Source organism: Cupressus sempervirens, chromosome 2 (genome assembly GCF_028749045.1).
Source record: "Cupressus sempervirens isolate cs-2001-9-10 chromosome 2, ASM2874904v1, whole genome shotgun sequence".
NCBI lineage: Eukaryota > Viridiplantae > Streptophyta > Pinopsida > Cupressales > Cupressaceae > Cupressus > Cupressus sempervirens.
Genome location: NC_143119.1, coordinates 728,884,153 through 729,028,331, shown reverse-complemented (window position 1 = coordinate 729,028,331; position 144,179 = coordinate 728,884,153). Strand labels below are relative to the sequence as shown.

The 144,179-nt window shown below is 35.1% G+C and overlaps 1 protein-coding gene, 1 long non-coding RNA gene, 1 other non-coding gene and 1 pseudogene across 3 annotated transcripts; 2 read left to right on the top strand and 2 right to left on the bottom strand.

Moving 5' to 3' along the window:
* Window positions 1-61,323: 61,323 nt before the first annotated feature.
* On the bottom strand, window positions 61,324-104,412 carry LOC149575450 (red chlorophyll catabolite reductase-like). The gene is made up of 2 exons (XM_089815201.1): window positions 104,025-104,412; window positions 61,324-62,320 (listed from the first exon to the last, which is right to left on the bottom strand). Exons 1-2 carry the CDS (start codon window positions 104,388-104,390, stop codon window positions 61,706-61,708), a joined length of 981 nt encoding a protein of 326 aa, XP_089671327.1. The 5' UTR covers window positions 104,391-104,412; the 3' UTR covers window positions 61,324-61,705.
* A 9,990-nt stretch (window positions 104,413-114,402) lies between these two features.
* LOC149575448 (uncharacterized) lies at window positions 114,403-121,326 on the top strand (annotated as a pseudogene).
* Window positions 117,192-117,265, bottom strand: TRNAR-UCG (transfer RNA arginine (anticodon UCG)). The gene has a single exon. It is a non-coding gene; the product is annotated as a tRNA-Arg (tRNA).
* Window positions 121,327-123,292: 1,966 nt separating the features above from the next.
* Window positions 123,293-124,348, top strand: LOC149575447 (uncharacterized). Its single transcript, XR_016359683.1, has 3 exons — window positions 123,293-123,410; window positions 124,066-124,150; window positions 124,252-124,348. It is a non-coding gene; the product is annotated as an uncharacterized LOC149575447 (long non-coding RNA).
* The last annotated feature ends 19,831 nt before the right edge of the window (window positions 124,349-144,179 follow it).

Genomic DNA, 144,179 nt, shown 5'->3' with positions numbered 1-144,179 from the left:
TAGATTCTGCAACTTCTTAAACAACTCAAGTTCATAATTAGTAGGAATGAACTTAGCTTTCAACTTAGTCACCATCAATTTTCATCTAGAGATTTTCATTTCACCTTCCTCTTCTTTTTCTCTTTGTAGTTCCTTCCACCAAAGAGAAACATGTCCCTTCAACTTAGTTTGTGCCAACCTCACTTTGACTAGATCCTCAATATCCTCAAGCTCAAAGTAGTCTTCTAACTCACCAATCCAATCAATTAGGTCTTCAGGATTCAAGGTACCGAAAAAATTAGAAACCTCCATCTTATGCTTTAGCTTAAACTGAGATCTAGGTTAAACAAAATAACTAGCCCTAATTCCAATAGGTCTCTCTACACAATTAGTTATTTCCTCGCCACTTGATCTAGCAACTTCCTCATAACTACCTTCAATACCCACATGCCCAGGTAGGCCACCTAAAGCACTCACGATTTGAGAAATCATGTCACCCTTCATTAATGCAATATCAGATTAAAAATTGGCTTTAACCTCCTCTACCTCAGATCTGAAGTTAGCTTTAACCTTTTCTAAGATCCATTCTTCCATAGCATCACTAAGATCATCAATTGCCCTAGGGTCCAACCTTCTTGGAGACATTTTCTAAGGTTTTCACAAACCCTAAGCAATAGATACACAAATCCAAAAGATCAATTAGCTCCATCAAATCAACCTTCTCTAACCCATGATCTTTGTGCAAACTACCTTGGCTTCGGTGATCTATCTAATTGCTTAGGAATAACCTTTGCTCTAATACCATCTGATGCAATGCAAGGCTAAGAGAATCCCCAAATGAGATGTCCTAGCCCCTAGAAAATAATCACATAGTAGAAACACAACAACAATGAGCAATAATGTAATATCTAATACCAAATCACAACTCTTTATTCATAGATATAACTGATTACATGCAATATGCCTAGTTGTAAGGCCTTTTGGGTTAGGGCCAAATACAAATAGCAATTACAAAACAACCAGTTCTACAAGATCCAACTCACAAACTCAATCCTAGCTAGTCTAGATACATAACTAGATAAGAACACCAAGAAGATTCCACACTTTTACCCTAAAGTCCACCAAAAGATCCTCTAGCTCCTAAGCCATAGCCCTAGCTCTTCAAAATTTGCATGTATCCTTCATTCCCAAAACTGAGTGACCAAAATAATCCACAAGATTCCTATTTTACTTGCCAAAATGGCTAACAAAATATTCTAGAACATTACAAAATAGGAAGGTCGACCCAACTATTGGTCTTAGAATGGTTTTGACATTTGAGTGTCAACACACTTAACCAATTTTTACATTGAAGTTGAGTACACTATGTAGGCTGAGCTACAGTATGTGTTGAGCATTATACAGGTGTCAAGTGATATATAGGTGCCAAGTCATAGTTCATGTCGTGTAAGTCTGAATGCTTCATATGTCAAGTGATCTAGAGTCATACATGTGCCGAGCAAGATAGAATGCAACAGGTGCTGAGCAAAGTAGGATAGTATATGTGCCAAGCACCAGTAGTCCAGTATGTGCCAAGTAACACAGAATCAACATATGAGTTTGTGCCCTCAAAAATGTAGATGTAAACCATTTTTGGAGCCAACATAGAATGATTTTGAAGGATAACAAGGATAAGAATGAATCTTTTACATTTCCTGTGCAATCAGTGTGCAACCAATCAATAAAATGGAGAAGACATGCAACCAATGAGAAAAAGAAAGGAATGAGAGGGAATTCAAGATTCAATAGGGATTGTAGATCCATACCTAACCCTAAGTCTATGAAGTCTTTATAAGAAGGCTAAGACCCTACGATTTTATGTTGCTAAAGAGAATTCAAGGAAGTTGGTAAGAAGATGAGCAAAATTGTAGAACAAGGCAAACAACAGAGGCATCGCAAACTTAGTGAATTGAGTAGCAATTACACATCTAGTTGAGTAGAACAAAGCAAGGGATACAAATAGATATTAGATCAAGAAAGGATCACATTGGAATGAGAAGATCAAGTGCCTAAAATCAGCAATTGAAGATTGTAATCAATCAGGTCAAAGGTTTCTAATACTCTCTAGCAATTGTATTAGATAGTGAAAACCCTATGTTGATAGGTTAGCTTAACAGCTACTTTGCAGATCCTTTGAAGAGGTGACTAAATCTTTTAACAGGGTGACACTTCATATAAAGTATTTGTAAATCCTTTAACAAGGTCACTGTTGACATAGTGTAGAGCCTTTAATAGGGCAGGCCTTTCATAGGGCAGACCATCAAAAGTGGTCAAACAATTATTGCTGCAGTGATTTTTGTGGGTATCATCCCCACCCCAGTTTTACCTTCTTATTCCTGGAGGGTTTTTGGGTTACCAAATCAGATGTTATGTGTGTTGATGCATGTGTTTACTTTATGTTTATTTAATATGTTTACATGCATGTAGTTTACTTTCAATTTTTTTTTTTAAGGATTTGAAAAGGTAAAGATTGTGGTACTTCTAATTCAAACCCCCCCACGCTCAAAAGTACTCTTCCTATTTGAATATTTCTTAGAGAAAAGGTGCTCACAAGGAGAAGCCTAACAGCTTAGAGAAAAGATCTGAAGATGGAAATCTTCAAACTTGGGAAGATCATAGACAATTAGGTGATTTATGTGCACCTTGCTCTACACAAATTGGAGGAAGCCAAAGAGGAATTGAGAAAGTCCTTAAAAAAAGGAAGGATATAGCCATAGCTAAAAATGGCATACACTACAAGGAGATTGATACCACACAAGTATTTTCCAATGGATATTCCAAAGAATTTGATGTAGCAATAGCTAAATTGATGGAGAAAAATAGAGCACAAGCTGAAGAAATCAGAATACTCGAGCTTGAACAAGAATCACAAGCCATAATGTTTTGTGAAGTGACTAAACAAAAGAAGAGAGTCATTGAAGACAAGGCCATGATAGAAGATGACAAGAGAAATCTTACCAATAGACTGGAGGAGAAGACAATTGAGTTTGAAAGAATCTCAAACATGCACTTGGACACCTTAAGCCAGATGATGAATTCTCATCATGAATTGAACATGAAGGACATTGAGATTTCCACCTTGAGAATGCAAAATGAGCAATTGTAGAATGAACTGAAAAGAGAGAAGGAGATAGTAGAAAGCTTCAAAAAACCCAATGAGGCTATCAAGTACTTTGAGCAACTACTAAAATCACCAAGGGCTAGTAATGATACTTCAAGACTTGGTTACACTAGTACTGAGCAAGGAGAATCATCCAAGACTGCAAAACAAAGGAGTACCAAAGGTAAGAACACTAAACCTACTTGTCATTTCTGTGGTAAAAATTGACATACCTCTAATGTATGCAAGAGCAAGAGTGATCATCAACATGATAAGCCTAAAAATGCAAGCTTTTGTCACAAGTGCAAAAAATAAGGACATCAAGCACATGAATGCAGAATCAGGACCATGAGGACACCAAGATTTGAGGTTCACTACTACAACTACAAAAAGTATGGACATAGAGCATTTGAATGCAGATCAAAACCTATATGGACACCTAATTAGCCTGCAAAGGGAAACAACCATGGTCATCACTACAACTGGGATTACAATACTAGGTATAGTTGTCATTATTGTCAGGAGTATGGACACATTCCTAAAAATTGCATAAGGACACATTTTAGAGGGAATTATAGCAGCCCAAGACAGAAGTCAACAAAGGAAAAGAGAAGGTTGATGTTAAAAAAATTAGAGGGCAAATGAAGAAGAGTTGGAAGAAGAAAGATGAGTGCAGCACATAAAATGGAGAGATCACTTCACCCAAGAGGTCAAGTGATCACATCTCATCCAACTAAGCAAGAATAGGTGTATGGGACTGGTATACAAAGTTATATCATACATCAATCCCAAGACAAAGAAGTACTACAAAGAAGAAATCAGTATGAGCAAAGATGCCAAGTAAAAATTTGAAGTTTTTGCAAATAGTGTTGAACTATCCTCAGATGCGAGTAAAGCTCCAATGGATGCCGAGTTGCTCATAGTGACCGAGTTGATAGATGATGCCAAGTAAAGTACAATGGGAGTTGAGTCATTTTGAAACCTACAAGTGTTGAGTTTACAGCTATATGCACTAAGCATTTTATGCTAGGTTTTGAAAGGTTTAAGGTCAAATTTTAATCATTTTTATGTCATTTGAACATAGAACAAAGATTAGAAAAGTGCAAGAGTGATCATATAGAAACCTGGAAGCCATCTCAATAGTGATTCAGCATATATTTCAACAATCTAAGGTATCTATCAAGTGCCGAGCTACGCAGTGTTAAAGTTTTTAATATAGTAAAACCCAGTTCAGTATAATGGCTTCTAGTTCAAGAAACCCCAAAGGAAAGGAAGGTCATGAGGTCCAACTAGTTAGTGATGAGGTACAACAACTTGAGTTTAGGCCAATCCTTGAAGTCGTCGATAGAAATGATCCTACTGGCACATTGTCCATTGTTCCACCAAAAATTGTCATGGTACAAGATGTGAGGAAGTGTTATAACTACAAGATAGGAGTAGTAGGTGATCTTGAGATATTCCAAGCCTATGATAAACTATATGAAAGAAAAATTCCGAAGGATGAATTCAAAGTAGTCAAGAAAAAGGGTTTGACCAATGCCCTAGTTTACCCTATAGGTTTTAAAATAGAATGTATAAGGATTGTTTTAAGCAAAATTCACAATGGATGTTTATGGCTGGAAACAAGACCAATTAAGATTACTAAAAGAATAGTACATAGGGTTACGAGTTTCCCAACCCTAGATCAGCCTAAAACCCTAAGAAGCGATTCAAAAGATATCAGTGAAAGGAATACATGAGCCAAATGGAATAAGAGGGGTATGACTATTGACACTGTAATTGATCCTCTTCTAGATTTTACAGTGAGAGTGATATCTCACAAATTCTACCAATCCAATAGATTGAATAGTGTGCCATGTATAGTTGTTGATGTAGCCTACAAACTTGTGAAGAAAGATCATACATATGATCTGGAAAAACTAATGTTGCAGCAAATAAATGAAAACCTAGGAGCAATAAGGAGATCAAAAGGTGCTCAATGCAAGTTTGGTTCAGTCCTTATGTGCATATTATTTTATGTTATGGAAGAGTTTCCTTCTATTAGAAAGGTGAATTGAAACCCAAGAAAAATTGCAATCATGCAAATCAATGAGTTCATTGATCACATGGGAGATAATTTTGAAGCCCAAATGACAAATTATTTTGAGGATTTTAAGAAATACATGAAGCAAAGGGTAAGAATACCAGTTTCCCTAGTGGAAAAACACATCAATGACATATGCTTTTTGGTTGACATTGACTATACCTATATCTAGGGAGCAATTCCAAGAGTAAGATGGATAAGGCCATTGAGATATGAACTCGATGTAGATGAAGCCTTAGCAGCAATCATAGCATTACTTGCAGAAGAAATAGATAAGGAGGCTCCTCATTTTGGCACATATGATGTTGTTAAATCCAAAGTTGAAACAAAATTGAAGACAGCCTCTGTTATTAAGAGGAAAGATAAATTAGTAAAGAAGATAAATAATAAATTTGGTGCAATAATTTAAAGGTGAAGCAAGTACAGAAGAAGAAGGAGGAGGAGGAGGAGAGAGTGAAGAAGAAGAAGAACAAGGGCAAGGCCCAATGGAGTTAATATAAGGCTTAGGAGAAGACAAGGAGGAAGGTGTTGAGGAAGAAGAAGCCAAGGAAGCACCTACACAAGCTGGGCAAAAGAAGAGAAAGGCTAAAACTCAGCCTCCATCTTAGCCTAAACCCAAGAAGGTAACTAAGCCTGCACAAGCCAAGCCAGCACCAGCAACAAGAGCTACCACAAGGACATCCACAAAAAAGGCCAAAGAGGCAACAAAAGAGAAGAAGAAGACTATTAAATAGCCTAATGAAGTGCCAAAGAAAAGGAGAAATTATGTGGCATAGCCAGATAGTGATGAGGAGGAGAGAATAGAATTAGAGGATATCAGCCAATTCAGAGTGGTAAGCCATCCTCCCAAATCTGCTATAAACAAACTTTGTGAAAATGTTACGAATGCAGATTTGAATGACTTAAAAAAAATTTATTTCAATAAGCTAAGTAGAGAAGAGAAAAATAAAATAGAGGAATCTATGTATGCCATGATGGCTAATTCAAAAACACACCTCTAGAACTAGACAATACCATGCCTAGAGAGCTATATGAGATCATTAAAAACAAATGGTATTATTGTCTGAAAATGGAAAAGGAGATCAGTGAATCTACTTTAGCACAAGTGATGCTTGACCTTACAAGAGGTCAAATAACAATGGCTAATAAGAAACATGGTGGAAAAATTGTACCTAAATATAGAGCCTTCAGCATCCTACAAAATAAGATTGAGAATGTAGTGAATAAATCCACAAAATTGTGGAAAACAATTTACAAGTTAACTGATGACAAGGATGAGGAAGAAAATAAGGCAGAGGCCAGTGCTAAGCAAAAGATAGAGGAAAAGAAAATAGAAGAGAAGAAAGGAGAGGAAGAGAAGCAAGAGGAAGAGAAGAAGGAGGAAGTAGCAGCAAAAGGAGATAAGGAAAAGAAGGAAGAAGAAGAAGATAAAGAAAAAGGTGAGGAGGAAGAAACACAAAAAGGAGAAGATATGGAAATAGTTGAGCAACAGCAGCAAGAGGAACAATGTGTGCAAGACACACAAATGCCACCTCCTAGCCCTCCTCATGTAACCATCACTCCTGCAAACACAATAACTATCAAGGATGTTCCTTACAATTTAGCTCAGAACATCAATCCCCTAACTATAGAGGATCTCTCCAAGATCCTTCACCAATCCACTCTACAAACATAGTTACACACAAATCCTATATTGGTGAGTGTAGATGAACTATAGAAGGAAGTAGCAAAACCACAAAGAGACAAGGTGAAACCAAAGGACCCACCTTTCACCTATACAACTACTAGTACTAAAGTTTTAATGCTTCCACCACCTATAGTAGTAGGTGACACCACACAGAAGCCAAGTGTAGAAGAAGGGAAGTCTGAAGAGAAGGAGGATACATCAAAGGAAAAGGAGTAGGTCGCTATTCAAACATTCATAGAACTACCAAAAATAGGCACTCCTACAGAAACCCTTTAGAAGCTAAGCATTGAAGCCACACCTTTGCAAATCTCCACACCAGGCTCAAGCTCAACCAAGATGGCTAGGGTACTTCACTATGGACACCCTGAGTTAGATGAAGACATTGTAATACCTGCTTATGACTCCAAGACTATCACAATGGAGCAAATCACTGAAATGCAAGATGCATTAAACTAGAGAAAAAGGCAGGAAATACTCAAAAAAGAGTATAAGCATAAGTAAGCACTACATGAGATTAAGGACATCTTTATGGATGCCTTCAGCCTACAATCACCAAATGAGTCAATATCCATAATAGAACAACTATCTAATATAGTTGACCAGGTGACTAGTGAAGACTAGGATACAAATGTTAAACTTATGGAATGGTTTGAGAGGAAATTTTAGGGGAAGGTGAATGAGAAAATATCAAGTGGTATAGCACTTGAACAAGTGGAATTGGCCAAGAAAATTGACAAGGTCAAAACTATACTTGAATACATTTTCTCATTGTACAAAAAGTTGTGTGATTTTTCCAACTTCACACAAGAAACAAGTCAAAGGATAATGAGCTTGGAAAGAAATCTAAAGATTTCTAGCATGCAATTGCCAAGGGATCCAACTCAAAGTGAGAAGCATTTTTCCTGATCACTTCACACTCAAAGAGAGTTAGCTACATTAACTAGTGAATAGGCCAATATAAAGGCCAAACTAATGTAGATTCAATCCTCCATAACCCCACATTTGGAGGTCCTCCACAAAGAAAAAGTCTATGCTAAAATTTTCTTAAAGAAAGATCCAAATCTTTCTACATTAGATGGACTTGTACATCTTGTAGCAAAGACTATCATCTAGCACAAGTCACTAGACATTACTTTGGAGAATTGGGATGCAGCTCTGAAAATGATAATGGAGGTAAACAACACATTTTTGGAAAACTATGGTATTACTCCTTAGAACCCTTTGACATAAGTGTTAAAAAGGGGGAGAAATAATAATAATAAGGAAGATATGACTAAGGGGGAGAATACTAAATTTTGATTGCATTCTTTCATTCATTCTTTTTTGGAATAAAAGAAAGAATTTTAGATAGCCAAAAAGAGGAGATAAGTCATAATGTGTAAATAGTATGGGAGAGAAATAATGTTTTGGGGGAGATATGAAGAAAAGATAGAAAAGACAGAAATTAGCACATAGGTACAGATTATAGAAATACGGAAAAGGCAAAGAGTGTCAAATACATCAGCAAGAGAATTTTGGTTGCAAGAATGTCAAGGCACAATCAGCTCAAGGGGAGTTATAAGATATTTTGAACAAATTTTGAAAGTTGTACATATGCAGAGTAGATTGGATAGGGTACTTATAAGGATAGATGAATAATGCTTAGTTAAGTGTTTTTGACACTCATGTCAAAAAAGGAGATTGTTGGTCTTAGAATGGTTTCGACATTTGAGTGTCAACACACTTAACCACTTTTTACATTGAAGCCGAGTACACTATGTATGTTGAGCTACAATATGTGCTAAGCATTATACAGGTGTCGAGTGATATATACGTGCCAAGTCACAGTTGATGTCAAGCAAATCAGAATGCTTCATATGTCAAGTGACCCAAAGTCATACATGTGTCAAGAAAGATAGATTGCATTAGGTGCCGATCAAAGTAGGATAGTATATGTGTCAAACACTAGTAGTCCAGTATGTGCCAAGTAACACAAAATCAGCATATGAGTTTGTGCCCTCATAAACGTAGATGTAAACCATTTTTGGAGCCAACATAGAAGGATTTTGAAGGATAACAAGGATAAGAACAAATCTTTTACATTTCCTATGCAATTAATGTGCAACCAATCAATAAAATGGAGAAGGCATGCAACCAATGAGAAAAATGCAAGGAATGAGTAGGAATTCAAGATTCAATATGGATCATAGATCCATACCTAACACTAAGTCTATGAAGTCTTTATAAGAAGGCTAAGAACCCATGATTTTATGTTGCTAAAGAGAAGTCAAGGAAGTTGCTAAGCAAATAAGCAAAATTGCAAAATAGGGCAAACAGCAAGGGCATCACAGACTTAGTGAATTGAATAGTAATTACACATCCAATTCATTAGAACAAAGAAAGGGATATGAAAAGATATCAGATCAAGCAAGGATCACATCTAAATGAGAAGATCAAGTGCCTAAAATCAACAATTGAAGATTGTAAGCAATCAGGTCAAAGGTTTCTAATACTCTCTAGCAATTGTATTAGATACTATGTTGATAGGTTAGCTTAACAGCTATTTTGTAGATCCTTTGAAGAGGTGACTAAATCCTTTAACAGGGTGACACTTCATGTAAAGTTTCTATAAATCCTTTAACCAGGTCATTATTGACATAGTGTAAAGCCTTTAACAAAGCAGGCCTTTAACAAGGTAGACCATCAAAAGTGGTCAAACAATTATTGCTACAATGATTTTTGTGGGTATCATCCCCACCTCAATTTTACCTTATTATTCATGGAGGGTTTATGGGTTACCAAATCTAGTGTTATGTGTGTTGATGCATGTGTTTACTTTATGTTTATTTAATATGTTTACATGCATGCAGTTTACTTTCAATTATTTATTTTAAAGGATTTGAAAAGGTTAAGAGTGGGGTACTTCTAATTCACCCCCTCCTCTTCGAAGTGCTCTTCCCATTTGAATATTCCAACACCAACAATAGTCAAGACAAATCCTAATGCAAGATATCATCATAAATGACATTATCAAAATAAATCCCACAAGTCAGCTTGCACCAAAAACATAGAAATCATGTCCAAAATGTTGACACTTAGCATAAACAGAAAAACTCGGCACATGAAGAACAACTCAACACACACTATGGAACTTGGCACACACTGCAGTCATGGATGGGATAACATGCGAACCCAAGTGTTAAAATAACGTGGGATAACCTAAACTTGGCTTAAATAGAAAAATTACTAGTGCTCGGCAATTACAACAACTTGGTAATGACTGAAACTCAGCACCGACTTCCAGAATGAACATAAGTGAGTAGGGCAACATGCCAAACTAGGATTTTTTGGATCAATTTACCTCTTCTATGGCTCTATTTTCTAGGTAGTACTTAGGCATAGGTCCTCCTAGCCTTAATCATGTTCATTATTGGGTTTTGTTCCTATTCTTGGCATTTAATCTTGTTCTGACATCATTTCTAGGTCTCTAGATATCCTCGAGATCTCATGTTTTCTATTTTGGCTAGATCGAGACCCATAGGTCAAGGTCAAGGTTGACCAAGTTGACCTTGACATAGGGTAGGGTTGATGTCATCCCTAACCTAGGTCAGGGTTGAGGTTGTCCTTGACCTTCTTCAAAATTTGATCCTCCTTTTTAAATTTTGGACCCGAAGGGCCCCAAAATCAATGTCAAGCTTTTGGATTTGAATGCGGAAGGGTTTTAATTTAAGATTCATTTATTTATTTTATCTTCTTAGTTGGTTATTGTGATTGGACCTTAATTCAAGGTAAAATTTGAATTATGGGTCCTCACCTTGAAGCCTCTATATAAAGACTCTCATTTTGCATTCATTTACAACAAGAGATTATGAGAAACATGCAAGCAATGGTGGAATGAAGATTCAAGATTGCAAGAGGATGATATAGAAGATCAAGTCATTATTGATATCAAGCATTTTTTTGAACACTCCATTATGAACATCTATTTGGAGCAAAAGAGATCATTTTTTCCTTGATCTACCATTATCAATATTCAAGCATTCAAACATACAATCATGGGCTAGCAATTATGAATTATGAGTTTGGTAGGAGTACTTTAGCCTTGGGGACTTGGTATGATTTCTTATCTTATTAAAATCTATGCATTGCTTTCTCATACATATTCATGTTAGGGTTTCAATATATTGGATTAGATCTTGGCATTATACATTCAATACACACACATATTCTATTATATTCAGCCATTCGTAGAGGTGGGAATCACCAAAACAGGGGTTTGACTAAGCCAAAACCCTATATAGCTACCCCAAAAACCTCATTTTTCATATATATATATATATAGGTGGTGTTTCAAGAATTGGAATTTGGATCTAGATACCTTTTGGGCGAACTTCTGAGATACGAGAATGGAATTTTCATTGGAGCAATACAGGTTAAGGTCAACTTTTTTGGGCACAATTGTGCCCCAAGGTAAGATTGTGACCTGTTATCTGGGTCAAGGTCGACCTACCCTCAGAAGGATAAAAAATTTCTAGGTTTTCTGCATCTCGACATTTCTAGTCCAAAATAGGTTGCAAAATTTCTAAAATCTATTCACATGCATCAGAAATAGGTATTTCTAGAATAGTTCCATCATGGGGTATGTATCTTATTTTCTCCAATTTCAAGCATTTATATCACTTATTCCATTTCAACTCTAAAATAATATATGAACAATGGTGAATGTATGAGGCATTGTTAAAGATCCATTTTTACCCTATTCATTTTGGTGAACTCATTTACGACAACTCTCTTTTTTGGTGTTAGATTTAAATCTTGCATTAGATTTCCTTTATTTATATGTTTCAAAAATACAAAAAAAAAATTGCAAAGTTGCAAATAAAAAATTTAAAATACAAAAAAAAATTACATTTTCATGCTTTTAGTATTTCAATATGTATGATTCTTGTTTGAAATACTTTGATGAGGCTTTTATTGTAAAAGAGGATAGATTCCCTAATGACATACATGGTAGTGAGTATGAAAATGGTCTGGATAAGATCTCCATTGATCCTATTCTTATTTCACTCTCCTCCACAACCTCTTCAATTAACTTTAACCATAGGGTGTGTGCATGGTTACCTTCATGTTCCACTATATGCAATATTGATAAACCTAAAATGATATATCCTACACCTTTAATGATGATAAAAGGATGTCCTAGACTAATAATTAAGGGTAAACCAAGAAATACTTTGGATTTCTTTGATAACATTGATTATGTTTCACATGCTTATCACACATGGAATAACCCTTAGTCTACTATTATGGTTTCTTTACGACCTTCTCAACCGATTTTTCCTCAAGCTCCTAAGTTTTCTTCTACTTTTAAGGAGTATAACTTAGTTGATCAATAATGTACTACTCTTGCTAAGATATCATTATGAGAGTTACTTCAAACTTCTCTGAGATATTATGAGGCATTGCAAAAATCTTTATGTACTCTTCTTGCTTCACCTCATAATCAAGACAACATTCATTCTATTTTAGATTGCATGCATGTTATGCCTTCTATACCTCCTATTGTGTTTCTGATAATGATTTACCTTCTCTTGAGGTGTAGAATCAATTTGATGCTCTTATGGTTGTTGTTTCTATTAATCAGAGTATCATTCAGAGAATGTTAATTGATAATGGATTTGGGCTTAATATTTGTAGCATGGAGATGCTTAAAGTGATTAAGGTTGATCTTACTACTATTCAACTTGATAATGTCCCTATGCATGGATTTGATAATATCGCAAAGAGAACATTGGGCATTATTACCTTACCTATTAAAGTTGGTCTAGTTATTTAAATATTCCTATTCATGTTATTCCTAGACTTCTCAATTATAACCTTCTTTTAGGAAGACCTTGGTTACATGCTATGCATGTGGTTCCTTCTATTGGAAATAGAAGAGGAGTAACTGAGAAGAGAGGGGTGAATCAGTTAGTACTAAAATAAATCCCAAATCTCTTAGATGTCAGTATAGAAATGCAAACTGAAGACTGGATACTACTGAAGCTCAGTAAACACAAAAAAATGTTGTAACTCGATAATAACTAAATTAGCTCGGTAAATGCTTAAGATATAAACTTTAGATGTTATCTACAATTACCATTACTTTAACTGAGTTGCAAACACATAAAAGAAAATAACATGAATACATTTGACATCAGGATTTAATGTGGAAACCCCAATTTGGAAAAAACCACCAATTGCAACTAGTTATTATTTTCATTCTTCTGAAGTGAGCCCTATTAGGAGCCAACCATGTTAAAGGTTACAAAACACACTGTTAGATGTGGCCTTGTTAGAGGATTTAATCACCCTATTAGGAGTGGCCTTTTTAGAGGTCTTTTGACAATTCAATGGAACTATCACCTTGTTAGAGGATTTGCAAATAGCTATTAAGCCAACTCTGTTAGGAGATTTAGATCATTGCTACAATGGTTAGAGAGTAACAATGAGATGACTTGATTTGAATGCAACTAATTTTCTAATTATAGATCTATAGTTTGGCTTGTACTTGACCCTTCCTGATCAAATATAGCTTTGCTACTCCACAAGGATATTCTACTTATCCTTCAAATTTGCTTCCTCTTCTCATCATTAAATCTTCAATAACATCTTCATACACAGTTTGAAATCATAACTTGACCTTATACTTATATCTTCCACTTTGTCAAGTTAGCTCAAATACAACTTACAATAATTAATATTCATCACCTTAGTCGGTAGGAATCAATAGATAAATAAATTAAGCTTATTATGCCAAAATAAGAAAATCCTTTGTTAGTCAACCCATCTCGGTAGAAACTAACTCAGAAATGATTTCCTTTGTTAACCAACAGAAGCTCAGTTAACATTGCAAACTTTTGAAAATCCTTTGGCAACCGAGTGAGCTTGGTTAGCATTGGTTCCATCCAAATTTCCTTGATTAACCGAGTAAGCTCGGTTAACACTCACTTTTTGCATCTTTTCCTTTGACACTTGAGTGAACTTAGTAGACACTTCTTTCTAAACTAGGCAAACACAGGAGCACTTGGTAGACATAGAAAATTTTTTTTGTTGCCTGAGTGACCTCGACATATACTGACAAATAATGATATGATATTTGTGTAACATCAAAGAAAATACACAATTAATCAATTGTATCCAACAATCTCCCTCTTTGGTATTGATGGAAACACAACATGTCATAGTACAATGAAATTTTGGATTTGTTCATTGAGAACTCCCTCTATTAGTATGAGCTCTTCCTTTCACTAAATTCTTTCTCTATGTACAACAACTGCTACCAAGTTCATTCAAAACTTTCTCCCTCTTACAAAAAACTTCTTCTTCTTTGAAATACTTCTCCCTCTTTAGTTCTTTACTTTATTCAAGTTCCAAAAATTTCTTAGAGATATGACAATAAACTTCTCCCTCTTTGACAACACATGCCAAAGACAATAATTATGTAATTACCAATGTACCTTAAGTGTTGATTCATTTGCAATATGCCTTTGCCAATTCTACACCAACTGATTGATTTTCAACTTAGCTCTTGTTGATACACCACTAAACTTTATTTAGTCAACTTTAGATAGGGGAATGACCCCTAGCTTACCTCTTAGATACAGAAATGGATTCTTAGGTAATAGTTTGGTGAATATGTCTGCAATCTATTCCTTTGTATTAACATATTCCAAACTGACTTCTTTCTCTTGTACCAATTCTCTTAAGAAGTGATATTTTATAGCAATATACTTTGTTTTAGTATGCATTACTAGATTCGTTGATATATTAATTGCACCAGTGTTATCATAGTATATGACTATTGGATCCTTTATATCTATCTTCATTCCTTCCAACAATTGTTTAAACCAAACAATGTTAGAGCAATTAATTGTTGTTCCTATATATTCAGCCTCTGTTGTGGATTGAGATGTACAGTTTTACTTCTTGCTTGTCCAAGATACTAGTCCTTTACCAAGAAAAAATGATCCATCACTAGTGTTTTTCCTGTCATCAATACTTCCTACCCTATCAACATCAGTAAATACTTTCAAGTCCAAATTGCCTCAAAGTTTATAGCATAAACCATTATCTTAAGTAACTTTCAAATATCTCATGATTCTCTTAATTGCCATCATGTGATTTTCCTTAGGATTTGCTGAGAATCTTGCCACTATTCCAACTACTAGAGTAATATCAAGCCTTGTATGTACTACATACTATAAATCTCCAATCACTGATCTATATGTGGTTTGATCTACTTCTTTTGAATCATCATTTTTGGAGAGCTTATGTCCATAGACATTGGTCTTGAATCTTCCATTCCAAATTTCTTCAATATCCCCTTGATATACTTAGATTGAGTGATGTAGATACTATTTTTGTTATGTTGTATCTGCAATCCAACAAAGAATTTTATCTCACTAAACATAGACATCTCAAATTCTTTACTCATTTCTTCTGAGAATGCTTTGCATTAGTCATCATTTCTTGTAAATAGAGTATCAACAACACAATCTTTTTTTCTGGTCCTTCTTTGATATATAGACTATTTTTATCATTTGTCCTTTGAAATCCAATATGTACCAAGTAATTATATAGTCTTTCATAGCAAGCTTTGTAGCTTACTTGAGACCATATAATGCTTTGTGTAACTTGAAAACCATATCCCTTTTGTTAGGATCTACAAAACCTTCTGGTTGTTCAACATAGACTTCCTCATCAAGAATTCCATTCAAGAATGCAGATTTAACATCTATTTGATATACTTTAAATCCTTTATGTGCTACATATGCTAATAAAGTTCTAACACCTTCTAGTCTTACTACTGAAGCAAAAGTCTCACCATAGTCAATACCTTCTTCGTGAGAATAGCCTTTGCACACCAATCTTGCTTTGTTTCTTGAAAACTTTTTCATCTTCATTCATTTTATTTCTAATTACCCACTTTGTACCAATTATATTTTTATCCTTGGGTATAGGAACAAGAGTCCAAGTTTTTTTCTTTTCTATATATTCTATCTCTTCGTTCATTTCTTCAATCTAACTTCATTTTCTAGAGCATCCTTAACATTTCTAGGTTCAAATTCAGTGAGTAAACATGTACCTTTTAATTTACCTCTTTTCGTTGTTCCATCTTATTTGTTTCCAATGATCTAATCAAGTGCATGATGCCTTCTGACATATCTTGCTAACTCGGGCTCTTTTTTCTTTGAATGAGTTCCACCATCTTTATCTTGAATTTTAGTTTCTAGCTCGTGTCCTTCTATCTATAACTTGGGTCCTTTAGGCTTAGTTTGAACTAGCTTGGCAGCCTCTGATTGTGACTTGGGTCCTCTAGGCTCAATTTGAACTAGCTTAGTAGCCTCTGATTGTGACTCAGGTCCTTCAGATTGTAACTCGAGTTGAACTATCTACAACTCAATAATTATTGGGGATTTTAGGGAATCAAGAGATGAAGCTTATTTTCTTTTAGATAGATTTGGCAGGGTATCGGGTTCATAGTAAAAAAATCTGTTGTAATCTTCTAGTTCTTTATTGCTTTCTTCTTCACTCTTTTATGCAAACTCGTCAATTTTAACATGTGCACTTTCTATAATTTTGTGGGTAGACAAATTCAAACATCTGTATGCTTTACTTCTGCTAGAGTATCCTAGAAATATGCCTTCATTTCCTTTACATAAAATTTGTCTTTTCTAGATTCTTTCAAGATATAGCATTTGCTGCCAAACACTTTCAAGTAACTTACATTAGGTTTGTAGCTATACCATAGCTGATAAGGAGTCTTTTTTGAGTCTTTCTTCAACTATATTATGTTCAAGGTATGAACTACGGTGTTGACAGCTTCCTTCTAGTATTTGAGAGCAACCTTCTTTTCAATCATTAGGGTTCTTGCGCAATCCATGATAGATATGTTTCTTCTTTCAGCTATACCATTCTATTGTGGTGTACCAGGGACTGATACTTGTCTTTTGATTCCTCTTTAAATGTAGAAATTATTGAATTCATACCTATGTCTAATCTTAAGCATTTCAACCTCTTTCCAGTTTCCTTTTCTACTCTTGCCAAATACCACTTGAATTTTTGAAAGGCTTCTAATTTTTCTTTTAGATAGATTATTGTCATCATTCTAGAATAGTCATCAACAAAAAGAATGAAAAAATTTTCTCCACTATAGCTTTCTATTCCAATAGGACCACATAAATCTGTATGAACAATTTCCAAGACTTCTTCTTACTGATAGTTTTTTCTTTTGAAGCTAGTCTTTCCCATCTTACCAATTTGGCAATTTTTGCATAGACCCATATCAGGCTTCTTCAAACTAGGAATACCTCTTACACTTCTATGTTTGCTTATCTTAACTAGATTATCAAAGTTTACATGACATATACTTTTTTGCCATAACCAAATTTCTTCTACTTAAGCAATAAAGCATGAACAATCAATAAGATCAACATAAAATAGATTACCTTTTGTTTTCTTGCCAGATCCAACTAGATTTTCTTTTCCATCCAATAGTTTGGCTTGTCCATTCATGAATTCTACCTTGAATCCAATGTTATTCAACTGTGCCACACTCAGTAGATTATGCTTTAGTCCTTCAACCCAATAAGCATTGTCACATACAAGTTCTTTAGTCAATGAAATACATCATTTTCCTTTTATGTTACAAGGTTCATTATTTCCAAATCTCACACTACCTCTATAATAATATTCTATGTGCTCAAATTTTGTTTTTTCTCTAGTCATATGATGTGAACAACCACTATCAATAATTCATATATCATTTTTTCTAACGTGAGAAATAAGTGCCATCTTATTTTCTTCATCATCAGATTCATCTTTCATAGCAATATACACCATTTCATCTTCACTGTTATCAGAATCTTTAGCTATAAAACAATATTTCTTACCTTTTTCCTTGTAGTTTTTGTAGTTCTTGGAGTCTATCTTGCCTTTATGCTTATTGCTTTTCTTTTCATCTTTGATTTCCTTATTTGGACACCTAGTAGCAATGTGACCAACTTCTTCACAAGAAAAGTAGATCAGAAGAACTTTACCTTTGTACTTTCCTCTACCTTTGGAATACTTCCTTGTAGGTAGGGCTTTGAAAACTTCAAGATCATTGTCTAAACTTTCTTCTGATGTTTCTTCTTCTCCACTTCCTAATTGACTGGATTTTAATTTCTTACCCTTTTCTTTGAGTGAGAGTTTACCTTTAAAAGCATATTCAATAGCCTATGAACTAGGAACATAGTTATCAAAGTTATCTAACTCAAAAGCTATCAATCTTCTAACTAGAGCATCCAAAGATATTTTATTATTTGGATCACATCTCATTTCTTGAATGGAAGATACTCTAATTGCATAAATAGGAAGAAGGGTTCTAAGTACCTTGCTTACAACTGTTTTATCTTCAATGTCTCCTCTAGATGCTTTGATTGCACTTACACTTGCTTTGATCCTTTCCACATATTTTCCAATGTTTTCATCTTCTCTCATTCTCATTTGGTCAAATTGTCCTCTAAGGATTTCTACTTTGGCTCTTCTTACATTGTCATCTCCTCCACAGATATCTTTTAGTTTGGTCCAAATTGCATGAGTAGTTTTGCAATCCTTTACCTCATAAAATTTAGCATAACTGATAGCAGATGTGATATCAATCATCATGATATTATGATTCTTCTTTTCAAAAATATCTTCAATTGATAAAGTGGGAGTTTTTATTTAGCATCAAGATATTTGCAACCTAAATCATTGATAGTAGCTAGATGTAACCTCATAAGTCCTTGCCATTCTACAAAATTGTCTCTATTCAGCTTGAGAATTTCTCTTTTGTAAGACATCCTGATCTTTAGCTTAGGTCCTTGAAACCTTCTCTGCAAGCACCCAAAGCTATAATACCATTTTTTGGAAATATAAGAGGAGTAACTAAGAGGGGGGGTGAATCAGTTACTACTAAAATAAATCTCAAATCTCTTATATGTTAGTATAGAAATGAAAACTGAAGACTGAATACTATTGAAGCTCGGTAAACAAAAATAAATGTTGTAACTTGGTAATAACTAAATTAGCTCAGTAAATGCTTAACATATAAAATTTAGATGTTATCTATGATTACCATTACTTTAACTAAGTTGAAAACACATAAAATAAAATAGCATGAACACATTTGACACCAAGATTTAATGTGGAAACCTAATTTGGGAAAAACCACCAATTAAAACTAGTTACTATTTTCACTCTTCTAAAATGAGCCCTGTTAGGAGCCAAGCCTATTAAAGGTTACAAAAAACACTATTGGGAGTGACCCTATTAGACGATTTAATCACCCTATTAGGGGTGGCCTTGTTAGAGGTTTTTTGACAATTCAATGGAACTGCCACCTTGTTAGAGGATTTTCAAATAGCTATTAAGCAAACTCTATTAGGAGATTTAGATCACTAATACAATGGTTAGAGAGTAACAATGAGATGACCTAATTTGAATCCAATTGATTTTTTCATTAGAGATCTCTATTCTAGCTTGTACTTGATCCTTCTTGATTGAATATAGCTTTGCTACTCCACAAGGGTATTCTTCTTATCCTTGAAATTTGCTTCCTCATTAAATCTTCAATAACATTTTCATACATAGTTTGAAATCATAACTGACCTTATACTTATATCTTTCACTTTGTCAAGTCAACTCAAATACAACTTAGAATAATTAATATTTATCACCTTAGTTAGCTGAAATCAATAGATAAATCAATTAAGCTTATTATGCCAAAATAAGAAAATCCTCCATTAGCCAACCTAGCTCAGTAGAAACTAACTCATAAATTATTTCCTTTGTTAACCAATAGAAGCTTGGTTAACACTGCAAACTCACAAAAATCCTTTGGAAATCTAGTGAGCTTAGTTAGCACCAGTTCCATCCAACTTTCCTTCATTAACCAAGTGAGCTTAGTTAATACTAACTTTTTGTATCTTTTCCTTTGACACTTGAGTGAACTGGGTAGGCACTATTTTTTGAACTAGGCAAACACAAGAGCGCTTGGTAGATATAGAAAATTGTCTTCACTGCACAAGTGAGCTTGACATTTACTAACTGATAATGATATGAAATTTGTGTAACATCAAAGACAATACACAATTAATCAATTATATCCAACACCTTCTACTCTTCATTGCAAGGTTAGGTTCATTTATAACAACCTAATGTATACATTACATGCAAATGATGTCTCAAATCCTTGCTTAAATGCAAAATATGTTAAGGTCTCTAAGCCTCTTCAACCAAGTAAAGAGATTGAAAAATAACCTAAGATACAACAACATGTGATTCATCAACCAAAAGTTTCATCTTCTTCCTCAACTAAGGATGATTGGGCGATGTTGGATTTTAATCCTACTTTCATTGGCTAATATATGGTTTCTAATTTGGAATTCATGAAGCAACAAAGTGAATTTGAAAAACAAGTTTTTATTCCTTCTCTAATTTCTGAGGAATTAAAAAGTAATTTTGTTGCTACTTTGATTAATGAAATGATTGAAACAATAAAACTTGATTGTTCTAACATTGTGACATATGTCGCTCCTTGGACTCCAACTAAAATGGCTGATTGGTACGGTTTGTATCATCATTTTCTTAAGAAATTGAGATTTAATGGGAAAGGAAGTGGTAAATATGAATATGGTATACAAGTACCTTTGGATAATGAAATTTATGATCATATGTATGGATTAGGATTTAATCTATATAAACAACTATTGGCTTTTCCCCTTAATGTTAATCATATATGTGGTGGAAAATTGAAATTGGTTAATCCACTTCTCATTGACATAAATCAAGCACCTACTTTGGATATTTTTCCTAAAGATGAAACATTAATGGAATTTTTAGGGGTTTATGAAGATTTACTTAAGTTCCATCACAAATGAAGGAAGCCTTATTATTTAAATACAATGCTTATTTTGGAGAACATGATAATTGGGATATTCTTCCTTTACCGATGGATCCTTTGAGATGAAGTGATTTGTTAATAACAGAGACTATTGATATTCAAATGGATGAGAATAATCCTGAAAAAGATAACAAAGATTGGGAAATATTTGAATTAGGATGAACGTGATCAATTGTGTTCCCTTATACTTGAATTCAAGGATATTTTTGGGGAATAGATTCTAAGATTGTTACTCATAATATTGTTTTAAAACCAAATATGAAACCTTTGAAGAAGAAAATTTGAAAGATGAACCCATGAATTGCTTTATTAGTCAAAAGTGAAATTCAAAAATTATTGGATTCTGGATTTATCCATTCTATTGATTACTGAGATTGGATTTCAAACATTGTGCCTATTTCAAAAGGAGAAAATAAGATAAGGACGTGTACTAATTTTAGAAATTTAAACCAGGCATCCTTAAAGGATTTTTTTTTTTTAACCTAATATTGATATGATTGTGGATTAAATAGTGAGTCATGCTTTGTTATCTTTTATGGATGGTTTTCTAGATATAACTACATCTTTATTCCTCCTAAAGATCAATTTAAAACTGCATTTATAACACCTTGGGGAACATTTTGTTATTTCATGATTCCTTTTGGATTAAATAATTGAGGAGCAACTTATCAACGAGCTATGACTTTGATTTTTCATGATTACATCCATAAGATCATGTTACTATCTTACGAAAAATATTTGAAAGGATTAGAAGTTACAACATGAGATTGAATCCTAAGAAATGTGTTTTTGGAGTAGACTTTGGTGAATTATTAGGATTCATAATCTCTAAGAGAGGCTTAGAAGTAGATACTGAAAAGATTGATGCTATTGTTAATATGCCTCCTCTTAAGAATATTTCTCAACTACGCAGTTTACAAGGAAAGATACAAGCTATTCATCACTTTGGTTCTCATTTAGCTTATCAAACTATTCCTTTTACATCCTTTCTTAGAAAGGATACCACTTTCTCTTGGAATGATGAATGTAAACAAACTTTTGAGAAATTTAAGGACTATCTTGGAAATCATCCTATCTTGTAGCCAACTAAATTTGATAAGCCATTTCATTTGTATACTTTAGTGACCTCGAAGGCCATGAGTACGTTGTTAGCTCAAAATGATGATAATGGTAAGGAAAGACCTGTGTATTACATTAGTCAAACTTTACTTGATTATGAAACAAGATACAGAAATTTGGAAAAAAAAAAGTCTAGTTGTAGTTTACGCATGTCATAAATTCAAGAATTATCTTATAAATGTTGAAGTCAATGTGATTGTCAACTTTGATCCTTTGAAACATTGTTTCTCACAAACTGATCTCTCTGGCCATTTGGCAAAGTGGGTGATCTTACTTACAGAATTTGATCTTAGTTTCATTTCTAAGAGGTCTACTATGGGACAAACTTTAACAGATTATTTACTTGAAGCTCCTTGTCCTCATTCGGATACATGTTCTACTTCAATAGAATTTCCTAATGATAATATTCTAGCTATTCAACAAGATGATATTTAGGAATTGTATTTTGATGGATCTAGATGTATGAAAGGTTCTGGCATTGGTATTATTTTAATTCCTCTTATGAAAAAGCCAATCCCTTTATCATACAAATTAATCTTTCTTAGTACTAATAACATTGTGGAGTATGAAGCTCTTATAGCTGGTTTATGAGAAACTTCATCCCTTAGCATCAAACACTTGCAAATATATGGAGATTCACAATTGATTGTTGAAAAAATTAAAGGAGGTTATCAAACCAAGAATGATAAAATGACATATTATCAGCATTTGGCTCTTGATGTGCTTTCACATTTCTCTTCTTGTACGATTCAAATATTACCTAGAAAAGATAATCAGCATGCAGACGCCATGGCAAGCACATTTTCTTTGATGTGTCTTGAAAATAATGCCGAAGACTTTCAATTTACTATAAAAACTTTTAAAAACCCTACAATTTCTAAAAAGATTAACTCTAATTGTTTCAATTTGCATTTGGATGAATGGTATTCTCACATATTTCATTTTTTGAAGGATGGTACTTTTCCTAAATTGGCAACAAGAAACATGTGTAATCATATTAGGAAGCTTGCAGCACATTACATTATTTTAGGAGATACGCTTTACAAATGCTCTTACGAAGGATTCTTATTAAGATGTCTCAATAAAATTGAAATTTTGGTAGCTTTGGTAGAAGCTCATTCTGGTTCTTGTGGAGGGCATTTTGGTGGAAAATCTTTGGTTAATAAATTATTTAGAATGGGATATTATTGGCAAATGATGGAGCAAGATTCTTTTATGTTTGTTAAGAAATGTCCTCAATGTCAGCAACATAGTAATTTGATTCATGTTCCTACTTGTGAGCTTCCTAATTAGGTTTCTCCATGGCCTTCTACTATTAGGGGTTTTGATCTTATTGGAAAAATACCACACGCTTCTTCTCAAGGGCATAATTACATTTTGACTTCTACAGATTACTTCAGGAAGTGGGTTGAATTTGTCCCTCTTCATTCAACAATTGTGGATGTTATTTTTGATTTCATCCTTAATAATATCATAACACAATTCGGTATACCTTTGGAAATAGTTTTGGATAATGGTACCTCTTTTAAAAATAGAGAAGTCATGAAATTCTTGGAGAAATATCGAATTCAACATAAATTTTCAACTCCTTGTTATCCTCAATCTAATGGTCAAGCTGAAGCATCAAATAAAATTATTGAGCATATTTTGAGAAAAATAGTTAACAAACATGCAAAAGATTGGCATACTCAATAGACATATTCTTTATGGGGTTATAGGACAAGTTGTCATATTGCCACAGGTACTTCTCCTTACAATCTCATTTATGATACTGATGCTACTATGCCTTTGGAATTAGAAATACTTTCTTTTCACATTTCATTTCACGGGATAATTGAAAAAGATATTTTCCTGGAACAATGCTTGCAAGAGCAAGAAATGTTGGATGAACAATGAATACATGCATTAGAACATATAAAAGCTTATCATAAATCTCTATAGAAGCAATATAATCATAAGGTAATTGAATGAACATTTTTGGATTGTGATTTAGTTCTATATGAGAATCAACGAAATGTGAATGCTTTACCTCGTGAAAAAGGAAAGTTTAGCCCTAATTGCTTTGGGCCTTTTGTTGTCATTGAAGACTTTGGTTCAGGCACTTATAAACTTGTTGATATGGATGGTGTTTCATTTAAGGAACCTATTAATATTATGCATCTTATAGGATATTATCCTTAACTTCATTCTTTAATTCTTTGTGCATTTATATATTCCTTATAGACTTTGTTTTATAAGTTATGTAGTTTTAGCAAAATTACATATTGCATATATTTATACACCTTTTTTCTTTCTATTAAGTTTTATATCAAACATAGAACTAATTAGTAAAGAAATTTCTTCATTCATCAAAGTGATTCAAGTTCTGATACGTATGCAGCCAATGACCCTATCTATCATTGTGCTCTAATGGTCGATGCCTTCTAGATTTCTTTGGCCTATAATAGGAAGATATGGATTTGTGTGTTCCTGTATGGCTCCTTGATATGCTCATACCATGTGAACACTCTCAAGCACTCTATAGCTCATTTATCAGTTTCTCCTCCCTTTCTTTGCACATCCTTAGCTCTCATTGGACAACTGCAAAGATATCAGCATGCCTATCAAGATCTCTATAGCCAAGAGAGGACTCTCACTCACTCACTGGTAGTAGGTAGGATGTGCATGTATCCTTTAAAATCTTAGATACAAAGCTCCTCCACTCTATTATGCTAGCTATAGAATAAAAATTACATTTACCAATTTCATACTTTTTCAAATCAAATTACATATTTAATCATATCTCATATTTCATACCTGGGTCTCCCTCCTAGACGTCATTAAAAGGTCTGGATGGTGGGGGCATGGATTGACTACTCTCTTCACACTCACTATGTCTAGGCCTTGCTGATGGTGTCTCTGTGTGGGTGTATGGAGGTTGTTGTGATCTCATTTGTGATATATGATAAATGTGTACATATGCACTAGTATCACTAGCTAGGGGCATCTCCTCTACTCTCTCTTCCTCCGTGGGATCTCCCTCAAAGATGTGCTCCTCCTAATCTCTAATATCCTTATCCTCCTCTATTGTATCATCATCCTGATGTGTCCTCTCTAAAAGACTTGGATCACCTATAGGATAATCCTTAAAGAAGATGGGGTGGATCCCCTATAGACTCTAGTACCTGATGTAATCTCATCTCATTCCTAAATAGGTCACATATAATGGTACCTCTATATCCTCTATCTCATTTGTATCACTATCCTCCATGTCTTCTATCGATGATCTACATATAGCGCTAGGTCTCTGATAATACCTTGTTGGATGTACATAGCGAGGTACTACTCTAGGGACTCCCCGTAATAGGTCAAACTTTCTCATCACCCAATCATAATAGTATGGCATCACTATATGATTCTGGACCCTTTAGTATCTTCCATCATTGTGAGTATCTCATCTGGAATCATATATTTGGCCACTTTTCCATCTAGCAGTAGGGTCTCTATATCACATCTACACTCAGAATGCAGTCTAGAGATACTCTCCAATAGAGAATATCTATGAATTACCAAGAATTCCTCAAAGGATAGGCAAAGAATCTTAGTGTACCCACATCTACCATCACTAGAATACCCTATGGATGTGTACATGTGAAATTCTCAAATAGCCATCTGTAAGAGTGTACATATTGAAAGACTTTCTCTCTCTGATATCTCACTAGCTGACATAGCTCGTGGTATAGTTGTGCTAACATGTTGTGACCCCATGAGAACATGGTCCTCTCACTCTCCATCCTCCATATAAGATGGTAAGAGGTTTAGAAAATATGGTACCTTTTGAGTTGGGTAAGACAACCAAGGATACTATACCAAGCATCACTCTACATACCAAAGGTGTAGGGCCTAATCGTATGGATGATAAAAGGACATGATCTAATCGAGTTCACATCTATGGAGCCTATCCCAAGCAATATCCTTATTTGCAAGGATCTCCTCCTAGACTCATTATGCTCTAGGTCTAATGATCTCACCTTGGACTCAAAGCTACAAGATCCTGTAGACATCCTCTAATGTCACTATAATATCTCCTAAGGGAAGATAGAAGAAGCGTATATCCTCATCCCACCTCTCTATCAGAACCAATAGCATGGCTCAGTGTAGCCTAATCTATGGTAGTGCTACTACCCAATATAGTCTTGTCTCTTAGTAGCTATACCTCCTCCTCATCGAGTTTAGATAGTCTCTCTCTGATGATCACAAGAAACTCTCCAAAGGGATGCTCTCAAATAGAGACCATGTCCTATCAGCACAAACAAACACCATACCAATGTTCTACATCATCAAATCTACAATTTCAACCTGACTAAGTCAAGATCAACCTTAGTTAGGTCAGGCTTGACCTTCTTGGGTCAAGGTTGACCTTTCTAGGTCAAGGTCAACCTTTTTGGGTCAAGAACGACCTCATCCTAGAATGGGTGGAAACCTTCCAATCTATGTTGACCTTCTTGGGTCAAGGTCGACATTGTTGAGTCAAGGTCAATCTTTAAGGGCTCAGGTCAACCTTGCCTACAAAAATCAAATATTTGGCAAGTACAGGAAAAATCAACAATAGACTCACCTCAGGAAGTGATTGTCTGGTAGCTAGACATTGTCTCAAAAGCTCCATGTGTTTCGGTTGAAGTTCTTCTCTCCTTGGCATCTTGCTTCCTCTTTTTGAATTTGTAAAAGGTAAGAATGAGTAAGTATGACTGCCTTTTCATTATCTATACATAAATTTAGAGTTTCTTTTAAGGTTTACTCATGGTAAACTTGGATTCCCCTTTTTATGCATTTAGATAGACATCCACTTAGTAACTTCATTTTCAGTGTTGTTAGTGGCATTGGAATCATGATTCAGATACCTAACTCCTTGAATCAATTTGTGAAGGGTAGGAATCCTTCTAATTGGTTTAAGAAAGAGTTTTTCAACAAACTGCATATCTAGTATACAGAGTTATCCTTATCACCCTATTTCACCCTTCAAAATAGAAAGTTGAAAAAGGGGGCATAAGGGGCTTTATGCACTTCTCAAATCTCATTTAGTAAGCTTTAGATGATTTATGGATTTTCATTAACCTTGTGTGTTGCAAGCTCAAACTATTTTTTGCAAGATCTCTACATCAAGGACTTGGCTATATACTTTTATTTACTATGATGTTTTCTCACTTTAGCTTAAATATTCATGTAGTGTCATATCTAAGATAAAGTGGGGGCTAAATGTATCGCCTTAAAATGGAAGAACTTTTATCTTGGTAGGTTTAACACCCTCTTTTAATATATTTATCATGATAGACTTGCATTTAGGAGACATTTAGGTGAAATTATGGTTAGGATCTCAAAGATTCTCTTTAATTTCCCTCTTCTATGACTCTATTTTCTAGGTAATACTTAGGAATAGGTCCTCCTAGCCTTAATCATGTTCAGTATAGTGTTTGTACCTATTTTTGGCATTTAATCCTATTTTGATATCATTTCTAGGTCTCTGGGCATCCTTGAGATCTCATGTTTTCTATTTTGGCTAGATCTGGACCCCTAGGTCAAGGTCAAGGTTGACAAAGTCAACTCTAACCTAGGGTAAGGTCAAGGTCATCCCTAACCTAGGTCAGGGTTGAGGTCATCCTTTAACTTCTTCGAGATTTGATCCCCCTTTTTAGATTATGGTCCTGGAGTGGCCTGAAATCAATGTCAGGCTTTCGGATCCAAATATGGAAGGGTTTTAATTTGAGATTCATTTATTTATTTTCCCTCCTTAGTTGGTTATTGTTATTGGACCTTAATTCAAGGTAAAATTTGAATTATGGGTCCTCACATTACTCTAGGAGCCTCACCTTGAAGCCTATATATAAAGACTCTCATTTTGCATTCATTTACAACAACAGATTATGAGAAGCACACAAGCGATGGTGAAATGAAGATGCAAGATTGCAAGAGGATGATATAGAAGATCAAGTCATTATTGATATCAAGCATTTTTGTGAACACTCCATTGTGAATATCTATTTGGATCAAAAGAGATCTTATTTTCCTAGATCTACCATTATCAATATTCAAGCATTCAAAGATACAATCATGGAGTAGCAATTATGGATTATGAGTTTGGTAGGAGTACTTTAGCCTTGGGCACTTGGTATGCTTTCTTATCTTATTCAAATCTATGCATTCCTTTCTCATACATATTCATGCTAGGGTTTCAATCTAGTGGATTAGATATTGGAATTATACATTCAATACACACACATGTTCTATTATATTCAGTTATTCATGGAGGTGGAAATCACCAAGATGAGGCTTTGACTAAGGAAAAACCCTATATAGCCACCCCAAAAACCCCATTTTCAAATATATGAAGGTGTTGTTTTGAGAATTGGAGTGCAAACTTGGATACCCTTTTCAGTGAACTCCTAAGATCCATGAACAAAATTTTCATCGAAGCAATATAGGTCAAGGTCATCTTTTTAGGGCACAATTGTGCCCCGCTATCTAGTTCAAGGTCAACCTAACCTTAGAAGGATAAAAAAATTCTGGGTTTTCTCTATCTCAACATTTCTAGTCCAAAATAGGTTGCAGAAATTCCAAAAATTGTTCAAAGCCATCAGAAAATAGGTATTTCCAGATTAGTTCCATCATGAGGTATGTATCTTATTTTGTCTAATTTCAAGCATTTATATCACTTATTCCATTTCAACTCTAAAATAATATATGAATAGTGGTGAATGTATGAGGCATTGTTAAAGACCCATTTTTACCCTATTCACTTTGGTCTGACAATGTGTTTACTAATAGTTACTTTTATGATTATAAGATTATTCCTAGTCATAGACTTGACTCTTTCATTGCTAAACTATTTCCAATTCCACAAGTCTTAGTTAATCAAGTACATGCTTTTAAATATGAATGTTATTTACATCATTATTTGAAGACATCCATTAAGAACAACATATCATCTTGAATTTCTTTAAGGTATTTTCCCATCCTAGACATTAAAAGGAAAAATCAATAGAGGAATATTTGGATTTGATTTACTAAAGTGTAAGTGTGTGTGTGTGTGTGTGTGTGTGTGTGTGTGTGTGTGTGTGTGTGTGTGTGTGTGTGTGTGTGTGTGTGTGTGTGTGTGTGTGTGTGTGTGTGTGTGTGTGTGTGTGTGTGTGTGTGTGTGTGTGTGTGTGTGTGTGTGTGTGTGTGCGCGCACGCGCGCACGTGTATGCACACACATGCATTCATGTGTTACTTTAGATTTTGAAGTTGTTACCTGTCCATTTCATGAAGGACTCATGGCTCCTTACTTTGATATACATAGTAGAAAAATACATTTTAATATGAAATTACACAAATTCATAACATTATGATTGTCCTTTTTTATGACGATGTGATAATGGTCTAATTTGTACCTTTGATCCATTAATAAATGTAGTATTCAATGGTTTAGTTATTACCCTCAAGTTTAAAAAGTTCAACCATTTATTTTGATGATGTTGCTACTGATCTTGTACAATAGTTTTATACAAACATGAAACTAAAATTATTATGGTTAATGAGCTTACTAGATGAACACAACTATAATATTCAATTTTAATATATTTTTGAAAAACTAAAACACCAATTTCTTGATGAACCATATATCATGCTTGTTAAGTGATTAATTCCAATGATCAATGGTATCATGCATTAAGTAATTTTTCATCTCTTCAATATTTGCAAACATTTAAAGGATCTTGAGGTTAATATTATAAATGTTGGTTTTGGCATGTTTGTCATTGATGTCAAAAGGTGTTGTCTCAAAGTGTTATTATTGTGGATGAAAAGGTATTCATGGAAATATGGTGATAAAATGTAAAGTTGTATTATTGAGGATTAAAAAAAATTCATAGCAACATGGTGATACAATGAAAAAGAAGATTTTTTTCTTGCAAATTTATGTTGGAGACAATAGGGTTAATGAAGCTTGCAACATTTTATATTGATAGATTTGTGATGAAAAGACAAAATCATTGGATGGTTTTCAATGGTGTTAAAAGAACGACACTTTTTCTACATTGACAACACATGAGTGCATCACTACAATATCTTCTTGAGTGTGTCTGACATGTGTTTGTTGAACTAAAAACATCATATGTTTTTTTAAATCAACAAGACATGAGTGCATCATTGAGATTTTTTCTTGAGTTTATCTGCTTATGCTTACTATTGAAAACAAAATACACTTTCCACCCGGTGCATTTTTCTTTAAAGTCCAGCTCTAACTACTTAATAGAAGATGCATGCATAGTTATTAATTATGTTCAAATCCCAACAACTAACTATACAAAAATTGAATGGATAGTTGATTATTTTTGAGTTTCAACAACTCTATTATTTGTTTTTTTATAGAAGTTAAAGGGATACATTTTCAATGATTAAAATTTTTGCGAGAAGTTAAAAAAAAGTTGTCAATTCTATTTTATGGATAGATGGGTCTGTGTAGTTGCTAGAACCGAACTGGAATAGGAATCTATAAATTTCCAAAATTTCAAATCCTCAATTTGGGTGTGCCAAGTTAGAATTGGGAATAGGAATTTGTATTCCCATTTTAGCCCCAAAATGATAATTTTATATTCCACCTAAATAGGTAGAGTTGGAATTAGCAATTCTCATTCAAATTTTACTTTTGTAGAATTGATATTCTTTCTGAGCTCGTGAAACGAATATTGATGCTTAACTTTGGATGTTCATTCTCATTTTTTGCATCAAACACATCCATTCATTTTTCTCAGGTACTTTCATGTCTTTATGTTTTACAATACTTTATAGAAAGGAAGTTTTCTCAAGACTTTAAGACCAGCTTTCACTTCCAAAGCTCAATTATGTTGTTATTGATGTCAAACCTTATTGGTAAGACAATGTTATCTGACTAGTGTGCCATATCAAGATGATTGATGAAGAGGATTTGAGAAGAAATACATAACAAAAGGACCTAGAGGAAAGGTTGAGTTATGAATAACCTCAATGGGCACTTGAATTAGTTAGACCTTGACAAGATAAAATGATTTTTTAATCATGCTACAAGTGAAGAAGATTATTGTACTAAAGTCTAGAAGAAGTGATCAAAGATTGACCAAATGCATAGGCTTGACCAAGAAAAAGAGAAAAATATTAAGGAACTTGAAGTTTAAGCAAAGTGATGCTAGAATTGACTGAAAATTAGTATAAGCCCAGAAAATATAGTTGATTGAATATCAGTATTGATCAAGCATCAATATATGTGTCGAACAAAAAAGTTAGTAGCGACCAAGTAATCCAGTGATGACCAACAGTCAGAACACAATGTTGGTTGAGGGACAACATTTGACAAATTATGAAGAAATTGTGATTTCCAACCAACACAATTGATTTCATGGAATATGTAAAGCATATTGAAGATAAGGATTGATGACCTAGAAATTTGATTCAAGTAAAACCATTTTTTAGCGTTTCTATGCAAGGATTCAAGAATTTTGGAGAAGTTTCTAGAAGCAAAAAGAGGAGACAAAATGATGGAAGAATTTGATGAATTTGACCAAACCCTAAAATCTATGGTGATGTTTAAGTGGAAAAACATCAAAATTACCTATTTAAGGAGGCATAAGGGATAAGTTTAAGAAAGGTTAGCAAAGTTGGTGAAGACCTAATAAGGTTGGAGAAGTTGTTGATGCTATTTAGTGACGAACTTGAACAAGAAGTTGAGAAGTGTTGTGAAGTTGTGAAGAGTGGTTGCTTGAAGGAGTGCCAAGCATATCAGAGACAAAGATGACAATGGAGGTCATTTACTAGATCAGCATGTGAACCAAATTGTGATCTTTATTTGCAAAGTTAGTTGTATTTGTCAGATCAAACCTTTTTTTAGTTTCTAACAATTGTATCAGTATTGAAATGCTTTAATCAATGTTGACCTAATAGTCATATGTAAATCCTTTAGTCAAGGTGACATTCTAATGGAATGTTCTTAAGCCCTCTAACGAGTCCATTCCTAATAGGGTGATTAAATGCTTTAACAAGGTCACATTTAATAGTAAATTTTGTAACCTTTAATAGGGTTATCTCCTAACAAAGCTCACTTCATAAGAGTGAAAAATTAGTGACATGTTACTAGTGGTTTTTCCCAAATTGGGTTTTCATGTTAAATCATAGTGTCATACTTGTGTGGAGGTCATTTGAGATGTTTTACTATTCATGTTTTACATTATGCAAGTTTGTTAGGACAGTGGACTGCAACCTTATGTTATTGATTTTTTTCTATAGAGACCGAGCTATTGAATGTTTAGACTTTAAGTATTTGAAGTAATTAAAAGTTTAGAGTGTGCATCTGGACCTTGGATAATTGCTTCACCCCCCCACACACACACCCTCCCCCAACCCCCCTCTCAGTTACTCTAAGTCATTCTAAAAATTAGTATCAAAGCTTTGGTTCTTGTAGAGAAAAGTTTGAAGGTACCTGGAGCTAAAGATCAAGATGTACAAAAAGGAGGTGCCAAGGTTGAACAAAGAGAAGTTCCCTAGATGGCAGAGTTTGATGAAGTTATAGCTAACAGGAATTGAAGATGGTGCAATACACTATATAGAGCATGAATATGTAGCAATACAAAGTCCTCTGATAGCTCAACAAATGAAAGAGAAGGAAGAGCACAATCAACCTATGTTGGAGATTGCATCAATCCTAAGCTATGTTGAGTTTGATGGCATAAAGGATTACACTACTACTAAGAAAATGTGAGATACACTGCAAACCATCTATGGAGGAGACACAAATGTTTTGAGAGAAAAATCAAAAACCTTGATAGGTAAATTTGATGAAATGAGAATGATGGAAGGTGAGAATATTGTTTAGTATTGTGAAAGAATCAAAGATGCATTAAATGCTATAAGAGGAGAAACTGCAAAGATTAATTATGAGACTATGATCAATAAGGTATTGAAACTCTACTTCTTATTCATGCTATTAGGGTTTTTGCAATACAAGAATTGAGATGTACCCCTGTTAATAACATAACTTTGGAAGGTGTAATTGGTAGGCTTACTACTTTTGAAATGTTAAATATTGATAATTCCACTCCTACTATTGTTGAATTTGCTTTCAAATCTCAATTGGTTCTTAGTAAGAAAGGAAAAGAAAAATGTGTGAATAGTGATTGTGATATTTTTGATGATGACATTGATGAGCTTGAATCCTTTATGGAAAGAAGACTTCCAAGAGGTAGAGGAAAATACAAAGGTAAATTTCCTATGATCTATTTTTCATGTAACAAAGTTTGTCATATTGCTGCAAGGTAAATAGGTAGAGAAGACAAGGATGAAAGAAGGGAAAGCAAGTACAAATGAAAAAGAGATGCCAACGACAACAGAAGAAACAAGGACTACAAAGACAACGCTAATAAATCTTGTTGCATTTCTTAAGAAGAAACTGATAATGAGTCTAATAGTAATGATGAAGAAGTTGTCTATGTTGTTATGAAAGAAGATTCTGATGAAGATGAGAAAATTGCATTAATTTCATATGTGAGTAAAGGTGATAGGTGGATAATTGATAGTGGTTGTTCATATCACATGATTGGTGATAAAAGTAAGTTTGAAACCATGGAACCATACAAAGGTAGTTGTGTTAAGTTTGGTAATGATGCACCATGTCTTGTGAAAGGTAAAGGATCAATACAATTGACTGACAAGATCAAATGTGACAATGTATGTTAGGTTGAAGGACTTAACAATAACATGTTGAGTGTTTCACAATTGAAGGCCGAGATATTTGATGCCACTGGTGAACTGATTGGAAGCAGTGATCAGACAAGAGGTAACTTGTTCTATCTAGATTTATCTAATGAGACATGTTTGTTTGCACAAAATGAAGATATATGGTTATGGCATAAGAGGTTATGTGTTGTGAATTTTGAAACTTTGGTAAGCATTAGTAAGATGAAAAGAGTAAGAGGTTTACCAAGATTGAACAAACCTAATAATGTTATGTGTAAACAGTGTCAATTGGAAAAAAGGACAAAGTCTAGTTTTAAGAGAAAGACATACTCATCTAATGATATTTTGGAATTGGTTCATACGAACCTTTGTGGACCTATTGGTGTAAAAAGCTACTTTGGTAACAAATATTTCATTCTATTTGTTGATGACAGTGATGTTTCTTAAAGAAAATTTTGATTATTTTTAGTTGTTTAAGTGGTATCTGGCTAGAGTTCAAAAGGAAACTAGTAAGAGTCTGAAGTGCTTGAGATATGATAGAGTATGAGAATTTATCTCTATTGAATTTAATAAATTCTACAATGATAGAGGAATCAAAAGGCAAATGTCAGCACCTAGGACCCCTCCACAAAATGGAATAGTTGAAAGGAGGAACAGATTAATCATGGACTATGCAAGAACATTGATGATGAAGAAGAACGTGTCATAGATATAATGGAGAGAAGTTGTAAGTGCATTAGTCTACACTTTGAACAGAGTGCAAGTCAAGAAGGGTATAAATGTTACACCCTTTGAGTTGTGGTATGGGTACGCATTTAATGTGAAGTATTTTAAAGTTTTTGAAAGAAAATACTATATACTGAAGGATAATAGAAATAGAAAACTTGATGCTAAAGGTGATGAAGGCATATTCTTAGGTTATTCCACTAGGAGTAAAGCTTATAGTTGTTCGAATTCTAACACTAACAAAGTTGTGGAAAGTACAAATGTGAAAGTTGACTACAAGATAGAACTTGAAGATTGCAACACATTCATATATGTGAATAAAGGTTTTCCCTGCACCTTACTTGAACTAGAGAAAAAAGATACCAAGCACTAGAAAAATGTACATGTTGAGTTGCAGCAGCATACTACCAAGCAAAAGACTGTAGATGTCGAGTGTTAGCAAAACAATGTCGAGATATATGAAGTAGATGTCGAACATCAAGAAGACAATGTTGAGCTAGCAGAACTTGAACTAGAACCTGAAGCAGAGATATAAAATGAACTTAAAATCAATTTTCAAGATGAGCCTGAAGAAGAAGAAAGAAGAGAACCTACACTAGAAAAATATTTGAGAAACTAATTGGTAACAAGGAATCTAGAGTTATAACAAGGAGAAGACTTAGAAGTGATACATGTTTACTTTTTGAGATTGAACCTAAAATAGTAAAAGATGGTTTGGAGAATGAAGATTGGATTCAAGCATTGAATGAAGAAATTGAACAAATAGAGAAAAACAAAACCTAGACACCGATAACTAGACCTAAGGACAAGAATGTTATTGAACAAAGTGGGTATTCAAGAACAAGTTGAATGAGAAAGGAGAATTCACAAGGAACAAGGCTAGATTGGTATGTAAAGGATATGCACAAGAAGGAATCGACTGTGGGGAAACATTTTCCCCAATTGCAAGATTGGAAGAGTTAGAACACTACTTGCATATTCTTCTTACAAAGGATTTAAAGTGTACCAAATGGATGTCAAATCTAGATTTCTGAATGGAATGCTTGAAGAATAGGTTTACATAGAACAACTAGAAGGATTTTTTGATCCCAGTAAGAAGAACATGGTATGTAAATTGCTCAAAGCTCTATATGGTTTGAAATAAGCCCCTAGAGAATGGTACAAAAGGTTACACAATTATTTGGTAAAGATTGGATTTGCAAGAACTATTGATAACAACAATTTGTACTTAAAGACTGGAGGTAATGATGAGATATTGTTATCTGAGATTTTTGTTGATGATATCATATTTGGAGGAAATGATGCATTATGTGAATCATTTGTAGATGAGATGTGGAAGGAATTTGAAAAGTCTATGTTTGGTCAGATCAAAATCTTTGTTAGTTTACAAGTATATCAAATGAAGCAAGGTATCTACATTACTCAATAAAAATACATCAAGGAGATATTGAAAACTTTTGGAATGGAAGACTCAAGACTAGTTAGCACATCTATGACTATAGGACATAAGCTATCTAAGAATGATGATTCTACTTATGTGAACCAAACATTGTATAGATCAATGATTGGAAAGTTACAATTGTATATGAGCAATGTTAGTATGCTAATAGAAACCAAATTTAAATAAAGCTTCTACAAACTAAACAAAATTCATAAACTTTAAGATAGACTAAGATGAACTCTCAATTGAGAATATGAGCCATTAATGGACTCTCTCAATGAGAAGCTCTCTTGTTGAGTGGCTTTGTCTAAATAGATAGGATGTATGCTCAAGCTTATGCTTCAAAAAGGGCTTCAAATGGAGTTGGAATTTGGGTGTGAGTATATGGTTTTGATGTAAAATGGCTTCTTAAAATGGCATTATGACTTTACTTCATGGATTGTGTTATTTTGCAAAGGGGAAAGATCCAATTTATAGGCAAGAGGCTTGAGGGATTGAGGGCTAAGACGCAAGGATGGGAAAAAGCTCATGGAGGGCTCAGATTGCATGAGAGGAGAGCACATGGATTGTACTTCTTTATAGCCAATCAAGGAGTGACACATGTCACAGGGTGAGAGGATGGAGGAAAGGGGAAGGATGAGTCAACAAAGGAGGCTCAAGGGATAAAATCTTCATAAAGACCCTCATAATTGCTTGTAAGAGCAATAAAAAGGCTTTGGACGAGTGATTTATGGCCTAGTGGGCTTCATAAAGTTTTATGGTTGGGATATTTTGAGGGAGATGAGAGGAATTTCGACTTGGGCTTGATTAGGAAGGTTTTAAGCTTGCTTAGGCTTGTGCAAATGATTAGAGGATGGATTAGGATGGTTTAGGATTAGCTTAGGGATAGGCAAGTGGATGGCATTTAATGAGGGTGGGTGAAGGAGGAGATATTTGTTAACTTTGGCTTGGGTTAGTAAGTCTTAACCCATGTTTAGAGAATGTGACAAGGTTAGGAGGGGATTAGGATTAGGTTTAAAGACATCTTCTAGAAGAGTCTAGACTTTGGATGAGGATAAAGTCTTTCTAGAATAGTCTAGAATTTCCTAGGATGAGGATGAAGACTTTCTAGAAGAGTCTAGAACTTCTTAGGATGAAGATAAATTAGATTTTTAGGAAATAAATAGAGTTTTATCTATTTCAAGGGTTTGGGTTGAGGAGATATTTATTAAAACTTTTTAAATAAACATGAGGATTAATATTTAATCTTAATTAAATATTTTGAGTTGGGATTAGGGGTAGGAAATGATGGGATTAGCCTTTAATCAAAATTAAAGAAGGATTAGAAGATTTTGGAAGAGGTTAGTGGTCTTAAGGAAATTGGCCAAGTTTTGGGCAAAAAATAAATTTTTTATTTATTTTGGGTTTTTTGGTCAATTTATTAATTAAATAATTAATAAATAAGGAAATAATGTTTAAATAAGATTTAAACATTTTTGGGAGGGATTCCTTAATTAAATATTTTTAATTAAGATAAAGGGATTTAATGGCATAAAAATAAATAAATTAATTAATTAATAAATAATAATGTCATCAGGAATTTTTCAAAAAATAAAAATACTTTATTTTCTAAAAGTTTTTAGGTGTCTACAACAATATGTTGTTCATAGTAGACCTAATATTGCATTGGTAGTTGGGATTGTTGCAAGATTTTTTAGAAGTCCTAAGGAGAATCATATGATGGCAATGAAAAGGATACTGAGATATCTAAAAGGAACAAAAGGCTATGGTCTATATTACTGATGCAAGAGCATCTTGGGCTTTCATGCAATCCTGCATGTTGAGGGAATTTGGCTTTGGAGTTGTGGACTCGATCACCAAAGAAGTGGTGCTCAGTCTCTATTGGATATAGTTTATGCCTAGGAGCTTGGCATACTCTATGAGATTGGCATACACTATGGAGCTCAGCATACACTATGTAGCTTAGAAATGCTTGGAAGCTCGGCATGGTCTTGGAGCTCGACATGGCCTATGGTGCTCAGTTTGCACTGCAGGCTCAGTGATGCTTGGGAATTTACTGATGCTTGGCTTAGTTTTGATGATGCTCGGTTTGGTCTCAGTTCTTGTGAGTGTCAAGTTGTCTGTGAGCCAAATTTTGGCATTTAATTTCTATATGGGTATTTAAATTAGTGTTGTATCTGACTTGTGGCTCGACCTATATTTAATGTAAGGGATTTATTTTAGTTTGTAATAAGTTAGACCAACTTTTCTCTTGGTTGGGTATAAGTAAGGGGTTTTGTGGAGTCTTTAGTTAGTAGTAGGAGAAGTAATGATCATCTGTCTTTGTGAAGAGGATGAAGTGTGGATGCGGATTTTGAAGAGCTAGGGCTACGGCTTGAGAACTAGAGGTTTGCTTGGTAGACTTGAGGGTACAAGTGTGGATTCTTCTTGATGTTCTTATCTAGTTGTGGATCTGGACTAGTTGAGATTGGGATTGGATTGTAAGTTGGATCTTGTTGATCTTGCAGAACTGATTTATAGTTGTTGTTTTTATTTGTCCCTAACCCTGAAGGCCTTATAGCCAAGCATATTGCATGTAATCAGTTATATCTATGAATAAAGAGTTGTTATTCGGTATCAGATCTTGCATAATTGTTGCATTTTTGTTGTGTTTTCATTGTGTGGTTGTTTGCTAAGGGTTTGGATATCTCCTTTGGGGATTTTATTGCCTTGTACTACATCAAATGGTATCAGAGCGAAGGTTTTCCTGAGTGTGTTGATAGATCGCCGACATTGAAGCAATTTACACCAAGATTTGCAGAGGAGATTGATTTGGTGGTTGATTAATCTACTAGATTGGTGGATCTATTGGTTAGGGTTTGCTAAAATTTTGGAAGATGCCTCTAAGAAGATTAGACCCTAGGGAAATTGATGATCTTAGTGATGTTGTGGAAGAAAGGATCTCAGAAAAGATTAGAGAATAGTTTAGATCTAAGATTGCATTGATGAAGAGTGACATGATTGTTGAAATTGTAAGTTTTTTAGGTGGCATGCCTAGGCATGTGGGTACTGAAGGTAGTTATGAGGAATTTGTTGAAGACTTTGAAGTTGTTGGATCTAGTGGTGAGGATAGAACTGATCATGTGGAGAGACCTATTGGAACTAGGGCTGGTCAATTTGCTAGACCTAGATCTCAGTTGAAGCTGAAGCATAAGATGGAGGATTCTAATTTCTCAGGTAGGTACTTTAACTCTTGAAGACCTGATTGATTGGATTGGTGAACTAGAAGACTACTTTGAGCTTGAGGATATTGAGGATCCACTCAGAGTGAGGTTGGCACAAACTAAGTTGAAAGGACATGTTTCTCTTTAGTGGAAAGAATTGCAAAGAGAGAGAGAAAAGGAAGGTGAAATGAAGATCTCTAGATGGAGATTGATGGTAACTAAGTTGAAGGCTAAGTTCATTCCTATTGATTATGAACTTGAGTTGTTTAAGAGGTTACAAAATTTGAAACAGAAAGAAATGTCTGTGAAATATTATACTGAGGAATTCTACAAGTTGACTATTTGGTCTAGTCATAGAAAATTGTCAAAGGAAAAGGTAGCTCGATACATTAATGGTTTGAGATTCAATATTCAAGATGAGGTTGGTATGATGAATATTTCTTTAGTTGAGGACACTTATCAATATGCCTTGAAGGTAGAGGATAAGTTGAAGAGGAAAGGTCAAGGTAATGCTAGAGGGAAGGAGAAGCGGGATAGCTTGACACAAGATAAACCAAGTGCAAAAGGTGAAGCAAAACCTATTGAGTAGAAAAGAAGAACAAGTGGAGGTGTGTTCAAAGGTAATTTTTTCAAATGTGGTAAAGAAGGGCATAGATCTTTTAAATGTTTGATTAGTAGGACAGCTGCTGTTGTGAATGAGGTGGTAGTCCAAGACAGTTAGCCTAAGCAAGGAGAAATTTTGTTGGCTCGATGACTACTGGTTCGTAAGAGGATATTGGATCCTTATTAGAGGACTAGTTTGTTCAAGACTTGTTGTAATTCTGGTGGTAAAATATGCAAGGTGATTGTGGATGGTGGTAGTATTGATAACCTTGTTGCTGAGGAGATGGTTTAGAAACTTGGTTTGAAGAGAGTGATACATCTTTATCCTTATAGGATTGGCTGGTTGTAATGTGAACATGCTTTGGAAGTGAGGGAGAAATGACTTGTTGATTTTCAAATCAGGCAGTATAAGGATCAAGTGGTGTGTGATATTGTGGACATGAAAAGTTGTCATGTGTTGCTTGGTAGACCTTGGCAATATGATTGTAGGGTTTTCCACAATTGTGTCAATAATGTGTTTATTGTTGAGAAAGGTGGTAGGAAGTTTTCCCTGATTCCTTTGCAGAATGAAGAGCTCAGTAGGAGGAGCCTAAGTATTGGCAGCTGAGTTGAGTTAGTAGATTCTCAGAATTCTGAGAAGGTTGGAGATTAGCATGAAAAGCAAACATGTAGCACACCAAGGGTGGTTGTGAAGAAGCAAAAGAAGAATGAGGGAAAGAGTGTACAAGTTGAAGATTTGGAGGATATGTATGTGAGGAACCAATTTGGGATTTATGTGTTGAATCCCAGAAGATGTTCTTCCAGCTACTAGAACATCTTTTCAAACCGAGGGTGTCTGATGCAGGAGCATTTTGGTCCTTCTTGCAATCCTACACGTTGAGAGAGTTTGTATTTGGAGTTGTGGACTCGATCAGCAAAGAACTGGTGCTCAGTCTCTATTGGGTATAGTTTATGCCTAAGATCTCGACATACTTTGTGAGCTCGGCATCCACTATGGAGCTCAACATGTTCTGGGAGCTCAGCATACACTATGTTGCTTGACAATGCTTGGGAGCTCGACATGGTCTATGGTGCTCAATTTGTACTACAAGCTCAGCAATGCTTGGGAATTTACTAGTGCTCGGCTTGGTTTTGATGATGCTCAATTTGGTCTTGGTTCTTGTGAGTGTCAAGTTGTCTATGAGCCGACTTTTGGCATTTGATTTTTGTATGGGTATTTAATTTAGTGTTGTAGCCAACTTCTGGTTCAACCTATATTTAATGTAAGGGGTTTAATTTAGTTTGTAATAAGTTGGGCCAACTTTTGTCTTGGTTGGGTATATGTAAGGGGTTTTGTGGAGTCTTTAGCCAGTACTAGGAGAAGTAGTGATCATCCAGCTTTGTGAAGAGGCTGAAGTGTGGATGCAAATTTTGAAGAGCTAGAGTTGCGGCTTGAGAACCAAAGAATTTCTTGGTAGACCTAAGGGTACAAGTGTAGATTCTTCTTGGTGTTCTTATCTAGTTGTGGATCTAGACTAGCTAAGATTGGGATTGGATTGTAAGTTGGATCTTGTTAAACTTGCAAACCTAATTTGTAGTTGTTGTTTGTATTTGGCCCTAACCTAGAAGGCCTTACAATTAGGCATATTGTATGTAATCAGTTATATCTATGAATAAAAAGTTGTGATTTGGTATCAGATCTTGCATTATTATTGCATTGTTGTTATGTTTTCGTTGTGTGGTTGTTTTTTGGGGGTTTGGACATCTCCTTTGGAGATTCTCCTACCTTGTACTGCATCAATTACAAGAAGAATGAAAAGTTTGAACTGAAAGTGTACACAGATGTTGATTTGGTAGGCAATGTTGATGATAGAAAGAGTACAAGTGGTGGAGCTTTCTTTCTAGGAAAGAGACTAGTCTTATGGACAAGCAAGAAGAAGAATTATATTTACAATCAACAGTTGAAGCTGAATATGTGGCAACAATAATAAATTGTTCAAATATTGTGTGGATCAAGAAATTGTTGAAAGGGATGAAGGAAGAGATCATTGATCTTGTTGCTATCTATTGTCACAACACAAGTGCTATAAATATATCAAAGAACCCTATGATGCACACAAAGACCAAGCATATTGCTATCAAGTATCATTACTTGAGAGATTTGGTTCAAGACAAAGAAGTGAGATTGGCGTATGTGAATACTAAGGAGACAATACCTGATATTTTCATTAAGGCTTTACCTAAGGATAGACATGAGTATCTAAGAGCTAAATTAGGGGTAATTCCCCTAGACAAGGCTACTTAAGCTAAGATGAAGCTCTACATCAAATGTGTTTATCAGAATATCTTACAAGTTGATGCAAAAAGTCATACTTTAGGAGTTGCCTAAAGTAGTGAAGGAAGGAGAGCAGAATGTTGTATTAGTCATAAGCCATAGATGATAGATGGTGAATTCAATATTGACATGAAGATATCTACATGGTGAAGATGTATGAGATAGATGAAGTGTCTTTGGCATTGTTGTTAAAGAGGGAGATTATGAAGAAATTACATGTGCAGTATATGAAGCAATTACCTATGTAGCAATGAGAAAGATGAAGAGAATGTAAGGGAGATAAAGAATTAAAAATATGTTGTAAGAAGAAAGAATTTATGCAAGGTGTTACCAATAATTCAGAGGAAGTTCATTGATTTCATGATCTAATATGATAGAGGGAGCTTATGTGTTGCATATCAGAGATGCATGGATGAGAATCAAAATGAAACTAAAAGACAGAGATTTTTGGACACAAAGATGAGAATCAAAATGAAACTAAGGATATTAATGAAGATCTGATACTAAATACAGAGGGAAATGTTCGAAGCGGTATAGGTTTTTGATTGCATGGTGACTAGAGGTGTTGCCATCAATGACAATGAGGGAGATTGTTGGAAACTATAATTGAGACAATTTTTATGTTGTCATCGATGTCATACCTTATTGGTAAGACAATACTATCTAATTAGAGTGCCATATCAAGATGATTGATGAAGAGGATTTGAGAAGGACCTAGAGGAAAGGTTGAGTTATGAGGAACTAGAATGGGTACTAGAATCAATTAGATTTTAACAAGATAAAGTGATTGTTTAATCATGCTACAAGTGAAGAAGAGAGTTGTGTTAAATCCTAGAAGAAGTGATCAAAGATTGACCAAATGCGTAGGCTTGATTGAGCAAAAGAGTAGAATATTAAGGAACTTGAAGTTTAAGATGACTAATGCTAGACTTGATTGAGCACCATTACAAGCCAAGAAAATATAGTGTCGATTGAGCATTGATATTGACTGAGCATCAAGATATGTGCCAAATAGAAAATTTAGTAACGATCAAGTAATCTGGTGATGATTGAGTATCAGAACACAGTTTTGGCTAAGGGACAACATTTGAAAAATTATGAGGAAATCATGATTTCCAACTGACACAGTTGATTTCTTGGAATATGTAAAGCGTGTTGAAGATAGGGATGGATGACCTAGAACATTTAATTCAAGGGAAACCATGTTTAATCATTTCTATGCAAGGATTCAAGGAGAAGTTTGGAGAAGTTTCTAGAAGAGAAAAGAGGAGATGAAATGATGGAAGGATTCGATGAATCTGACCAAATCCTAAGTTCTACTGTGATGTTTAAGCAGAAAAAGATCAGGATTAGCTATTTAAGGAGGTACAAGGGCTAAGGTTAAGAAAGGTTAGCATAGTTGGTGAAGACCTAATAAGGTTGGAGAAGTTTTTGATGCTATTGATTGGCGAATTTGAGTAAGAGGCTAAGAAGTGTTGTGAAGAGGTGAAGAGTGATTGCTTGAAGAAGTGTCGATCATATTAGAGATAGAGATGACAATGGAAGCTACTCAGTGGATTAGCATGTGAACCAAATTGTGATCTTTATTTGCAAAGTCAGTTGTATTTGTCAGATCAAACTTGTTGTTACTTTCTAACCATTGTATCAATATTGAGATCCTTTAATCAAGGTTGACTAATAGTCATATGTAAATCTTTTAATCAAGGTGACAGTCTAATGGAATGTTCTTAAGCTTTCTAACAAGGCCACTCCTAACAGGGTGATTAAATCATTTAACAAGGTCACATTTAACAATGTGTTTTGTAACCTTTAATAGGGTTGGCTCCTAAAAGAGCTCACTTCAAAAGAGTGAAAAATTGGTGACATGTTTCTGGTGGTTTTTTCCAAATTGGGTTTCCACGTTAAATCCTAGCATTATACTTGTGTGGATGTCATTCAGGATTTTTTATTTTTAATGTTTTACATTCTGCAAGTTTGTTAGGATAGTGGACTGCAAGTTTATGTTACTGATTGTTTGTTATAAAGACCAAGTTATTGAATGTTTAGTTATGAAGTATTTGAAGTGATTAAAAGTTCAATTGGTACATTTGGACCTTGGATAACTGATTCACCCCCCTCTTAGTTATTCTAAATCATTCTAACGTGTGTCTTCTCTATAGGAGGCATCTGAAGCTAACTTGGTTTGATTGGTCGAAGACACCAATCTCTGTGATATCCACACAAAGTGGGTTACTATTATGCCCAAAGATATCCAACTCACTCATTACATTAGAGGCAAGAGGGCTTAAGGTCATTTTCCCCCAACCTTTAAAACCCCTAGGGTGTGTTTTTACACCACCAATTTTCCTTAAAAATTTCTTTTAAACCCTTGGAGCTTGTCCAATGTGTGAAATTATGTGTATTTTCTATTAAAATCATCTATTGTGTGTTTAAGACAAAAATGTCTTACATAGTCATGGTAATTAGTTGTGGATTTTATTAATTTAGAGTTTGAAGGTTTTAGCATGCATTTATTTTAAATCAAAATTTCTAATCATATCTCATTTGTCTTTCTAAATATAGTAATATTCAAGCATTGTTAGACAATAAAATGGCACTAAGAAATATCAAGTATGATCTTATGGATTCGAAATGCTTGCTTACATTACTATTAATCAAATTTGATGATAAAGTATACAAATGTGTCCTTTGGCTAAATGAGCATAGTTCTAGTATTTGTAGGTATAAGGCCTCCTAGTTTCTTATTAGTTTAATAAAATTCTCAATTCCATGAATCATTTCAACTTAATTCCATAATTTACAAAATGAATTAGAAGAAGATGGCTATGGAGCTATATAAGTGAAAAATATTTCCTCTTTGTTGAAGTCGTTGTATGTCCCAATGGAAATACTGGTCATTCTTCTAAACAATTGGGGCAATGTTGTGAGATGAAGCTCTTGTTATTCTAAATAAATGATTTTATTATTCCAATTCAAATTTTTCACAACCAAACACATGATAAACATATTCCCTATCAAATTTTGGGGGAACCAAATGGATCAAGAATGACAAATCTAGAATAACAAATTCCTATTCCCACGGCCAAATAGGCCCTAACAGTTTGTTCCAACAGTCTTTAGGTGTATGGAAAAAGATGAAGGTTTGTGTGTAAAAAGGAAGAGGTGGTAAGGAAAATTGGTATAGGAATGCAATTGTAATATTGCAAAAAGTTTGTTTTCTAATTTTGAATATGAAGGGTTTTCTTGACTTGATCAATGTATGGAAATTTGAAATAAGGAATTTGTACAAATACATTGTTATGTATTGCAAATTTAACTATGATGGAGATGATAATACTATCATAACTAGTAGCTATAACTGGATGGATTCATATTGAGATACATGTGCATTCAATGAATAAATATTGTTGTCTTGAAGAAAATTGTAGCGGATGTTATATTCTAAGTTTTGAATGAAGTGTATGATTCAGGGCAGATTGAAGATCACTATGTGTCTAGAGATGGCTTCCTTAAACATTTCATGTCGATAGAAGGTTGTAAGTTTATAGTATAAGGTAAGTGTTATCAAATTCTTACTAAAAATTTATTTCAATTTTAGTGTGGTGAGTTTATGATTAATGATTTGTAGTGAAATAGATTAACCCTCTATATATGTTTTAGTTTGTATTTCTTTTATTAGAGTTTGTGCTCCCAAATTTGAAAAGCAGTTCATGCTCCTAGGGTTCGTGACCTAAATTCAGTCAATGAGACTTTTGTATTGTCAATGAAGCTTCGAGGTGGTGCTCTAAAATCGTACTGAGTAAGAGTTTGATCAATGAGATCTTGTAAATGTGGTTAGTAAGGATTTTTTCCTAGAGAAACACATTTATAACCAGTGGGGTTTGGTCTATGAGACCTAATAAAGACATTTTTAATAGTGGTTTTTCACTCAAATCCATGTGTTTTGTCTCATATGTGTATGGCTCCTATTTCTTATGCTTCTTGGTATTTCTATTCATCATTCCAATGATTTATGAAGATATAAATTGTTGGTAGGCATTGTTATTGCTTCAAGGCATATAATTTGAATTTTTCGTCAATTTTGAGAGTTGTTATTAAATACCACTAATTTCCCCCCATCACCATCACTCTTAGTGGTTTTGCATTCCAACAATATCTTCAAATACTTTAAAATATTGTCTAAATAATCTACCAAACCTTTGTACCCTTCTAATTTCAAAAGTCTAATAATTTCTAAATAGTAATGGGATGAAGAAAATGTTGGGCCCATTTGTCGTTGCACCAAAAACCATGACTGTTAGTGAACATGGAACACCACATAATTAACCACCTGTGGGCAGGGGAGCGCGTCGCATCACCCAACAATCTCCCCCTCGATGCACATACCAGGCACTTACGTGGGTCGGGAAGGCATTGGGGAGATTTGAACCCATGACCAGGCCAAAACCAGGCTCTGATACCAATTGTGGGCCCATTTGCCGTTGCACCAAAAGCCATGACTGTTAGTGAACATGGAACGCCACATAATTAACCACCTGTGGGCAGGGGAGCGCGTCGCATCACCCAACAGAAAATTGTGAGTTGAGTTGCTACTATATTCCTTTAATTAAACCAAATGCTTCTAGTAACTTTCATATTCTAGTAACCTACGAATGTGCTTCAAATCTTATTGAGTGTTAGTTCACTTACAATGTTTTCCCTCTGTACCATCTAGATCTTAACAAATTGTCTCTTAAAGAATAAATAATCAACCATTTAATAGCTATTCCAAGTTTAAGGTTGTTACACATAAACTGGAATAGTTTATTGAGTACAAGATACCGAACTCAATTGACAATAACATAACTAAATGTAAAGGAATACAATGAATAATACAACTATTACTCTTGTTTCATTCTTAATGTATTAAATATCACAGTCATATGTATGTATGTATATTCACATAGATAGATAGATAGATAGATTGTTTGAGCATATATCAAAAATAATGAGCACATTACTAATGAAGATTATTTCTTGTATTTATAAGTTTTTTTTTTTTTTTTTTTGCCTACCCAAACAACAATTACTATGCCCATAGTCAAATAAATTGAATAAGTATAAATATATTTATTTTTAGTTGGTCACTTGATTATGAGTGATTAAACTTGATAACATTATTAATTTGTTGATTGATGGTATATATCATTGACTATACATAAAACTATAAGTATTTGCATAATCTTTCATCCCTTTTTAATTAATATTTTAGTGTTGTGTGAGTTTTGTTTGGGTAGTAAGAACAATAGTGGTTGGGTGTTGATTGGGGAATTTGAGTCATTACTTGAGGTGGAGGGAAAAATTTATAATCTGTGTTGTAATATTTTCTATTAATTTAAAAACAAGTTTTGAAGGGACCCCAAAATCCTTTACAGCTTCCCAACAAGAAGGTATACAAGTAAACATTAACAATTAGACATGTTGCCAAGAGAAATGCAGCAAATTAAATCGGGGGCCAAAAGGGAGCCATACAAAACTGGACCAAAAGAGACAAGAAAATCAAAAAAATAAAGGAAAGAAGACCCAATCTACCCTAAGGGAAAGAAGCCCTCAGCCAAAAAAATTAAGGAAATTTCCTTTACCTCCCTTCTTTTGGGAGCGAAGCTTCATGTCAAAATGAGGAGAGGACTTCTTATGATATTTTCCAATAACCGAGATCCACCCCTTCTCAACTAATGCAACCACCTTATGTGAATCAAGAATAAGAAATTATGTCATGGGAGAACTAACCCAATCTAAACCAGTTGCAATAGTGTTGGCAAGTGAGGGAGTAGAAACGTTGAATCCTACACTGATAGAAACCTTGGTTACAACTATCGCCACCACAAGGGAATGGAAATTTAAAGAATTTTCGAAAGAAATAATACCAGTAGTGACAATAGGAAATGTTAGAAAGTTCAGGGTTGTCGTTGCACCACAATATCGACTTGTTAATGCCTGATACAACCAATAGTCTTACAGAATCACCAGAGGCAATTAGTCCATGCCACAAACCCTACGAGGAAGGTTGGCCCACTGTAAACAATCCCACTCTTAGCATCACTCATCGTGGCCTACAGAATTCGAACCTTTGACCAAGCTCTGATACCAATTGTTAGAATGATTTAGGATAATTGATTCACCACCCCTCCCCCCACCCACCCCCTCTTAGTTATTCTAAATCATTCTAACAGGAAACCAATAGAAATACCAATAGAACCTATTGTAACAAATCCAATGCTAGTAGCCATAGCAATATCCATACCATAAATACCAACAGAAACAGTTTCAAACCTAGCAATAACTAGTCCAGCCACATCAGAACCCATAGAAATTATAGGATCAACAATGGGAGAAATCAAAGCACACTTCTTAGCAACAACATAATGTTCAAAAGAAGCTCCCTTCCACCAAGAAGAAGTTGTATTCGTCTTTAGCCTCTAAAGAATGCATTGAGTTGTCAAATCCCTAGCATTGTGGCATTTTCTACATCTAAAGGGAAACCTTTCATAGTCTAAAGTTTGAATCCAGTTGCTCCCATTACTTTAAATTTCTTATGCAAACCTTCAGAAATATCCACCTCAACAAGGATTCTCGCATAAGTGGAATGCAAATTAATTGATGAGTCTTCATTAATCATCAAAAAAATCTCCAATAACATCTCACATAGCTTCCAACAAGGAATCAACCCAAAGATGAAGAGGAAGGTAAGGGAGCTAAACCCAAATTGAAAACTTAGTAAAAGATTTAGAAGCAATGGAAAATCAAGATGTCATAGTTTCACCACCAATGGGTAGTGCTAAGTCAACCAAGTGAAAGAAGGGCCACAAAGGATTCTCTTCGACCCTCAGTTTCCTTGAACTTAGCAATTAAAAAATCCTTGGCCATGGGGAAAATATGGACAATACCTAATACAATAGGTTCCCACTGTGTAGAAATCCATGAGAGCAATAATGTTGATGTTAAAGATAGAGTTTTTTTAAAGAGAAATTTTTTTTTAAGTTCAATTTGAAATTACTATGAAATTAACACTTAATTATCCTAGTATAAGAGAATGACACCAACTTATTAATATATTCGCCTAACTACAATAATGGAATTCATCATTTAGGAAAGCATTAATCCTAGGATAATGGGAAATAAAGAGACCTAATAAAATATTAATTCCTCAAATGAATCCAACATGGGCATCTAACCAATAGTCACTCAAATCTTTAGCTTTTTGGATGCTTCATAACTCCCTAATGACTCTACATATCACTCAAAAGACAACCTTTCATTTTCCTTGGGAGCCCAAAGCATGACTATAAGAATTTCCAAAAGAATATACAAATAGTAGGGAATATTAAGTCTATTCTTTATTATCCCCATCATCAAGACATGTTCACCTCTTGAAAATGCAATTACAATTTGATATATACAAAATAAATATTAATATTATTTCCTCTCATGTAGTAAGTCACACTTTCTAAGGAACATAGAGACACATGAATGACATAGGATTGTAAGGTTAATAATGTCACATTATCCCAATATTCTCCCACTTGACATTACACATTGCAATTATATCCAGAGATACAAATAAAAAAATTATGCATGATTATTAAGGAACGTGGCCTTCCTACACCAAGATAACTTTTCTATGGCTGCTAGCTAATCCAAGAACATCCAAGGTGTAAGAGCATTCTTGCAGTACCAAGAGCATTCTTGCAGTACCCAAAAAAAATTAATAGGGTTACTATTTTTAGTAAGTCAGAACATTTATGGATGTATAAACTTTAAGTATTACATAGCCTCAAGAATGTTGAAATGAGGCTAGTGGTGAAGAAGCACTTCAATGACATTTTCCAAAGTCAAATTTGAGACACAGGGAGGCTCTAGATGGGCTCCAAAATTGGTTGAAAATCAAAATGTGCCTATGATTGAAAATTCATTGATCTCAAGAAGTTATACTATTGAAATTTAAAAAAATTAAAATGTCTTCTTGAGTGGAAAAATGGATGGTTGGACATTTGGCACCTAAATGATAATTAAACACTTTCTAAAATATTCTATGGTAGTTATGTTTTCTAGAGAAAAAGGTGGATGAAGTACTAAGTAGTTCATATTTTAGCTCCAAATCATAGAGCTTTATAATATAAAAGTCCATGTAGTTGTAGTCTATATTTTACTGAATATTGTAGCTCCATTGCGTTAAGATAATAGAAAGAAAATATTTGTGTCTTTCATGTTTTCCTTATATCTCTAGTGTTGTCGTGTGTTTGAGTTTACAATAAGACTAATACCCTTCTTCACTAGATTCATAAGAGAATCTACAACATTATTTGAATGTATTAACGTTCGATTGAAAACCTTACCATTCTCAACTATTTCTTGGAAAATGTGATTCTATGTGTGAACATGCAAGCATGAGCATGATACATAGGATTCTTGACCAAACAAATAGCACTATAACTATCACATTGGATCCTCGCGATCATTTAGTCAAAAAAAAAAATGTCCATACTAGGTCTCTATAACTAAATATCCTCTTTAGATGCCTGTGTAGCAGTCATATACTCTTCTTCAATGGTAAGAAAAGAAAATGTGGATTTCCTTTTACTCATCCAACTCACTGCTCCTCCTAAAAAGTAATAGTGAATGTAGTAGACAATACTAAGGAAAAGGATAGCGAAAAGGAATCTAGGTAGTAAATGTTCAATCACACTCAATGAGGATGATACTTTTATTTAAATTTGTATTAATAAAGTTAGATTCAGATATGTTATTAATAATTATGCAACATAAGATTATAATAAAATTCTTATTGTAAGAGAGAAGATTTATTTTTAAATAATTGAAGGAAATGTATTAGATAATCTTCCAAGTAAGACATTGAAGAGTACTTTTAACCAATGCAAACGAATTCACTAAATAATTTTTTAAACAAGTCTTTCACTTGTGCCTTGAGATGGCTTACAGTAATGTTAAAACTTCCAAAATTGGCATAGACTAATAATATCTAGTTGTAGTTTGATCTATTAGCTTCATTCTAATTTATTTTCATAAACTTATTTTTCTCCTTACCTTTTTTGGCCAGAGCCAATAAGAGCTCAACTAAATAGTACTTTTCTATTTTAAAAAATATGTAATAAATAATAAACAATGTAATAGACTATAGAGGTGCAAAAAATAAAAAAAATCTTATTGGTTAGCCAAATAGCGTATTAGCATTTGAATGATTACATTACTATTCCTGCCAAAGGAGGAACTAATAAAAATTGTAGTATTTCAATGCCAACTTTTAATCTTATTAATTATAATATTGTTGCCTTCATTTGGACACCATCAAACTTAACTTTTTTGCATCAAAACAAACATTGACATGAATCAAACCCCTTTGTCAAGCTTATTTTAGTTTTAAAAATGGCAGTATCACTTATTTCTCATATAATTCATCATATACTTGATGATGCAGAGATGGGGCTCACCCTCAACATGTAGACATTTTATTGCCACCCAGGCAAATTTCACAACAATGGAAACTCTTCCCTAACCAAACAAGTAACCCTCTGAAACACTTATCCCTTGTGACTTTCTTCTTGACAACTCACTACTCTAGAATAAACAAGGAGTTTCATATGAATTATTTCAAAGATCCCTTATCATAATGTCACTCAATGACAACATGCTCTATAGAAAATAAGAGCTTTATTGTTCAAAAGACTCAGTCATCCTCAGAGGCATCCTAGAACAACCAAATACATCATTTGTATGGTGACACTTAAAATATTTTACTTTGTCACTTGTTATATGCTTCCCAAAATTAGGTCCATTGCCTACTAGCCCTTAATAATGGCAATACTAATCATGGCTTCCTATACTTGGACCAAATCCAAAAAACCAAATGATTTTTCAGATACCCTCTTAGGACTTTTGAAACATACTTCAAAATGGACATACATTACTTTGGACCATCTCTTCCAAATAGTGACTAATTTGCTAACTTACAAGGCTAGTCAGGCTACTTTGCAAAGGACCCACTAGAAAAACTTGACTCTCAATCCTAAAAATATTTGCATGCCTCTCATATAGGTTATAAATGACTAAAATCACCAAATTCCAAGTTGTGGAAGGCTTCTCAACTCAACAAATTAGTAAACCCACATTTTGATCACTTTGAAGGAGGGTTTGTAAAAGAACTATGTTAAGGGGTTTGTTGAGCCTTTTTCCTTTACTTCAGACACATCCAAAATCACTTACACATCCTTTCTAAACACTCATAAATAATCCTTTACAAGGCATTTATCCAATCAAACCCAAAAATAAGCCTGTATTGTTGTTTTTTCAACTTGAGACAACATTTATAGACCTAGAGCATCAAAATAATCCAGTCAAACCTTAGCATTAACATCTAATGCTTTGGGATATGAAAGAATAGCTCCCAAGGATTCATTCCACCAATTTTTAGCCTTTTTCATCATAGGAAATGGAAGATACACAAATGTCTTTGCTCCCTAGTTACCCTAACTAATCTTTGAACTTAGTTAACAAAGTGTGCTTTATCTTCCTTCTATATTAATGAAATGGCATCTAATCACTTCCATAAAATAGCAGACACGTAATGCCACTAATTTTATCATATTCAATCTATATTTGCAAGAAATGCATGACTAAAATAAGAAATATGTAGGAGGTTTCAGGATTTTTACTTGTTTTTCATTGCATTTCCCAACCTCAAAACTTTCTAAACTCCCACACTCTACTGAACATGGAATCATGCTTAATACATCATTATACACTTGGATGGTCGGTTATAACTAATCCAAGTTCTTCAAACTACCACTTGACAACTTTTTGTTTGCATTTTGCACTCAATAACTTTGAAACAACTAATGCAATTTTATGCAACTTTTTGCGTTTTTTACCCCTTTACATGGAAAATGGCCTTTCTGGGGCATTATTACACCAAAGTAACACCCAAAATTCCTTAAAAGTGATAATTAGGTAACTTTTACACAATATGACTATATGACCCTAATAGACTTCCCTTACATTATAGATGGTCAATCATGACCTCATTACAATGTCAAAATGTCTTACAATATCACATTTCATCAATTGACCATGTTTAATAATTAGGGCTATGTGCCCCTGCACCAATTGATCATCTTTGAAATATCATGTTTAACTTGCTTCATGTTAACTCCTTACGTTAAACTTAGTGCAAGTATATAATATTAAGAAAAAAGTTCATCATTAAAACTAAAACCATCAAAGTAGTGTGATGTAGTACTTTGTCAAAATTGGTGAAAATAATTAAATCTCAAACAATAATCCCAATGCATCATTTCCTATGATCTACGTAATCAATCATCATCATATCATCTCATATAGACAAGGAGATGATCATGCTAAATCATCTCTCAAAATGAATCCTCCAAAACCATTTACCCATACCTCAAGATCCATAGCTATGAAAGATAAGGTATATAAAATAATACATTCAAAACAAGAATGGGTAAAATTACCTTTCTAAAGGACAAATTGCCAAGTAGACCAAAATTGGGAAAGAGAATACCCCTCCAAGATAAGCAAGTCATAGTGACTCACACCAAGAAAAATCTCCTCTCAAGTCCATGCCAAGTGAGATTTCCTTGATCTTTCTATTCAAAAAACAAATTGTGTTAATGTCTATATACACCATAGAACATTGTCTTCACCTATGTACCAAAGTATCAATGAGCATTAAAAATCAATAAATCCAGAGTAAAATCAAAATGAAACATTGTGCTCTCATGACGTTGTGCTTCATGGTCAATGTAACCAATACAAAGAAAACTAACTAGACCATTATCAAAGATCTAACCATGGAATGAACAATTCAAACATATCATGATCTAATATTCTAATATATAATAAAGAATCCTTCACAGCACAACATCGAATCATCCTCTAAACTAAAAATATCCTTCCAAAACCAACAATGCAAAAAACTTTGATGCCTCAACAAAGACTCCATGAGCCCTTCATGGGTGACCAAGAATTCAACATCTCTGCATGAAGATAATTATCTACAACAATAAGATTTAAGAGCTCATCCAAACATCTACAGATAGTAAAGAAGATTGTCCATTACCAAGTGATTAATTCACACCCACTACCAAATTTTCCACTAAATTGTGATACCGATCTCTCTAAGCATCACAACAAAACCACCTCCTAGTATGAAGATCATCTAGGTCTACATGCATACAATTGAAATGTCAATAATACCAAAGTAAAACTAGTATCTCCAAGCCAAGAAAATAAATCATCATTTTCAAAAACTCTCACTAAAATAAGTAACCAATGAAATGTAACCAAGCTAAGATGGCATATAATGATAAAGATTTTGCATGTTGGAAACTACAATTGGAACAATTGTCATGTTGTCATTGATGTCAAACCATATTGGTGAGATAGTTTTCTATATGATCTAAGTGTTATATCTATTTGATTGATGAAAAGGATTTGAGAAGTTTGTCATAACAAAAGTATTTAGAGGAAAGGTTGAGTTATGAGGAGGAAACTACAAATGGACACTTGATTAGTTAGGCTTTAACAAGATAAAGTGATTTTTTAAATCATGTTACAAGTGGAGAAGACAGTTGTACTAAAGCCTAAAGTAGAGAGCAAAGATAGACCAAATGCATAGGCTTGACCAAGAAACAAAGCAGAAGATTAAGGAAGTTGAAGTACATGTCGAGTGATACTAGTGTCAACCAAGCCATAATAAGTGTTGAGTAGAAATAGTGTTGACCAAGCATCAGAATTGACCGAGTGACAATATATGTGTCAAGCAAGAAATCTAGTAGTGACCGAGTAACCTAGTGATGACCAAGTGTCAAAACATAGTGTTGGTCGAGGGACAACATTTTGACAGTATATGAGAAATTGTAATTCCCAGTCGATAGAGTTTATTTCTTGGAATATGGAAAGCATGTTGAAGATAAGAATGGATGACCTCGAACATGTAAATCAAGGGAAATTGTGTTTGTGTGTTTCTATGGGAGGATTTGTGAAGAAGTTTCTAGAAAAGAAAAGGATGAACAAGAAGGTGGACAAATTCATTGAATGTGTTGAATATGATCATAACCCTAAGATCTATGGCTGATGGGGACACGACCCAAGCACAAAATGGACACAACAAGAAAGGGAAAAATTTTATTAATTGTAAAAATATGCTAGTACACTTAGGCAGAGAAACAGACTCCAAAACAGGCCCTATGGGTTTACAATAGCATAAAACTGGAGATAATTTCTTCTCCCAGTACCTTCTCTCAAACTCCACTCCGAACTGCCTTTTACAATGCCAGAAATGTTCTTAAATAGACCCCAGAGGGTTAAGGATTAGGAATACATTCTAAAAAGTGCTAGTAGGCATCCACCGACCAAATAGAAGGCTCTAGAAGTCGCATTAGAAGTCGGCACAAAATTAGAAGAATCTAGAAACAGTAACCGAACTTCTAGGAGGCATAACTTTTGAACCGTAGCTCCGATTGACGAACCATTTACATTTTTGAAAAGTTCTCGAAGCGCTCTATAGCCCTATGGACAACTTCACTCGTCCCCCATTTTTCAGCCCTGTTCAAGGTCATTTAATGCCCCTAACTTGACTTTGAAACATTTTTAGGTCTCCAAAAATCGAAAAACTGCGATAACTTTCAAACCGTGGGGCCTTTGACCTAATTTTTTTCTGGAATGCTCTAAATTACAATTACAATCATCCGACCAATTTACACCTTCTAGTTCACAAAAATGATGGCTCAATTACATACTCCTATTTTTTTAGCATGTACACGTATCCCAAGGTGATTAAAAACTCTAACCCTAAACACTAATAGTGGAACTGTGAGAGTTGGAACCTTCATTTGACCCATATGGGTATCTAGAAATGAAAACACATGAAACAAAAACTAAGTCTAAGTACATTTTTTTGGGTGACACATGATTGCCCTTATACCTCTGGATGCTCCTGCATCAATGGCAGTGTTTAAGTGGCAAAAGATCATAATTACCTATTTAAGGAGGTATGAGGGCTAACTTTAAGAGTGTGTTGAAGGTTGGAGCAATAGGTGATGCTATTGACTGGCAAACTTAAGCAAAAGGTTGAGAAGAGTTGAGAAGAGAAGTGTTACTTCTTGAACAATTGCCAAGCAAATCAGAGATAGAGATGACAATGAAGGCCTATCAGTGGACTAGCATATGAGCCGAACTAAGATCTATATTTGCAAAGTGAATTGTACTTGACAGATCAAAACCTGTTGTTACTTTCTAACCATTGTATCAGTATTTGAAATCTTTTAATCAAGGTTGACCTAATAGTCATAGGTAAATCCTTTAATCAAGATGGCATTCTAATGGAATGTTCTAAAGTCCTCTAACAAGGCCACTCCTAACAGGGTGATTAAATCCTTTGGCAAGGTCACACTTAACTATGTGCTTTGTAACCTTTAGCATGGTTGGCTCCTAACAAAGCTCACTTCAAAAGAGAGAAAAGTTTCACAAATTGGGTTTCCACGTTAAATCAGTGTCAAACTTATGTGGATGTTATATGTGATGATTTACTATTAATATTTGCATTCTACAAGTCTGTTATATTTAGGACAATGGACTGCTAGTAGATGTTGTTGAAATCATACTATAGAGATCAAGCGAATGAATGATAAGATTTGAAGTTGTTTAAGTGTTTGTTTGTTCAATTGGTACATTTGGACCTTGGATAATTGATGCACCCCCATCTCACTTATTCTAAACATTCTAACATTGCAAGTCCAAAAAATAAACTAATAAAGCACTCACAACACCATCTATCCTCTCATTTCAAAGAAAATATACCTTGCCCAAATTGACCATAGACAAGGCCACTTAACAAAATATAAATTAACATTGAATAAATTGTGTGAATATAGATAGTCCACATCCAAGTTACCTCACTACAACCAAATGAGCCCAATCAGCCCACAACTACATAGCTTGTAGACTCGAAAAGAATGAAACAAACATTAGTAACACACATAATTGAAATATCAAAGAAGATAACTAGTAGATTTTAAGACTTATACACCAAATCACTAGTAGACCCAATTTTCCAAACAAATCCTAATTGAAACATCAAAGAAGATAACTAGTAGATTTTAAGACTTATACACCAAATCACTAGTAGACCCAATTTTCCAAACAAATCCACAACTAAGGACCATAGTCAAGGAACTAAAAAGTATTCCTACAAATCTGCAATTGTCTTCATTTGAAAAAAATTATCCAAGATAGTCCTTTCATGGAGGTTTTGCCTCTTGCTTCCCCATGTATTGGGTTCTTCGATGATAGTATAGCTTGGATTGTTGTTAGTTGAAGTAGGAAATGGTTTCCTTGCTCTAGCTGTAAAACTCCTACTTGATTTGGGGGTGTAAGTTCATCACACCCTTGATCTGGGTTGTTTGAAGTTTTGCTTATGTAATGTAAGTGGCATGTTATGTCGAGTGTGTTGTAAATGGCATATGATGGTCATGTTTCTCAACCCTTGGGGCATTTTTTGTACAAGGTTAATAGTTTTTTTTTTTGGTTATCTAATTGAAAACAATTTCTCACAAATCTACAAAGCATAGGTTTTGTTAACATCCAAAATTTCTTTTTTACAATTTTAAATCCACCAAAACATCTAAGATCAATATAGTCCATATGAAGCAATGTAATATCCCATATCTACACATATATCTCTTGCATCAACAACCATATATAAATATCTCCTCACTAAGAAATCTATAAATCCCCTTGATGTAGGAGCAATTAGGTGACTCCTCGACACCCCCAAGATTAATACATGAACAAAACAACTTATCAAAGAGAGAATGGAAAGAAAACTTGCATAGCAATACATACAAATAGTGGTTATATATGAATATGAATGCAAATGTACAAGGTCGTTTCTTATATAGGCAAGAATATGAGTGAGCACATAAGATGTGCACATATGCATTACTCCTATGTGACAAGGCAACTACCCGTGATGCACAAACATAAATGCATGTACAAATACTAAATGACTTAGATGCTAAAAGTAAATAATAAGATGCGACCTCATTATAACTAACTTCTAGAATGCCACCTAGGATAAGTAACTTAAAATAATGCATACTAATTTAAATGCACCTAAGTAAACATAACATGTGAATAGATTTTAACTAAGAACTAGTAGGGATATAACTTCATTCTCACCAACATGCTCCTTAAGTGCAAATTAGAGAGAAACATTATTATGTAGATGATGCAACACGATATGATGATGGATCCCAAAAACTAGTCCATGTTAGGTACCCATGTGTAAAGAAATTGACCTATCACAAATGGAGAAAACAAGAAAACCTTGTAGGATGACTCCTATCCAAGAAAAGAGAGAACACAAATTTAAATCAAGTGATAGAATGAGTGATGTATAGAGGCATCGACATAAATACCCCCCAAGAACTCCATCCATCATAGAGATACAATTGATGTCCCCATGCTTCACCCACCCTCCCCTTCATGTCCCCCACCAACACCACCACCACCACAATAAGATGGAAAGAGAGAGACTAAGAAGCCCCACCATCTCTTCAAAATGGTAATTGTCTAAAAACATGATTTTATTCATACAAACAACTCGTCTCCCTTAAGAAGAAACAAAATCCAAGTATGAATGTATAAATGTTGATGATGTCTCTAAACAATGCTCATGTATCCTTGTCCATATTGATGATATCACAATCTAATCAAGAACGTGCTCAAATAGTGTAGAAGGTGACAACCATGAATAATATGGAAACATATGTAGATCAAAAGATGAATGAGATAATTGAATCAATCATCAAAGAGGACAGATAATAGCTCACCACAAAGAATCAATACAAGAGGCATTTCCCTGATTATGAGTTAACCTACTATAAAGAACACTAGAATTACTTGGTGGAGCAAACTCTAGAACCCTCAAAAATCAACAATGAAAAGACCAGATACATATTTGTCGAAGCATTGGAGAACTCATAATCAAAGAATTTCATAGGAATCATAATAAGAAAATAGAAGCAAACCCATAGGGCAGGATCAACTAGAAAACTATCAATCTAGCACAACACTAGAGGGTAAGTGCACAAAGAAGGGGACCAAAAAAGGGATCTTAAGATGAGGTTTTTTTATGAAATTAGTAAATTCTAAACTTGAGGAGAAAATCAAGATAGTTTCTCTAAAATTTTGAAAATGCAATAAGAACAAGAGTTGTACTTTGAATCTAGTTTCTAAACTACTAATTTATTTTGAAAATGGTGGAGATTAAGGGCTTCAAACAAGGCGAGCACACAAAGTACTCCTATTTATTTTCAAAAAATATATAACATAGCATCTGGTGTGCTCCCCCTATACTGTCAACTTTCTATTTGAATTCATTAATCGCTTTGATGAGAAGTTAGCTAACATAACTTAGTTTATCTTGGTTTTTTTGACAATTTGTTTTATGAATATACGATTTTCTTTCAAAGTGGACACATCCTGAAAATGTAAAATTTGAATGTGCTCCCCCTAATTATTATTAAAACTAATTGAAAATCAAAATTTATGTTGTTCTAGATGTGTAGAATGGGGTTTAGTTTCTAAATATGTAATTTGTTTTGAAATGTGATAAACTAACCAAAGCCTATGCTTGAAATACCACATGTTAGCTTTTGACCCAAAAAAAATGGACACATTTTCAAAAGAAATTAGAGATGGAAAGTTTAACATAATCGAAATAAAATTAAAATATATTGTTAGTAACAAAGATCTTACAACATCGTGGTATATGATTTTGTCTACACTAAGCCATAGGCAAACCTAATAGGGAGCATAGACGAAAATAGGAGATTTTTTTCTATGTTTTTTGAAAAAACATGTCTTAAGCGTATTATGATTGTCCAAGCTTTTGGTTTGGATGTCCAATGCAAATCCACAGCTAAAGCTTGGTACTTCCCAAGACAGTTAATATGGCACACACCATATATGAAAAATATTGCTCTACATATATTTTGCACCAATATGGCATTGGTCATACTTTTAATATAACTAATTTGTATAATTGTGTCTGTCTCCCAACTTCAATAAAACATATTTTATGATCTCAAGCTATTGTGTGCACCTCTCCATCCACGTTTCATTACCCCCACTCCCTATAGCATCCTCTATTCATCTCAACCCTTTGTGTCTCTCCAATTAGGTCTTTGAAATCTATTACTATGACCAATATGGCATTGGTCATACTTTTAATATAACTAATTTGTATACTTGTGTCTGTCTCACAACTTCAATAAAACATATTTTATGATCTCAAGCTATTGTGTGCACCTCTCCATCCACGTTTCATTACCCCCACTCCCTATAGCATCCTCTATTCATCTCAACCCTTTGTGTCTCTCCAATTAGGTCTTTGAAATCTATTACTCCCTATAAATTTCTCAACAATCTAGTTGTATCTCTCTATCTCCACCTCTCAGCCTCCCCCTTACAACCCTCCATATTGACAAACTCTCTCTCTCTCTATCACCTCCATCTCTCCCACCCCTCTCCCTTCTCTCCTCTCTCCCTCATCTCTCTCCCCCCTCCCCTTCTCTATCACCCTCTTTCTACCCTCACCCTCTCTCACACACACACACATGAGAGATGGGTTCTTGTGAACCACTACTCATGACTCATGGTTCAGTGAATTTGACTCAAAAGCTACACAATTGAATCCTAATAGCAATATCACAATTTGACTTGCTGTGAAATATATCTCCTCTTTATCAGTTTATAAAGTCTTTCTTTCAAATATTTTTGGGAAAATGGAACCAAATTTAAGTTATCATGTAAAACTACAAAAGATTCTTCATCAATAATAACAAAAATGGTCAAAGTGGTGGTATATAAGTACAGTGAGAAAGCTTCAAACTCTCCATAAAGGATTCTTCTGGGTGCAACTCCCAGTAGATTTCGGCAGAATCAAAATCCCTTGGACATGGCAATCTTGCAAAAACAGCTACTGCACAGGCATATTTCAATGGCAGAATTCTGCAATGATTAAAGTCAACCACAACTACCATGAGTAACAATAACCATTAACAACATGGGGATTTGAGTCCATGAATGAGAGCATAAAGGTTCTGGAAAAACTGTGATATAAAATTTAAATCAACAATCATTTTTCATCATCATCATGGATCATGGGATATGATCCACAATGTGGACCTAAACAACATCTACACTGTTTTCCAAAAGCTTTATTCTCTCAACATAGTCTTAGATGAGATTCTCTGGCTAACATCTAACCGAAAGAAAATCATTAATGAAAAACACCAGGAAAAAGGCATTTTAATTTACAGTTAAATACACTAATGTTATGTAATTTGACTCCACGATGAACTAACACCAGGAGAAAGGCATTTTAATTTACAGTAAAATACACTAATGTTATGTAATTTGACTCCATGATGAACTAACTCTTGAAATCATGCATAAACTTCTCAAATACATATACAGGTTTCTCGACTTTTTCCTTCTGTAGAGACTGCAGTCAGTTCAACACCCTGCTTTAGCATCTATGCTAGACCAAACATACCCTAAACAAGGTAATAATTATACACATATTGGCATGGAAATTTTAGCTGATTTATTTCAAGAACCCAGCTGCAGCCTACAAATTTGCAATTTATTATGGAGAAGATTCAAATTCCTTTTCTGAAAGCAGCAACAACACGATCAGTAACATCCTGACCAAAAAGTCTGGGCATGTTAGAACTCAGATCAACTTCTACTCCCTTTGTTTTAATCATGTTATCTCTTTTCAGAAGGAGGTCCTTTTCAAAATCATCCACTGCCCTCCCTCTGGTCGAAATTGCATCCAACCAAATTCTAACCACTTCCTTTGCTGCTGGTTCCACTGCATCCTTGATAATTTTTTCCATGCCATCAACTGTGCCCTCTGTTGATTGCAACTCACTGTTGATCTTAACTAGTATTGCAGTTGGTGAGACAATGCTCCGGACATAGAGAGAGGATGAAACATAAGGTTGTGCCTGCTGATTTTTATACAAGGTTTCCCTTGGTGCATCCAGCTTGGTGTCTTCATAAAACAATTTCAAGTAGTCCGGATCAAGAACTAGATCCTTTCGTGGGAGCAAATCAAGAACAAGAACTAGTGAGTTTTGACCATTCTGAATGAACTCAAAAAGCAGGTGCGGTGCGTCTGTTTGAGTATTGACCATGCCTATAATTGTAGCTATGTTTAGAACTCCAAAAGGAAGTTTACAGTGAAGCCATGAGCCCAGTACAAAGTCAATCTGAAAAATTCAAATCAAGTGTAGATTGTCACTCTACATGAGCTCAACTTTTCAAAACATCGTTTACAAATTGATAGATTCTACCTATCAAAGTTTACTGCCAATTTTACTAGGAAGCAAGCGCTAGTCAAGTTTAGCATGCTGCAACTAATCTAAAATGTTGTAAACAAAATGCTAACTTAAGGAAAAACAATGAGACTGTCTTTTCACAAGCATTTAACCAAGAAGTATAAAGTCACGTTCAATTACACATGAATTTAGCTTACTTTCTAATATCTTTCATATAAAGCATAAACACTATAATATTATTTAAACACTTCTTAATTGGAATAATTTCACTATTAGTAACTGACTTCAAAAAGGCATGTTCATATGTTATTTGAACAATTCATGGTTGTTATGTGTTCAGATCCCCAATTTATGGATCCCTTTTTCAATATAAGATAATAATACTAATATGTAAATGATGATAATACATCTTGGCCAGTCAAGATACAGGGAATCTTTTTCTAAGGCAGGCATAAAGTTTGAACAAGATAAGCATTACACTGGCCAAAGCCCAAGAGGAACAAAAATGGAACGATACTTACTCTTATATGCCAGAATACCAACAGCCTAAGAAACTACCAAAAACACAAAAAGGGAACTAGCTAAATGGATAATATTTATTTGTCCAAAATTTTCCAATTCCAACAGAATAGCAGGAGTTGAAAATGTGGAAAAGATGGATTTGGCATTGCTTACAAGGACTCTAGACAAGAGCTGATTATGCCAGCAGATCCTTTGTCTCCACATACATTGTTAGAGATGTATGATTGTTAGTTTGCATCATTTTGACTTCAGGCCAGTTGGGAGGAAGTGGACAAACTTGAATCCTTGGAATTGCAGCAGAGACTTGTCCTCAGTTTTCTTGGAACAGATTTACAGAGTGATATTGGTGTTACAGAGTGATATCGGTGCCTCACTATGCATTCCTCCTTGGCCCTGTGATTAGCAGCCAGTGAAAACAAATACTTTTCAATGGTATCGATCCTCTTGGTTTGTTACTGGAAAACATTGTAAATAAATAATGCAGTTAATCAAAATTAGAGTAAGTTCATTTGGACCCCATATATTATCAATCTATATTTTGAGAGTTCCATACATGACATCAAGGGCTTAACTGAGGGCTGTACCCTTGCTCATACTTGCACCCAAATTCCTGACATTGATGGCAACCTTCGAATACAAAGGGATTCATCTTTGAATCTGGATAACAACTGTATTCTCTTGAAGCTGGTTGAGCCAATGGATCTCTCCGGAGACATAGTCAACTGTTTGCTATATGAACTCACACAATGACTACATCAATACTTTGAATGCAGATTTGAAGGCCACTCAACAATAGTAGAACGGACAAGGAAAGACACCAAATTCCTGACCTTGATGGCAACCTTTGAATACAAAGGGATTCATCTTTGAATCTGGATAACAACTATATTCTCTTGAAGCTGGTTGAGCCAATGGATCTCTCCGGAGACATAGTCAACTGTTTGCTTTATGAACTCACACAATGACTACATCAATACTTTGAATGCAGATTTGAAGGCCACTCAACAATAGTAGAACGGACAAGGAAAGAGACTCTGAAACACATATAGAGTGACGAATTGAAGATAGAAGTGGGAAATGGTCAAATGTATAGGTTCGGTGTTCTGGGCTAGAGAGGTGAACACATTAATGGGCACAAAATGTTGGGGGTGACATTAGAACATGTAGAGGACCTAACAAATGGAAATTGGAAATTTACAAATAAGGTCAGACTTACATATTTCCATAAGTGCAGTATAGAGGCAAGCATATAAAGTATAACTAATTTTGTAATGTTTCAAATAACTAGTAGTAAATAAAAAGAAAATATGAGAGTGTTTTTTAGAGTAATGACTACTTATTGAAGTCATTTTGAGATAACTACTAGGTAAGATGGTCAAACTGCAGAAAAATAATAAATAATCAAGTCATTACCCATAACTGTACTAATAATTACTCATAAAGGGCTTGTAAAATTTTCTACAGCTATTAGACTATAAGAGAAAAAGAAACAATACTTGTAGGAAAAATAAATAGAAGAAACAAAGCTACTCGGAATAAAAAATCTATTGACTACATTGTGCTATTTCTCATTGATCAATAATGATTACATTATGCATGATTTATATAAATTGAAACCACCTTTAACAGGAGCAAATTACGGTGAAGAGTTTCAGCTATCACCAATCATGCATGAGAAAGAGGAGTGCATCTAAACTAAACAATAGTTCTCCTTATTAGACTTAATGCATGGTAACTAGCTGAGTCCTCCATAAATTACAATGAGAACAGAATGTTAACACCAACATACCCACTTAAGACTAACTGAGGAGAAGAAAAAACTATGAAAGATTTGATGCAGCTCAAAATCTTTTGTGACAAGAAAATTGCAGATATCTGTCAAATGATAACCGCCATAGTGCTAAATAAAGAACCTTTTGAAACCAAGATGATGATCAAGATTAGTCTGCATGAGTGCCCCCAACGACACTACTCGAACAATGAGCAGATGGCAAACAAAGGCAAAACATCTATCATTCAAGGATGCAGATGACACAAGTCTGTACAAGTGACCCTCATGACACTACTCAACCATGCAAGAATAAATTGCTGATTGAAAATGCAGGTGCCAAATGTCCATAAATCTGATCAACTGTGGAATCAAAGAAGCATTCGCACAAAGAAGCATGGCATATCCACAAAAACGGTGCATCACTAGAGAGAAAAAGAAGACAGAACACATGCGAAGAGAGTGTGACCTTGACCTTTCTCTGATGTAGAATTGGGTCCAACCTCTAATGCCATGACTTTTCGATGCAAGCCTCTGCTTGTGGGCCTAAGCAGAATCAATGGCTTCCATTCGAAATAATTGTATGGAATATGAAAAGCGAAAATTGGAAATTCCATTCTGACCAACAAATCTGATCTTCAATACCTACAACAAAAAATAATTCTATTTCCTAGCAACCATGCTCTGATAGCATGTGAAATTTTCTACAGCTATAAGATCTAGCTGAGAGAAAAAACAAATACTTGTAGGAAAAATAAGTAGATGAAACAAAGCTACCCAGAATAAAAAATCTATTGACTACATTGTGCTCTCTCATTGATCAATAATGATTACATTATGCATGATTTATACAAATTGAAACCACCTTTAACAGGAGCAAATTACGGTGAAGAGTTTCAATTATCACCAATCATGCATGAGAAAGTGGAGTGCATCTAAACTACACAATAGTTCTCTGTAATAGATATAATAGATGGTAATTGGTTGAGTCCTTCGTAAATTACGATGAGAACAAAATGTTAACACCAACAAGGCTGGGGGTACTTGCTCCAGGTTAACTTTATGTTTGATCCCTATCAGAATTGAAGAGTACTCTCCTTGAGTCCTCACAAACCAAAATACAAAGCAACAATAGAGAAATAAACAGAAAATGCAAGAAAGAAAGGCTAGCTTTCTATTAACCCAATGAAAGGAGAATTATGGCATTCAAAAACCTTACATGCTACGGCAGCATGGGCTCAAATCATCACAAAGAAAATGAACTCACTAAGAAAACCCTACAGTTTGGAACCACAATCTATACTGATGGAATTGTCCCTGTAAACCTTGGTTCACCTCCTTATGGAGCACCTAGGAATGCCTTAGAATGTTCTAGAAAGTGTAAATTTTTCTTCCTTTGGTGCCCAATGGTCCAGCAATTCATTTTCCCACCCAGGCTGATTTTTCATTGGAACTTCAGTTTTTGTGGCACAACTTCCGAGAACTGTCACTTATGACTCAGGCATTTGATTTTCTATTATAACCTATCATTGGAAAGCTCGTGAAGAGATCTATAATGCCATGCAACTAAAGATATATTTGTCCAATTCTCAAACATTTCTAGGGACTATAACGTCCTCAATTTTGAGTTTTAAGCTTCATTGAAGAAATTTCTCAAGACAAAAACTTTAAAGTTTAATGTGATATCGCCTATCTAGACTACAGTTGAATGTTAAAATATTATAATAGAATTAAAATAAATAAATGAATCAATACAAAATATAATATGATAATACATTATTAATATAAAATATATTATTCATACAATATTAATATAATATGTAACAATAATAATAAAACAATATAATAAATATTATAAATAAATATATTAAATCATTGTCGATCTAGAAGCGATTGACAAATAAATATTATAAATAAATATAGTAATCAATTAAAGAATTGCTAATAATATAAACAATGTGATATTAATATCAGGATTTAACTGTGTGATTTTGAGTCAAACTCATTGACCCATGTTTCATGAGTAGTGATTCAACATGAATCCATCTCTCATGAGAATAAATGGAACACTTAGCACTCATTGGATCTAGGTGATGCTCACAGGGGTGAAGCACCGAGACTTCTTGGGAGGTCACCCATCCCAGTACTACTCCAGCCTGTGCGCGCTTAACTACGGAGTTTCCTCCATGGTTAAACCCAAAGCTTGCAACCCCATTTGTAAAACCTTCACCAAGTGTTGTGCCTCTATGAACCATTCATTAGAAAGCCCCTTAAGCTCATCAATTGATAAGTAGGAGATAATTTCCACAGCTAGTCAAATTGTGATATTAATATCAGGATTTAACTGTGTGATTTTGAGTCAAATTCATTGACCCATGTTTCATGAGTAGTGATTCAACATGAATCCATCTCTCATGAGAATAAATGGAAGTCCTAGTGCTTCACCCCTGTGAGCATCACCTAGATCCAATGAGTGCTAAGTGTTCCATTTATTCTCATGAGAGATGGATTCATGTTGAATCACTACTCATGAAACATGGGTCAATGAATTTGACTCAAAATCACACAATTAAATCCTGATATTAATATCACAATTTGACTAGCTGTGGAAATTATCTCCTACTTATCAATTGATGAGCTTAAGGGGCTTTCTAATGAATGGTTCATAAGGCACAACACTTGGTGAAGGTTTTGCAAATGGGGTTGCAAGCTTTGGGTTTAACCATGGAGGAAACTCCGTAGTTAAGCGCGCTCAGGTTGGAGTAGTACTGGGATGGGTGACCTCCCAAGAAGTCTCGGTGCTTCACCCCTATGAGCATCACCTAGATCCAATGAGTGCTAAGTGTTCCATTTATTCTCATGAGAGATGGATTCATGTTGAATCACTACTCATGAAACATGGGTCAATGAGTTTGACTCAAAATCACACAGTTAAATCCTGATATTAATATCACAATTTGACTAGCCGTGGAAATTATCTCCTACTTATCAATATCAACAATGGTTATTACTAATATGTCGATCAAGGAAATTGGAGTTACCACGGCCAGTAACAGGAACATCTCAAGGTCAGATTGATCAGCAAACTATTATGATAATTGTGGGTCACCAAATAATACTCAATGCATTGGCATAACACGATCCATGCCTGAGATATCAATGAAAAATTAACGAATATACTCACCTTGAGCAGTGATCATTATTAGTTATGGCATGATAATTGGCGATTGGTAAACAACTTGTACTTGACCACTGAATCCAGTCATATAAGATTAATTAGATACTAGTTACACTAGTAATGCCATGTCAAAACAATGATTCCATTAAGAGGTGAAAGGGGTGTCATGTGTGTGACCCCTCATGGATGAATGGATGCGTCTCATTCATGTAGAGATTGTAGAGAAGAATAGGAACTACAGTTTTAGGGGGGGAAATAACATGGAATACCTTTTATCCCTCATTTTTGTTCACATTTGGAAGATACAATATTCATCCCACATTCTACATCTACAATCAGCAACCATAGTCATCAGATAGTCCATTTTTTGAAGCAACTATAACAAATTACAAGTTGCCTTTCATATCCTGTCAACGAATATTACAAGACTTGCATTTATAATCAAATTGCAGGTCACTATAAAAACGGTCACAATAAAAACATACCACTGATGCAGTGCATTGTTCCATGACTCTCCGGAGTGGGACAAGCATCCTGGGTCGACGAGTCAGGTCAGCCCTACCAGTCCAAGTCAGTGAACCGGGTCATCCCTGCCAGTTCCAATATATGATAGCAAAAGGGTGAAGGCAAGGGTAAATCTTCATAAAAATTTCAAGGGTTTTGCCACTTTGTCAAGTCACTACCGAGTCCAAGTCGGTTCACGAGTCAAGTTACCCTTGCCGAGTCAAGGTCGAATCCGAATCTGGGGACTTTGATGGAGTGAGATCCTCAAATATAACAGAATCTCTTAATATAAGTATATAATCACTCCAAATATCCGAAAGTCTACATTTATTACTTTGGGAAGTTGTAGATCTATGCTACGACACATATCACATTGCATATAGCATTTTGGGGATATAAGTTTATATAGTCAATACATGTGGAGGATCATATCATAATTAATGTTTGTTGTTAATCTCTTCATGGTCAAATTCACAAAATAAGAATAATAACCATATATAGTTTACACTGCACATTCAACACACTCAATTGTGAAGAATAAAGAATTGTGAGCAAGTAAGATAGAAAAAGAAATTTCGTGCAATTTGAAAATAAGGGCAAATTGTACGAAATCCCATAAGGGGGAGGGTGGTGGTGGACATTACTTTTAATATCTTTCAAATGGTGTAGGATATCAAGATGATTCTTTCACTAACCACTTTTTTTCAACTTTGGTCCTTTGGGTCTATATTCATGTTCGTGTGAACCCGAATGGGCTTTGCTAAAAATAGCAAGCGAAAAGTTTTGGTTGTTTCAAGCTTCTAATTGTCCTACACCTTAAGTGTCATCATGGACTCCAAATCAACTAAAGAAAAATATAGAACAAAAGGAAGATACAATATTTTTGGGTCATGCAAGATTGCCCTTACACCACTAAATGCTCCTGCCTTAAGATGTAATGTCCCCTATTGGATCTTTACTTGATTACCCTAAAATGTCAAACTAGGGTTTTGCTTTCGCTTGGAGATGGCAATTTACTTAGCCAATGTAATGTTCCCTACGAGGAAGCTGCCCATTCCCAACGATTAACATATATCGCTATGCATTTAAATCAAAAACAATGAAATGATTCAAAATACATTTGGCAGTTAACAAACTTAAGCCCCGTTCCTTACTTCTCTCCTAAACATCAACCCTAAGGAGGATGGAGATTTTCTTGTCTAGGGTGTTTGACACCAATTTACAAGTAGCCTCCCTCAAGGTATTGGGAATGCATGTACATACCCATCTCGGGACTTTTTCCTCAAGGCATTGGGAATGCATGTCCTTACCCATCTTGAGACTCACCTACCTTGTGACGATTTACTCTACCTCTCCCTACACAACACCAGCCTACTTCTTAAGAGGCTATAGTGATTGATTAAGGATTAGGTGATGAGTGTGCTACTATCTCTCATATTATATAAATATATGTGTGTGCACTGTGTACAACATGAAAAGGGGATCACATTAAAGGGTTATTTTCCCTAATTCATACAGCACATTGGAATACAAAACCACCTCAAGACAAATATGATTAACATCACTTGAAAGATGTCAATGCAATGTTCGTGCTAGAGGGTTTTTATTCCTTCGTCGCTTAGAATTGAGAATGAGATAGATGATAGTGATATGCAAAAGACTAAATAAGGACAAATTTGATCTAATCAAACTAAGAAAATGGATGTAAAAGGGAATGGGGAAGATTATGAATGCACCTAGATATAAATAGAAGATGTGGGTTTCAGACCCAAATTCCCAACTATCAGAATCCCAAAATGAGTTGTAACTGCAGATCTGAAACTTGGAGGTTGTAACTTGGTTTCCTACCAAATATAGGATCAGAATGCATGGGACATGTCGCCAATGCTGTCATGTACCCAAGGACATATCACTAATGTCATCATGTACCTTGGGTTTTGGTCAAAAATTCACAAGAGTGCTTTGTCCGGTCCCGATCTTCCCAAATTTTATCCGACAACTCTAGAACCTGTTTTTGCACATAGAAAAACAGGGACAAAAGTTTGCTGAAGGGGTTTTACCTTAGTCAAAAACCTCTTTAGAAATCAACTTCAAAAATGAAAGTAAATTGCCTAGTAGAAACTAAAGCCGAATTGTAACTCACCTTATACCATGATGATGTGATGCCTCTTTGGATGTGATCACAAATGTTGATGCAATAGCTTGATCCAAAAGGAAATCATGAAAGAAATGTCTTGTAGTTCTCCACAATGCTCCATGAAGAAGGTGAAGAATGCTTGGAAGGATTAAAGATTTGATTGCTTGAAGACCTTGATATTGCTCTTGAAATAAAGGTTAACCTAGAGTTTCGAAGAAATTGAGCCAATATAGAGCTTGTAATGTTAATCTAAAGGTTCAATAAGTGTTAGGAGAGCCTGAAATCAATGTGGGAACCCCTACATACAAAAAAGGGGATAATCTGAGCCCCTAATTAAGGGTACTTACTTTTTAGGATGGTACAGTTAGCCCCCACTTCAACGGGAGTATGAGTCCACCTCATGGTCACAGCAAAGTAGAGAAAAGAGAGAAAACATGAAGATCTTGGGAAAACTGCAAGGAGATAAGATCTTGATAAGTTTAAGGGCACAAAACCCCAAACCAAGGATCTTAACTTGTGCAATCATATGCAACAACACAAAAAACAACAACAAAAGCCTAAAGCTTACTAAGATTTCAAGTCAACTAATTAAAGAGACCATGCCAAAAAAAATGTCTAAAGCACTAGCTTCATGCTGGGAAAGCTATTGCAAAAGCACAAATGGTCACCTGAAAAAGGAAAGAGCACACATCAAAGATAAGACTCCATGGATCAAATAATAGCAAGGTGTGTTATGCTATGGAACCATGAAAGAGAAAATTAAGACAACCATGGATGACATGGGATAGTCAGTTGTTCTGCACTAGCTGATCCATGAGAGGGAAGAGAGGAGGAAATGGTCTAGCAAAGTGTGTTCTGCTAGTTCCACCCATCAAAGAGAATCTAACTAGAGGGCTGATGGTCTAGTGCATGCTAGTCAGATCATAAAAAATGATATAAATAAGGGTCTGAATGGTATACCATATTGTGTTATTCTAATCAACCCATGAAAAGGATAGGTCAAAGGGTCTAGCAAATTGTGTTATGCTAGTTCAACCAATCCTAGGGATAACCAAGGAAAGCATTGTATCCAAGGGAATCTGCCAAAAATGTATAAAGGAGAGTGATCAGGCCCTAGCAAGTTGTATAATGCTAGTGTACTTTCCCTGAAATGCTTAAGAAAACAATTTTTTTGCAAAAAGGAGGCCATATATGCACCCCCCTCAAGATGGACAAAGAGGAATATTTTGACATTTTAAGGAAAAGAGAAACAAGAATAAAGCACCTTTACCACAAAGGAGGTATCCAAAAGAAACAACCAATCTGAGCCAAAGAGGTCATAGCTCCTATGAGATCAGGGTAGGGACGAATGCAAAGAGACACCATGCAACAAGTGTAAAGGGATCCTTTTGAAGGATGTTGAAAAGAGATCTAGAGTAAGAAGAGACGATCCCACACCTTCCTCATTACGAGGAAAAGGATTCTTGAGGAAGGATGACACACTTTTAGCCCCCAAGGTAAACAATTTGTTTGCCTTGGCTACCCAATTGCGAACAATGAAAAGGTTATGACCAAGGGTGCATATTTCTTGTATAAGAGAGAATCCCTAGTGTAAAAAAACAATTCCAGTAAAGATTGGATATCATAAGATTAAAAATGCGGCTTAACCAAGGGAAAAGTGGATCCTTAGAGAGGATGGGGTACTCTGATATACAATTCTTGCTCCCAAGTATGGAGACAAGAATAAGTAGAAAGAGGACCTATTATGTAACTCACAAAGCATGATCGCACTTAAAAATTGTACTGCCATGCATGACAATGAGCCCCCAAATGATAGACTAATAATATCACAGTGTGAAGCAAAATATTAGGAACTTAAATGTTATTTAAAGAGATCACAATTGAAAATTAATTCATTGTGGCACGTTATTTATATGATATTATTATCAATGAGTTTTTGCATTTTACAATGCAAGGCTTGACATTAGTATAGTGGTCATGATATCGGTGATACATGCAAAAAGGGAAGTTCACAATATCTTGACTATGCTTCTTTTTCTATTTAGGTCCAGCAACCAACTTGGCATGAAGAACATTTAGCAAAATGATTTCTTGATTCAAGTTAGATATAGATAAGAGATTAGATAAATTTATTAATGTCCAACACGAGACCACAAATGGATCTAAGGGACTGAAGAGAGTACAACAGGGTCGCAACTAGTAGCAGGAACACCAAACGGTGTCCATGGAAAGAACAAAATAGGAAAGCAAAAAACAAGGAGACAAAACAAGCGGCAAGAAGAGCCTAAGTACTTCCCACATGTGAGAAATACCCAAGAACCAAAGGATAAGGCCTAAGGCAAAGGCAAGCACTAGTCCTAGGCTGCCTCAAGGAACTATTAGAGGTAGGGTGGAGCTAGCAAGTGTACCCACTATGAGGTCTCATGGATTTGGTGTGGCTTGGAGAAGCAGAGTAAAGACCGAACGACCTCTTCATCCCCTAGGTAGGAGAGACAGGAGTGAAGGAGGTGATGAGCTAGACGGAGTCCCATCTCAAAGGGCAATGAGACTTAAGAATGTGAACATGAAGCCGCATGGCTTCTTACAGATAAAGTGCGAGGTACCACTGGTTGGTGTATCTGAAAAAAGATGATAGGCTCCTGCATCCTCTAAACAAGCAGTAGAATCTCCCCCTGACCTCATAGTAAATCGAGAAATGAAAAAACAAAAAGTGTCTCGGACTCCACCTCCCCAAGAGAGTAGAGGCAGAAAATCCTGTCATCCTTGGCAATTTGATGGTCTATCTAAATGCGAAACTAGTGCAAACCCACCTTGAAAGAGCCCAAACAGATATGAAGGGCATGGGTCAAGCGGCAAGTGAGGTACCAAGGGCGAACAATGGTCTCATCCTGACTATACTTGTAGTGCTCAGCGTAAAAGACCATCGTTGACTGGAGACCTCCCAAGAGTTTATCCAAGACATGATAATGTATAGTTTGTAGATATCTGCCCTAAAGATCCCATTCAAATCCTCATGAGTCTCAAATCTTTGTTACACAAATCCTAAACTGATGCAGAAGCATTCTAGAGTTGTTAGCAATCCTGCATGTGGGAGGGATTTTGGCTAGGAGTTGTGGACTCGGTCACCAAAAGAGTGGTGCTCAGTCATTATTGGATGTAGTTTTGGCCGAGGTGCTCAATCATTGAAGGGTTCAGTCATTGAAGGGGCTCGGCATCTTCTATTTCTCGACACATTGTTGTGCTCGGCATGTATTGGTTGCTTAGCACCTATGGAACTCGAAAATGCTTGTGGGAGCTCAGCAGCGCTTGTGGTCTTGCTAACGCTCAGCAATATGGCTTGCGGGATGGAGTTCTTACGCATTTCCTTGAATGATTTGGTGTATTTAATGCATGTAGTGTGTGATCGTGACGTGGATCGATTTGGGAGTTTGTGTGGACCTATTTGGGTCTTGGTTGTCTCTCCTATGTGCATTTGATTTGTGTTGTAAGCCTTCTAAGGCATTTTTGCATTTAATATCTATTGGAGACTGACTTGTGGCTCAACATGTACTTAATGTAAGGTTTTATTTAATTTGTAGCTTACTAGGCCAACTTGTGGCTTAGTTGGGTATAAGTAAGGGGGTCTTGTGGAGTCTTTAGGCATTATGATTAATCTAGCTTGGGCAAGGCGATGAAGTGTAGGAGCGAACTTTAAGAAGGGCTAGTAGCTAAGGCTTGGTAAACCAGGAGATTGCTTGGTGGGCTTGTGAGCACAAGTTGAGATTTCCTTGAGGTTTTCTACCAGAGTGTGGATTTGGACTAGCTAGGATTGGCGTGGAGTTGGATCTTGAGAGATCTTGTTGAACTATTTTGTAATTGCTTTTGTATTTGGCCCTAACCCAGAAGGCCTTATAGGAGAGCATATTACATGTAAAAAGTTGATTTATGGATAAAGAGTTGTGATTTGCTATTAGATCTTGCATTCTTGTTGTGTTTCAATTGTGTTGTTATTTGTTGGGGACTAGGACATCTCCTTTGGGGATTCTCCTGCCTTGCATTGTATCATAAACTATGTTGGAGATTGTGAGATGAATTGTTTTGAAAATTAGGAGGGACAAATGACACACTAGGCCCTCTAAATAGTCTCGTGTTGAAAGTAGCAACTTCATGTTTCTCGCAAAAGATAGTGTGAAGTCTAATGACCCCCAATCATCTTCCAAAATGGAACTTGTAGGAAAAGAAGTATCTTTAAGGGGAGAAGATGTTTTTTGTTTAAATGGTGCAAGAATAGATGGAGAATCAGATTTAGTTTGTAAGCAATTTTGGCTCTTATCATCAACAACAAGGGTAATATCGGATGTTATAGATGAACTTCACTTTGCAATGAAGTGTTGAAGGAACAACATACATAGCATGTAATCATGGTCTTCCTAAGAGAAGGTTATAATTAAGAACATTGGGCATCACATGAACAGGCGTGGGTAAAATAACAAGACCTACTTTAATTGAAAAAGTGATAATACCCAAGGCTTGTTCAACAATTTAGTCAAAGCCATAGATAGAAATAGAATCAAGTTTGATTAAAGAAACATCTACATTTTATCTTATTCAACAAGTCAATGCTACAAACATTAAGTCCAAAGCCATTATCAATTAAAGTTTTTTGAACAAGGTTACCATTGATAAGGACGAAAAACATGAGAGAATTGTGTTGATCTTGAATTTCTTCAAGAAGCAACTCATCTTGAGAAAACACAGTTTGATCTTTTTTATTGGTTGCATTCACGCATTTGAATATGAAAGTTATCTTGTCTTGCCTAGGAGGTGGGACAATCACATTTCTCAAGGCTTGTTGTAATGCATCATGATAAGTAGGTGAAGTTTGAAGAAGCTCCCAAAGAGATATCTTACCAGGAATAGCACCCAAAGAGTTATTCTACTAAATCATATTCTTTTCTAAGATTTTGAGGGAGACGAGGTGGAGGAGAAACAATTGGTTGAGAAGTAGGAAGAGAAGGGGGAACAACCGAATGAGTAGACTGTCTATTAGTTCTTGAATAATATGTGTGAGCAACTGCAAGAGTCAAGTTGTTAAGCACCTTTCACCACAATGGCTGGTGTATTTTGAGGTTGAGGGGTGTCATGACAAAGATGGACAACCACCTTAGGGTTTTCACTATGCAAAACAATAACAACATTGACTTGTTCAAGCTCTTAATTTTCATTGGTTTATCATTAGAAGGGAGAGCAGCAAGGAACATAGTCATGATATTATCCTTGTCTTTCAAGACATCTTTATGAGTATGACAATCTTTAGAATAGGGATTGGGAACTTCCTTTAATGCTTCAATTCTAAAAGTGATGTCAAATGAAGGTAAGGTGATATTAAGAAAGTTATTTATAATGTCCTCTTGCTGCAAAATATCCTCATAAAGAGGGTACATTCTAGGAGAAGGATCCATATCACACATGAATGTGTCATCTCTAGGATAGTGTTTTCTTCCTTATAGTGGAGAAGATCATAATCTTAGTCTTTATGTTGTTGAATTGCATACATACCTTCTTGCAGAACTACTTTAAGGCATTTAAGTGATTTTTAATCATTGATCATCTTAGTTGCCAATTCGGGATACAAACCTGATTCAGGTACGTGAATCAGATCCGTGGATTTGTGATTTATGTCAACCATAATCATCTTCTTTCATCAAGGTTGCTTCATGAGGAAGAGAATAATTAATGTCATTGTCCAGTGGCTCATTCCAAATAGGAGAATCATCAAGGATAGGAACATCTCTATAAATAAAATAAACTTCAAGAGAGGAAAAGTTGAGACTCGCTAAAGCTTCATCCCTAAAAAAGGGAAGGGATGGGAAGAAAAGTAGGGTAAAATGTTCTCTTGCACCAAAATGTCTTCATAAGTGAGATACATTTTACGAGAAGGATTAACATCATCTATCAAGATCCCATCCTTAAGAGGAAGAATCCTTGAAGAAATATAAATAAGCTCTTCTTGTGCTAAAATGTTCTCATGGATGGGATCAATTTTGGGGGAGAGAATATTATGATTATGGATGAAATTAAGAACTAAACTATCATCATATGCATGAAAAGAAACATCTTGAATTTTTTGAAAGAAACTTGAAATTGAATGAGTAAATGATGATAACAACTCCATTGCATGGAATAAAATAATGTTGTATTTTTTTATTCTCTTGAAAGATGCAAAATGAAAATGAAATGCAAGAATGAAATGGATCTATGAGAGAAGTTCAAATGAATGTATTTAAATTAGATCTAAATGGCTGAAAATGCAAGAATGCATGAAAAGAAGATATAACTGCAAACAATCTAGCAAAGGTATGATGTAAATATTTGTACCACCTTAAACTGGAAGCACCCATCATTTAAGACCTTTTAGCTCCCATCATTTTATGGACCATGGTTGCATTTTTGCTCAATCTGCTTTTACTCCTACTCAATTTCCTCTTTTCCGGTTTCATCTATGCAATTTCTAAGACCTCAAGGTTACCCCTTCTTGGGATAACCCTAGTATAGGTCAACCTAGTCGACCTATACTAGTATTAGTCAGTCATGTCGACTTGTACCCAAGACAGTTTTGGTCCTGAGGTCAGTTTTGGAAGATACGAGATCAACCTAGTTTTCTATGCTCAGGGAACATGTTTTTCATCCCGTAAACCTACTGGTAAACATCACCCAAATCAACCTGTACCTAGAGATCTAGGGTTTTCAGGGTTTTATGGTTTTCTGTCCTGGTCATAGATGTGCAATCAGATTCTCAATCACAATTTCAGATCTGCGAATTTTCGGAGCAAAAGAGCACTTCCCTTGCATATTTTAAGGTCACATTTATACCCTTCCATTGATCTCTTATCGTAGACTTATTTTTATATTTTAATTGGGTCGATTGTATACATATTGCTCCTTGATCTATCTTACCTTTGTCATTTAATCAATTGGTTCAATTTACACTCACACTGCACATTTTAAGTTAATTAACATTGCATGAAAGATGACTTGCCTATGTACTTCATTAGAATAATTTGGGTTTAGTATTAGTATTCCTTCATCCTATTTAGGTTTTGCTAATCTAACTTGAGTTATATGGAGAATTATGTTTGGAAGCCCCTCTTTCTCTTGTATTGAATGGTTTGGGGTGAATATGTTTAAATAATGAATGGTGAATATGTTTAAATAATGAATTCATCTCATCTAGATTACATTATCTTAAACAATATTGATTAATACAATGCATACAAAATAGATCTAGACACCAAATCAATGCAAAAATGTCATGCAAGGACAATCTAACCACCAAAATGAAAAAAGAGATCTAAATGCATAGAAAGAAGATCATGCATAGAGGATCTAACTACCAATATCAAAAGCATGTGAAAAGAGTCAAGTTTGCCAAAATGTACAATATGAAAAGGGGATAATAAAAGGGCCATTTTCCCCAATTTATATGGTACATTGGAATACAAAACCATCTCAAGACAAATAGATTTAACACCACTTGAAAGATGTCAATGCAATATTCATGTTTGAAGGGTTTTTATTCCTTTGTCACTTACAACTGAGAACCCAATAGATGATAGTAATAAAAAAAAAAAAAATAAGAATAGTTATGTGTTAGCATGAATGTTGATGATATTCCTATGGGGTAGTATGTTAGCATTACTGGAGACATGATTTAGTACTTGTGTTCCACTCATGAGAGAGTCTATCATTGATTTCAACATGTGTTCTGTAAAGATTATTAGAGTTGCAGAGGAAGATTTGTTTGGCACGGTCAACGGTCAATGAGTTGGATTATGGGTAGTCAGGAGTATCTTCAGTGATATATAGAGATGCTACGGTTATTAGCACAAACAAAAATACGAAGATATGTCAAAGTTATGCAATGTTTTCTAGAAGCAGCTTTCAAAGAGAGTTTCTTGAAAGAAGGTATTGGTAAATTGATTATATCTTACAACAAAGATTGAATTTGGTTAAGCGAGCTTAAAGGATGTTCAAAGACATGTTCAAGATGCTATGTTCCAGATGGCAGAAACAGATGTTCAATCTGTGAGGTTTGGCAAAGATTGTTCAGAAGATGTTTCCTATGAGACGACTATTGCAAATATCTTTGAAGAAAGAGTTTAATTGTAATGAAACGTGTATTGTAACATCTTAATGTTGTCCTATATTAGTATTGTAAATTGAGAAAGCCTTAGAGGCCAACTCAATACTTGTTATTAGGACTCAGTATAAAGGAAAGGTCATTTCCTTGTGGATTATTATCCAATGTGGATGGTTATTGTTTATGCGAATTTGGCTATGAGCAGAGCAAAGATTGATGTTGAGGATTTATTGTATTGGCAAAGGAGTTGTTGTTTAGTCAGTTCAAATCTTGGTTATGCTTATCCGAAAGATTGTCTAGTGAAGACTATTTTGAAGCTATTTGGATAGTGAGTTCAGTTGTCCTCCTTTCAACTCCTAACAGGGTTGGCACAACTCCTAACAGAGTTGGAATCTTCTAACAGGGATTCAACGTTTCCTAATAGGGACAATATGTACTGATTGTATTTCATTGATTCCCAACAAGGTCTATCCTTTCACGGGGAACTTTTATATTAGTACATCATCTTGTGGGCATCATTCCAACCAGGGTTTTCCCTCTGATCAAGGGTTTCCCTAGTTAACATATATGTTGTTATTGCGCATGGTTATCTTTCTGTGGTTATTGCATTTATTGTTTACATGTTTCAGATTTAATAAAGAGATTGTCAATTGTTTTAAGTATATAACTAATTCAGCACCCCCCCCCTTCTAGTTTTCTTGGTGGACTTTACTTTCTAACAATTGGTATCAAAGCATCAGGTCCTTGAAGGAAAGCTTTAACAACTTGAGGAGATTCATGACTTATTTTAGGAAATAAATTCTAAAGTTTGATGAAATTAATTATGACAGATTGAAGGAGAAGATGAAGACACGTCTACTGTGCATGGGTCCGAAATTCTGGTCGGTTCTTGTGAAGAGAAAGACTGCGGTGGATGAAGACAAGCTTGAATCTTGTGAACAAACTGAAAAGGATCTTTTCATGCAGACTATGCTTGCTAGAGAAGCATTGTTGACAACTCTTCCTGAAACTAAAAATGGAGAGGTAAAATCTTTAAGACCTGCACATGAAATTTGGCTTGCTTTATAAAGTATATTTGAAGGTGATACACATGCTAAGAAGGCTAGATTAAAGTGTAATGACCCTGCTCAAATCTGATTGAAAACTTCTGATTGAAGGCTCAAGAAATTTTGTCAAACAAATCACATGCAAGGGTCATATGACTGATATAGTATTTCAGTTTTCTTTAATGACTCTTCTTCAATTTGCATCAATGAGAATCTTTTAAAAGAAGACTCAAAATTGACTACACAATGACCTAACATGAATGTGCAACTTATTTTGACAATATTCAATGCATATATATAACTAAAAACTACTTGCAATATGCTGTCACAACAAATAGTAATTATGACAAACACTTTGGATGCAACCTATGATGGCGTTAATGCACTTATAGCCAAGTGGTATTAACACAAACACTTGGTATGCAAAATTATAACATTATTTATGCCAAAAAGAGAACCTACAGCCAATTGACATTTTGTCAAACAATTGGTATGCAAACTAATAAGCTGATCATGAATGATAAACACATATTCAATTACAACTATATCAGACCCGCAACTTATGTCCCCTTGATTGCACATAAAATGTCAACTACAATGCTAGTATGAAATGGCCAAGACTCTTGGCTTACATCCGCAAGAATAATGCTTAAATTTGTTACAAACTTTCACCTACAGCCATACCTTCTAATAGGCATCTAAATGACAAGAAAAAATGCATGGAATATCCAAAGGAACCTGATTGTAGATGGCTGTAATAATTTTCTTTGCTTTTTCGGATTGCATTTTTTTGGATTGCTTTTTCGGACTTTTTTTTCAAACTGCTTTTTCGAACTGCTTTTTGTACTCAAATATTTTTTCTCAATGTAGCACAAATAGAAGATTGAAGTATCTTCCTCCTAGTTGCAATAATTCAAGTGATATTTCACACCCTCAAAATTGCGTACCCATTGAGAGTTTTCGTTCTCAATGGCTAGTTGTGACTACTGCTGAAACCCTAGGCTCCACAATGCACATCAACAAACATCAACATCAACAACAACAAATCTGCCTAGTGAGAATGAAGCCCAGGATGCCTATTTATTCTCTTTACTCCACTTTCTCCAAAAACTTCTAGAACATTAATTTATTTATTAAGTGACTTTATAAAATATTTTATAATTCAAGTCACTTCATTAAATTAATTAAATATAAAGTTACCTTTTAATATTTGTTTATTTGATAACTTTATAAATAATTAACTTAATACCACTTATTTATTTAATTAAAATAATTAATTAGTCATCCTCATAAAATATTCATTATTTTGGACAACTTAATTAATTAAATTAATTAAATCAAATTACCTCCAAAAAAGGGACATGACATAAAGAGTTGGATATGTATGTTTCGAGATGCTAAAATGCAGGAAGATGAAATTATAAGAGGATACTTTTGTAGAATATCTGAGATTGTTTCAAGAACCAGAAGTTGTGTTGGAACTATGACAAAAGATGAGATTGTGTGAAAGATTTTGAAAACTTTGACACCTGCTTACCGTCAGATAGCACAGATGATTGAACAAGTCATTCCTTGTACACCTAACTTTACAAAAGAAACTTTCCTTGCAAGGTTGCAATCGTCTGAGTTGTAAATGAAACAAAATGAAGAATTGCCTAGAGTGGAAACAACTTTCAACGTACAAAGAGACAAACCTATATTGATAAGAAGTGCTAGTACAAGTGGAGATCATGCCAGTAGTAGCCAGGCAAAACAAGAAGATAAGAAGATTGATGAAGGACTTGCCCTGCTTGTGAAGAGAGAACCTAAAGGTCACAAAATTCTTGTTTTTTGGACATGTAAAGAACTTGGTCATTATTCTTCTAAATGTCCTAAAAGAGAAAAAACAAGTTTAAACATAGAAAGCCTTACAAGTCAAGAATACCAAAGAATTTATTTTATGTTGATGAGGATGATGAGGTTGATTTTAAGATGGTAAACTTTCTAAATGATAGTGATAATGAGAATGATGAAATAAGATTTGTTTTTATTAAAGAAGAAAGCCCTGAAAAAGATATGAAATAAGTAAAAGAAGAAAAAGAATTAGTGTCTCAGATTGAGAAAAGAAAGTGTGATTTGATGATAGATAGTAGTTGTTCTCATCATATGACTAGTGATATGAACAATTTTTTTGAATTTAATAATTATGATGATGGAATAGTTAGAGTTGGAAATAATACAGCATGTCACATAAAAGGAAAAGGATCTATTACTCTTGATGGAAAGACTAACACTAAAGATGTTTACTTTGTGGATGGTTTGAAACATAATCTTTTGAGTGTTGGACAACTTGCTGACAAGGGATATCAGTTGCAATTTACATAAAAGACTTGCATTATCAAGGATAAGAATGGTACATTGATAGGTATTGGTATAAGAACAAGAGGTAATGTATTTCACTTCAACCCTACTAAAATGACATGTTTGGTTGCTAAAGTGGGTGATAGTTAGTTATGGCATAAGAGATTTTGTTATATAAACTTTGATTACATTGTGAAGGTAAGTATTACATATGCAATTAGAGATGTGCCTACGATTGTGAAACCTACTAATATGATGTGCAAAGAATGTGTGTTCGCAAAACAGAAGAGAATTTCATTTCCAAGTAAGATGTTTACTAGTTCAGCAAAGTTGGAGATTGTGCATACAGATCTGAGTGGTCCTACAACGACAAGAGCCTTTTATGATGAAAAAGGTATTTTATGCTTCTTATTGATGATTTCACTAGAATGATGTGGATTGCATTTCTTAGAAATAAATCTGAAGCTTTTGAGAAATTCAAGATATTTAAAAATAGAGTTGAGAATGAATCTGAATTGAAAATTAAAATTCTTGAGATTTGATAGAGGTGGAGAATTCATTTCAAATGAGTTTAACAATTTTTGTAAGGATAATGGTATAAAAAGACAACTTTCAGCCCCTAAGACTCCACAACAGAATGGGATATGAGAAAGAAAGAACAGATCAGTGACAGCAGTAGCTGGAGCAATGGTGTTTCGAAAAAATGTATCCCATATCTTTTGGAGAGAAGCGGTGAACACTATTGTATGCACTATGAACAAAGTACAAATTAGACAAGGCACTGGTAAGACACCTTATGAACTTTGGTTTGGACATACACCTACTGTGAAATACTTTAGAATCTTTGAAAGTAAATGTTATATTAAGAGGGATGATGATATAGGAATGTTTGATTCTAGAAATGATGAAGGAATGTTTCTTGGATATTCATTAAAAAGCAAGGCATATAGATGTTTTAATCATAAATTGAAGACTATTCTTGAAAGTACTAATGTGAGAGTTGATGAAAGATTTAGAATTCAAGAGAGGATACTTGATTTTGATTCTAATGGAGAGACTAATCAAAGAACTTACAATCAGAATATTGTGCAAGAATTATTTTATGACACTGACACTGAATTGCAGATTGAATTACAAGAAGAGAGAGGAGAACCTAGAGTAGAAGTCAGAATTGAGCAAATGACACCAAATAAAAATGTGGCAAAGAATTACCGTGTTAAAAAAATCATTGGAAGTGTGAACAAAGGAGTTATGACAAGGAACAAGGTTAGTGAACAATTATGTTTAATTTCTCAAGTTGAGCCTAAGAATGCTAATGAAGCTTGTAAAGATGACTACTGGATTAAAGCTATAAAAGAAGAATTAGAACAGATTAAAAAGAATAAGACATGGGAATTGGTTCCTAGATATAAAGATGAGACTATTATTGGAACTAAATGGGTATTTAGAAATAAGATGAAAAAATAAAGTGAAGTTGTGAGAAACAAAGCAAGATTGGTTTGTAAAGGATATTCACAGCAAGAAAGAATTGATTTTGAAGAAACTTTTGCACTTGTTGCTAGATTAGAAGAAGTAAGAATGTTTTTGGCATATATAGCTAACAAGAACTTTAAAGTGTATCAAATAGATGTTAAGTCGGCCTTTCTAGATAGAGATCTTGAAGAAGAGGTATATATTGAACAACATGAAGGTTTTCCCTTGGCAGACAAAGAAGAAATGGTTTGCAGATTAAAGAAGGCATTGTATGGATCAATGTTACTAGCCTCGAACTCGATCAAGCCCAAATTGGGCTCGAACTCGGTCTCGACGACCAGACTCAGCAAATTAAAAAACCCATGAAATTCAAAGATTTTTAAGGATTTTAAGTTTTTTCCATGTATCATTTAGACTTTGTGCACATATACAACTTCTCATAGATCACGTAAGTATAAATGTGAATTTTTGAAAGGAATTACTTAAAGTTAAACTAAATAACATAATAGAAATCTAAAATATAGTGTAACTATCAAATGTCTACAATATCCATGGAATCAATAGTTCAAAACATATATCAAAAGAAGCCTATGTCTTCCTACGAGTACACCTAAGATAGGTCATGGAAGACTCTAGAGCCATCCTCTCTCCCTGTGTCTGAGGTCAAACCTCAGTGACATCTCATCATGATCATCCTCATCATACTCATACAAATCCTCATAATCCTCATCATCAGAGTCAGATTCATCACTCTTGGCTTCAGGGTCCTGCACTGGGTCTCCTTGTGCTCTAGCCTCCTCCACTGCCTCTGCCTCTTGATCCACATGATCAACCCTCTCCAAGTCTTCATCACTAAAGACAAGATCATCAACCTCTATGTTCCACCCTGCTTATATCATCAACCTTCTTCTTTCTCTATTCTTTGTGTTTGCAAGTGATAGAATGACCTTTTTAGGTCTTACTTATGAATTACATACCAAAAAAAACAAAGAATTTTTTTTTTTTTAAATTAGTCCTTTTTGGATGCTAACCACCACTCAAGTTAGCCGAGTTAGCACCCGACGAGTCAGCCAAGACTCGACCAAGACTTGGCCGAGTCCGAATCAAGAGGCCATTTGCCTCGTTTTGCCTGGCTCACCTCGAGACTTGCTGAGTCCCGTAACACTAGTACTATGGATTGAAATAAACTCCTAGAGCCTGGTATGCAAGATTGGATAAACACTTGACAAATTTGGGATTTGTAAGGATAATGTTGATAAAGAACGAAAATGGTTTATTGATTGTTGTAGTATTTGTGAATGACATTATTTTTGGAGGTAATGATGAAGCTAGCAAGACATTTTTAGAAGAAATGAAGAAAGGATTTGAGATGAGTATGATTGGAGAAATGAAATACTTCTTGGGATTGTAGATTGTACAAAACAAAAATGACATTTTCATATCACAAGCTAAGTATCATATAGATTTGTTGAAAAGATTTGGATTGGAGAATTGTAAACCTGTTGAAACACCTATGGTAATTGGATGTAAGTTATCTAGTAAGGATGAACCATCTAGTGCATAACAGAAAAAGTACAAATCTATGATTGGTGGATTGCAATACTTAACACGCACTATAACTGATATCGCTAATGCACTTGGAATTGTGACAAAATTTCAAGCAGATCCTATAGAGACACACTATGCAGCAAAAAAAAGAATTTTCAGATATTTGAAAAGAACACCTAGCTATGGTTTATGGTATGACAAATCACATGACTTCACATTGTGTGCATACACTAATGTTGATTGGGCAAGCAGCGTAGATGATAGAAAGAGTACGAGTGGTAGAGCATTCTTCTTGTGAGGAAGATTGGTTTCTTGGTTAAGCAAGAAACATGATTGCATTTCACAAAGTACAGCAAAAGCAAAATGTGTAGTAGCAACAAATAATTGTAATCCAATTATTTGGAGGAAGCAAATGTTGAAAGACATTGGAATTGAGTTTATTGAGCCTATTATCATACATTATGATAACACAAGTACAGTGAGTATGTCAAAGAATCCAATTTTACACTCTAAGACAAAGCTCATTTCATTTAAGTATCGGCTTTTGAGAGAAAAGGTAGCAGAGAAAGAGATCAGATTGAAATATGTTAGTACAAAGGAGCAGATGGAAGATATATTTACAAAACCTTTGCCTAAGGACTCATTTGAGTACTTGAGAGGTATGCTTGGGGTTATGCCCAACCTACTTCAAAGTAGTTGATGCAAAAATTGCATTAGTCCAGTATGTAGCAGAGCACTATATCTTTTATCTCGACTGGATGCTTGATGCTTCTCCTATGGGGGAGTATCTGTGTATTGAGTTGAGTCATTAAGGACTCTTGGTACTGATAATTGACAGTGTCTTTGGGCACTTCAGCTAAAACAAATTGTTTTGAAAATGACTAAACTTAGAGAATTGACATAATGATACATTTTTCATTGATGTTAGTGGGGGAGAGAGTAGTACATGGAAAACACTGATTAATGTCAATGGGGGAGAGAATATTCATGTTTATGTATGGGGCAGATTAACACCTTCCTTGTGCATATTGGTTACTATATGTTTACATTTATTGGCAGCATGAATGGGGGAGTAAAGGCAGATGACGAAGAAATATACTTGGTATTCATGGTACTTAGATGTTTTTCATCTATGTTGACATCAATGCCAAAGGGGGAGATTGTTAGCATGAATGCTGGTGATATTCCTATGGTGGAGTATGTTAGCATTGTTGGAGACATGATTTGGTACTTATGTGTTGCATTCATGATAGTGTTTGTCATTTATGTCAACATATGTGTTATTCTGTAAAGATTGTTAGAGTTGTAGAGGAAGATTCATTTGGCATAGACAACAGTGAGCGAGTTGGGTTATGTGTAGTTAGGAGTATATTCAGTGATATATAGAGATGCTACAATTATGCGCGTAGACAGAAATACAAAGATATGTCAGATTTCTAGAAGCAGCTTTCAGAGAGAGTTTCTGGAAAGCAAGTACTACTTAATTGATTATATCTTATAGAAAATATGGAATTTGATTAAGCAAGCTTAGAGGATGGTTAGAGACATGTTCATGATGGTTAGAGACATGTTCATGATGCTATATTCCAGATGGCGAAAACAGATGTTCATTCTATGAGGTTTGACAAAGACTGTTCAGAAGATGTTTCCTGTGAGCTAACTATTGCAAATATTTTTTAAGAAAGAGTTTAATTGTAATGAAACATGTATTGTAACATCTTAAAGATGTCCTATATTATTATTGTAAATTGGGAAAGCCTTAAAGCCAACTAAATGCTTGTTATTAGGACTTGGTATAAAGGAAAGGTTAATTCCTTATGGATTAGTATCTAGTGTGGTGGTTATTGTTTATGCGAACTTGAATACGAATTTGGCTATGAGCAGAGCAGAGATTTATGTTGAGGATTTACTGTGAGCTTCAAAGGAATTGTATCGGCAAAGCAGTTGTTGTTTAGTCAGTTCAAATCTTGGAAATGCTTATCGGAAAATTGTCCAGTGAAGACTATTTTGAGGCTATTTGGACAATGAGTTCAGTTGTCCTTTCAACTCCTAACAAGTTTGGCACAACTCCTAACAAAGTTGAAATCTTCTAACAGGGGCCCTATGTACTGATTGTATTTCATTGAGTCCCAATAGGGTCTATCCTTTCAAAAGGAATTTAAATATTAGTACATCATCTTATGGGCATCATTCCCACTAGGGTTTTCCTTCTGATCAAGGGTTTCCTTAGTTAACATATCTGGTGTTATTGTGCTTGGTTATCTTTCTAAGGTTGTTGCATTTATTGTTTACATGTTTCAGATTTAATAAAGAGATTGTGAGTTGTTTTAAGTTTATAACCGATTCAAACCCCCCCCCCCCCCCCCCCTAGTTATCTTGGTGGACTTTACTCTCTAACATTATCGAACTCAAAAAAAAAATGTAACAAGGAATGGGGAAGAGTATGAATGCACCTAGAAATGAAATAGACATGAGTTTTCAGACCCGAATTCTCCACTATAGGAATCCTGGAATGAGTTGTAATAGTAGATCTAAGACCTTGAGGTTGTATCCTGACTTCCTAGAAAATCTTGGATCAGAATGCAAGGGACATGTCACTAATGTTGTAATGTACCCAAGGACATGTCACCAATGTCATGTACCCTAGGTTTTGATCTGAAATTCGTAGGGGTGTTTCATCTAGTCTAGATCTTCCTAGATTTTGTCCAACAACTCTATAACCTATTCCTACGCATCGAAAAAAAGGGAAGATGAAAGGAAGCTGCATAAGGAAAGATGAAATAAATGCCAAATCTGAATTGTAAATCACCTTATACCTTGATGTTGCAATGCCTCTTTGGATGTGATCACAAATGTTGATGTTATAGCTTGATCCAAAAGGAAATCACGAAAGAAATGCATTGAAAGATGGACGTTGTATTTGTCATAATGCTTGATGAAGGAGAAGAATGCTTTGAAGAATTGAAGATTTGAATGCTTGAAGACCTTGAGAATGCTCTTGAGATCTAGTTGCTTGATTGATTCTTGATCATGAATCCTTGCACATCATAATGGATACCAAAGTAAGGAGAGATAGGGTGTTTATATACTCAATCCATCATTTCGGGATTCAAAATTGATCTAGACCAACCACATAAACTTTTTCCCCCATAAAACCCTAGGACCGGGCTCCAAGTAAATTTGGGGCCAAAAACCCAGGATCATGTCACCATGGGTGACATGTCCCATGAAGAATGAGCCAAAATTTGGTCTAGGTGCTTGGGATATAGGGTAGATGTGGGAAAAGAAGAATCAAGTCATTCTGATGTCAGGGCAGGCCACAACGGCCAAAAATAAGGATATAGGGCCTAGATGATGAAATGAATTATTTGATTGGAGAAAAATAGAGCACGCTTAGAATATAGGCTAACCTCAAGTTTTGAAGAAACGGAGCCAATATAGGACTCATAATGTTAGTTTGAAGGTCCAATAAGTGTTAGGAGAGCATGAAATCAATGTGGGAACCCATACATACTAAAATGGGGCTAAAATGAGTGTGTAACTAAGGGTTATTACTTTTTAAGGAAGTACACAATATATGTATAAATATCAATAGTACGTGTAATATCCTACGTCCTAACAAATGAGAGATGAATCAGTTAGCCAAATCATAATCAATTATATCAATATATAAATTTGTTGTTTGGCTTTAGCAGTTTGATCTTACTTAAATTCAGATATCTATCTCTTAGTCTGGTTGATTGAATGTCTTTATTCTTTCTTCTTAAATGTTGATCCTTATGGATCAAAAGAAGAGATAAGTTTTCCAATTCCATTCCATATTGGTCCTTCCATTCATCTCTCCATATGAGGAAAAGGTCGTGCCTTTTAATCATAAATGTTTTTTGGTAAGGAAAATTCACACCTTTCAAAGAGTGCAACACTTTATTATTTCTGCCCTTTGAAAGGGACACAGTTGTTCACAATGAGATCTACACTTCTTATTTAAATCAGATCTGTACTTTTGATTCGTCCTTTTTTTATTTCAGCACAAACACTTATTTCTTTTTTATTTCCTTGATCCCTTTTGGATGCCCATTTCAAATGCATCCTTGTCCCTTTTATATCTTTCTATGTGAGGGAAGAGTTGTGCCTTTTCATGATTTGCCATTCTGAAAGAGTCACAACTCTTGCCCCTCAAATTTAATTATCTTTTATTCTAGGAGATTGTTATCTTAAAGCATTTTCTATATTTATTTTTTATGATGATTTCCCTTAATTAATGATTTCTTATTTTGTGGGGATATGACATAAGAAGTCTCTCAAAGCCCTTGGAAACTATTACCTAATGGTATGTTGATCAAAAGTCTTATCAACTAAAAGATCTGCCATCTTTATGAATTTTCTCGCATAGCACTGGATGCTAGTGATTAAACAAATGAAATTTCTATAATCCCTGATAAATAGCTTGCTAATTTGTGGATTTGACCATGCAAAAAAAAAATTAAATTAAATAAATATTTCAAATCATACTCCATGGTCCATCATCAAAATAAGCTGGCTGGAGAAACGAAATTGAGTGAATAGCTAGTCCAAATGACTATATAGATGGGGGAAATGTTGAAAATAGAAGCAACTCAGGGGGGGGTAAATCTGTTCCTCCCAAAACACAAAACTCAAAAGCCCTTAAAACCCTTAACGTTGTAAACCCTTCACTTATGTCTTGCTACTGACTGCATAAAGTAAAACATAACACCACATAACACAGATTTTTATCGTCGAAACCCAAATAGGGTGAAAACCACAGTGGGGCTGATATCCACAATAAGTCTACTACCTTGTTAAAAGTATAGCTTATTACAATAAGGGGAGTGCATATGCATTCAAGCACACTGCCTAGAGGACACTACTTAATCATCATATGCACCCGCCCAAGGAAGGCTTACTGACTTACAAACACAATACAGACTATAAAATTGTTACATGAAATGAATTGTAATTAGCATCTCATTATGCCTGGTTCAATTCCATTGAAGTACGGTCAGATCTCTTGCTGCAATTCTTTCTGCCACATGCAGACAAGAAAACCAACCTTCAGGAGATCTGAAAAACAAACCCCCAGCGTCTGCAACAAAAACATCTCCTGCATAACACACAGATTCAAACCCTTCTTCATCATATTTATCAAGAAATAAGTCAGCAAAGCCTAATCTCAAAACATCCATCTCCTAGCGGCAAAATCAACCATTAGGATGACTGCGCACTTTCCAAACATATTGCTGATCCATCTCAAACACCTTGAGATTATAACCTTAACCCTAAAATGTTTTACAATTTCTCGTAAGTCTTTTTTATTATCTTCTTTTAGCATGTCAGCCTAGAACAAAAACTTTCTTCAAATTCATTGAACTTGGTCACCTTGATCAATTTAAAGTGCCAGCGCATCAGGCGCATAATCCTAGATCATACTAGGCATCATTAAAACTCAAACAAATAAGTAAATTCATCACTCTTTATGAATTTGCCAGTAATTCTTGCCCTCTCAGGAACATTGTCACCCCCTTACTAAAATACTTGTAACTTCCTCGCAGATTATCAGAATCACAAACCCTTTGAACGGTAGACATATTTCTATGTCCTTTACAAGTTCCCAACTGTGCAACCAAAGATCTCCTCACATGTTCTTGCATGAACTTGAACTCTGCAACTTTGTAACTCAATTACACTGTCAGTGAAATAACCTATCTTCCTCTGAGACGCCACAACTCACTCAAAACATCATCTCAGCATCTGAAACTTTGCACACATCATGTAAACAACCTCTACAACATCCCATGAGGTGCGCGACCCCTCATCTTTAGTAACATACTCGTACAACCCTTCTGAGTTATTCCTTGTTAGTAGTGAAACAATAAAACAAACATTCAGATTGAATGATAGACATGTAATCTGTATGAATGAACATCCAAACTTTGTGATAAACATATTATCATTAAGTGCTAGACATGTTGACATCAATGACAACACATCTAACTTGCCAACAAGAAAGAGGTGTCACAAGACTAAAGGGCCCATAAGGGAAATAATGATGCTATTGATTTTAAGCATTTTTCAAGGATTGAAGAATCTAACCAAGTGCATGTTCTAGTCCCATGTTATGGTTTTAGATTTTCATTTGCAAACCGAAGAGACCATCTTTATTATGATTTGAGAGCCCCTTTAATTTGAAGACAGTTAGGGTCATCTTGGTGAGTGAGTTTAAGTCCCTTTAGCAAGCCTTGGAGCTCAACAAGGTCACTTGTTTGTGCTTTTGTGGTGCTTTAAAAGAAGCAAAGAATGGCTTTGCCCTTGTGGTCTCTGATAACACCACCAAGAACTACTTTGCCATGGTCACCTTGTGTTACACCATCAAAACTGAACTGTAGAGAACTTGGCGGGGGATTCCACTCATTTGTTTTCATTGACTGCATCAAGGGGTATTCTAAATAGGAGTAATAGTAAGCTTCCTTGTGCTCAAAGACAAACAAGGGAGTGCTTGTATTTCATGATAGTGGTTTCAATTTGATACTAGATACCCCTCATTAAAATATCTAGGTGACATTTGCTATTATTGAAAATCCTATTATTTCATTATTTCTAGATGTGCAATATTATGAATTCTCGAGTTCAGGGATGAACCTTTGCGATTATCCACGTATCACTAGTAAATTTCCATTCAAAATTCAAGCTTCCAATCAAACTAATGTTAACAACCTAGTACTTGAGGAAAAGGCCAAGTACCTCCCGAACCTTGGAAAATTATAATATAAGAACAAATGAGAAATGTTTTCAGGAGATTTTTGACAGTTTGAAAACCTTGTGCATCTAATATAGAGTTTTCTAATGTCCCTCTATGAACATTAAAAAAATGCCCTATTTTGCTTTAGAACCGTGTCTATGGCCTGAGCAAGATGGATTGATATGACATAAAGATGGTGCAGAAAATGTATTCTCCAGCAATAAAATGCAATTTCCAGCCTCAAGGAAAAATTGCATAACATTATAAAATAAATTAATAATTAAAGTTTATTTTACTAATATCAGTTAAGTGGCATTTGAAGAGGTACATCTTTTGGAGGAAAGCTCTATTAGGACAGGCCAAGCAAGGAGGCATTTTTTGGGTCAGGTATTATATTATCTGATTCCTACTCCTTGAAGCATGGAACTTTGGTTCATTTAACATCAATATGAAAACCCTGTGAAATGGAGGGCAAAAACTCACAATTCCTTGAAGTGATTTCACACAAAAATCACCAGTTTGCAGAATTGATTGGTTTTCTAGTTGATATCAATAGACTTTGAGTTAATAACATTCGCTGTTTATCAGCGAATCTGATAGTTGTCTTTGAAGGAGATGAACTACCCTACATTGGCAAAGTAGTAATAATTCCAAGAATAATTGCAGATACAAGATATTGGGTGCAGCATACATATAGAACCCTGTGTTAAACATTTTTATTTGAATAGTCAAGCCATGACTTTCTGCAAGCAGCAATCAGTCTATTTATATCATACTTTCTGCTGGTCGCTCTTGCTGAAGATTTGTACCAGTTCTAATTGCCACCCTCTTATATAACAGCCACTTCATATTTTGGAGGCGTATAAAGGGAAGGAAGTAAATTACAATCGCAGCACAACAGCTTGTGGAATGCAGCGTGAATGCTCTGATTTCATACCAGGGTTTCATTTTAATGTCACATTGGATAGATGAACCAGTCCGAGTTTCTGTCGATATTGTAGGCATCAACCATCATGCAAATTACTGTGCTAGTATGCAGCCTGAAAAGTTCCATCTCAGTTAGAGGAGTAAATCAAGGATCTGTTTTTGAGCTCATGCAACACAAATTGTTGGTTTAATTTTGGAATTGAAATTGTGTGTGTGCAATGATGGATGTTTTCCAACAGTATTCAAACCTACTTGGAAGCTAATGCAAACATTTCAAAGTAAGTTTGCAATCCAGGTTCACCAAGTTGCTCCAGAGATTGTATTATATTCCATGTACCTACCAAATTTTTAAAAAATTATTTCTCCCATGCCAAGTACATAAGGTTTAGAGAATAATAGAGTCAGTTTGAAATATTTGGCTGTAAGTGAGAATCGATCCCTACAGTAGACAGCTGAAAACCTCTTCCTACACAATGGTATACTTTCCTCAGATTATTGCACTCCAAGGAGGGTTACAATGTGCTAAGCACATAGGCCAATTTCATTGCAAGTGCTTCATTTGGCAGTCAAATGGTTTTAATATTAAGATTGACTTCCACTGTTGCTTGTTTGATTGCATTCCATGCAACCAAAGGAATTTTGAAATATCAGGAAGTTTGATCAATTTTGGCGAGCAGTTTTTCTACTTTTCTGGAATTGAGAGGAATGTTAAGAAACAGACTGGGATAGTCTGAAGGACAGTTTGAATAAGTTCAACCGATAGAGTCCTATGTGCCTATTTAGAAAATTAATCTCTCATTTTAGTGATCATAGCATCCCAAAGAGCACGTTTGAAATTCTAATGCAAAGGGAACCTCATATATGTCAATGCCAAAAAGGCAATTTACCCTCATTGAACCCAAAAATGTCAAGAATTTTCTCTCAGTGAGAAGGAACTTTAACAAATCAATTTGTTAGCCTAAGGCCAATTGATGTGTAGTGAATTTTCATGATGTTGAAACTAATGTTTAATTTCTCAAGTGCCAAGTTCTCTCCACATTTGGCTTTTCCAGAATGAGATTTTTTTTGTTTTTGCATCAAGAGATGCTGAATTGAAACCTAAATGTTTTGTCTTATGCTATGTAACACTTATTTTATGGTTACATGTGAAGCTTTGAAGAGGTAGAGCTTCTAATTAAAAATAAGGAGCATAAAACGTATGCTAAAGAACTAAGACTAAAATATTCAAAGCGGGAATAAGCCTTATAAATCTTTAAAAAGATAGATATTCTACGAAAAGTGAAAAGAAATATAGAATATTTCTCATTAAAAAAAGAAATTATAATATTTTGTAGTAGATAAAAAGACCAGGCCAATGATAAAAAAACATTTTTAAAAGCTTTTGCTTTACTATTTTAGGGTATGTGTGTGGCATGCCTTTTCTTCCAATCTGTAAATAAATACGGAATATTGATGAGGATGGTCGGAACAGATTTTCAAGGCCCTTTCAACAACCTACATTTGGTTGTGATGTAAATAAATAAGCAAGAGGTTGCTTCCATTAAACTTCCTTGCCTATGAGGCTTTTTATTTGTATCCAGCAAGCATTCTGAAATTTAAGGAGTTGAGCTATTATGTATATTTTAAAAAATTTAACTAGCTTGTATATGTTTTATAATATATATAAAATACATCAAGATATGTCCTTCTCGAGGCGCCTACATTCATCAATTTCTAAGGTGCAATAGGTGCCTTGAGAAGGATATCTCTCAGCGTATGTTATATATATATTTATATTATAAAATATATCTAAGTTAGTTGCATTTGCGGCACAACAATTTATCAATTTCTAAGGTGCAATAGGTGCCTTGAGAAGGATAACTCTCAGCATGTGTTATATATGTTATAAAATATATATAAGATAGTTTGTGGAACAACATGAAACATTAATAAATTTATAATAGATAATTATACTGTATTAGAATTATGTTTAGGGTTAGGGTTATATAATTATTTTTGTCCAGCAAGCTTTCTGACATTTGAAAAGTTAGGCTATTGTGTTTATTCAGAAGCCTTTAATAAAATATGCCTTTTTCATAATGCCCCACATATTGAGTGTTATGTGGATGATTTAGTGTCATTACAGTGTCAATTTTTTTACCTCTAGCATTAGTTATTTGTAGCTTCTATTTTATTGTTATAGCTTTGGATTTCCAGCTATTGGGTACATATATTCCTTTGGAATAATCACACACTCTTCTAGGGCATAACCCTTTTTTCTTTGTTACTAGGTTCGCACCCTAGACCCTCGAACCAGGATCAGGTACAAACCCAGTACGTGCTTGTGCTGGGTGCGCACAGGGTACATGCCCAACACTGTGGATGCACCAAGGTTTGCACACCCACAGTGCTAGGCACACACCCAACACAGACCCACGTAAACCCATGAGAACCCATGGCCGAGAGTTAAAAAAAGTGAGCCCAAACTCGAGTTATAAAAATAAAAAATAAATATATTTTTTTAATTACATTTTAATGTATATCTTTGGCATTTGGCATTGATCAATGATCAAACATCATACAATGAAATGATATTAGTTTTACAATTCTGTATATTTCTCTTATTTATTGTATATATAAATTTATAATATATATATATATAAACACACGTACACCTACGTACACACGTACCAGGTTCTTGTACCCAAACCCAAACCGATAACTTAGCTTTTTTTAATTTCTGAATTTGTGACATTTGTCTCTCCCTTATAACCCCTGTGTAGTTTAAATAGCGTTAGAACAGGGAAATCAACCCATATACAACAGTTGCTTAAGCTTAGGGGAACGCTGCTCAAGCTTCATTAAATCAATTATCGGGCATTTGGAAGCATAAACAGTATGTGTAGAACAATTTGTTTATTTTGTTTGTCGCCCTTCTGGATGAGAGCGAAGATCATCAAGATGCCATCCATAAATTGGAACATGGAGGATCTCAAACCCTTTTTTATAGCTATAAGTTTATGATCTTCTGCTCAAAATTTTGCAGCTAAAGGAAGCCTGTGGAAGATTTATTTCTTAATTATGAGAATACAAGTGCTAAGCAGGTTGGTTGCCTTACTCCTCTTGGGGAAGAAAACAGTTCACCAGTATACCTATTGACAGAAAGTCCATAGCCAGGTGTAGTGATGCAGGGATCTTACCAACCCAAAGTCTGATTATCAAAACTGAAGGCCAGTAGATCATGTACTATCATGCCCCAATTGCATCTATCAGAGTCTTTACCCATATCAATCTTGATAAGAAATCCCAATCCGTTCTGAAGACTTCACAAATGAAGGACTTCTTGTCTTCCGATTAAGTTGTCAGTTATTTGATTAGAACAAAGGTTGATCAAATATCTGAGAAAATTTTGAAAAAAAAAAGTCTACATTAGAGGAATCAACTTGGACAAAAAAATTGTTAATAGAGACACAGGGAGCTATGGAATGCTATTGGTCTAACTTACCCTCAGAATTATGGGTGGTGAGCACCAATTTTTTGCATTCAGTTCTGTTACAGTTTGGGAATTTTTTAGGGTATTTCAATGATAACAATTGAGTCATATTCTATTAGATCCCTATAATTTTGATAAAAAGAGACCTATGTTACTGAATCATCAGGGGGGATGTTAGGTTCTGGGTTCAGTACATACACAGTTCAGATTCAGGCCCAGTACATGAAGGGCTTCAGCCAAGGTGCAGGTCAGATGCTTGTGAATTTTTCCAGGATGAACACGTGACAAAACTGGCAGAACCCAACCTATAAAAATATTTTTTTCTTCCCTTTTCTGTTTTTGGTTCTGTTCTACAGCCATCTATTCTACAGCCATGAAAACCCTTAATTGTGATGTCGGTCTAACTTGTATTTGTAACACTATTGTACATAATCCTAGATGTAGTCAATAAATGTATATAATGATATTTTATACTATTACTACCTAGTTCATTAGAAGCTGGACAGACAGCTTGAGCTGAAAAGTCACTTTATTTTGATAAATATGTACTTAGTATCACATTTCAACTGAATGAGAATTGAATTTTGCTTTTCCATTTCATTTCTGCATTCCATTTCCTAGCCTGACATAAGTATCAAAGTGCTTGGGCAAATATCCATACACTGATTTATCATTTTTCCAGTATTCTGAGCTATGGCTAATTGCCATTCACAAACAATTTATTAGCAGAAAGTATAATTTGTTTAGTTTAATTTCTTACATTTTTCAATTGTTTAATACTATTTGAAAATTGTTGTGCCCCTTTCACACAATCGCCCCATTGCAAATGGAGACCCCCTCTTTTTGCTTGGCAATAGATTAGTTGGTTTAGTCTAGGTTTGGCAATAGTTATGAGTTTCAAGTTTGATGAAATGTAAAGTTTAGGCCAGCCTGAGAGTTAAGTCGAGGTCTAGTTGAAAAGGTTTTTCATGAAGTGAGTTTGGGGTTTTATTGTCAAGCCCTTCCAACACTTTGTGAAAATCTTAGATTGTCATCGAGTGAAAATTCCTCACACTAGCAAAATCCAGAACCTTGTCCAAATTATGATTTGCAAAATGATGAAAATGATCAACAAAAAGCTAAGTCTTGTTCTGATTTTGCATTGACAAAATTGCAAGTTTCATGCAACACTTATTCAATGTTCAATCAAAAGAGAAGATTTGTGATTTAAAGATGGAATTCTGAATGTAATGATTGGAGTTCTAATTAAAATTGATGAAGGAAGATCAAGAAAACAAAAGTGAAATTGGAGGATTGCAAGATTGATGTTTTCACCTAACTTCTCAAAATTTGCCTGACTTAGAGTAAATTTCCAAGCAAGGTCGGAAATCTGACCTTGCTTGAAACTGATTTCCAAGGCCGCCTTCAACTGTGCACTGCAAGAGAATGCGAAAACTTTGAGGCAAAGGGTCAAAATTGCAAGTTAGTTATGGCATTTGGCAAGAATTCAACTTAAGACATGAAATGCAATCTACATTCGAAGATCTGATCTGAAATATGCCAAGAGTTCAACCTGAAAAGAGCAATTTGATGTGCATTTAAAATTAGGGTCCAAGGCAATCAAAGAGAAATCTGAAGTTGGAATTACAAAGTTTGAGTTACAACATAGAGGAGATCCAACATCAACATGAAGTCTCAAGATCAAGGGAAATTTTGAGTGGCGGGCCAAGAAAAAGATGATGGCAAAAGATGGAAGTGGAAATGCAAAGGGCAAGTGTTCAAGACTTTGACCATGCAAGCACAACATGGAGATAACAAGCAAGAGTGTGTCCAAGGTCAAGCCTCATCATGTGCAAGGATGATTCCAACACCAAAATCAATATAGGAACACCAACAAGGCATTAACACACCAATCATCAAGCTATCAAAGAAGAAGAGTTTAAATATGGAAATCAAAGTAAAAATGAAAGTGCAAGTGCAATGGCAAAGACAATGACCCTGTTCAAGGCATGATGAAACATCAAGGCCACAACCTCCAAGACAAGAACAAGTTCAAGAACACGTCAATGAGAACATTTCCAAGACAAGGAGGATAGAGAAGTGGAGTTGATAAAAAGATTGCAAGATGAGCGTGCTGAGGTGGCAGCCACTCATTTCGAACCAATCAGAGGATTCCAACTTGACGTCTCCAATTTATCCAATCAAGTTATTACAAGTGTACATGTGGATTGCATTTAATGCTTTACCACAATAATTTTTCTCATTGGTTAATCCTTAAATGCATGTGTATTCAAAAGCAGTGTAATTTTCTCATTGGCCCACATATTGGTGCCATATTGTCATTGGATGGTATTCGGTTCTTGTAGGTGCTGGTTACACAACAGTTGTGTTGGAATAATCTAGGGCATTGATCTTTGATCAATCCAAGCCGATTGTTATACTTGGAACCCCTATGTAAGGCTTGCTCTTATCATTTGTAAGGGGGGACTTGAAGAAATTGTTTCCAAGATGCTACCAAAATTATTCCTAATTCATTGTTGTTTTCATTGTGAATACTTGTAAAGTTCCGGAGTGTTCCATGGTTTACACATTTCTCGCTTAGTTAAGAATATTCTATGTTGAATAGAAGTTAGAAGTAGTTTAAGTAAAGTAGTTAGATAGTTAAATGAAAGATATTGTTGTTGAATTATGATGAAACTCATGTTCATACCTCTTGGTACTTGTTGATTGCAAGTAATAGTGTGAGGCTGGTCTGACCTCATTGCAAGTACTCCACTTCAATTTCTTGATGTTTATTGATTTCCATAGTCTATGGTTTTGATGATGCAGGAGCATCCTAGGCTTTCTTGCAATCCTACATAATGAGGGAATTCTGGTTTGTGGATGTGGACTCGATCACTATTGGGCACAGTTTATGCCTAGGAGCTCGACATACTCTAGGAGCTCGGCATACACTGTGTCGCTCGGCATGGTCTCTGGAACTTGGCATGGTCTGTAGAGCTCGGCAATGCTTGGGAATTTACTGTTATTTGGCTTGGTTTTACTGACACTCAACTTGGTCTTGGTTTCTGTTAGTGCCGAGTTCTGTGAGCCGACTTTTGGCATTTAATTTATGTATGGGTACTTAATTTAGTGTTGTAGCCGACTTGTGGTTTGACCTATATTTAGTGTAAGGGATTTAATTTAGTTTGTAATGAGTTGGGCCAACTTGTGGCTTAGTTGGGTATAAGAAGGGGTCTTGTAGAGTCTTTTAGCATGATGATTCATTCCAGCTTGGAGAAGGGAATGAGGAGTAGATGCGAATTTTGAAGAGTTGGGGTTGCGGTTTACAAACCAGAGGATTGCTTAGTGGACCTAAGGGTACAAGTGTGAAATTCTTCTTGGTGTTTTTATCCAGTTGTGGATCTGGACTAGCTGGAATTGGTGTGTGGTAATTGGATCTTGTGGGATCTTGCAGAACTGGTATTGTAATTGCTGTTTGTATTTGGCCCTAAGCCAGAAGGCCTTACAACCGGGCATATTGCATGTAATTAGTTATTTTATGAATAAAGAGTTGTGATTTGGTATCAGATCTTGCATTGTTATTGCTTGTTGTTGTGTTTTTGTTGTGTGGTTATTTGCTAGGGGTTTGGACATCTCCTTTGGGGATTTTCCTACCTTGCACTTCGTCATTTGATGAGCATAATTAGTTTGAAAATCATATGCACTCCCTTAGAAGATAGCACTCTCCTTAGCATAGTTGATTTGGCAAAGCAAGGACTGATTTGATCTCACCACAACTTCAACAGTGTCTTGCATTAGTAGAGTTAGAATTACAGGTGGCTTTTATCTCTAAACCTTCATCTCATTTGCAATATATTTCAAATTGTTGTTAGAAGAGGTTGATGCATTTCAATTGCCATATCACTCAAACTTAGAAAGTTGATAGATCCTCCACAAAAGGCTAATGTGAGTCCCCAAGTAATTATCAGAAAATCACATCATAAAAACAAAGTTGTGTCCAATGGAAAGTCGTAAGTACCCAGCATAAACCTTGTTGTAGCTTTACTTGATCACATAATCACTCATATTGTTTAGCATTTAGTGTTTCCTTGTTCAAGAGAGGATTAGATATCTGTATTATCAACAAAACTCTCATTCAATTATCATTCCTTCCATTTTTCCACAACTATTTTCCTCCATCCAAATACTTGTTCATGTTGAATACATTCCCACCCTCATTAAATCATTGGTCCATACTATGTGGAACATTCTCCCAACTTCCTTATGACATTGGGTAAATTTTATTTTTTTTAATTTGTGTTTTCCATTTAATTTTTTTGAGATCACCAAGTGTACTGCACACTGCAAGGACCTTTACTATATCATTTACTTCAAAGAATGAACCTGAACCCCAAAATTAATAACAAACTACAAAATAAAAATGTCAACCTACAAACTACAAACCCTCAGTTTGCCTTCGAGTGTGAAAGAAATCCTCAAATAATTGATCAGTCACTAAGTGCACCCTCACCATAATGCTATCATGGTATTAAGCTCTACTGTTTGCAGGGATGGTATGATTTCTCTTTCCATTAAGCATTATCAAGGAGTTACTAAATTTCTTGCCTCCACTGTCTTGCCTGTCATCTGCCAGAGATATTTTCAGTAGTTAAGCTTGGACACTCTCAGATTAGTATGTGTGCAGCTTTAGACTCTGAATCTCAGGAAAATCATGGGTGTAGTAATTGGAACTTGATACTGTAAGAAAGTCCAAAGTGAGAGCTGAAATACTATCTACTTGGGCAGAGGTTTATTCATTTAAATGTGATGAACTGTAGACCTTATTGATTTATTCGAGTCGAAGGAAATTCTTGTGACTGAATTTAGAAAGATTACACCATTTCAAACTCATTATTTGCAGTTGCCTCGATGCACGAGGCAATACAACCTGGTTTTGGTGAGCCTCTTTCTGAACAGAGATCACATATTGATCTGATATCCACTGCATGCTCTTGATTGTTACAGCTAATTTAGGCTAAAATGCAAAAAAGTTCTCCAATTCGCTGCTAACTTGAAAATTCTCAAAATAAGACTGAAATTTGTGGGAAAAGCCGAGAAAGAATGACGGAAAACTCGTGTGGGGGGGGGGGGGGGGAGACAAATACAAAGAAAAATTGCAATTTATTTTCAGAATGCACAATTTAACATGATTTATTGGGGAAAAGACAAAGAGATCTTGAAGAATTTTCAATCAATATCTTGTTAACTAAAAATTTCAGAATATTACGATAATTTTAGGATTTATCAGCAAGTGAGCTGAGGAACAAGATACCATGAACTATTACAATAAATTCCTAAGAAACAAGTCTATGAGGTATCAAACTCTTACCTTTGCTGTTATTCATGGGCTGTTATTTGAGACAAAAGTTCTTCTACTCAGACTTGAACTTATCATTACACAGTGTTAAAGCTTGAACTCGGGCAAATGATAATTAGGTGCCAAACTACTTCATTCCATATGAAAGACAATAATCCAAGTACATATATTATTTTATTGCAAAAGTTTCCCACTTTAGGTCTATTGATATTCAGCTAGGAACCTGTTTTGGACTTCAGCTCATTATCTAATTGTAGGTCAAACTAGAAAACACATATTCAAAAACATAGGGTTTTCATTTGCAATAGTCTGGATTCAAGGGTTCACACTTTTGCAATATAGCAATTGATAAGTAGGAGACATTTTCCACAGGAAGTCAAATTGTGATATTGCTATCAAGATTAAACTGTGTAGTTTTTGAGTCAAGCTCATTGACCCGTGTTTAATGAGTAGTGGCTTACACAAACCCATCTCTTGTGACAATGAATACAACACTTAGCACTGATTGGATCTAGGTGATTCTCACAGAGGTGAAGCACTGGAACTTCCTGGGAGATCAACCATGCCAATACTACTCTAGTTCGAGTGCGCTTAACTACAAAGTTTACTCCATGGTTAAACCCACTCTGCTTGCAACACACTTAGCACTCGTTGGATCTAGGTGATACTCACAGAGGTGAAGCATTGGGACTTCCCAGGAGGTCACGCATCCCAGTACTACTCCAGCTCAAGCGTGCTCAACTATAGAGTTTCCTCCATGGTTAAACTCACTTTGCTTGCAAGCAGAGTAGGTTTTCGTTTAACCATGGAGGAAACTCCGTAATTAAGCGTGCAAGCAGAGTGGATTTACCATGGAGGAAAATCCATAGTTAAGCGCGCTCGAGCTAGAGTAGTATTGGGATGGATGACCTTTTGGGATGTCCCAGTACTTCACCTCTTTGAGCATCACCTAGATCCAATGAGTGCTAAGTGTTCAATTCATTGTCATGAGAGATGGGTTTGTGTAAACAACTACTCATGAAACATGGGTCAATGAGATTGACTCAAAACTACAAAGTTAAATCTTGATAGCAATATCACAATATAGCAATCACTGAATCTGTCTCAGCGGAAATTCACAATGGTATTACAAGAGGCCAACCCCACTTTGAGACCAGTTCTTACATTTGTTTTTTCTGGCATGTGTGTGCAACATAGTAGTCATTGGATTTGTCTTGATAAGCAAGTTGCAATAGTAAAGGTTGCTCATAATCCCATTTTTGGCACCCAATCATCACCAATGTCCTACCAAAGGCAGGGGAAAGTTGGCTACAACACTGGAGAAGACTCCTTCCAATGGGGATTATAGATTTCAAAAAGTGGAGGTGACCCATGTGTCAATGCATACAATATACCATAATCTATGAATGAGCTTCGGCAAAAGATGGTGATCATGGATCAAGCAGAGTTAGTAATGCGTAAATGACAACATGGTCATTTTTGGATGAACTAACCAATCTAGTGAACTAACTCATCTCTGAACAACGTCTTCCTAACATTAATGATTCTCATGGAGCTTTATTTTCAAACTTGATATGTGCAAGTTCAAAATAAGCTGCACTAGGTTAGGAGAGTAATGAATTATGAAGGCGAAATAAGATAAGTGCAGCAACAAGCCCTGTTATAGCATCAGCATAAATTCAATTAAGTGTTAAAAAGGCTACCTCAGGGAATAGAATATGAATTGTTCTCGCAAACAACACTAGTACAACCTAAGTTGCTTAGTAGCCCATATATTCAACAAAATGAAGTAGAGATTATAACTGAACTAGGTTTTGAAAGGGATGAACTTTCAAGGCAAAAATAAGATAACTGCAGCACCATTCTCTGGTAAAGTGTCAGCTAGACTCAACTTGCAGTGTTAAAAAAGACGATTTCAGCTAGTAGAATATAAAGATTTCTCACAAACAACAGTACCACTACCTAAGTGTTTAGCAGCCTATATATCCAACAAAATAAGCTAGAGACAATAAATGTACTAGATTATTAGAGGGATGAGTTTAAGGCAAAACAAGATCAGCACAACAAGAAACTCTGGTATAGCGTTAGCAAGACTTTAACTATTAGTGCTAGAAAGGATGATTTCAGGGAGTAGAATACAAAGACTTCTCACAAACAACATTACATTTGCAATTTCCTTGCTATTGTTGCCTGGTGATGGACTTCTACTCTCATTGACCTCTTTTCATCGTGTGTGGACATGAATACGTTTTCTTTCTTTCGTTGTGCTTTAGTTTGAATATATCTCCCATCTCACTCCGCTCCTCTAACGGATAGCTATCTCATAATTCCAAAGTAGGTGTGCCAGAGCAATTGGAGACTCATAAACCCCTTTAGTTTTCTACAAAATCAATGTTTTTACTGCTTCTGTATCAAATGCCTTCGGGGGTCACATAATATTAAAAAAACCAATCAAATTTATCATGTAAGCTGAGATAGATTTGATAAATATGTTCAAGTTTTGCACCTTGGAACCTTGGTTGCCGGATTTGATATTAACAGAGCCTTCACTATTAGCATCGACATTTTTGAAGGACCTGACTTCCGCAGGTGTGCAGCATGGATTCAGTTGAGAACCCAGTTTGGTTTCTATCATCGATGCCACTTCTTCCATCAGCCCTCGTCCACTGTCACACAAATGTGGAAATTCTACCCATTTATCAGCGGGTTCTGACATGCTTAACTCTCCGGCAATTCGGTTGCATTTGAATTGAGCGCTATCCTTTGTAAGCCTTTTCGCTACGCTAAGAGAAGTGCCTAGCACGGGTATTTTGATTGAATTGCTGGAGAATTGGAATGTTGTTTGCAGCAGAGAAGGAAATGTAAGGGCCATTTCTGTTATTGGCCAGACGATTAAAAATACCGAAGGCAGAAGTCACCTTATCCGCTTGGATCATCTGTTTGCCTATTGTTTTTAAGTGGGCCAGGTTGAAAAGATACGTTGAGGGAAGAGCCACTGGTTTATTAGTTATTAGTTAGAACGAATGAACCAAGGGATTCTGATCACGAGATCAAATAGTATAAGGGATCATTTATAGAAACCTAAACTACTTTCATGTTCTTTTGGATTTCAGTCCTCCCTTATGAATTTTTATGAGAAAGCTAGTGGTTTTGTGTAGTGTGATTTTGTCCAATAATTGATGTATACAACTTTCTTTCAAGTTATTCTCATATGGCTTGATATTGCTAAGGATTTTAAACGTGTAATTTTTTGAGTCAAATTTATTTACCTATGTTTTATAAATAGTCTTATAAGCATGAGTGGAACATTTGACACTTGTTGCATTTAGGTGATGCTCACAAAGGAGAAGCACGAGACTTTTTGAGAGGTCACTCATTTGCAAAACCTTTAGCAAGTGTTGTATCTCATGAACCATTCATTAGAAAGCCCCTTAAGCTCGTCAATTGATAAGTGGGAGATATTTTCCACATCAAGTCAAATCGTGATGTTGTTATCAAGATTCACACATGTAGTTTGAGTCAAAGGTGATGTTCATAAAGGTGAAGCACCAAGACTACCTGGAGGTCATCCATCCCAATACTATATCTATCTCATGTAATGGACACCCTAGAAATGCCCAAGGACTGAACCAACTACTGATAAAGATCTTAGGGTCCGTTTGGTTCCTAGAAGATGACAGGAATTGGCTTTTTCAAAATCCAGATTTGAAAATTTTTGTGTTTGTTTCAAATTTGGCAAAATGGAATTAGCATACCAAACTTCCAATTTTGCCTCAAAACTAGGTTTTCCAACTTCCTACTAGCAAGTAGGAATTGCAAATCAAAACCTAGTTATGTTTTTTAAGAAGTGTAAAAACAATAGATTGGACTACTTTTTGAAATTCGCCTTCAACTCCAAGCTTACGCATAAAAATGTGTCTTCACACATATCTTCCAAGTGAAACAAACGGCTTACGTAAAATCCCAAAAATCAGAATGAAGATTTGCAAAACCTTGATTTGGCTAAACCAAGGTTTGTAGAAATCCTGGTTTTTTTAAATTTCATGAACCAAATAGACCATTAATTTTTTTGCATAGATTTTGAAACCACATAACATGAACAAGAAGGAATTTATGCAAACTGAAGATTGAACTATCGCTGAAATAATATTGGTTTTCAAACTAATAAAATTAAATACAAAGCAAACTCACTAATTAGTCCAGCATCATAAAATCAAATACATAACAAACTCTTCAATTCACTAATTACACCCAATCTGCATATAGCTGAAAATGCACCCAAGATGCCTGTTAATTGACGCAGTGCAAGGCAAGAGTATCCCCAAAGGAGATGTCCTAGCCCCCAACAATATAACCACACAGCAAAAACACAACAACAAGAAGCAACAATGCAAGATCTGATACCAAATTACAATAATTGTTCATAAAATATAACTGATTAAATGCAATATGCCTAGCTGTAAGGCCTTCCGAGTTAGGGCCAAATACAAGCAACAATTACAAAATCAGTTTTGCAAGATCCAACAAGATCCAATCCAAACACTATCCTAGCTAGCCCAAATCTGTAACATAACAGCAATCTGGAAGAAACCACCAAGGAAATCTCAACTTGTGCTTGCAAGCCCACCAAGAAATCTCCTTGTTTTCCAACTACAGCCCTAACTCTACTCCAACTTTATCCAAGATCCAAGTGCAAACTGCCTCACATTTGGCGCTCTACCCTGTAATGGGCAGCCTATAATGCCCAAAAACTAAACCAACTGCTGAAATATATTTTTATGCAAACTGAAGATGGAACCGATGCTGAAATTATATTAATTCTCAAAATGATGAAATGAAGTACAAATCAATGTATTCCAAAGGCCAAACCCCAAGGGAATGACGTGTAGAATGTTACAAGAGAGGATGAACGTCCTCTATTGCCAAAAAAGACTCTATTGCCAAAAAAGATATGTGATTCACACATCCAAGCTCTTATCAAATGTCATTCACAAAAATCCGATGCTCAACAATGGGACTCCCACCCCTATTTATCCTTTTCCTTCACCCTTCTAAAAGGAACTAAAACATTAATTAATTGCAAGTGCTAGAAGCTTCCCCCTTCCAATAATTAATGCAATCTCTAGAAACTCCTCCCTTGTAATACAATAATTAATTGTGCTTCTAGAAAACTAAATTACTAGAAGCTTCCACCTTTCCAATAATTAATACACACTCTAGAAGCTTCTCCCTTGTAATACAATAATTAATTAAATATAAAGTCACCTTTTAATTTTTAATTTTAATTTATTTAATGAATTTATAAGAAATTAATTTAATTTCCTCTTATGCTCCACTTAGACTTTGGAGAACGTGAAGGCTAAAAGATGGAGTCATTACATGTCCACAAACTCAAGAAAACTCGCTCTTCAACTACTCCCCCCCCACTCAACTGAATGACTAAAAGACTCCACAAGACCCCTACTTATACCAATCTAAGCCACAAGTCGGCCTAGCAATTACAAATTAAATAAAACTTAACATTAAGTACTTGAAGAGCCACAAATCGCCTTGCAACAATAATTAAATGTCCAACTCCAATCAAAATCACGATATCTCCTAGCTCTGATTGAATTAGAATTTGTGCTTTGAACCAAAGGTAGAACTTTAGGTCCACTACAACTCCTTAAAGGTGGAAAGGTTAATTCACCAAGGATAACTATGCATCTATTTTGAGAGTCAAGCATAGAAAACTGTCGTGCAAAACTGCCAAAAATCGATACTTTGGGAGAATTGCCATATCTCCCAACTTATAAGGAATTAGAGCTTGTGTCTTGGATCAAGATATTACTCAAGGCCCTCTTCAATTCTTGAAGTGCACAGCCTCTCACTCATGGCACAAAATTAATTACACAGTCTGCAACAGGCACCCAGAAACTAAAAAAATACAATTCTAGCAGCAAGGTAAAAATAGTTCAAACTTCAACTCAATCCATCCAATCTCTATGCAATCATGAGGAAAGGTTCTTCAATGTGTTTCCAACACATCCCTAACCATGACACCACCAAAATCCAATTTTGATGCTCCTGCATCACTAATGAAGTTGATAGCAATGAATTTCAAAGGCCAAACCCCAAGGGAATGACATCTAGAATGTCACAAGAGAGGATAGACATCCTCTAATGCTAAGAATAGATCTATAACTCACACATCCATGTTCTTTTCATATTTTGTTGTGCCTAAAAATATCTACAAGCTCTCCTTTTATTCCTACTTCATAGGGTCGACCACTTTACACAAGCAATGTGGGATAAATTTTTTTAAAAAAAGAAAAAGAAAAGAAAAGGATAATGGCCACACAACTGGACAACAGCTAAAGTGGGAACATTACAGTCCGCCCTCCTTGAAATTGTTTGTCCTCAAAAAATCTCAGTCATGTTTTTTGTAGCACCTACTCACTCTCCCAAGTAGCATCTTCCTTTGGCAAGTGTCTCCATTGGACTAAATATTTTTTAATCACCCTATTTCGTAGAGTCCTTTCCCTAGTATCTAGAATAGGAATCAATACGAGCTTCCCCTCCTCGTCTAATGGTGACAAATCTGCAGAAGGCACAACTCTCTAACTGATGGCTTTCTTAAATCTCGACACATGAAACACATTATGCATTTGACTTCCCTCTAGAAGCTCAATCTCATAGGCAACCTCGCCCACCTTGCGAATCACTCAGTAGGGACCATAAAACCGAGGCTTCAACTTCTTTGCTCCGTTCTTCTTGAGTGATGACTGTCTGTATAGTTGTAGCCTCAAGTAAACCATATCCCCAACCTCAAAGCTGCGCTCTATTCGGTGTTGGTCATCATACAATTTTTGTTGATTTTGGGCTTCTTGTATATTCTCCTTGAGCACCCTCAAAATATTTACTACTATTTTACAAGAAGTCTTTTTGCTTTGGGCACTCTACTATCCCCCAAAACTAGATCCATGAAACTAAGTGTTTCATACCTGTACAGTTCCATGAATGAAGTCATCTTGATGGACATATGATAAGTTGTGTTATAACAATACTCTCCCATATGTAGCCATTTGACCCAAGCCCTCTGTTGTGTAGTCACATCGTTCCTCAGATATCCTTCCACCCATTTATTCACAATCTATGTTTGCCCATTTGTCAGTGGATGATAACTAGTGCTAGGTGTAAGATTTGTACCACACAACCCAAAAAACTCCTACCAAAAAGTATTCATAAATTTACTATCTCGATCATTGACAATGAAACTAGGTAGCCCATGTAACCTAAATATTTCTCTGAAGAAAAGATCAGCCACTTGTGTTGTTGTGCAAGTGGATGGAATAGCAAAGAAGTGAGAAAACTTCATCAGTCGTTCAACTATCACATAGATGCAATCTCTCCCTTGTACTTGTGGTAGCCCAGTGATGAAGTCCATAGAAATACTTTCCCATTTCCTATTCGTAATGGGTAAAGGTTGTAACAACCCGGCAGGATATGTGTGCTCTCCCTTATTTTGCTGACAAATTGTACACTCCCTGACATGCTTCTGAACATCATCCTTGAGCCCTTTCCATTTGAACTGTTCACAGATCTACCTGTAGCTCTTAAAGACCCCTAGATGTCCAGTTGTAGGTGCATTGTGAAATGCCTTCAGTGTTACCTCCCTAAACTATGATGAAGGAATCAAATATATCCTACCCTGGAACTTGATCAATCCATCCATCACCACATAATGATCATCCTATATGGTGCCTACAACCACTCTAGAAGCCCAAGTGTCCCTCACATACTCTACTATAATCTTATTTCTCCAATCTCCTATAATCTCAGCTAGAGCACAAATATGAGGTCTCCCAGATAAAGCATCTACCACCACATTCTTCTTCCCTTTGACAAACTCAATGTCAAAGTCATAAGCCTGCAACTTTGTAATCCACTTCTATTGTTTATCATTCAAATCACATTAGCTCATGAAGTATTTGATGTTGTTGTGATCAGTCTTGATAATAAACTTCCCCCCAACTAGGTAGGGCCAAAACTTGGCCAACGCATGCATAATAGCCAACATCTCCCAATCATAGATGGAATAGCTCCTCTCTACTCCACGGAGCTTCCTACTCTCAAAAATAATGGGATGCTTCTCTTGCATCAAGACTGCCCCAATCCCATCTCTTGACACATCACAATGAAGCTCAAATGGCTTCATGAAGTCCAGTAGAGCTAGTACTAGACATGATGGCATCACCTTCTTGAAATGATCAAAGCTTCTCTGAGTTGCCCCTATCCATGCAAAGGCCCCTTTCCTGGTAAGGTCTATCAAGGGTCCAACAATCTATAAAAATCCCTTAACAAATCTCCTATAAAATTTGTAGAGACCAAAGAAACCCTTAAGTTGTGTAAGGTTCGTAGGAGTAGGCCAATCAACAATAGCTCTAATCTTTTCGAGATCTACCCAAACTCCATCTACATTGATGATATGCCCAAAGTATAGTAGCTCAGTCAACCCAAACTCACACTTAGATTCCTTGGCATATAGTGACTCTTTGTCCAAAATGGACAACACCATCTCAAGATGTTGTAAATGCTCCTCCCAAGTCTTACCAAGGACTAAAATGTCATCAAAGAAAATCATAATAAATCTCCTAAGCTACCCCTTGAATACCTAATTCATGCAACTCTAGAATGTAGCAGGGGCATTGGTTAGCCCAAATGGCATAACCAAAAACTCTGTAAGAATTTGTCTTAGGAAAAATTCACCCAAGGTCAAGGAACTCAAGCACAAGCACAACAGTAGACCAAAAGAGTATGATTAGAGTATCGATATATATTCAATTCAATGTGAAAGTCACTAGGAGTGCCTATACATAAAGGCCTCTGGAATGCTTCTAGAATGCCTAGGAGTTAGCAACATGATAAGTCATACAATTAGGCACATGTCCACCTAAAGTGGATTATCCTCTATAAGCACAGGAGTAAGTGTGATGATGACAGGATAAGCCTACAAATGTGTAGCATGAAAAATAATGTTGTAGACACCATGTGCTAAAATGGGAGTGCTAATAACTATGTTGTCAACATGACAACTCAGTTAATTATGCAAACTCCAGTGTTGTAGACACCATGTGCTGAATTAATGTTGCTTACTCCAGTGTTAACATGACAATTCATAAGAGTACACAAACTCCTAAGTATCTCACCTAAGAAATAATAAAATAATGCATTAACCTAAGTAAACTTAAGTAAAGTGTAATAAGTAAATACTTATTTACACCAAAAAACTTGAAGTGGCCATAGTGACACTAAAAAGTTATCTTCTCAATGTCCTCCCCCCTCATCCTAATTTGATGATACCCTGATCGTAAATCAATCTTCGTAAAAAAGCATTCACCATGCAATTCATTAATCAACTCATCTATCTGTGGGGTGGGATATATGTTCTTAATGGTCTTCTTATTTAATGCCCTATAATCGATGCACATGTGCATCGTCTCATCCTTCTTCTTTATCAACACTTCTGCTAAAGCAAAGGGGCTCTTATTAGGCCTGATATGCCCCATCTCTAACAACTCCTTAATTGCCTTCTCTATCTCATATAATCACTATCATCTCTATCACCTTAATTGTAATCACATGAAGGATGATCAGTTGATTCATCACGTTTTGATTCATCACACTTTTGCTAAAGCAAAGGGGCTCTTATTAGGCCTGATATCCCCATCTCTATCATCTTAATTGTCTATATGCCTCAAAAGGAGTCTTACCATCTAAGGCACTATGAGGAGACCTATTAAGTATGTGATTGGCACTACATATTGCTTCAACTTCAAGTATTGGATCAAGAGACTTGGCTTGTATCATCTAACTTGCCATGGACTTAAGAGTTTGTATACTTAGTGATGCAACATCTATCTTGTGTGGACTGAATGCTGGTGGATTTTGAAGATCAATGCCCTCAAGTTTACAAAAATCATTAAGTCTTGTTTTCACATATCTACTTTCATTGTCCATCTGAAGAACTTTGATGGCTTTCCTTGATTGTTGTTCAACATGACTCTTGAAGGCCTGAAGCTTATCAACTACTTAATTCTTATGATGAAGAAGGTAGACCCAAGTGTAGTATGAAAAGTCATCAATGAAAGTAAGGATATAGCGACCCTAATTGACTGATGTCATAGCAAAAGGACTTGCTAGTACCATGTAAACTAATTAAAGAACAACTGGTGCTCTTGAAGACTTTCCTTTATCAAACTTCTCCTCTAGATGCATATCCACAAAACATGATGAACATTCACCCTTAGAAAAGTTGATTATTGGTAGAACTTTGATCATGTTATTTGAGCAAAGTTGTTGAAGATAGTGGAAGGCAAGATTACCATACTGCTCATGCCATAATTTGGTTTGTGAATGAGATTGAGTTAACAAGGCATGTGAAGGAGACTTAGGCACAAAGTGGGAAAAAGAATAAAGCCTTTTGTGACGATTAACTTTACCCACTGCAACCAATGAATCATCTTTGATATTACACACCATTATTAAATCTGGAAGGAACTCAACTTTGTTTCCATCTCCAAGGTGAGTGATTGGGTAAATTGAGAGGAGATTAACGCTAAGGTTTGGAACATAGAGAACGTCTTTGAATTCCCTAATTTCCATCTCCACATGTCCTTTCCCTTTAACTTCCATTTTTGTATCATCTCCTACAAAGATGTGCGGTACCTATGACTACTTCAATGAAAAAAAAGTCTCCCTTTGAAGAACCCATATGATATGAGGCACCTGAGTCAAGAATCCATTCTGATGAAGAACTTGAACTAGCCATAAGTGCTTTCCCTTTTACCTTTGAAGTGGTTGGAGTTGAATCCTTACAAGCATTTGGCACATTGATTTTGTTCTTCTTGAGTAATTTTTCTAACTCATCGATTCTCTTAGTCTTGCAATGATGCTAATCATGATTTGGTTTCTTGCAATATGAACAAAAAAGTTTTTCCTTCTTATCATTGTTTCCCTTCTTGTTTGAAGAAGAATTGCCTTGTTGTGAGGAGGTAGATTGTTGTGTCTTTTATTGTGATTTTTGCTTCTACTGCTTCTTTTTTTTGTTGGTAGAACTTTTACCTTGTTGGTTTGATTGTTTCTCATTGATAGCCACCAATGCTTTGGTCTTTGATGATGTAAGAATTCCCATATCTATCAACTTGGATTGTCCAAAAATCAACATTTCTACAAATGCATCAAATGTAGGCTTTTGGAAAGCACTTCCCATTGTCAACCTATGAATGTTGTAACTCAAAACAAAGGAAGCATACTCTAAAGGTAGCGTCTTCAAAATGTGATGAATCAACTGATCATCCTTCATGTGATTACAACAATCTTTAAGGAGTGCTCTCAACTCATTGGCTTTGTTGATATAATCTTGAATTGTGTCAAAAAAATTAGGATCCAAGAGAAGTAGATCATCCTCAATTTGGTATCCCTTTTCATCATCCACCTTACCATTAATGATTCAAGTTTGTCCCAAGCACTCTTGGCTTCCTTAAATTTGTTAATGTGAAAGAAAAAATCTCTATGTACACAAATCCTGATAATTCCTCAAGCCTGATTGTCTTTAATTTTCCAGTCAACTAGTGTTGTAGCATCTGTGGGTTTTGTGATTGTACCATCAACATAAAGATTTAAACCTTTTTCCATTAATCTACTCCATACAATATATTTCCATGTAGAATAGTTGTGTGAAGTTAGAAGTGGAGCTTTAGGTGATCCCATGATGCAGAAAATGAAAAAGAGCACAAAAGAGAGACACAAGAACACAAGAGACACCCCCTTATTCACTTAATTAAAAGACCGCCCCCCAAAAAAAGATGCTTTTGGCACTTTGTATGTAGTGTGTGTACAATAGGCCACTTGTCAAAATGTACAAAGTGGACTTTTGATTTTTCTATTTACAACTGCCTTTTAAGGCTCAAATCTATCACTAAGTACTATAGCTCAGATGTACAACAATTTTGAAAAGTAATCAAGGCAATACAATGCAAAAAATGTCCTAAGTTTGAAAGGGATATTTTTGTCCATGGAACCCTATAATATGATTGTAGATCTAGAAAGTAGACAAAAAATTAAGCACTTTCACAAAAAATAGAACTTTTTTTTGAGTCTAGATGAGCCCATACAAAGCGTTTGACGTTGCAAAATGTAGGATTAGATAGGTATAGTCACCAAAAAATGTAATTTTTGACAAATTTTGCACCAAAACTATAAAATAATAGCACCACTAAATATTTCAAGAAATTCTACCCAAAATTTTAAAAAAATTGCACCTAATTTGGAGTCTGGATGACTGAGTTATGGGCTCCCAAAGTTGGATTGTCAAATCAAAACTAAATCTAGAGAGGGATCTGGGTAGCAAACTACGAGGTTAAATTTGACAATCAAATGACCATAGTAGCAATTCAAAAGTGCTTGGGAATGATGGTCAGATGGACATCAAATTTAACATAGGGAAATGCTGACATAAGCAAAAACTCTGCCCCAGAATGATGTCACTACTGATGTCACTATATGGATGGACATGTGTCAGGCCTGCGTGAGCGTACGGTCGTATAGACAGTGATGTGTCACTAACTTTTCAAAGGTATGAAGCAACTGACATGTCGACAAGTCAACCTATGACATGGCAGAGGGTGACGTGTATAGTGTGTCCACGTGTCTATTTATACTATTGTTTGTGTGTCTAGCTAGAAAAGGTTGAGCTGGCACCTACATAGAGGTCAGGTGGATTACTAACGTGGTGCTTCATGCAGATGTGGCACGGTCTGCATGGCTATGTAGCTCTGATGTTTCCATTAAAAAATTAGCAACCAAAAACAAAGTGTAATGTTGGCGATGTCAGAGATCGGAGCATGGCACTGACAAGTCTGAAATGGTTGTCGGGAGGTTTCAGAGTGTGGCCAGCGTCAAGTTGGAAAGTAGAAAGCAACACTGAAGAAAATGATTAAGTCACTGGTAAGTGGGAATAAAAATCATTGGTAAGTGGGAATAAAAATCCCACATGCAATGTGGAAGCGCACTCCAAAATGTATAAAAGAGAAGTCCTAAGAGGTTAAAAACAAGGAAGCCCCTGGGAGTTGTAGTGTGATCACCACTTGAGTGCTCATTGGTATTGAATGAATACCCAGATTTATGTGTAAACCTACTAGTAGGAGATACTTTCCAGGAAGTGCCACCAATAAAAGGAATATTCTCTATAGGTCAGAATAGAATATTCTGTGTAGGGCCAAGGTATCACTACCTATTGCTTGTACAAAAAAAAATTCTCTGCAAACCTGAAGGGCAAATTTTTTTTTGAAAATTTCCACGAAAAAGCAGATGAAAAATGTAGAGAAAAATAAATTCAATCTAAAAATAAAATTGTAGATCTAAATAATGATCATACCAAAGTTGCAAATTGGGCCTTTGGGTGCCAGTTTGCCAAAAAAAATTGCCCCAAAATTGACTTTGGCCTAGCATAGAAAAATTTATAGTCGATTTTCACCAAATTGATGTTCTAGATGCAATGGCGAGGTCCGCTTTGGCTCTAGATGCTTCCAATGACTACAATACTCTAGATCTGGGTCAAGGTGTTGAAGCAAAAATGGTCTCAAATGGCTATGTGAAGAGAAATTCTCCAAGGTTTGATACCATGTAAAAATTTATCTTAGGGAAAATTCACCCAAGATCAAGGAACTCAAGCACAAGCACAATAGTAGATCAAAAGAGTATGATTAGAATATCGATATGTATTCAATTCAATGTGAAAGTACACTAGGAGTGCTTGTATATAAAGGCCTCTACAATTCTTCTAGAATGCTTAGGAGTTAGCAACATGATAAGTCATACAACCAGGCACATGTCCACCTAAAGTGGATTATCATCCATTAAGCACAGGAGTAAGTGTGGTGATGAGAGGATAAGCCTACAAAGGTGTAGCGAAAAAACTAATGTTGTGGACACCATGTGCTAAAATAGGAGTGCTAATAACTATGTTGTCAACATGACAACTTAGTTAATTATTAAAACTCTAGTGTTGTAGACACCATATGTTGAATTAGAGTTGCTTACTCCAGAGTTGTCAACATGACAACACATAAGAGTATGCAAACTCCTAAGTGTCTCATCTAAGAAATAATAAAATAATGCATTAACCTAAGTAAACTTAAGTAAGGTGTAATAAGTAAATACTTATTTACATCAAAAAACTCGAAGTGGCCATAGTGACACTAAAAAGTTATCTTCTCAATGTCCTCCCCCCTCATCCTAATTTGATGATACCCTGATCGTAAATCAATCTTCGTAAAAAAGAATTCACCATGCAATTCATTAATCAAATCATCTATCTGTGGGGTGGGATATATGTTCTTAATGGTCTTCTTATTTAATGCCCTATAATCGATGCACATGTGCATCGTCTCATCCTTCTTCTTTATCAACACTTCTACTAAAGCAAAGGGGCTCTTATTAGGCCTGATATGCCCCATCTCTAACAACTCCTTAATTGCCTTCTCTATCTCATCCTTGTGTTTCTTAAGATGACGATACAGAGTAATCATAACTGGTTTGGTTCCCTCCTCGAGCTCAATAACATGCTTTATCCCCCTATTAGGAGGAACTCCATGCAGAATCTCACCAAATACCTTAGTGTGCCTATCAAGTATCTCCTGGACATCTGGTGGATGACTCTTCACTTGTAGCTCTCATGAAGCTAGCATAGTGAAACATTCTGCTACTCACTCTATGTCATTATGCCGAAAAAGTCTTTGCATTCTCCTCAAGGAGATTACTCTGCAGCTCCCATCTAAAAGTCCTCTAAGTACAATAGTTATGCCCCCATGCTGGAACCTCATCTCTAATTTTGCTAGGTTGAGTGTAAACTCAACTAGCGAGGCCATCACTAATACATTAGGGGTCAATTTGCGACAGCAAGAAAAGGTAATGTGGTTTTGGCTTTTTTTTTTCAATTTTAGCCCAATGCTATCGCAATTGCGACGGTAGGCGTTGCAATTGTGAGGCCAGCGGGATATAAGAGAAAAAAAAAAATCCAAAAACCCTCATTTGAATGAAATCACGTGACACAGGGTTCTTCTGAAAGGAAAGGCGCGTGCGTAGGAGATCACTTCAGCAGCATTGAGAGGGGCATTGAGGCAAACTTGAGGCATTCAGAGGGTTGGGCAGAGACGCACATCGGCAAGGTGTAAGACAAATAAACCCATTACTCCTTTGTTCTCCATGTTTTTCAGGATCAAAAGCATGCCCATTCATTTCAGTGTCCAAATGTTTGAGCTCCTTCAAGTCTTTTAACGACTGCAGAGCAAAAGAGGCAAACAAGAGGCCTTTTAGTAGACATTTAGGGTAAACAATTGTTCTATTAAGATATGGCATATATCTATGAATATGTACAGATGAGAAAACATCAATATGCATTTCACTATCACTACCTTTGCATATATGGTAACATAAACATTTTAAAACAATCCTCTAGCCATTTAGAAAACTAGTTGCAAAAGATAAGGAAAGAGCCATATTGATAGTGTCACCTAAGACCATGCTACAAGAAGAGCTTTAAAGTCACAAAAAGCATAGTAGTACTCGCATTTTGCAGAAAACTTTGAGAAACATGTCAAAAATGAAATGATAAAATTCATTTTGACAAACTCAACCACAGTGGGAGTCGAACCCACAACCTTTTGATCCGAAGTGAAACACGCTAATCCACTGCGCTATGCGGCCCTGTGATGATTGTTGTGGCCAAATTAAGTTTTTGTTACATTTTATGTTGACTATCATTTCAATGCCTATTATAATTCTATGGGACACAATTTCTCTCAACATTTTGTAGGTATATAATGAAGCTTATATAACTACTTCTCTTCAAATAATTGTGAAAAATGAAACATCAAATTCATTCCTAAGGCTGAAAATATAGAGATTAGAAGTTGGTGACCAATAATTCTCTTTAAGATGGAGGACACATTTTTGGTTACTTAGATAATGGGAATTTTACTTTGTTGGTAATTTGAGAATCTTGGAAAACCTTAGAGATCATTAAATTCCTCCATCTTAAACACTTTTTGATTAAACAAACTAGCCCCAAATTAGTATATTTCTCAATTTATAAGCACAAAATATCTATGGTAGTAGGAATACACCTGAATTAGAAAGCAACTTATAGGCAAACAAATTTTAATTCCCATGAACAGGAGAGCAATCTAAATGCCAACAAATTACAGTTCTTCCACTGCTTTTATTTCAACAATCCATGCGGTTGCACCATAATTGGATGCTTATCTTACAATGATAGAAGATGTTGCTCCCTTATGTTTTAACTTTTCATGATCACCCCCTAGTGGACGTCATGGTGGGCGAATGTGTTTGCACTGTGAGGAATTATCAACATATTTTGCATTCACACTCTTCATTTCAGATACTTCAACCTTGGTACACATAGAGAAGAAAGAGGCCATAAAACTAGTTCTTAATGAATCCTTTGTTTTCCTCACATAAGCAATTGGGGCTGGTGAGCTTTTGTTGTGTTTGGCGAGAGGCTCTTGCCAATGAGCTCTAAGCATTCTTCTACATGTCTTTTGCACATCCTTCTCCAGTAACATCACAAGACATTAACATTCAGTAACATCAGGTTCCAGTTTAAACGTCATAAGACATTATGGTCTTGACAACAATATGGCAATCTACATTTGACCAAAGAAAATTGCAAAATATCAACCTTTATGAGATAAATTCATTTTGGTAATTGTATTCTGGTTCACTAGGCTCAAGCTATTTGCAATTTATCTTCCCATGTCCTAAAGATGGTCATGCATTCTCATTATAACTGTTAATGTTCCTCATGAATGCCCTTTCATTTCTTGAACAAGACACTTGTTTTTAAGTGTTTCCATTGCATGCCGAGAGCTCCATGCTGATGCCTCCCATACTTCCATGGCAATGTGCTTGGATTTTTCAACAAAAAGACATGCTAAATCCATGAAAATCTGTTGTTCCTCATAGTCCAATGCATCAAAGCTTATTTTATTTTGCATAGCCTTGGGTGGTAAGATCTCACTCTCGAAGCCCATTATGGTAGGATGGTAGCAACAGATTTACGACTCTATATTAAAAATTTGGTATGCAAGTTGGAAAATTGTTACAAGTATCCCATTACATGAGATCAAGATTCAAGTTTAAACGTTCATATAATGAATAAAATTCAAAAATCCTTGCTCAATATTCATTAATTCAAGTATAAAAGTAATAATAGAACATTATTTTCATTGGAAATGAAAGGCCCTAAGTCCACAAAATGGCCAGTAATAAAAAGTACATTTGGTTGCATGTATCTTACATAGAAATGCAGTGGTATTATATATCTGGCATAGTTATAAAAGTATGGCCCTCATTGCGAAGGTCTATAGTATCTACCATAGTTGGAAAAATCGCCAAAGGCAAAAACTCGCCAAGCCCCCCAAAAGTTTAATTGGGAAAAACTCGGCGATTTAAAAAAAAAACTCGAGAAAACTCGGGAACTTAAAAAAATCGCTGAAATTTAATTAAAAATACATTTATTTTGCAAAATTTAATGAGAAGATGCATCTAATAAGTTAATTAAAGAGAATACAAAAGAAACAAGCAGAGTTTAGATATATATAAATGCACAGTGCGTACAAAATTGCATTCTCATGCGGAATGCTCATGGTAGGAAGCAAAATAGTAAATAGTTCTTGGCATCAAACAATGCTGCTGAGTTTTTTTAAAAAAATTGCCGAGTAATCGGCGAGTTTTTTCCCAACAGCCGAGTTTTTATTCCTGCGAGTTTTTCTAGGATTTACTTGCCCAGCTTAAATACTTGGTGAGTGTTTAAAACTCGCTGAGTAATCTGCGAGTTTTCCATCTATGGTTGAGGCATCCTCATTTTCAGCCTTACATTGCTAAAGGTAGGACACATTTTGGCCTTGTTCACTGTCCGACCCTAGATAGGGTCTTGAGGGGTGGATACCATCTTGAACAGGAAAATATAGATGAAAGAAACAACAGTTGTGATAGAGAAGGTTCTAGTAATAGTGATCTAACTTGTCCAGTAAGGCCCCCTCGTGATTATGTGAATGCTAGAGATAGTGCATTGCAGGATAGCCTTTCGCATAACATTGGAAGTGAAGGTACATGGTCATACACAGGAAAGGAATTACCAAAATCTTCCAAGCAGGTTTTTTAAAATAAATATTCAGCTGTGCAGGAACCAGAGGAATCAAATTTGTGTTCAGAGGATGTTCCATTGGATAGGCATTGTGGCCATAGCTTTCTTGTAGAAAATCCAAAACGTCTTGTAGATAGAAATAAAGAAGTAAAGCACCCCATGGTTCATAAGAAAAGCTCTCCTGCAAATGCAACAAAGTGACTTGCAAAAGAGATTGTTGGAGTGGGAAGCCCTCAGACCCCTGATCGAGTTTTTCCCACTCCCAGAGTAAAAACAGATTCTGTAAAGAAGGCACATCTTACTCAAGGCAGGCAGTCTGTAAGTTCCAAATTCTTATTATTTCTACAATTTTCTTTTGTTATCTTAACTGTAATGTTAACTTGAGTCATAAATTTGACAGCTACCCTATGGAGAACCTTCACCACGAGTTGTCTTGACACCAAAATTGGATGGTAAATATTCACACACAAAACAATCTCAATGTCCATCTTGTGTACCAGGTTCAACTCCAGGTATTTCTAGTCGTAGGGCCTCCCTACCCCTACCAACAAAGCCATCAGTTTCACGGCCTACATTCATTACTAACAGTCCTCAGAATGGAACACCTAAAGTAAAAGTTGTTAACAATGAATCTGTAACACCTAGGCCACAAAAATCTTCTTTAACTTCACGCTCATCAGCATCTTCATTTGGAAGAATTGAAGCACTCATTGAGAGATCAAACCTTACTCCAGAAGATGCAACTACTAAGTCACCTTATGTTTCTAAAGCTGCCACTTTGTGGTATTCTGTCGAAAAAAAATATTTAGGGCTTCAAGCTATGCAGTCTCCTGATGTATCAGTTAATGCACCCAGACTTGATCGAATTGCAGAGTTCTCCATAGCCCCTTTTGAAAATTTGCTACCCACTGCAAAACAGTGTGTTAAGGGTACTCGTTTAGAAATTCCTAGAGAAGAAATTTTTCATTTGAGAGCAGAGAGTAGCCCATATGGATTGCGTTTAGAAAGGTCCACCTCATCAAGCTCAGGTTCAGATAGGGATGATGTAAACTGTGATAGAACACAGGAGAAGTGCACGATCCAAATCAATGCAAAAGCTCTTGCTTCTATTCACGTGAAACTAGCCTTGAATGATGTTATTCATGTAATTAGACACAATGCTTTTTGAGTTGGTACAGATCAAGCTGAGTCAGAGAGAGGAACTGTGAGCAGCTTGCTGCAAGGAAGAACAGATGTGAATTCATTTTTAGATGCAGACAATAATGATCTAGATGTCCTGTCAGTTCCCATGGGGACAACTGTTACTGGCCATCATATTGCAGATTAGCACCTTAAGAAAACCTCAACCTCCAACAGAGATTCTGATTATTCTCAAAAACGAGTAAAAGGAGGAATAGATCTTAAATCATATCAACAAAGAGCAGAAGCTCTTGAAGGCTTGCTAGAGCTTAGTGCACAATTACTCCAACAGCAGAGACTAGAAGAACTTGGCATAGTTTTGAGGCCTTTTGGACGTGGTAAAGTCTCCCCAAGAGAAACAACCATTTGGTTGACAAAAAGCCTGAAAGGAGCAATGAGTGATGTTCACTACATGGGTTGAGAAATATAGATATTTCAACATGGCACTTGTTTATATATGTTTTGTATCTAGTTTTCTGATGTGTAAATATTACTTGGCCCTCAATTTGGCTCCAAGTGGAACATTTCCTCTTTATATCCAACTTACACTGTCTCATCTATAGCATCTTTTTGCAGATAGATGGATGATGTCTGTTTGTCCATATAGGATCTAATTTTTGGGTAGTCGCTGATAGTGTTGCTATATGCTTTTCGATCGATGGTTGGTCTGACCGCTTTCTTTAACTATGGGTTTGCTTGATGGCAGCAACCCAATTGTTGAGAAAATTTGGGGGTAACCTAGTCGCTTCTTTTTTCAAGGTGATCTAAGTTGGTTATTGCTTTAGTTCACCCTGAGGAATGTTGGTAGGAGGCACAACAACCCTGCATTGTCCTATGGATGATTCTCTTGTTGAGTTTGTATGGTTGCAACGAGTTTTATAATATAGCAAGTTTACAATTTTGTCTTGAGCTGCATGGTTATATATTTGCAATATCATTTTTTTCTACAAGAGTAACAAAGATGCCAAAAGAATTGAAGTCAAATTCCTGAGTTGTGTGCCATAACCATAATACAGTGCAGTTTTTGGAAGGGAATACAGGTTCACAGTATCATATTCTGTGTAATGGAATAAAATGCAACATATTCTTTTGGAAACAGTGGTCAATTTGCAATAGACCAGACTGCAAGTGCATTGTTATATCATGTAATTCCAATCAAAATTTTAATAGTCTAGCACATTGATAAAGTTAATTGTAATAGGCCAGCTCATTTCAAGAGTTAATTGTAATTCTCTCTTTTAAAAAGAGCCTGTAACATTATTGATCATGGCATTATATTTTATGTAAACGAAAGTTTGCAGTGGTTTCCTACTATCTACCATAGTAGTAAAAATCTTCTTAGTAAAAAAAAGGAAAACCAAAAGATTCAAAAATTATCAAACTATCACGAATCAATCAAGAAAAAATCATATTTTCAACACACGTAAAATAAAGATGAAAAAATTAACAAAACATGGTTTTATAGAATAGAGATACAAAAATAAAATAAAATGAAAGCTTATTCCATAAACTATGAGATAATTTTTTTCTTATTTATGTTCATATTGTATTTGATTAAATTGTATTGCACAATACATACTACACACTGCATAAATGATAACTAATTGTTGATAGTTTTCAATTACAATTTCCTTTGTATGAAGTCAACCTAAAAACTAAGTACAAAGTTGCAAAAAATTCTATGTTCCTTTAGAGTCTTGGGAAGGGTGGGACCTAGGATCTTGATTTGGGGATGGTGGTTAGCAAGGGTTGATTTGGGGACAATCGTTGGCACAGGTTTAGGGATGGAGCACCTAAAAGGGTCAAGAGGCAATGTCCCTTATAGGGATTTGGGGTTAGTACCCTCAGCAAGATTGACATGCAACATCCCTTTTGTAATACAAGCAACATCACACTACCATTTTTCACAGTGATAGGATGAAAATTGATTGTAAATCAGAGTAGATACAATTCAGACATGTCCTTCACAATTACATAATCATGAATATTGGCAATTAGTGATTAATCAAAAAATCACATTTTTTGGCTTCATCAACACATTCCTCGTAGCATCATATGAAGTTCCTTACATAGTTGGAAAATGTGGGCTTAGCAAAAACTTTGGTAAATTAAAAATTGCTCAAGTTTATTTAAAAACAACTTTCTGTTATACATAACAATTTTTCTGCTATCCAAGATTTTACTTGATGTTGTTTCTAGAAGAGATTGTATATGTTTTTTGAATCACAATGTTTCAGATCTCACTCTATGAAAATCATATGGGATCTAGTTATGATCCTCTATATTCATATTAGAGGCTTTGATGTTGAAATTGGCTTAGCAAATAATCATGACGATGACCATAGGGTCTCTTGATAATTTGTTTGGTGACTAATCTATTTATGTTAAAGCAGGATGTATTAGCATTGACTGTAGCAGAAAAACAAGTTACACAGATGAAAACTTGCATTGTTGCACTTACAGCTGACATTTGACACTTGGAGTTGATATGCACGTTTCTTTGAGGTGGGTGATAACAAAGAGCTCATCAATTTTCACTGTGTTATCTTTTGGCTACAAGTCTACACCATTCTTCACTGTTTTTTATTTATACCTAATACAATTTTATTTTTCAAAACGTTTACCACTACCACATTTTTTGACAGTTGGCTTCTTTGTATTAACGCCTATAAGGAGCCATTGGATATTGGAAGATAAAGGTTATAAATCTCAGGTAGTTTGTCTGCGAGATTTCTTTTGGATTTGGCTGTGTTACATGAAATGCTGAAGTAAGATGCACTGATTTCAACCCATTCTGATTGATTTGTACAGATTCTTATAACCAGTTCCATATATTTAATTACATTTAGACACTATCTTTTAATGCTTTATTTTAGTGTGCTACATATTCTATTTCATATTTGTGATATATGATGAAAGTATTATAACATATGGAGGAACAACCCATGAGTGGCGTGGCCAGTTGAAATGGTTTTAGTTTCAATTTTACACCATTTGATACAAATAATCAGCTTACCAATCGACCCCTAGGTTCATTCCATTTGCAGTAAAATCTTCATTACATAGAAAATGTTCACAAAATCTATGTCAATGCTCACACATCTTCTTGGACTTACGCAAATCTATGTCAATCCTCACACATTTTCTTGGACTTACGCAGGAACTATGCTGCCCTGCAGCTCTTGTTAAATATGTTATCAACTTGACTTTTCTATTAAAGGCTCTCATGCTGAATTGAAAGCCAGGTAAAGAAAAAGATATTATACACTATTTTGTTGGTACCCTGTGCAACACAACAAACTTGTTCTTACTATAAGAAATTTTCTTTTCTTTTGTTTTATTGCAGATCTTCTGCTTGCACGGAGGTCTCTCCCCATCATTGGACACACTTGATAACATTTGAGCTTTGGATCGCATACAGGAAGTGCATCTATACACATAAGTATAAACTTCTTCTTTTCCCGCAACACATATAACAACACTTTTAAGTGCTTGCAAGGTATATACTTATGAATAAATATTACATCCTGATTTAAATGTATGAAAACAATTTTCATTCCTTTTAAGCTTCATTCATCTTGAGGTGCAATTCACAAACTCAAGAATAGTGGCTTTTGTTCTTTAGGATACCTTTAGGGGAAGAGTATGTGAATGCCCCCTCATGTCTGGAGTCCAGTTTAGAGGAGATGGCTATTTACACTGCTAAGGTTTGTTGAATCTAATTCTGAATATCATTGCTTGCTATTTTTGAATCTAATCTAATGTATATTTTAACTAGACTTGTACCTTATATGTTTTGAAATTTTTGTTAGGCCTTGTAGTTTGTATAATTTGATTGCTGGAGAGCTTCTATAGCTAAGCAAGAAGGTCGTTGCACGAGTTATAGCCGCGCGCTCGAATATGAAATTTTAAAAAAAAAAATTCTAATGTATATTTTAACTAGACTTTTAGCTTATATGTTTTGAAATTGCTTTTAGTGGCTTAATGTTGTAAGGTCTCTTGAAATAAGACCTTCAGGCGGTTGGTCAAAGTTTTACAAATAATCTTAGGAATAAAGTCAAAGAAAGTATTTTTAAAATATTAAAGTATTTAGCTAGGTCTAAGAAGATTTGTGTACTTTTGACAGTTTTGCTTAGTTTGTGAAAGTTGTAGACCGAAGTTTTCATAGCCCGATTTTTGCTTCCTGCAAAGAACGATCATGTCAGATAATATAAGTGAAGAACAAAACAAGGAGACAATCGCTAGATTGTGGTCTAACTTGAAAAGAAAAGGTGATGGAAAATGTTATTGTCCTTGCAATATTTGTAAGGGCTTAAACCGTAGAAGACTGCTAATCAAAACAGTTAAGAGACATTGTAGGGAGAATGGTCACATTGAAGGGGGGCATGACTATCATCCACTGGTAAGTCGTTCATTATATCATTTTAACAATTTATATACATATGAAATCACTTGATGATGAGTTGATGATCATGGTTTATTTATGTTAATCAATTTTATATAGGTTGATCTTCCTAGAGAAGTACATGATATGAACCACAACAATTCAAAGAATATGGTTTTCGAAGTGGAGGAACATGGAGGTGAAAATATCCAAGGTGAAGATAATGATCCCATGGAAGATGACGATCATGCGCCATAAAACACAATTGAAGAGGATGGTATAAATACATTGATCCATGACACATCTAGTCCAAGCATATCTGATCATGATGATGATGATAGCCTCGATGTACCTCTACTTCAGAAGGCATACGAGCCCCTATACAAAGACTCCCAAACAACTCTTCTCTCTGCTGTATTGTTGTTGTTGAACTTGAAGGTTATGAATGGTTTATCCAACATAACAATGTCACGTATGTTAAGGTATGTCATATATGTCTTTATATTTAACAAAGGTGAATAATGTACCACTAATATTGTTTATATTAACAACTTATATTTTTTGCTGTAGATTGATAGGCGATTTTCTATTACCATCATCAAATATTCTACCTCGCTCATATCGAGAATTAACTGTTGTTATGAAAGATATTGGAATGGAGTATGAAGCAATACATGCTTGTCCCAATGATCATATTATATATTATAAAGAACATGAATTTGCAACACAATGCCCTGTATGTCATATGAGTAGATATCAAACAGATCGACTAACAAAAAAGGTTCCTCAAAAGGTTCTTCGTTACATCCCCATTATTCCACGGATGCGACAATTATTCAAGTGTAGTAGCTTGGCTCAATTTATGGATTATCATGCACGCAATAGAAGTCAAGATGACATTATTCGAATCCTTGAGTATGGTTCGACATTTATGCACATAGAGGAAAAGTGGCAACACTTCAAAGAAGAACCTCGTAATCTCAGGCTTTCATTGGCAGCGGACGGTGTCAATCCATTTGGAGAGATGAGATCTGTTTACTCAGTGTGGACTGTTTTTGTTATCAACAATAACATTCCTCCATGGATGTCAATAAAGAGGGAGCACATTATGTTGGCAATGATTGTTCCAGGTATCTTATCATTTGATAGTTATTAATTTACATGTACTTACAAATCTTGCAGTAAAACGGTCACAATAATTATGTAATGTTACTGTTCATTCAAGTAGGTAAATATCAAGTAAAAGATATGAATGTATATATTGAGCCTCTTATCGACGAGTTGGTGGAGTTATGGAACGGTGTCACTATGTATGACGTGTCTAGACCAATAGGACAAAGACAATTTCAATTCCATGCAATACTTGCATGGACAATACATGATGCCCCAGGGCTAACACATTTTTGTGGTATGTTATAGTGAATTCAAGTTGCACACAATAATTCTAATTATAAAAATCAACATATTTAATAATCCAATTACATCATTATCTTGTAGGTCTTCAAACAAAGGGAAAATTTGCATGTCCAGTTTGTGGTCCAAAGATGAAATCTCGTCATTCAAAAAGTTTAGGAAAGCAGGTGTTTGAAGTTAGATTCAACAATTGAAGTCAGACTCTGCAATCTAGATTAGTGAAGATTCCTTCATTTACTAATATGACATTATTTAAAATCTCACCCTTGATGTTTCCATCTCCATAGATTTCAAACTGATCTTGGGGAGGAGCAAGCTCAGAGGGATGGATATGATAAAAGTAAGGCCACCCAGCAATAGAATTGCAACAGATGTAAGTGTATGGAATGTTGGATGCCTCAATTGCCCTCCTAACAACTCTCTTTTCTTTGTAAAAGCTTAGCCCTGGTTCTACTAGATTGGCTCTATCTATATCATGCCCAAATTCTGAAGGAAGAAACCTCTGCATCAAAGTTCAAAAATATCAATGCCTTGCATGGCCTTTACCATTGAATTATGATCACTTAAACCTCCCTGCAGAACACCCATTATAATATACATGCACATTAATAAGACCCATTACAGAACATGTAGACATTAATAAAACCCATTACAACACAAATTTTTACAACTATAATATAGCTCATGATCCCAACCAAATTAGACTCATTGATAAGGAGATCACTGACCGAACACCCCTTCTTAACATAATTTCTAAATACCCAACTTCACAACATGACAGTCAAACATGATTATTTGTGAGATGACCACTATCTAACAATTTAGCAAACAGCTGCAATAGTAGTTACCATGAACAAACAAGCAAAGCTTAATCATATATTCTAAACCTATATGACCAATCAAAACAATCTACAGTCTGTAAAATCAATATTTTAAACAAGTACACACACTTTACAACTGTGCCATACATATCTACCACAAAATCTTAGTTATGAACAAAGCTAGTGACATACATAGACAATGTTAACACCAGAATCTTTCAATTCATGGAGGCACTTTTCTTTGGCAGAATCATGGGTAGTGATGGGTCTAATGAGAGCATAGGTAGAATCGCCTGCATTTATAGCTGCAAGAGCAACAAAGCGACCAATATAACCAGTGGCTCCAATCACTAATATTTTACTTTTCTCTTCATTCACAAAATCCTCATATGAAGAAATCTCACAAATGGAGGCCATGGTTGAGAGTGAATTTTCCTCCAATAGTTGAGAATAAAGGCAGTGATGAATGAGGGAATGCAACAACACTTGCAACCATTTTTATTTCCAAAGAGCTGAACTAACTCTTACCCAACTTAAGAATTTGGAGAAAATATGTTGGTACAAGCAAAGCATACAAACACACAACATTTATATAGTAGATTGCTCCATCAAAACTGCTCAATTTTTCTCCTATTATATTGTGATGGATATAGATGATTTGCTATTGATATTTTAACTACCCTCCATTGGTTGATGAAACAACGCAAGTAAAATTCACCATACCATGCAAAAATGCAGGGCTCAGAGTTCAAGAGATGCCTCACAGAAGAGGATAAGAGAATTGGCTTCCAACAAGGCTATAGAGCCATGGCTGAACGGCTACTAGCTGAAATCAGTGTGGAAGGTTCTAATAATGATGCATCTAAGCCACAAGTAAATAAGCTAAATGAAATTTATTTCAAATTGAATACTTTACCAATTAGTCTATTTGATGTTAAGTTCCAATATAAAGTGAGTATATCTGTTTTAAGCAAGCAATGATAACAATGCGTAGGATGTTGGAATGCAGCCTGACAATCCTTCTACACAATCTGTGGATGCCGAAGGTTCGCATGATGTGCATCCCAGTGGTGGAGGTATACATTTGCTATTAAATTTTTTATATGTAATTGCAATTGGTGTTTAGATTAAAGTAACATTTTGAATAACAGCTGTAGAGGATTGAGGGGTTGATGTTCATGACCGTGTTGACGTTGAGTCCAGACAAAATGATGTGGTTAGATCAGGTAAAGAGCGCCACAGTTATGTTATTTAAAATAATTAAATACTTGTAACAATTATAATAAATTATTTTTAATTTAACTCTTTTATTTGTTATTGCAGAGGACCCCCCTTTGCAACAACATAGGAATTTGAGATCATCAAGAATAGAGAACAGAACAATTGATGAGGGCGGAATTGATGATGACACTGATGCTCCTCTTAGAGCTTACATAGAAAAAAGAAATAGAAAGAAAAAAAAGAAATGATTGTCATCTACATACCTTAATTGATAATGACTGAATTTTATGTCTCAATGAATTTAATTATGTGCTAATGAATGTTCATGAATTATGTGTTAATGCAGAATATTGATGAATGTTGCATGTTAACAAATCTAATGTGTTAATGAATGTTATCATGTGATATTGATTGAATTTTATCATGTGATATTGATTGAATGTTACATTTTATTAATGGTTGAAAGAATGAATGAATGTTAGATGTTAATGGGGAATGTAGAGTGATGTTAGGGGGAGGGGGGTGGGGCTAAATGAGCTTCCACCTTCACCTGGTTGGCCCTATTTAGTAGAGAATATTAAACTATTCTTGAAACAAAGTGAAGCTCAATAAGATACTAACAATAGGTAGAAACAAGAAGCAATAACAAGCTCCTTCTAGAACATAACTCTTCCCAATTATTGCTATCTTCCCCACACTAGGAATCTCCATCATATTCTCATATGCCTGCAACAAAATTAGAATAACTAACCAAAAATAACTCATATTTTCATACTTCTGCATGCTTGGAATATAATCACCTTGTTTAGCCTTCCCTTGGCTCTTCATCTCCATTGTCTTCTCATCCTTCTCTTTGCACCTTGAGACCTCTATTGTTGTTTGCAACATGTCTTCACACCCTTGCCATTTTCCTTGGTATACCAACTCCTGGTTGGTGGTTGTTCTATCCGATTCAGTCATCATTGTCTTTGTGAATTTTCTTTGTCCAACTTTCAATGGACACCATATAGAATCAATCAATATCATATCTGCTTCTCCAAGCCTTGTTTCTTTGCTATTTACATCAGCATTTGTACTTTTCATCTTTGTTCCAATCATCTCCTTTCCCTCAAGCCCTTCAAGACCTGATCTTTTTCTGTCTTCATCAGCATCCTTTCTCTTTACCTCTGCTACAACCTTTTGAACCTTTTTGGTGTTAGGTTCTCCTTGCTCTTCAACACTTGATTGCTGCTCATTTGTTATTTTTCCTTCAAATGGACAACTTGTCTTCATATCATCCTTTTCTAGGTTCTTTTCCTCAACCTCATTCTCATTAGATATTTGCTTCAAAGCATCATCCTTTTTGATCAAAACATCTTCCATTGCTTCACCATGTTCCTCTTTTCTTAGGAACCTTTCCCTCTCAAAGATAGTGGTAACAAGATACAAGGAGAGAAAATAGTTTTTGACACTTGGAAGGAATAGAAGTAGTTAATTTTTTGAGTCCTCCTTCTGTCACAAAATAAATGAGTACATGGATTGATGATGATTATGAGATTGTTCTTACTGCATCTCAACGTCATACATTGAGGATGACATAGTAGGGATTGAATCTAGGGGTCATCATTCAGATTATGTGAAGCTTCTTGGAGATAAGGATGTTGATCAAAATTATCCTTCACCTTTTAAAAAGTACATGACATTGACTAGCATGTCAGTTTTTGTGCATGAGAAGAGTAATATTTCTAATGTCAGTCAATCAAAAAATACATTGTGTGTCAAATCTAATCACCTCGAGGAAGATAGACAAAGAGATGTGATAGTGAAGGATAGGAACAAGTAGGTGAGAAAATGTTTTGATGAAACTATGGCAAGTGAAGAACTAGGGAAATTAAGGGATCGTGCTGAAGATGTTGAAAGAGCTCTATATGAAAGAGCTCTATGATATCTAGGCATGCCAAGACGATAGCTTCACAAGAAAGAGAGAAGTTGCAAAAAATTAAATAGGAGAGATTGTTCAGACTAAGTATTGTAATTCACATATTGCTTCAAGAACTTCACTCACATTTACCTTGTCAAAAATCTCAACATATAGCATTGAAGTCCTTTAAGGATGAGGTAACAAGACAATAAACAAGAATAGATCAACAACTATATATCGTAGGACCTTGGATTGATATAAGCGAAAAAATGATAAGATGATAGATGTTCATGAAAACATAAAAAACAAAAAATCAAGGTGTAGGAACAAAACACTTCAAGGAACCAAAAGACAAAGGAAGAAATGATAAAGTGGACAACCTAGCTGAGACCTATGACCTGAAACGTTGTCCAGAGAAATCAGACAAGAAAAGTTTGGAAGAAGAGAGATTTGACTTCAGAAACAAGGATAACTTTCAGCTTGTTAATAATCCCTTATTTGAGGTTAGAGCTAATGTTTGATGTTCCCTTATATGACTCCTAAGGGTCTGTGACTAAATCCTTATATTTTAAATCACAATAAACTTCTTTCTATTATTACTTATACTCAATTCTTTATTTTACCACAAATAAATGTTAGGTATTAATAACAATATTTTTTTGATGTAGATATATCAATGCAATTGTGCATGTATCTTGATGTTATGTACAAGTAATATCACCCATGCTTCTGATATATTCTTTAATTCACTGCTAGAGAGATGCAATTGATCTTTGGTAAAGAATATAGACGAACAATATGCAAATGTCTTTTTAAGTAGTTCTGATATCTTCAATCAAACTTTGATAACCAAAAACACTTCCAATAATGATGGAAATGACTTTGTGAAAATTCCCAATCCAATCAATATCAAAGACTAAACAAGGATTATATATATTGAAGTTGGAAGTATAGTGATAGTAAACTAAATGACCTAATGTCATAGATCCTAACGATCTAATGTTGATTACTGATCTACAATAAGTATCATTAGAATTTCTATAGAGCAATTTGCAAGACCGAGTAATCACTGTTACAGATTTATCATAATGTAAAAGTGATATGTACCATACTAGTTTGAAGTTATTCACTGTAACTGATATCTGCCTTATTAAAATGTGATATGATTGATTCTGTTTGGTTTTTAAAGATGTTGGATATTTATTTGATCTTTGTCTGATATAATATCTTTGTAATGGTGATGACCCAATGATGGGTGATCTGTACTGTTGCAATTTCTAATGTAACTCTTGTTACTTATGTGATATATATGTCACTGTTCCTGATCTTAATCATTGTACTCATGGGATCTGGCTTTCTGATGTCTAGTGGATTACTACCACTTATGTCTGTATAGAATATAAAGTAATCTTCTGTTTGAATAATGTCCTTGGATTGGTTATTGATACCTTTTTAATATCATTTGAAGAATTGCAACTCTTCATTGCATCTTTTAGTATTTGGCTCCTCTATCATTATTGCACCCTTTTGGATAACTAATCTGTGATTAGTATTTGTGATCAGCATGATATAATTTAAAGAGAAAACACTTACATTTTAGTATCAAGCTTGTTTTATGAATGAATGGAGAAAAACTAGTGACATATCCATTTCAGCTTTGTGTTTTTTACCGTTAGTATTTGATTATTAGAACATAACTATACATCCTTGTCAATTGGAGTTTCAACAAAGATTTAATATTATTTGGATTTCTTTCTTATTGTAGCAAAGGTTATGGAGGCCCTAAACATTCCAAGATGTTTTCGGTGTGTGCTTTTTTGAACACCTAATACTGATAGGTATTTTAAGTTTTAATAATATGGATCTGTATAATTCTAGTTTTAATACAATCTTATTGCAGGTTGATAGATTTTCTTAACAAGTTTTCAAAGTGTTTTCTGTAAAGTCATTGTTCACTCCAGTTCGATCATCCTGACTTTTAGCTGCAGGTGCCTTGCCTTTGGTCAAGCATAAAGCTTTCCTTAGGCCCATGTAATATGGTGGGTAATTTGTTGGGTTTCTCCTTACCAATGAAAACTTTGATGTGACCCTTACTGTATGCTTTTGCCATGCATAACATGAATAAAAAAATAGCAATACTATATTGATGTGTAATGGGTACACAATGGGTAAAAATATGTTAGAAAATGATTGATTATGGTGTTCTTGTTCATGATGGCGGGAGCACACATTTTGGTCATTATTTTTTCTTTTTTGAGTCACTTAAACCTTTTAAAATTATTTTTATGCTAGGAACTCTAGGTTATAGTCTTAGAAAAGTATTTTATTCATTAACAATTGCTTTAATCTGGCTTGTCGGTGAAGTGCACACAATGTTCTTATTACTCAAATAAATTTGATCCTTTCTTAGATTTGAGCCTAGAGATCATTCGAGCAAATTCCTTGTTGAAAGCATTATCCCATTACACGACAGTGGAGCAGTTAGATGGGGGTGTGAAAAGAGATCAATGTGAATGATTCAAAGTAAAAGTGAAGGCTCTAGAACAACTCAAAATTGATAAAGCACCACATGTTCTTGCAATTCATCTCAAGCGCTTCAGTGTAGTTGGATTTGGAGGAAAAATTGACAAAAAAGTAGACTTTGGTTGTATGTTGGATCTCAAACCATTTGTTAGCAGTTCACATGTAAGTAGCCCTTACAATATTATTTGCCAGTGGATCACATTTTCAGTGGAATCTAATAATATAGTTTTTGTAATATCTACTAGTTTTTTAATAAATATTGCACATTTGAATGATATTCTAGTTTCTCTGTCTATTGATCAATCACAGGAGGGCAATTTTAAGAACACTCTTTATGGTGTTCTTGTTCATCATGGTGGGAGCACACATTCTGCTCATTATTTCTGCTTTATTCGTTCATCCACAGGCATCTGGCATGCTTTAGATGATAATCGAGTATACATTTGCTACAGTTGTGAAGACATGTTTAATTTTGTGGAGCAAGCTCATTATAATTTGTGTATAACAAGATACACAAAAGAACTACAATTTTATGTAGAACCTTTTCTTTATATGGTAACACTAATTATACTGAAGTTTCTTAGACTGATTGAAGTTATTCTTATGACATTTTGTACTCTAGGTCTATTCAGTCAGTGAGAAAAGTGTGCTTTCCTAGAAAGCTTACATGCTATTCTATATACGAGATAAGAAAACTAGCATTCAAATAGCAGGTGGGTCTGAATCTCAGTATAATGGCTCTAAACTAAAGAAGAGGGTGTCATTGAACATTGGACATCCAAAGGAAAACCACTTACAAGATCCATATGCCCCCCAGGTGACAGAAAACATGCATTCTTTCCAAATGACAACAATCTCTTTTAGTGTTGCAGGTGTAAACAAGATATCCCAATAGGTAAAAAATTTGTCAAATGTCAATTTCATTTCAGAAAGTCTAGAAAAGAACACAAGTTTTGGCCAATCATGTAGTAAATCCAGATCATCAGTAGATCATGATGCATCATGCTTGCAGCAGGGCCGCTATGGCGGCAACGCGAGCGGCCTCGTCGCAAGCATGATGCACCATGATCTGCTGATGATCTGGATTTACTGCATGACTGGCCAGAACTTGTGTTCTTTTCTAGACTTTCTGAAATGAAATTGATATTTGACAAATTTTCTACCTATTGGATATCTTGTTTACACCTGCAACACTAAAAGAGATTGCTGTCGTTTGGAAAGAATGCATGTTTTCTGTCACCTGGGGGGGCATATGAATTCATATGCCCCATGATGCATCATGCTTGTGGCGGGGCCGCTGTGGCAGCAACGGTAGTTGGCATCGCCGCCACAGCGGCTCCGCCATATTGCTAACCGTGGACGTCGCAATTGCGACGTCCACCCACGCATAGCGATGAAATGTGCGTCACATGCATAGCGACGCCATCAAAATTCTTGACTTTGCGTCATAATTGCGACACATTTGGAAACATTGTGATGGCCGGTGGCGTCAACACCAATGCTACCGCGCCGCTAGCACCGTCGCGTCCCCGTCGCAATTTTCCAAGGCCGTCACAAGTGCGACGCCCACGAAAGAACTAGAAAGGCTCTCGCCTCAACGAACCCGTGGGCAGATGTCGACGCCACCCGTCGTAATGCGTGGGGAAGATGTTAGAATTGCGATGGGATTTGCATGCATTGCGATGGGAGCCATGCCGGGTTAGAATGGTGAAATTGCGACGGACAGGCGTCGAAATTGCGATGTCTAAGGATAGACGTCGTAATTTGTGACTAAAAAAAAATGATGTCTACTACCGTCACAATGGCGACACATTGCCATCGCAATTGTGACACTTAACCATCGCAAATCGATGCCAAATGTATTAGTGCATCCATGTCATGCCAAAGATGACATCATAATCTCCCATGTCTACTACATAGAACTCATCCTCCAACTCATAACCATCTCCAAACTTGATGTGAATATTAGATATCTTCCAAGTGCATAACAATTTGTCACCATTAGCTACCATGACTCTAAACTTGGCATGCTCCTCAATCTATAAACCTCTCTTGGTCACCCCAAATTCCCTATAAGACCTCCATAGGATGACAGGACTTATAGCTCTGATACCATTGTAATGGGTACCTTGAAAATGCCCAAGGACTGAACTAACTGCTGATAAAGATCTTAATGTTTTTTGCATAGATTTTGCAACCACATAACATGAACAAGAAGGAATTTATGCAAACCTAAGATTGAACTACTACTAGAAAATAATATTAGTTTTCAAACTAATAAAATTAAATACAAAGAAAACTCACTAATTACTCCAACATCATAAAATCAAATACATAACAAACTCTTCAACTCACTAATTACACCCAATCCGCATGTAGCTAGAAATGCGCCCAAGCTGCCTACTAATGAAGTTCATAGCAATGAATTCCAAAGGCCAAACCCCCAGGGAATGATGTCTAGAATGTCACAAGAGAGGATAGATGTCCTCTAATGCCAAGAACATATCTGTAACTCACACATCCATGTTCTTCTCATATTCCACCATGTCTAACAATAGTTACAAGCTCTCCTTTTATTCCTACTTCATAGGGTCAACCACTTTACACAAGCAATGTGGGATAAATAAAATAAAATAAAAGGCTAAGGGTCACACAACTGGACAACTACTAAAGTGGGAACATTACATCTCAAGAGCGCTTAACTATTGAGTTTCCTCCATAATTAAGCCCACTTTGCTTGCAACTTGTGATATTGTCATTAGATTTCAATTGTCAATGAGTTTGACTCAAAAAACTACACAATTGAATCCTTTGAAACATCTAGAACAATATGTATGGAAAATCTTGACAAGCATCTAAAGAAGTATGAAAGATAGGTGAAGAACTATGCAAAATAGTAATTCAAAGGACTATATGTTGTGTAATGCAAAAATGAAGGCAAAGTTAGACGTGGATTCATTGTGTACTATAGTTAGGCATAATAGATGTTACTTCTATTTTTTTAATTTTTTGTATCCATCATCAATTGGTATTGTACTTCATACTCTTGTGAAGTCATCTTCATATTGCAATGTTCTCTTTTGTATCTTATTCTATAAGTGATGAGCTTTGTTGTAAAATCTAAGCAATGAGCTCTTCGACAATGAGCCTAACTCTTTGTAAATAGAAATATGCATACATATATATTATGAGAAAACTCTCATAATGGTTTTTCCCATTTTGAGTTTTCCATGCAAAAATATTGAGTGTTCCTTGCATGAATGTTTTAAACACCATAATTATTTTTTCAAATGTTCCACATCAAAGTGAATAAATTAATAAACAAATGAGACTTATAAATGTTTAAGTGGAGGTTGATTCATCTCCATCCAAAGATCTCAGTGTGTTTGAAATTTTCAAGATTGAGAAAATTTATTTTGTCACTAGTCATATAATTTTAGCATCCATTAGGGTCCGTTTGGCTGCAAGAATATAAAAATGGGAATAGGAATACTTATTCTCAAATAGAAAATTGGGTTAAGTATTTCTATTCTTGTTTGGTTTACCCAGAATTTGATGTGGAATTCACAGACTCAAAAATTTATGTTTTCTACAATAAAAAAAATTGGAATAGGAATACGTATTCCTATTCCACCTATTTAGGTGGAATACAAATCCTCATTTTTGGGCCAAAATGGGAATATTTATTCCAATTTTGATTTGGTGCATCCAGATAGAGAATTCAAAATTTTAAGAATATGCATATACCTATTCCACTTGTATTCATGTTGCCAAACAGGCCCTTATTAACCATACAATCTTTTTGTTCTTCTTTTGTATGGAAACTAGTCCCCACAATCAATGATCTTTCATAGTTTTAATGAGCATGCATATTATCAAACTTCTCATTGTCATCAACATTCGCAACCATATGCAATGTTTCATCATTTAAAATATCAAGATTGTCATCTTCAAATGAGTGGCTACTTTCATTTGAATAAAATCTTCTCTTAGGGTTGTCTATGTGATCTTCTCTTTTGTTTTGTGCTCTTCTATATTTATTTTTTTCATTTTACCTTCTATAGTTATCTTCTCTAAAAGCACATCTAGATGCATACCGACCAATACTTCCACAATTGAAACATTTAAGTGTAACTTACCTTTTTATTTTCGAGTTCCTTTATTTAGTCATATAACAAATTTTGTTTCTCAGTCATCTATATCATATCTTGTATTAGGTTTATCTTCTACTTTCTCAATGTCTTTGAATGCAACTTCCTTTCTAACATTATCAAATTCAGACTCTCACATCTCAAAGCTAGGGATTTCTCCATTAAGTGATCCAATGTATACTTTTATATTCAATAGCATGGACTTTTGGTCTATAGAATTTGGGAAGTGTTCTAAGCACTTTTCTCCAACTTCATTTCCCCCCATAGTTATAGGTCAATGTCTTTGATTCTATTTACCACCTATATTACCTCATTTAACCAAATATCAATGTTTTATTCTTGTAACATCTTTAGGTTCTCAAAAATTTACTTGAGGTTCTATATCTTGACTTGCATGATCTTCATATCTCTTTTAGATGCTGGTAGGATTTTCTCAAATACCTATGTCAAACTTGTGGTGCATGACCTTCAAGAGTTATGAAACTCCCAAACCATTAATAATCGCATTATCATAAAATATAATCTCATATGGAGTATCATGAGTATTATATCCTTTTACAATATAGTCTCATAACCCAAGTGGAAAAGAATTTGAATATGATTCTATCCTTATCTTCCAAAAGTCATATATTGTGTCATCAAACATAGTTACCTTGTAACATCCTCCTTGTGCCATTCTATGCCTTCCTTAATTGATTAAGCTTATCCTAAAAGAATCTTGCTCTAATACTAATTATTGAGCATACCCCAAAACTAAGAGTGAGGTGAATCAATCTTGATTAAATACTTAGAAAATTTAAATCACATTTCCATATCAATTATCCCTAGAAAAATTACTAGCAAAAAGAACATAAATTGATTAACACCATAAACATGAGAACATTGGATTTATATGGAAAACCCAAGAAGAGGAAAACCATGGTGAGATTCAACCCCAACTATATGAAGAGTAATTTACAATATTTGTTTTAGGCTCACTTCAAGAAAGTTCATTTCACTTGGAAAGACTTGCACATTAAGGTGCTCAACCTTAGGGAAAGATACATTACTTTCAAGAAAGATTCACTATATTTTAATAGGATACATGAATGTTACGAATCAAACTAAATATTTCTTTGGCATATTTTTCCTCCAGCAATTCTTCAAGCAATAATTTATCCTCAAAACAATATCTCAAGTGACCAAATGATTATAGAGGCACACCATCCAAATTAATCTTTACACTTATCTTCAACACATATTTGTGCACTTAATTCCAAACACTCTTTTGCCCCTCAACACATTAAAATGATCTTCAATATATATAGACATCTTCATAAAAACCCTCAATGAGGTTGACCAAAAAAAAAAACTTACATCATATAAAGTCAACCACCAAACATAATTATGATTAATTTGGTTTGCTTATGAGAATATATGAATCCTAAAAAAAATAAAAAACACATCTTTATAAGTAGCTCTAAGTGATTTTTATGCAAGAATACATCTCCAAAATCAGCAACAAATGCAATGTGTTGATGAACAATATAGGATACAACTAGTCTGCCCAAAAAAACTAATTCAACTACAAATAATTCAATAGGGATCTTCACACCCCACAATAGGACCCAAAACAATATCTTAACTCATCTTCCAACACAATTTTGGACCAAAATAATAAGATATAAATAAGTAAACTAGTTGATTCAGCTAAAGAACTACAATAAACCACATTGCTGAGAAATATAAAAACAAAACTATTATTGTGAAGAACAAACACCAATTGAAAACTAAGCTAAGAAACTACACAAGTATTTCAAGCACATCTTCAAAACTACAATACCAAATTTATACTAATACAAACCATTCTTTAAACCAATCCTAACAAACAACCAAAATGCTAGCAAACATTAACTACCAATGACATCATCTGGAATGCGTGGGACCTAAAAACATAAAATTACAACATCTACAAAACATAAATATTATATCTAGAACCACAAGATCTCATCACCAAATGTAGAGAAACACAGAGAATAATCCCATACAAACTTATAATTTTCTTTCATGCATATTCTATCTTATGATATTGAATCATTTTGAAAATAACAAATTCTCATTTAAGAGTAACACGAAAGGACACAGGGACATCTAAAGACATATTTCTAACACACTCCTCACATTAAGTTGACATCAATGACAATACCAATGTTAGGAAAGAAATTATCAACCTTGCATTTACATATGGTTATTATTTATAGTAAGTTTACATTTGCATAGAGATTTTCCCTAAACTTTCTCCAAAATTTCACATGGGATAGATGAGCATGGTAGTAAATTTTCATCACAAGATCATGTATACATTTAATATACAAATTTTATTTTTTAAGGTTCTAAAGAAATTTGAAGGCTTTAGAGACTTACAAATATTCTAAAATGTCTAAACCATTATAGTTGGTTAATTCTTGATAGAGTGTGTCATGAGATTTTTGGCAGTTCAAATGGTTTATCAAATAGATACTCAATTCAAAAGTAATGGCCTCCAAAACTTGAGTCTCCTAAAATAGGAAATGTATAAATGTGTTGAACATATAAATGAGGTGTAAAAGGGAGTTTCACATCTTGGTGTGTGTTTTGACACATCGTAGGGCATATTTGATTGGAAATAAGATATATACCACTTGATAAGTGTTTTTTAGCGAATGGTTTTGTAATGTCATTTGATGGTTTCTTATATTGTATATCCTATATATTATGTACATGAAATGGAGGGTGTATGTAAGATTTTAATAACTATTTGATTACTTCTAGATTTCTAGTTGGTGATACTCTTGGGTAAATCTTTCTCTACAAGTATATTGCAATTTTTTATTTCATTTTTCTATTATACTGGGTTACTTTTAGAGTGTAGGATTTTTCTTTTGAAAGAGTTTCCTATTGAGAAGTAAAGTCTTCACACAAATTTTTTTTTTTTTTTTGGGGGGGGGGGTGTGGTGTTGGACTAGGAAAACCCTTGATTAGAGGGAAAACCATGTGGGGATGGTACCCGCAAGTTAATGTACTAATATATATGTTCTTTGAGAAAGGATATGACCCTGATAGAAGTCAAATACAATATACTTAATACAACAATCCTTTTTAGAGGACACATCCCTATTAGGTAACCTTTTAACCCTTGTTAGAAGTTTCTAATCCTATTAAAGGTTGAAAAAAAAAAAAAAGACTCACTACCTAAGTGCTCCAACAAATGTGAAAGACAATACTTTCAGGATAACATATCCAATAACATGAATTGGTTGATCTACAACTTACTTGCCAAAATAGTTCCTCTGAAGTTCACCTCAATAAACCAACATCATCTCTTCTCTTCTTTGACCATTCGACATAAAATTTAGCATCATATACCACCATACATCAAGCTCATCTGAAACCCAACCAAGGAAAACATATTTCCTTTATACCCTTTACAAATAATTAATTAGGTCAGCTTGTTCGAGCTTCCCCAATGTACAGTTAATTACACAGGACCATGCTAAGGTATACACACCTTCATAAGAATTATTATAATCATTAAAATAAGGTTCCCACACATTACAATAAAGATATTACATTCTTTTAATAATGAATTATATGGTTCTTCAACATAGATGGCTACTGGTAAAATATACCACGTGCTAATCATTAGAAACCTTCCCAAAATAATCCAAATGCTTAACAATCACAAACACACATGCTTAAACAAGTGCTCTATCACCTTCTAAGTGTATGCGTGAATATGTGGCCTCTGCTAATACACACACTTCAACACGGTCATTGTGTGCGGATTCATCCCGAAATGAACATTGGATTATTCATCTGAAAATCATCCTACAAAGCGACCTATTGCCTTCTATCTAGAGGGAATCGCTTATCAGATATCCTCAGATCCGAGGTGTTTATGCAACCAGACCCTCTAAGAACGAAGGATTTGACAATGAAATTAAGCTAAGAATGAGTATGCAGATTAATCTAGAATGAAAGATGCAATGTAATCTAAGAACAAATAAAGCAAACTAGATTAAGCATATGCATGATTTAAACTAAAATGAGATTAAACTAAGAATGAGAATGCATGCAAGAAATATGAGCAAATATGAGTATGAATTCCAGTAGCGATTCGATGCAAATTCTCCAAATTCATGCTCCAAAATGAAGAGATGAGGGTCTCTTAAATCGACTTTCCTGAAATCCATCAACGGTTGAGATCAATTCGGATCAACGGTTAGGATTGAAGATGAGGTTCAGTCATAAAGGGAGATTCCCAAATTAAAGGGAGTTAACAGATTTAATTTGAGTAAAATAAGGAGTTGACTAATTTAATTTGAGTAGAAAAAGGAGTTAACTCATTTAACTCATTTTTTATCAATAGTGAACTGGAAATTTCCCTTTTTGAACTGAAGAGAGATTTTTGTTGAGATATTTAATTGAATAAAATGAGATATGCTCTCATAATTACTTTTTCTATTTAATTAAATAATCTTTAACTAATTAGAGACACTTTTCTTATTTAATTAAATAACTTCATTTAATTAATTAGGAATGACTTCCTATTTAATTAAATAACTTTGTTTAATTAATTAGAAGTAAGTACTCCATTTAATTAAATAATTTTGTTTAATTAATTAGAAATACCTTTCCCATTTAATTAAATAATTATATTTAATTAATCAAGATAGGCGTATTTATTAAATTAAATAAATTTAATTCTGTAGTACATTAGCCTTTAGGATATAATTTAATTTAATTAAAGTATAAATACTTAATAATTAAATTATAATTAAATCAAGTAGGTTTAATGCGACTAATATGAGTATGCACTATAGGAATTAAATAAGAAATGTGATGAATGCAGATTAGGATTTTCTGCATTTGACATTTAAGTCAAGTAGCGAATAGCAGAATGAGAATTGCCTATTAGAATAGGTCTTTAGGATTGGTCAGAAATAGACCAGAATTTGTATCATGGCAATGAGCCAATTTTGGGGTATTATATTTTGCCCCTCTTTGAATGAATGTGCAAGCAACACGTTCAATTCAAAAAAAATCAAAAAGCATGATGCAAACATGAGATTGGTTTCGAAGGTGATGACACAGAGACTAATTGATAAGCTTTTAAGGACCATCTCTAGAATAGAGCTTAATCCCAAGGAATCCAAGTAGAGCACCTAGATACCTAAGATTGGTAGCATTTAAAAGACTATCTCCAGAATAGAGCGTAATCTTTAAGGATCCAAACAGAACGTCTAGATACCTGAAATTGATAGCATTTAGAAGATTATCTCCAGAAGGGAGCTTAACCTTCAAGGATCCAGATAGAACACCTAGATACCCAAAATTGATAGCATTTAGAAGATTATCTCCAGAATGGAGTTTAACTTTCAAGGATCTAGATAGAACACCTAGATACCTAAGATTGATAGCATTTAAAAGATTGTCTCCAGAACAGAGCGTAATCTTTAAGGATCTAGACAGAACATCTAGATACCTGAAAATAATAAATGATAACAAGGTCCTCATCATGAGTCATAGAATCATCCCCAGAACGAGGCTTGATCCTCAGGAGTCAGGGTTTAGACTGTCCCAATACTTGTCTATCGAACTTTGAGAAGAGTTGTTATAAGGTTGATCAATTGATGAAAAGATAAGATAGATGGCAAAGATGCCAGATAGAAGGGAACAAAATGCCCTAAGTGATGAGATGCCCCAAGTGACTAGGACATAAGATGAGAACTAGATGCCTCGAGCAATAAGTATTTAATGATGTAATCATCCTGCCCCCTCGGGAGCGAAATCGAAAGATGACACACCAAAAATATGATTTGAACAGTATATCATGAGATGAAGAAATTTGAGATTCAGCAGAATCTAGAAGAGATCAGAACGATCTGAAGAAGATTCAGGGTTGATTTGAAATGATTGCGAAGTCGCAAAGATCAAATTTGACCAAAACTTGACCAAATTTTAGCCATAGTTGACTTAAGTTGACTATTTTCAAAATGAATTTTGAAAATATGGAGAATGTAAAGTTGAAAGGATTCCAAGAATCACAAAGTATCAGAAAGATTTGGGCTACAGAAGCATTCGATCGTGTCGGTCCCCAAAATTTTAAAATGCATTTTTGCGGCTCTTAGGTGTGTCAAATTTACAATTTGATCTCCAAAATGGATTCAGAACGGTCCAATTAGCCAGGGGTGTGTTTTTCGCGCAAATTTGAGCACTTTGAAAAATTTGGTCAACACCTATATAATGGCTTGAAGGGTCATTTTCAATTCATTTGTGCTTTTTTCTTGTAGTGATTTTGAGCTCTAATAGAGACATGGCAGTGAATGTGAGATATCATCGTTTTGAGTGCTCCAGATGACACAACCGGCCAACAAACTAAGGACCACCAGTGAGTCATCAATTTCCCATCTTTGTACTTTCATTTTCACGCATTTCGAGTTCATTTATGCACATTTTTAGCATGTTTTAGGTTTGTCAATTCTTTCTTCGCACGAGACCGATCTCTTCTCACGCGAAGATCTTCTTTCTTTGTGCAAAGAAATAGGATGTGCTTTTTCTTCGCGCGCGGCTGGAGGATCTTCATGCGGGGCAATTTTGGTTTCACGTGAGGAGATCTTTTTTCGCGTGAAGGCTAGATTCTTCGTGTGAAGAAAGAACTATTTCACACAAAACTGAATGTCTTCACACGAGATTTCATGAATCTCGCATGAAATTCCATGACAGTTTTGTGATTTCGCACTTAGAAATTGCACTTCATTTCGTTTTGATGCGTCGTTTTGACTTGATATTGATCGTTTGTTTGTCATTTTTTTGTTGTGCGTGTAGGAGGTCTTCGGAGAC

Bases quoted from the DNA above. Each gene is read 5' to 3' on its own strand.
- LOC149575450 (XM_089815201.1), bottom strand. From the start codon at position 104,390: ATGGCCCTTACATTTCCTTCTCTGCTGCAAACAACATTCCAATTCTCC. The intron at 62,321-104,024 runs GTGCAAAACTTG...TGAATTTTTCAG, and splicing joins CCGGCAACCAAGGTTCCAAG to ATTGACTTTGTACTGGGCTC.